At 46.6% G+C, this 121,896-nt stretch overlaps 3 protein-coding genes across 4 annotated transcripts; all 3 read left to right on the top strand.

Annotated features, from left to right (window-relative positions):
• The first annotated feature begins 4,203 nt into the window (after window positions 1-4,203).
• On the top strand, window positions 4,204-16,716 carry LOC143783344 (uncharacterized). Its single transcript, XM_077271748.1, has 3 exons — window positions 4,204-4,300; window positions 8,161-9,198; window positions 16,652-16,716. The coding sequence occupies exons 1-3, from the start codon at window positions 4,204-4,206 to the stop codon at window positions 16,714-16,716; spliced, it is 1,200 nt and encodes a 399-aa protein (XP_077127863.1).
• A 31,561-nt stretch (window positions 16,717-48,277) lies between these two features.
• On the top strand, window positions 48,278-74,955 carry LOC143783343 (uncharacterized). Its single transcript, XM_077271747.1, has 8 exons — window positions 48,278-48,351; window positions 48,866-48,939; window positions 49,884-50,169; window positions 50,342-50,513; window positions 73,001-73,065; window positions 73,582-73,655; window positions 74,219-74,504; window positions 74,678-74,955. Exons 1-8 carry the CDS (start codon window positions 48,311-48,313, stop codon window positions 74,850-74,852), a joined length of 1,173 nt encoding a protein of 390 aa, XP_077127862.1. The 5' UTR covers window positions 48,278-48,310; the 3' UTR covers window positions 74,853-74,955.
• A 15,901-nt stretch (window positions 74,956-90,856) lies between these two features.
• On the top strand, window positions 90,857-100,509 carry LOC143783145 (fucolectin-like). 2 transcript variants are annotated; one of them, XM_077271467.1, is made up of 4 exons: window positions 90,857-90,960; window positions 99,136-99,209; window positions 99,774-100,059; window positions 100,233-100,509. In XM_077271467.1, the coding sequence occupies exons 1-4, from the start codon at window positions 90,863-90,865 to the stop codon at window positions 100,405-100,407; spliced, it is 633 nt and encodes a 210-aa protein (XP_077127582.1). In that variant the 5' UTR covers window positions 90,857-90,862; the 3' UTR covers window positions 100,408-100,509. The 2 variants fall into 2 exon arrangements, with proteins under 2 accessions (XP_077127582.1, XP_077127583.1); XM_077271468.1 differs by lacking the exon at window positions 90,857-90,960 and adding an exon at window positions 98,859-99,041.
• The last annotated feature ends 21,387 nt before the right edge of the window (window positions 100,510-121,896 follow it).

Below are 121,896 nucleotides of genomic sequence, written 5' to 3'. Positions count from 1 at the left end.
TATTGCCCAGCCACGTAGTATATTGCCCAGCCACATAGTATATTGCCCAGTCACGTAGTATATTGGCCAGCCACGTACGTAGTATATTGCCCAGTCACGTAGTATATTGCCCAGTCAAGTAGTATATTGCCCAGTCACGTACGTAGTATATTGACCAGCCACGTAGTATATTGGCCAGCCACGTACGTAGTATATTGCCCAGCCACGTAGTATATTGCCCAGTCACGTAGTATATTGCCCAGTCACGTACGTAGTATATTGCCCAGTCTGATTATAGAACCACTAGATGGTGGCCCGATTCTAACGCATCGGGTATTCTAGAATATGCATGTCCGCATAGTATATTGCCCAGCCACGTAGTATATTGCCCAGTCACGTACTATATTGCCCAGCCATGTAGTATATTGCCCAGTCACGTAGTATATTGCCCAGTGACGTAGTATATTGCCCAGCCATGTAGTATATTGCTCAGTCATGTAGTATATTGCCCAGCCACGTACTATATTGCCCAGTGACATAGTATATTGCCCAGTCACGTAGTATATTGCCCAGCGACGTAGTATATTGCCCAGCCACGTAGTATATTGCCCAGTCACGTAGTATATTGCCCAGTCACGTAGTATATTGCCCAGCGACGTAGTATATTGCCCAGCCACGTAGTATATTGCTCAGCCACGTAGTATATTGCCCAGCCACGTAGTATATTGCTCAGTCATGTAGTATATTGCCTAGCCACGTAGTATATTGCCCAGTCACGTAGTATATTGCCCAGTCATGTAGTATATTGCCCAGCGACGTAGTATATTGCCCAGCCACGTAGTATATTACCCAGCCACGTAGTATATTGCCTAGCCACGTAGTATATTGCCCAGTCACGTAGTATATTGCCCAGTCACGTAGTAAATTGCCCAGCGACGTAGTATATTGCCCAGTGACATAGTATATTGCTCAGCCATGTAGTATGTTGCCCAGCCACGTAGTATATTGCCCAGCCACGTAGTATATTGCCCAGCCACATAGTATATTGCCCAGTCACGTAGTATATTGGCCAGCCACGTACGTAGTATATTGCCCAGTCACGTAGTATATTGCCCAGTCAAGTAGTATATTGCCCAGTCACGTACGTAGTATATTGACCAGCCACGTAGTATATTGGCCAGCCACGTACGTAGTATATTGCCCAGCCACGTAGTATATTGCCCAGTCACGTAGTATATTGCCCAGTCACGTAGTATATTGCCCAGTCACGTATGTAGTATATTGCCCAGCCAAGTAGTATATTGCCCAGCCACGTAGTATATTGTCCAGTCACGTAGTATATTGCCCAGTCACATAGTATATTGCCCAGTCACGTACGTAGTATATTGACCAGCCACGTAGTATATTGGCCAGCCACGTACGTAGTATATTGCCCAGCCACGTAGTATATTGCCCAGTCACGTAGTATATTGCCCAGTCACGTACGTAGTATATTGCCCAGTCACGTAGTATATTGGCCAGCCACGTACGTAGTATACTGCCCAGCCACGTAGTATATTGCCCAGTCACGTAGTATATTGCCCAGTCACGTAGTATATTGCCCAGTCACATATGTAGTATATTGCCCAGCCACGTAGTATATTGCCCAGCCACATAGTATATTGTCCAGTCACGTAGTATATTGCCCAGTCTCGTAGTATATTGCCCAGCCACGTAGTATATTGCCCAGTCACGTAGTATATTGCCCAGTCACGTATGTAGTATATTACCCAGCCACGTAGTATATTGCCCAGCCACGTAGTATATTGTCCAGTCACGTAGTATATTGCCCAGTCACGTAGTATATTGCCCAGCCACGTAGTATATTGCCCAGCCACGTAGTATATTGAGTATATTGCCCAGCCACTTAGTATATTGTCCAGTCACGTAGTATATTACCCAGTCACGTAGTATATTGCCCAGTCACGTAGTATATAGCACAGAGCCACATAGTATATTGCCCAGCCACATAGTATATAGCACAGAGCCACGTAGTATATTGCCCAGCCACGTAGTATATTGCCCAGTCACGTAGTATATTGCCCAGTGACGTAGTATATTGCCCAGCCACGTAGTATATTGCCCAGTCACGTAGTATATTGCCCAGTCACGTAGTATATTGCCCAGCCAAGTAGTATATTGCCCAGCCACGTAGTATATTGCCCAGTCACGTAGTATATTGCCCAGTGACGTAGTATATTGCCCAGCCACGTAGTATATTGCCCAGCCACGTAGTATATTGCCCAGTCACGTAGTATATTACCCAGTCACGTAGTATATAGACCAGTGACGTAGTATATTGCCCAGCCGCATAGTATATTGCCCAGTGACGTAGTATATTGCCCAGCCACGTAGTATATTGCCCAGTCACGTAGTATATTGCCCAGCCACATAGTATATAGCACAGAGCCACGTAGTATATTGCCCAGTCACATAGTATATTGCCCAGTGACGTAGTATATTGCCCAGCCACGTAGAATATTGCCCAGCCACGTAGAATATTGCCCAGTCACGTAGTATATTGCCCAGTCACGTAGTATATTGCCCAGCCACGTAGTATATTTCCCAGCCACGTAGTATATTGCCCAGTCACGTAGTATATTGCCCAGTGACGTAGTATATTGCCCAGCCACGTAGTATATTGCCCAGCCACATAGTATATTGCCCAGTCACGTAGTATATTACCCAGTCACGTAGTATATAGCCCAGTGACATAGTATATTGCCCAGCCGCATAGTATATTGCCCAGTGACGTAGTATATTGCCCAGCCATGTAGCATATTGCCCAGCCACGTAGTATATTGCCCAGCCACGTAGGATATTGCCCAGCCACGTAGTATATTGCCCAGCCATGTAGTATATTGCCCAGTCACGTAGTATATTGCCCAGTGATGTAGTATATTGCCCAGCCACATAGTATATTGCCCAGCCACGTAGTATATTGCCCAGCCACGTAGTATATTGCCCAGTGACGTAGTATATTGCCCAGCCACGTAGTATATTGCACAGCCACGTAGTATATTGCACAGCGACGAAGTATACAGCACAGAGCCACGTAGTATACAGAGTAAAAATAAAAAATAAACATATACTCACCCTCCGAAGGCCTGTTGAAGTCCTGGCCCTGTGCGCGGTGCAGGCGTCAGCTTCCAGTCCCAGGGTGTGATGACGTCACGGTCACATGACCGTGACGTCATCGCAGGTCCTTCTCACGCAGGACCTGTGATGACGTCGTGGTCCCATGACCGTGACGACCGCAGGCGGCAGCTTCCGGTCTCAGGATGGTATGTAGAAGGACCTTCCATGACGTCGCGGTCATGTGACCGCGATGCGATCACAGACCCTGCGAGAAGGACCTTCCATGACGTCACTGTGACAGCGACGTCATGGAAGGTCCTTCTCGCAGGGCCTGTGATCATGTCGCGGTCACATGACCGTGACGTCATGGAAGGTCCATCTGGCATACCATCCTTGGGACCGGATCCTGCCGCTTGCATGGAGCGGTCACCGTAGCGTTGCTAGGAGCGCGAAAGGCGGTGGATGGTGAGTATAGCATTTTTTTTTAATTATTATTATTTTTAACATGACATATTTTTACTATTGATTCTGCATAGGCAGCGTCAATAGTAAATAGTTGGGGACACACAGGGTTAATAGCAGCGGTAATGGAGTGCGTTACACCGCGGCCCGTTACCGCTGCCATTAACCCTGTGTGAGCGGTGACTGGAGGGGAAGGGGAGTATGGAGCGGGCGCCGGGCACTGACTGCAGGAGAGTAGGGGAGGGACTAATCGGACTGTGCCCGTCGCTGATTGGTCGCGGCAGACATGACAGGCAGCTGCCGAGACCAATCAGCGACTTGGATTCCATGACACACAGAGGCCGCGACCAATGAATATCCGGGACAGAAAGAAAGACAGACAGACAGACTGAAGGACAGACAGGCGGAAGTGACCCTTAGACAATTATATAGTAGAAGAGAGAAAAATCCGCATGAGAGGTCTAAGGTAATAATACCAAGGCATAGATGGAAAAGCAAAACGCCTCTATTGGGACAATTGGTGAGAGGGTGGCACTAACAACCGGAGAAAGTGCCTCCGTGTACAAACAAGACAATATGAATAAAATGCATTAAGATGAGAAACTAATTGCAATCCACTCAAATTACAAACCAATAACAGGCCGAATGCTGAAGGGCAAACATTTAAATGAATGTGGGAGTATCCATGAAGATCATGGCAAATACAATGCCTTCTACATATATCAGATACTGAAGGATCAATGTACAATAGTGTGCAAGGCGAAAAGCATAGGTAGGGTGTGCTACAGTGTTACACCACGCCGGATCCCCGCTCGGACAGGCGGGGCCTCCTGCGTGTCTCTTCACTCACCCGTACTGCGGTCAGTTCTCCTCTTTCTCGTGCTCCGCGTGCTTCCAGCAGAACTTCCAACCGGGGCTCTAGTCATGTCCTTAGAGCGTGCGCGCACTTGTTGCCGCCCTCTTGAAGGGCCAGAGCGGGCACTTGCTAATTCCTCTCCACCCAATGGCTGTGGGGCAGTATGTATATGTAGCGCCCCCACTGCCGCAAGGCCGAGGGGTACCCGGTACCGGGCCTCTGAGTCTCTGTTCTGGGGTTGTCACGGTGGCTAGACCCGGTCTGTGACCCTGCTGAGGGGCGCACAATGAAAGGTGGTGGTATGGTGCTGATGTTACGGTGCGGTTTAGTGCCGGTCGCGGTCAATAACGAGGACACCAGGTTGCAGTCTCTTTACCTCTTTACTGAAGGCTTCTGAGTCCTCAATCCGGAATACGGTTAACCGGGCTGCGCAAGTCCGGTCGGTCCGATAGCACCTCCAGAGTTCCCTTTGCAGGTGGAAATCTGTGCCTACCTTCCTGCGCTTGTGTGTTGTGGTCCTCCCCTGCTGTGCTTACGGGATAGTACCCACAACTGTTGTGTCTGTTTCTCGTGTTCCCTCACAACTCGATTCTGATGTTCTCCCTCTACGTCCCCCTGATCTTACGGTTAGGATGCACCCGTATGACGGGGAGGCTCGGAGCTCTTCCGGGACTCCAGCGTCGCCCCACTCCTGTTGTTACCCCCCTGTGTCTTCCTGGGTCTGGGTGAGACAGCCCGCCTGTAACTGACTGTCCTGCCGTAGGTTTGAAGTTTGGCCTGGAGCTCTATACTTCCTCGGCGTTCCGGCCACCGGTTATGCGCCTCAATAGGATGTTGCCTCGTCTTACAGCACGACTCCTACTGGTATTCTCCTTGTTGCGTTGATCTCGTTTCTCACTCAGCACAATAAACTTCGCTTCTTATCCTTACCGCCGCTATATCGTGCAGGCACGGTCCCGTAACGTTCTCTCTGGTTGCTAGGCCTCTGTCAGGATCCCACCCCTGACAGGGACCCCTCTGAATCTTCCCCTACAACACCCTCTGCCACAAGGTGTTGCCTGGTTCCAACCCAGTCAGCTTTCTCTCCTAACTTCCTGCCTAACCCCCAGTTTTACCAGATTGTGAGGAGTGGCCTAATGAATATGTAAGAGGGTGAACTGTAGTCCCACTGAGAGGGCACTAGGACCCTGTGGTTTTTGCCTGTTGCAGCAGAGAACAGATCCTGCAAGACTCTGAGAGACAATGTGTGCTGGGGGGTGGGGTCTGGTATCTCGTGTGTAAAGTGAAACAAGGAAGTGAGAGGAGAGTGAGAAAGGCGGGAAGAGAGAGCAGAAGCTGCTGCTGTGATATAACCAAGAGACTGTTTGTGGATTTTACTGTGAGTTTGTTGGAGAAAAAGAAGCTATTGAGAGACTTTGCATTGCTAACGTTTTCCTGGAGAAAAGCTAACCTTTTGTTCAACTCTGTGAGAGACTTTTGTTGCTAACGTTTTTCTGGAGAGGAGCTAACCTTTTATTTTGAAAGACTGAAACTTGACTGCAAACCCACTACGTATTTGAGAGTCTGTGGAATACCTGTGCATTGATTGGAGAAACAAGTCTGACAGATTGCTGATACAGAGACAGACGGGTTGTCGTGGAAGCATTCCTAGGAGCTACAGAAGAAGAGACAATATCGTGAGGCCACTAAGTCCCCGGCGTTTGGGCTCAGCATCCGCCGATCAGACAAGAGGAGCTTGCTGTAACTTATTGGCGCTGAAGATATAGACTGGGCTGCAGCCTGGGCGGATTCCTACCTGAGAGGAGATCCATCTTAGGATACGGTACCATAAGTTATAGATACCCGGGTATCTTTGCTCAGAGTGTTTAATTGTTACTTAGAGGTGTATCTTATAATAGAGTTGTGTAAGTTATACTCAGTGTGCCATTCCAGGGGCTCCCTTTATAACACTACAATCAATTTACACTTGTTCCTGATTAGTTGCCCTGTTAGGTAAATTTCTTACTAGTCTTTTGTAGCATACAGTTCTCAGGAGACCTTGGAGTGGCACAGTGATTTCAGCTGCTGCTGAGCTGGTGTATCTTTGGGGTGCATCTACTTTAATATTCTCCATATTACCTTTATTATTTTGCCTTTGAGTAAATACCGTTGGAGATTTCTGCCTTAGTCTTGGTTTGTGACTCACTGGATCTTATTCGGACCTCTGGTCATTACATTTTTGGCGTAGTCGGCAGGATCCAGTGTTTGTCATGGACGAGGGCGAGGGTAGAAATGACCCCGCTGTATCCGCATCCTCCTCGGGGGTTGGGGTTCCCCTGGCAGCCGCGGCGATTTCGGGAGGGTATGTGCCTGTAGGAGCTTTACTTCAGCACATGCCGAAATACGACGGGCGCAATATGGCGTTGCAAGATTGGGCTGAGAGAATCCGGAGTATTCTGTGCATGTGTAATTTGACCCCCGCGTTACGCGCTGAGCTGGCATTAAATGCACTGGAGGGCGATATTAGACGTATGGTGATGGTGCGCCCAGAATCAGAGAGGGATACGTTAGAAAAGATTTTGGAACTGTTAGAGGGGAGTTTGGGGGGCCGAGCACGTGTGGCCCAGCTTCGGTCTCTATTCTTTAATCGTCCCCAGATAGAATGTGAGTCCCTGATGCAGTACTCTAATATCTTGCAAGAGACGCTGAATGAGATGCAGCGACTAGACCAGGGGGCCATGGGAGCGTTCCGGGAGGTAGACCGCTTGCTCCGGGATCAATTCATCACCGGTTTAGCTAATAGACTTCTCCGGGACAAACTGTTGGAAATGGCCCGGGCTGCACCAGAATTATCCTTCTGGCAGATTTACCGAGCTGCAGTGGAAAGGGAAGAGAAATCTACCCATGTGCCCGAGGGGTCAGTGAACAGTGCCCAGCTGGAAGAAGGTGGGTCATCAGGGTCAGGGGGAGAGGGGCTGGTGAGCGTGGTACAAGCTTTGCGTGCTGAGGTGAAGGAGTTGAAGCTGAAATTGTCTCAACTGACAGTTGATCCCGCCTCTACCCCCCCATGGGGGCCTCTTGCCCCACCCCCTGGAACGGTGACCCCACAGACGGCCAGGTCGTCCTATCAGAATGAGTCAAGCCCTCGTTCATGAGGAGCAATCACCTGCTGGAAGTGTGGGCGCCAGGGACACATCTCTCGTTACTGCCGGACGCTTGCAGCCCCAGAAACCCTGTCGCCGGCTTTAAACTTCCGTCCGCTGCCATGAGAGGGCAAGCAGCAGCGGCCCCACCCACACAAAGCCCTCGACGGAATGAGCAAGATTTGTTTGCATGCAGTCCAGTGATAGAAGCAGAATTTGAAGGGCGGAAGATGAGGTGCTTGGTTGACACGGGATCCGAATGTACTATAATGCCACTAGAAGTATATGAGAGATACTTCAGTCGACTAGTGATTCCAGAGGATGGCCGAGTGATACGACTGACCGCCGCAAATAATGGTCAACTGTCAGTCAAGGGAATCGTGTGGATTCAACTAAAAATGTTTGGTCAAGAGCTGGGGCAGAAAGGGGTAGTACTGGTGGATCACCCCCCTAGAAGAGGGATGGAAGTGACGCTCGGAATGAACGTGCTGCGAGACTTGAATCACCAGATGTATGCCAGTGAAGGACCCCGATACTGGGCCCGTGCGACAAGACACCGACCCACACAGAAAATTCTACACTGTCTAGTGCTGAGTTGCGACTTGCTGAAAAGTGTGGTCCCAGGCGGCCGGGTGGGCCGGGTCCGAGTGCCATCGAGGGCCCCGATCCTGCTGGGACCAAGACAAGAGGAGCTCTTAATGCTGCCTGTGGGAGCTGCACAGAGATTGAATGGGCTTGAAGTGCTACTTGAGCCCGCCCGAGAGGGTTCCTCATTTGCCAAGGTACATGTGGCCCGGTCTCTGGCGATTGTAAAGAATGGACGAGTGCTGGTCCGATGCATCAATGTTTTAGATGAAGCTGTTGCAATTCCTGCTGGAACCATACTGGCTGAACTGTTCGTGCCGGCAGAAAAGGTGCCGGAAAATGCAGGATTCGAACTGCGACCAGACCAACAGTCATCCTGGACCTTTGCGGTCGAGGTAGGCCGGACTGAGCCTCCTACGGAGGAATGGAATGGTCATGTGATCATGGAGCAGATGGGAGTGGATCGGGAGAAGCTGACCCCCGTGCAGTTGGAGCAGTTGGAGAGAGTTTTGTGGGAACATCAAGAGACCTTTTCCCAACATGGAGAGGACTTCGGGTGTACCCAGATGATTGAGCATGAGATTCCAACGGGGGATACTCCACCCATTAGAGAAAGATATCGGCAAATTCCTCCAGCGCTTTATCAAGAGGTGAAGAGCATGGTGGCCAGTATGCTGGACAACCAAGTGATCCGAGAGAGCCGGAGTCCCTGGGCGGCTCCTGTAGTCTTGGTCCGCAAGAAGGATGGGACACTCCGATTTTGTGTGGACTATCGAAAATTGAACGCCCACACCGTACGGGACGCATATCCTTTACCCCGTATTGAAGAATCCCTGTCGGCCCTGGGTCGGGCCAAGTATTTCTCAACGTTGGATTTGGCAAGCGGGTACTGGCAGGTCCCAATGGCTGAAAAAGATCGGGCCAAGACGGCGTTTGTCTTGCCAATGGGGCTCTTCGAGTTCAACCGGATGCCCTTTGGCCTCGCTACCGCCCCGGGAACCTTCCAACGCCTGATGGAACATTGCTTGGGCGATCTAAATTTTGAATCAGTCCTGATATATCTAGCAACATTGTGGTGTTCGGAACCTCATTTGAAGATCATCTGGAGAAGCTGCGTCAAGTTCTCCGGCGGCTCAAGAGCTACGGCCTGAAAATAAAGCCAAAAAAATGTCAACTGTTACAAAACCAGATTGAATATTTGGGGCATCTGGTGACCCCGGACGAGGTACTACCTTTAGACAGTAAGATCAAGGCGGTACAAGAGTGGCCACCTCCTTGTGACCTGCGAGAAGTGCGGGCCTTCCTGGGTCTAGCAGGATACTATCGGCGGTTTGTGCCTAAATTCTCACAAGTGGTGAGTCCCTTGAATGAACTTTTGAGAGGGACAGCGCTGGGTCCTCGAAATCGCCCCATTCCATGGGGGCCCCTACAGAAAAAGGCATTTGATGAAGTGAAAACCGCCCTAACGAGTGCCCCATTGCTGGCCTACGCCCGGTTTGACACCCCTTTTTTGTTGTATACCGATGGTAGTCTCCATGGGTCGGGGGCAGTACTAGCACAGGTGCAGGACGGCCGAGAGCGAGTGATTTCTTATGGCAGCAGATCTTTAAGAGACTCCGAGCGAAATCCGGCTAACTACAGCTCATTCCGGCTGGAATTGCTGGCCCTGGTGTGGGCAATGACAGAACGCTTCGCCAAGTATCTAACAGGAGCTGAGGTGCTAGTCATGACAGATAACAACCCGCTAGCTCACTTAGAGAATGCAAAACTGGGAGCGTTAGAGCAGCGGTGGGTCGCCAGACTAGCCAAGTTCAATTACCGCATTAAATTTCGCTCTGGTCGAGAAAACGGCAATGCAGATGCATTGTCAAGAGCGCCCCTTGGGTCATCAGGGGAAGATGTTGACGAACAACTTGAGGACACTGAAACTCCAGCTTTGGGGGAAAAATACCTATCTTCCAAAGTGTGGTACACTCAAGTGGGGTGGCCACCGGGATGCCCTGTGTTCTGGGTAAAACATCCTCAGATTGGACAAGAGTCCAGGATGAGTGTCCGGACGTTGCACTTGTGCGCCGTTGGGTACAAAACAAGGCCTGGCCCAGTGCAGAGGACAAGGCTCAGTTGTCCATGGAAGGAATGAAACTCCTTCGACAATGGGATAAATTGTGTGTGGAACAAGGTCTTTTGTATCGTAAGTAGTGTTGAGCATTCCGATACCGCAAGTATCGGGTATCGGCCGATATTTGCTGTATCGGAATTCCGATACCGAGATCCGATACTTTTGTGGTATCGGGTATCGGTATCGAAACAACATTAATGTGTAAAATAAAGAATTAAAATAAAAAATATTGCTATACTCACCTCTCCGACGCAGCCTGGACTTCAGCGAGGGAACCGGCAGCGTTGTTTGCTTAAAATTCGCGCTTTAACTTCCTTACTTGAAGTCCCGGCTTGTGATTGGTCGCGCGCCGCCCATGTGACAACGCTGCCGGTTCCCTCGCTGAAGTCCAGGCTGCGTCGGAGAGGTGAGTATAGCAATATTTTTTATTTTAATTCTTTATTTTACACATTAATATGGTTCCCAGGGCCTGAAGGAGAGTTTCCTCTCCTTCAGACCCTGGGAACCATCAGGGATACCGTCCGATACATGAGTCCCATTGACTTGTATTGGTATCGGGTATCGGTATCGGATTAGATCCGATACTTTGCCGGTATCGGCCGATACTTTCCGATACCGATACTTTCAAGTATCGGACGGTATCGCTCAACACTAATCGTAAGGTGTACCTGCCATCGGAGCTGCAGCATCGGTACCAACTGATAATTCCTGTGGGGATGGGTCCAGTGGTCGCTCGTTAGGCGCATGAGAAGGGGGCCCATTTTGGAAGTGAAAAGACACTTCAGTGGTTGCAGCGAGTCCTCTATTGCCCTGAGTTGGGAGGGATGGTGGCCGACGCGTGTCGGCAGTGCCGAATTTGTGGGCTCAACAAAAGCCCTGAGCAGCGGTCTCCCACACAGTCTATTAAGACTTCAGCTCCACTGGAGCTACTCATGATTGATTATGTGTTGATAGGGTACTCTACGTCAGGGTACTCCTATTGCCTGGTGATGACAGATCACTTTACCAAGTATGCTGTAGCGGTGCCGACAAGAGATCAGACGGCCAAGTCAGCGGCTGAGGCAGTGTGCCGACACTTCTTCCCAGTGTTCGTGTGTCCGCAGAGAATACATTCTGATCAAGGGGCCTGCTTTCAGGGGACGCTGATGAAAGAGTTGCACCAGCTCTATGGTATCGAGCAGTCGAGAACAACGCCTTACCACCCTCAGGGTAATGGGGCATGTGAGCGTTTTAATCGGACCTTGTTGCAAATGTTGAGGTCCTTAGAGAGTCAGCAACAGACATGCTGGCCTGAGTATCTCCCCGAATTGATGTGGGCTTACAATAACAGGGTGCACAGTACTACTGGTTACTCACCACACATGTTAATGTTTGGTAGACCTGGCCGAGACATTGAGGATTTGAACGTGCCAGATCCCTCCTCCGCCCCCCCTCGGACTGCATCCGAGTGGGTACGAGAGCATCGGCGGCGGTTGAGGGTGGTGCATCAGGTGGTGGGCGATCGCCTTCGCCAGGTGGTCCATAGAGACATGCGACCTGTACAAACAGAGCTGTTCTCTCCGGGAGACAGAGTGTTGGTGAGGACAAAACGACGGTCAGGAAAGCTGAGTGACCGATGGGAGGCGATACCGTATCTGATAAAAAAACAGGTGAACCCTGAGATTCCAGTGTACGAGGTCGAACCGGTGGGGACAGGGGGGCCAACCCGTAATTTGCATCGTAACATGTTACAACGGTGCTGGTTTGAAGATTCAGCGCCTACTCCCCTAGAGCCAGAGGCCATGTTCCAAGGGGCGGGAACTCTGAATGATCTTGAGGTTGATGGTGTACTTACTCCTGCGCCTGCTTATTTGCCCCCTGTGACCAATCTTGAGTTTGATGGTGTGCTTACCCCTGCGCCTGCTTATTTGTCCCCTGTGACCGATATGGCCTCGGGTGAAGAGAATGTTGGGGATATGGAGGATGTTGTTGAGGAGAGTGCATCAGGACAACTGCTTGGTCCTGACGCTGTATCACAGGACATCGAGCCGCAGGAGGAGACAACTCCGCTTGCGCCCACTAACACGACCACGGAAGAGAATTTAGCTCCCTCTAAGGTTGCACCTGTTGATGTAGGACTCAGGAGAACTACATGATCTACGGCAGGAATACCGCCTCAGCGATATGCTCAAGATGAATTTGAGTGGGAAGGTATGTCGAGGACGCCAACCTCTAGTGGGGTGGCATGTAAGAGGGTGAACTGTAGTCCCACTGAGAGGGCACTAGGACCCTGTGGTTTTTGCCTGTTGCAGCAGAGAACAGATCCTGCAAGACTCCGAGAGACAATGTGTGCTGGGGGGTGGGGTCTGGTATCTCGTGTGTAAAGTGAAACAAGGAAGTGAGAGGAGAGTGAGAAAGGCGGGAAGAGAGAGCAGAAGCTGCTGCTGTGATATAACCAAGAGACTGTATGTGGATTTTACTGTGAGTTTGTTGGAGAAAAAGAAGCTATTGAGAGACTTTGCATTGCTAACGTTTTCCTAGAGAAAAGCTAACCTTTTGTTCAACTCTGTGAGAGACTTTTGTTGCTAACGTTTTTCTGGAGAGGAGCTAACCTTTTATTTTGAAAGCCTGAAACTTGACCTCAAACCCACTACGTATTTGAGAGTCTGTGGAATACCTGTGCATTGATTGGAGAAACAAGTCTGACAGATTGCTGATACAGAGACAGACGGGTTGTCGTGGAAGCATTCCTAGGAGCTACAGAAGAAGAGACAATATCGTGAGGCCACTAACTAAGTCCTTGGCATTTGGGCTCGGCATCCGCCGATCAGACAAGAGGAGCTTGCTGTAACTTATTGGCGCTGAAGATATAGACTGGGCTGCAGCCTGGGCGGATTCCTACCTGAGAGGAGATCTATCTCAGGATACGGTACCATAAGTTATAGATACCCGGGTATCTCTGCTCAGAGTGTTTAATTGTTACTTAGAGGTGTATCTTATAATAGAGTTGTGTAAGTTATACTCAGTGTGCCGTTCCAGGGGCTCCCTTTATAACACTACAATCAATTTACACTTGTTCCTGATTAGTTGCCGTTAGGTAAATTTCTTACTAGTCTTTTGTAGCATACAGTTCTCAGGAGACCTTGGAGTGGCACAGTGATTTCAGCTGCTGCTGAGCTGGTGTATCTTTGGGGTGCATCTACTTTAATATTCTCCATATTACCTTTATTATTTTGCCTTTGAGTAAATACCGTTGGAGATTTCTGCCTTAGTCTTGGTTTGTGACTCACTGGATCTTATTCGGACCTCTGGTCATTACAAATAGAACCCTTAGCTCCCCCTGGAGGCCAGACTGTGAAATGTATTGGTGTATGTGATACCTGGTCAGATGAACTCCTTCAGTGCCATCAGACGTACCATAGCCTCCCTTAGCGGCGGAGCCACAGTACTGCAACGACCAGGACTCTGGGGCGCTGCATATATATTGCTTCCTCCCCACTGGTGAGGTGCCTGAGCAACCTTCCTGTTTTGCAGTCTATGTTGTGTAAGGTTGCATACCAGTCCCTGCTGCACTCTGGCGCAAATCCTGCCTGCTGCACTCTGATATGAACTCTGCCTGTTGCTCCATCCAGTCTCTCCTCCTGGGTCCAGCTGCTGCGCGACCATTGGTCTGTCCTGGAGTGGCACCTGGAGTTCATTGGGAGCCCAGTCTAACCTCACCATCAGAGGCTCTAGTGAACAGTCAGGTGTTCCCTTAGTCACGCCCCCCAGGCTGTCCGTGGTCCGTCACACAGTGGTTCCACAAACCATGTCCGTGACAAACAGTAGTGTGGGGTCATAGATGTGCTGAGACACAATACTAGGTGTGTAGATAATACAGTGAATGGAATATAAGCCAACCCAAATGTGAGGTAGGACACACTGAAAAAGCTATGAATCAACATGAAAGGTATCACAAGTAATATATAGTGCAAACATGATGGAAGTACAAATGATACACAGTGCGTCTGCAGGGAAAGGGGAAAGGAGGGCTTAAATTACCTGAGTGTTAGATTGGTGTGTGCCATGCAGGTAATACAGTGATAACCTCTGTACATAGTGTCAGTGTACAGGTAATACAGTGATCACCAGTGACATTATACACAGGAGCTCTGTATGTAGTGTATAGGGCACAGGTAATACAGTGATCACCAGTGACATTATCTACAGGAGCTCTGTACATAGTGTACAGGTAATACAGTGATCACCAGTGACATACACAGGAGCTCTGTATATAGTGTACAGGTAAGAAAGTGATCACCAGTGACATTATACACAGAAGCTCTGTATATAGTATCAGTGTACAGGTAATACAGGGATCACCAGTGACATTATACACAGGACCTCTGTACATAGTGTCAGTGTACAGGTAATACAGTGATCACCAGTGACATTATACACAAGAGCTCTGTATGTAGTGTATAGGGCACAGGTAATACAGTGATCACCAGTGACATTATCTACAGGAGCTCTGTATATAGTGTACAGGTAAGAAAGTGATCACCAGTGACATTATACACAGAAGCTCTGTATATAGTATCAGTGTACAGGTAATACAGTGATCACCAGTGACATTATACACAGGAGCTCTGTATATAGTGTACAGGTAATAAAGGGATCACCAGTGACATTATACACAGAAGCTCTGTATATAGTATCAGTGTACAGGTAATACAGTGATCACCAGTGACATTATACACAGGAGCTCTGTATATAGTGTACAGGTAAGAAAGTGATCACCAGTGACATTATACACAGGAGCTCTATATATAGTGTCAGTGTACAGGTAATACAGGGATCACCAGTGACATTATACACAGGACCTCTGTATATAGTGTCAGTGTACAGGTAATACAGTGATCACCAGTGACATTATATACAGGAGCTCTGTATATAGTGTCAGTGTATAGGTAATACAGTGATCACCAGTGACATTATACACAGGAGCTTTGTATATACAGTCAGTGTACAGGTAATACAGTGATCACTGGGATTGAGGGGTCAGAGGTTATACACTGGGGCCGAGGGGCCGGAGGTTATACACTGGGGACAAAGGGCTAGAGGTTATACACTAGGGAATGAGGGACCAGAGGTTATATACTGGGGACGAGGGGCTGGGGGTTATACACCGGGGACAAAGGGCTAGAGGTTATACACTAGGGAATGAGGAACCAGAGATTATATACTGGGGACGAGGGGCCGGAGGTTATACACTGGGGGTCGAGTGGCCAGAGGTTATACACTTTGGGAATGAGGAACCAGAGGTTATATACTGGGGATGAAGGGCTGGAGGTTATACAATGGGTAATTGGGGTCCAGACATTATACACTGGGGGGACGGAGGTTAAACACCGGAAGGCGAGGGGTAGGAATTTTATATACTGGTGGCAGGTTATACTGTACACTTGGGTCAATGAGGCCAGAATTTATATATCAGGGGGCCGGATATTACATGCCAGTGGATTTGGGGTTGGATGTTATACACCAGAGGTAATTTGACAAAATGAGAAACCTACATTTAGTGACTAAGATGAGCAGCCTAATACTTTTATCCATTTAGTGCATTAGGTGACAGCAGCAGGTTCTGGGCGAACAATTTATTTAGGCCTTCTGTTTCTTCTCAAAATTCCCACACCAAGTTATTTTAAAATGATTTATATTACCTTCTGATCTACCAGAACTTATTAGTTCAGAGCCTCTGATAATCCATCTCTCGTCTAGTCCCACTAATGACAGATAACATGGATTTCCGCTGCAGACATGGCTGCAGGGTGCGAGTTCTTCTCATTCTTCTCCCTACCTCTTACTGATTGCTTTTTACCAGAGGTCTGATAGTTTACAGAGTGTTCAGTTCTCTTCTTGGGGCGGCTGGCATCGCTTCCTAAAGCATGAAATAGATGAAATACTGCCCACCCTGCACCCGTAATCAGTAGGTAACTGACTGCGTTGAGATGGAGCCGCCTTCTGACAAATACTTGCCACCTGTCCTGGGACTGTAGCGATTTCATGGATTATTATGGGGCAGACTCAGGTGACGTCACTTCGCTGTCTGCACTGGGCTGCCGTCATTGTGGATTGTGAGTGGTTCGGTGCGGGCAGCACAATGCCCTCCAGTGCTTACTACACAGAATGGAGGGGTAAAAGCTGAAGCCAGTGTTTCTGCGGCCCTCGGGGATAGGCGATACACATATCATGGTAATAAACCTCACATATTAGGACCACAAGTAGTAACACAAGCTACATCCTATAATACACATCACTGACTCTTCCCCATGGGAGCCCATGCCATTGTGTCTCGCTCTATGATGGGGTCCAGCGGGGACATGCTATTTCCCAACATTCGGATGCAGCTGACCCTCTGGGCTTCTGTGCCTGGTATTTGACATTTTGCAGGTGAGACATGGATCCAGGTGGATTCCTCAGTCACTATGATGGTCGATGATGTTGCAGGATTTTAGTCCCTTACACATTGGGCAATGAGCTGCGAAATGAAAATGTATAGGAGCACTGGTTCCCGGTCACTGAGCATAAATAAACAGTTGACAAATGAGCAAAAGCTTCGCAGCCGATCAGGTCTTACCATCCAGCTTGAAAATTAGTGAACCCTTCAGAAATGTCCATATTTCTGCAAGACTTTGACTGAAAACTAAATAAGAATTTCAAACAATTTCAAAAAGGAGATAAAGAACAAATGAGTAAAAAAAAATAGCCTTTGTTATTTTTTTTTTATTGCAGAGAATATTAAAATATGACTTATCTGTGACCCAGATAATTTAAAGGTGAAATTAGAATCTGGTGTTTTAAGTTAATGAGATGACAATCAGGTGTGAGTGATCGACCTGTTTTATTCTGTACAACACACATCTTATCATGGCATAAATAAATGTGATTTCAATCCAATAGTATAAGGGCCCCTTCACACTGGTCGATTCTGCTACGATTACGACGCATTTGCGTCATATTCGACATCGCAGTACGAGCTCGTAGCCAGCGGTCACACTCTACGATGTTAACGCTTTTTCTGACGTAGTTGCGATGTGAACGTCACGCGTCGCAATCGTACGCTACCCTTCACACCGCCATAGTCCTACGACTCCGAGCGTGACGTATTACCAGCATGGGCGTGCTAAAACGTCACGCCCAATCAGGAGACAGGTATGCGGAAGCCCAACCCACGTAGTCGCATTACGAGCTCGTATGACCGCCGTCACATACTACGATTTCGACCGCCACAGCGGGACATTTACGACGAAAGAAAGTTCTGCTCTTTCTTTCACATCGTACGATGCTGGGCTGCGTCGCAAATCGTAACGCCATGTCACACTTTGCAACCTCGGAACGAGGACGGATAAACGTCACAAATCGAACGCTCGTTCAGACTTTGATTGCACAGTGTGAAGGGGCCCTAAGAGTCAACACGATTACAAAGGAACCCAAGGTCACATCTAAGCAACTAAAGGCCTTCCTTACATTAGCTAATGCCAATGTTCATAATTGCTCCATCTGGAGGACTCGGAACAACAAAGGTGTACATGGCAGGTTTGCAAACAGAACATTGCTGCCCTTTGGTTGAAATGAGAAGTGTTACAGGATAAAAACCCTTTAATTTATCACTTACAGCTCCCAAATGTTACACACAAACACTTCTAACATTATTACTGAGTAAAAATATAACAGTTATGCAATGGTTTACTGTATGTACCCATGTCTCGTATCCTGTCAGGTACGGCAAGGAGAGAGGAAAAGCCGACAATTGAATTACCGGCTTTTCTGCTATCTAGCACTGTATGAAATATAAATATATATATGTGTGTGTGTCACTGATATATATATATATATACCTATTCTATGTGTATATATCTATTCGATCTTTTCTATTTCTAACCTATTCAGTGTGATTTTACAGTAGCGGTGCATGAATTACCGGCTTTTCAAAGAACACCGGTGCCTATAAATCGGACAGCGCTCGTATGGTGCGAGTGCTGTGTTCGTTTTTTTCTCGCACCTATTGTCTTACATTGGCGAGTCTCGTCCGAGAATAGCAGCAAATCGCAGCATTTTTTTCTCAGTCCAATTTAGGCTGCGAAAAAACTTGCAAATGAGATGTCACCTACTGACTAAGGCTACGTTCACATTAGCGTTAAGCTAATGTGCGTCGGGTTTGCGTCGGCGACGCAGCGGCGACGCATGCGTCATGCGCCCCTATACTTAACATGGGGGACGCATGCGGTTTTTTTTGTTGCGTTGTGCGACACATGCGTCTTTTTTGCCGCAAGCGTCGGACCAAGAAAACGCAACAAGTTGCATTTTTCTTGCGTCCGATTTTCGGCAAAAACCGACGCATGCGTCGCAAAACGCAGCGTTTTTGCGTGCGTTTTGACGCGTTTTTGCGTGCGTTGTGCGTTGCGTCGCCGACGCAACGGCGCACAACGCTAGTGTGAACGTAGCCTAACATTGGTCCGAGTGCAGTCTGATTTTTTATCGGATTGCACTCTTCCATTTCTCACACAAATGAGTATGAGCCCTGAGATGAAGGAAGTCTCATGGTCGGGTCTGGTTCCATTTCTGCTGACTCTGTATTGCTGTTTTTCCTTCTTCAGGAGACCCTTGACCCACCGCCCCGGGGACAGCTCTGGGGGCCGCCTTGTGCTCCTGTTGTGGCCACATTCTACAGATGACAGAACGATGATGATTTGGAGGAGCAGATCATTTACAGTTATTTGTTTAGGCCCAACAAGAAGAAGATCAGGCCGACGTGCGATTATGGCCGACAGCGGGATGAATGCTTGGACATGGTCATTTCTAGCAGGGAGGACAGTTTCTGTAAAGTGAGACATTTCGGGAAGTCCCAGCAGTGAACTCGCTGCTCCGTGCAGCGTCCCCACATCCTGCTCCATTAAAGGATCGTAACCAGTGGGAATAGTTCTCCGAACGTGGGAGATTGGCTCTAGTGACCGGAGATCAGATGATTTATCTGCAGACGATCGATTTCCAGTAAAATATCCTGAAATTTGCACAGATCAGACAGAAACAAATGCCGGGCGCCATGTAACACACTGCTGAAGAGTCAGAGGGGTAATGATGGCCGGCGCGGGGGGCTTTCCCATTATACCTTGCAGCCATCACATGTTAGGGGATCACAGCCAGTGTCAGGGGCCTTCTAGGCTTTCACAGCGGAGGGGCAGGAGGTCACAGATCACAGACTGTACTGGATATTGCTGCACTAGAGACGCACATGGAGAATAGGAGCGGAGCTTCAGAGTGTGATTAACAATCCCAAAATACAAAATATACCTGGGGAGTGCTGGAGTGGAATGGTTCATTTATATTGGTTACTTATATTAATTCCATGGTGCTGTGCAGACATGATAATCACTGTCCCCATTGGGGCTCATAATCTAAAGTCCCCCCCTATGATTATATCCTTGGAGTGTAGGCGGAAACTGGAGAATCCAGAGGAAACCCACGAAACACGGGGAGAGCATACAGACTCCTTATGTTGCACTTAGTGGGATTTGAACACAGGACCCAGGGCTGCAAGGCTACAGGACTAACCACTGAGCCACTGTGCCGCTCTCTATATAATACACTGCTAATGGAGCGCCCCCGTGGGCAGTGGGGTACTCGGTACCGGGTCCTTCGGTTCTCAGGGGAATGTCACAGTGGCTGACCCAGTCCGTGGCCCTCGGGACATCCGTGGTTAAAGGGAAAGGTCTTTAAAGGGGAAATGTTCATGATGCCACCTGGGGTATTTGGTCAGGGTGACTGACACTGCTTAGGGGTCTGCTGGGGTGATGTTATGGCAGCTAGATGGTATACCTTCCCACAGGTGAAGTGTGTCCCCAGGGCTTCCCAGTGTGTAGATGGTGATGGTGAGAGGCGCAGTGAAGAACGAGGACACAAGGTTGCAGTCTCTTTACCTTTACTGAAGACTTCAGCATCCACAGTCCAGGGTACCGACCACAGGGCAGGCAGAGTCCGGACGGTTCGGAGTCAAATCCTGAGTCCCCTTATCCAGGTGGAAATCAGTAACCTTCCTCTAGTGCCTTGGAGTTGTAGTACCTTACAGCTAAGCGTCTCATAAGGTCCTCACATCTGTGGTAGATGTTCTAGATGTTGTGTCTCTCTCTGTCACCTGGATGGATAGGACAACCCGTATGACCGGTGGCCTGAGGCGTTTTACAAGGACTCTATCATGCCCCAGCCTCTAAGAGGTGCCACCTTGCCTCCTGGGTGTAGGGGCGGATCAGTAACGTGAAATTAGCTGTCCTGCCGGTCTCTGGAGCAAGGCATAAAGAACTGTTGCTCCCTCGGTGTTCCGGCTACCGGGATCCTGCGCCTCAGAAGGAGGCAGCCTGTGCAGGGCAGAACTCCTTCTGGTATCCACTCTTTTGCTATGACTTCTTCTCACTCTCTACAGTACAGTTCTCTTTTCGTGTCCTTTCTTAGGAACTGCCGCACTTAAGGCAGGCGTAGCTCCGTGTCCCTCTGTCTAGGCCTTTGACAGGCTCCAACCCCTGTCAGGAACTAACTACCTGAGCAAAGCTCAGCCAGCAACTGCCTCACTTCCTCTCCAGGCAACCAGTTTTACCTAAGTGTGAAGCGTGCCCTAATAAATAGGAGCATAGCTCCCCCTAGTGGACTGGAGTATGAAATGTGTTGTATGTTTGTGGTACCTGGTAAAGAGATCTCCTTTATTGCCTCCAAACGTAACATCACTCCCCCCTAGAGGAAAATGACATTACTGCAACGACCAGGACCCTGAGGCGCTGCACTAACAACTGAGCCACCGTTCCACCCTCAATATAGTACAGTGCTGACCACTGAGTCACATGACGCCCACAATGTAGTACAGTGCTGACCACTGAGTCACCGTGCCGCCAACAATATAGTACAGTGCTGACCACTGAGTCACCGTGCCGCCCACAATATAGTACAGTGCTGACCACTGAGTCACCGTGCCACCCACAATATAGTACAGTGCTGACCACTGAGTCACCGTGCTGCCCTCAATATAGTATAGTGCAAACATCATTGATAACATCAGAGACAGTTTTGGTCGACAACCCCCAGAGCCCTTCCTCTCAAATGCCCAGCCCTCCACCTCCAAAACCAACTTCTCCACCATTACAGAAGATCAACTCTCCACTCTACTCTCAAGATCGCATCTCACCACTTGTGCACTTGACCCGATCCCTTCCCACTTCATCCCAAACCTCGCCAGTCTTCATCCCAACCCTAACCCATCTATTCAACCTATCACTAACAACTGGTGTTTTCCCCTCAAGCTTTAAACATGCCTCCATCACACCTATCCTCAAAAAGCCCTCTCTTGACCCATCCTCTGTATCTAGCTATCGCCCTATATCACTTCTCCCCTATGCCTCAAAACTACTAGAATAGCACGTCCATCTTGAACTGTCCTCCCACCTCTCTTCCTGCTCCCTCTTCGACCGCTTACAATCTGGCTTCCGGTCACACCACTCCACTGAAACTGCCCTAACTAATGTCACCAATGACCTATTAACCGCCAAGAGCAAGCGACACTACTATGTCCTCCTCCTCCTGGACCTGTCCTCTGCTTTCTACAATACTCTGTCCTCCTCCTCCTGGACCTGTCCTCTGCCTTTGACACAGTGGACTATTCCCTATTACTACAGATCCTCTCATTCCTTGGCATCCCCGTCTTGGCCCTATCCTGGATCTAGTCATCCCTAACTAACATTCAGCGTCTCCCACTCACACAACACCTCCTCACCTCGCCCCCTATCTGTCAGAGTCCCGCAAGGTTCAGTCTTAGGGCCCCTGCTCTTCTCCATTTACACCTTTCGCCTGGGACAGCTCATAGAATCTCATGGCTTCCAGTATCACCTCTATGCTGATGACACACAGATCTACATCTCTGGACCAGATATCACCTCCCTACTAACCAGAATCCCTCAATGTCTGTCCGCTATTTCATCCTTCTTCTCTGCTAGATTTCTAAAACTTAACATGGACAAAACAGAGTTCATCGTCTTTCCCCCATCTCACACGACCCCCCCAACAAACCTATCCATTACAGTAAATGGCTGCTCACTGTCCCCAGTCCCACAAGCTCGCTGCCTCGGGGTAATCCTTGACACTGATCTCTCCTTCAAACCACATATCCAAGCCCTTTCCACTTCCTGCCGCCTTCAACTTAAAAATATTTCACGGATCCGTACATTCCTAAACCAAGAATCTGGAAAAACCCTAGCCCATGCCCTCATCATCTCCCGCCTCGACTACTGTAACCTCCTGCTCTGTGGCCTCCCCCCTAACACACTCGCACCCCTCCAATCTATTCTAAACTCTGCTGCCCGACTAATCCACCTCTCCCCCAGCTGTTCCCCGGCCTCTCCCCTCTGTCAATCCTTTCACTGGCTCCCCATTACCCAGAGACTCCAGTACAAAAGCCTAACCATGAAATACAAAGCCACCCACAACCTGTCTCCTCCACACATCTGTGACCTCGTCTCCCGGTACTTTCCTGCACGCAACCTCCGATCCTCACAAGATCTCCTCTGTTCCCCTCTTATCTCCTCTTCCCACAATCGTATACAAGATTTCTCTCGCGTATCACCCCTACTCTGGAACTCTCTACCACAACACATCAGACTCTCACCTACCATCAAAATCTTCAAAAAGAACCTGAAGACCTACCTCTTCCGACAAGCCTACAACCTGCAGCAACCACTGATCGACCAAACCGCTGCACGACCAGCTCTATCCTCACCTACTGTATTCTCACCCATCCCTTGTAGATTGTGAGCCTTCGCGGGCAGAGTCCTCTCTCCTCCTGTATCCTCAATCATCCCTTGTAGATTGTGAGCCCTCGCGGGCAGGGTCCTCTCTCCTCCTGTATCCTCACCCATCCCTTGTAGATTATGAGCCCTCGCGGGCAGGGTCCTCTCTCCTCCTGTACCAGCTGTGACTTGTATTGTTCAAGACTATTGTACTTGTTTTTATTATGTATACCCCTCCTCACATGTAAAGCGCCATGGAATAAATGGCGCTATAATAATAATAATAATAATAAACCACTGAGTCACTGTGCTGCCGCCTATATAGTACAGTGCTAACCACGGACCCACCATGCTACCCTCTATATAATACAGTTAAAGCGCCCGCTAGGGCTGTGGGGCACTCGGGCCGGGTCCGACAGTTCTTAAGGGGGTGGTCATGGCAGCAGTGACCTGGTCCGTGGCCCTGGACGTCCAATAAAAGTAATGAAATGAAGGGGAAATAGAGTCTATAGGGAGTTAGTTCCTGACATCACCTGTGATGTTCAGCCATGGATGGCCGACACTGCTTAAGGGGACTGCTGGGGCTGATAGTGACACAGCTGGGATGGTTCTGCTCCCCACAGGTGGAGTGGGGCCCCAGGGCTACCGGTATAGTTGGTAAGGGATTGTAGATCATGGGATGCAGGACTGAGGGTGCGAGAAATGACTGGAGGACACAAGGATTGCAGTTTCCTTTACCTTGTTAATTGCACGTGTAGTCCGAGGCACAGGTGACAGGTGATGATGGGGTCCGGGCAGCCTGGAAGCAACTTAGGATCCACCTAGCCATGTGGGTTCGGAGGCCTTACTTCTGCTCTATTCTCTAGGTCCTTGCTGCTTTAAGCTCTGCTCAAGTTCCTCTCCTGCGTGTTGCTTTTAACCTGTGTGGCAGGCAGCGTGAGCCTATCATGAGCACAGCCTTTACTGGCAGCCCCGGTTCTTGGTTTGCTGCGGAGCCTCTAGGCATTCAATGTGGCCAGGGAGATTGCAGTTCCCTGCCCTCCAGATTCAGCTGTGGGGGCATACAGCACCTTCTTTGGCACGAGAACTACAGGTAAGGCCCACGCTCTCTTTGACTGTTGAATCATCCCCAGCTGTAACATCTCATCGATCTCCTGGCGCATAACCTGCTGCACCTTGTCGGAGATCCGATAGGGTGTTCGCCATAGTGGAGCATGATTCCCAGTGTCCACCTCGTGGACTGCTAAATCAGTCCTTCCAGGTCGGCTGGAGAACACGGCCCAGGGGTTCGGTTAGCGAGGCACTTACCTCCACGTCCTCAATGGACCCACCGGCCTTGGCTTGGGCCAGCATGTCCAGGAGGGAGTCTTCCTCCCCGTCTTCGGGCAGGCTGCAGACCGGTAGGATGTAAGGTTCACGTTTATGATGAGCCTTCATCATGTTGATGTGAAAGGCCTTTCGCCTACCCCGTGCGTGGTCAAGTGTGACCACGTAGGTGACCGGGTTGAGCTGTTGGTGGACGACGTACAGGCCTTCCCAGCCTGCCTGACGCTTATCCTTTGGTACGGGGACCAGCAGCCACACTTTTTGACCCATGTGGTAGGTCCGTTCCCAGGCATTCTGGTCGTAGCAGGGCTTCTGGTCAGCCTGAGCCTGCGTCATGTTGTCATGCACCAACTGCGTCAAGGTCTGCATTTTGTCACGGAAGAGCATGACATACTCCACTATGGACACTTCAGAAGGGTTCGGCTCCTCTTCCCAGGATTCCCTTACCAACGCAAGGGGTCCCCGGACTCGCCTGCCGTACAGGAGCTCAAAGGGGGAGAACCCCGTTGAGGCCTGTGGAACCTCTCTGGGTAAGCGAACAGCAGGTGTGGGAGGTACCGCTCCAAGTCGTGTCCTTGTGTCTCAACCAGCATGCATAGCATCTGTTTGAGGGTACCATTGAAGTGCTCACACAAGCCTATGGGTGATACGCACTCGATACCAGACGCTTCACCTGCATTCTCAATTGGGTCCCTTGATCGGTAAGCATCTCCCTGTGAATTCCTACCCGTGAAAAAATAGGCAACAGTGCATCCGCAACCTTATCTGCCCTAGTTGAGGACAGAGACACTGCTTCTGGGTACTGGGTAGCATAGTCTACCACAATGACGATGTATTGCTTTCCAGAGCTGCTGGGGATGGCCGCCAGCAGGTTGGGATCCAATTCGCCCTTGCTAGTAGGGCCGGCATTCAGTGGTGGAACCTCTGCTGCAGCCCTATTTTTGTTTGGGCCGGCTTCTGCGTCCTCTGGGCGATTTCCTGTTGCACCAGAGCCGCGATCAGTTGATTTTTGTATTTGCCCGTGGCGTCAATCTGCATCAACCCACAGAGGGCAATAAGAGTGTCCTTGTTATGCTGCTTATGCCAGCCTTCTCCTCTTGCGGCCATCATTGCCAAATAAAAGATAGGATAGAAAAACAAAGAGAAGGGCAGAGGGTAATCGCAAGTACACACGGAATCATCTCAGGACTAGTAAACACTGAGCTTGTTCTCCAACTTATTTGTGCAGAGTCCTCGCAAGAACTGCAAGTTTTTAGTGAGAGGAATGATTGCTCAAACCAGATCATTAATGATCTATTATCCCACTGCTCTGCCACCAATATGTCACGGTTCACACCGTGCTGCCAACACTATGTCACGGATCCCAGCAATATGTCAGGGATCCCGGGGAGGATATCTTTATCTTCCCACTCATCACACCGATTTGTCTCGAACCGGGGTTCTTTGGTTGCCCCCTGGTTCCTTCTAAAGGGGATTTATCTATATCCCACTTCCCAGTTCCGGTTTGGAACCCGCAGCTCTCTGGCGCCCCCTTACCCTCAGGTCAGATTAGGTACTGCACCTAGGGTAATTAGTCGCCAGAAAGGCTGCCTGCTATGTACTGGCTATTGGGCTCACTGCAGCGAGGGCGATTTACTACTGCCACCCAGGCGGGAACAATAATTAACAATGCCGCCGTCACTAGAAAGCTTCCCAATCGCACAGGACAAGGTATGCTGCCACCAGCTCTGATTTTCACCAAAGGTTAACCGGTCCGGAGCCAACTCCAATCAGTAGCGTAATTCACCTTAGAGGGCACACAGTTCGTTCATAGAGCAGAGAGACAAGCTAGCAATTATATATATTTTGCTCCTTAAAAAATTAGGCAGTGTTTACAAAGTATTAAAAAGATATTATAAAGGGGTCAATACATGCGTACATTACAGATTACAAAATAAAATAGGATTAAGGGAAGAAAAACACACTTACAGGTCGTTCAGCTCATTTCAAATCAGCATGGCAGCCATGTGCTCAGGAGATACATCCATGTGCATTAGCTGAGCCTTGCTGAGCTGATGTTAGCTCGCCTCCTGGACCAAGACTAAACCACTTCTTAGCAGGTGTAAAATATATGCCCTCTGTCTTGACATCACTAAGTGAGCAGTGCACTGCTTTTCTCAGAATTTACATTTTGGAGTCCATCTAACAAAGGCATTCTTTTGCCAAGGGGAGGAGGGAATGAGGGGCTTTACCGGATTGGTCGCCTGCAGTTTAAAAGCCACACCCTGCTCACACATTAGTATCAAGTTGCCCAGTGTATTGGCCATAGGGCTTTGTGTCTATACCAGCAAATGCAGTGGAGAGAGAAAGAAGGGGGGGTCGACGCTGCAGTGTGTGTCTAAGACCAGGGTCACATGTGCAAAAATCCCTCAGACCATGGTATTTTACATTATTGTGACAAATAGGGAAAGGAATATGTATGTATACTGTATGTAGCCCTGACAAGTAGTGTTGAGCATTCCGATACTGCAAATATCGGGTATCGGCCGATATTCACTGTGTCAGAATTCCGATACCGAGTTCCGATATTTTTGTGATATCGGAAATCGGAATTGGAAGTTCCTATAAGTTCCCAGGCGTGTGCGGTTCCCAGGGTCTGGAGGAGAGGAGACTCTCCTTCAGGCCCTGGGATCCATATTCATGTAAAAAATAAAGAATAAAAATAAAAAAATATGGATATACTCAACCCTCCGAAAGACCCTGGACCTCAGCGGTGCAACCGGCAGCCTCCGTTCCTAAGAATGCAGTGAGTGTAGGACCTGCGATGACATCGCGGCTTGTGATTGGTCGCATGAGCGGTCACATGAGCGGTCACGCAACCAATCACAAGCCGCGACGTCATCGAAGGTCCTTCACTCTGCATTCTTAGGAACGGAGGCTGCCGGTTGCAGCGGTGACAGCCAGGGCTCGTCCGAGGGTGAGTATATCCATATTTTTTATTTTTATTCTTTATTTTTTACATGAATATGGATCCCAGGGCCTGAAGGAGAGTTTCCTCTCCTTCAGACCCTGGGAACCATCCAGGATCACTTCCGATATTTGTATCCCATTGACTTGTATTGGTATCGGGTATCGGTATCGGCGATATCCGATATTTTTTGGATATTGGCCAATCCAATCTGATACCGATACTTTCAAATATCGGAAGGTATCGCTCAACACTACTGACAAGGACTTTTCTTTTAATGGTGGAGCAACAAGTATACATATACAAGTAGTGCAACAGGAATATTAAACAAACGGACTTTATGCCTGTAATCCAAACTTTCACTCCACTGAATACAGGAAACAGTGGTTTTACTAAAAAGGGAAAATATTTAGCCCTGAAAAGGACTTTTACTTCATTGCTGCAACAGCGGTAAGCAAGTACTGGTGAAGCAATATTAAACCCTTCCTACATACTTGCTCTAAAATACTCTCTCCCTCCTATAACAACTCTTCCTGAGGACAATGTGCCAAGCATTGCATCACCGTATCCTATATAAAACCCCATGACGCGATGTAAGGCCAGTATCCAACATGCATCCGCGATATTTGATCGAGTATCGAGCAGTGGCAAGCACACTCACTCATTACTAGTCTCCAAGACATCTCTCCATCCACCACTGGAACATCCCTGGGGAATTAGTTAACCTGAACGGCATCCGATTGAACTCAAATAGTCCCATAGAGAGGAAAAAAGCTTTCTTAGGCCGGTAATTTCTCAAAGGAGAAATATTTTGCTTTTCCCAGAGCTGACACGAATTCTTCTATCCTTGGCAAAGGGTTGAAGTCTCAGATCTTGCAGGCGTTCAATTGTCGATAATCTACACAGAACCTTAGGGTCTCGATTTTCTTCCAGACCAAGACGATGAGCACAGCCCAGGGACTCTGGCTTTCTCGTATCACCTGTTCTGGAACATCTGGCCTAACAGATCCTTCACTTCCTGATACATCTGGAGCGGAATTTGACAATATTTTTTCCACATGATGTCCACACTATGGATCTCATGTTGGATAGCCTCCGTACACCTGAAGTCATCATCATGCACCACTTGTCTGGGGGTAAACCCGGATAAGTCTACTGCAATCTTCTTCAGTATTTCACAGCCTTCACTTACTTTGTACTCCTTTTTCCGGTCCCTGGACACTGACAAGGTCCACGGATCTGAATTCACAGGGATTAAATTCATGACATCCATTCTGTCAAAATTCTCCTGTATCACATAGACTTGCACCACTTCCATCCTGGGAGTCAGAAGTAGGCTTGTCCTGCTGAAATGAATGCATCTCACCAACACACGTTCCTGCCACACAGTCACCAGGATGTAGGCAACAAGCATCCCCGGCATTACTTCCCCCTTTCCATGGGGTTTAATTTGCACCTCCACTCCTTCCAGAGGTGTCCAGACCCAGACGGGCATAATGAGCACTGTCTGACCATGTGATAGTGTCAGGGGGGTAGTAGGTTGTACCACCTCTTTTCCCAGGGGTTTAGCAATGCCTGGAGACCTCTGGATTTGACTAGACCAAATTAGCTGTTGGAATACCCTGCCACTGGGAATATGTCGTCTCGTCCGCCTCCAGAAGCTTCCCTGACAGCTGTTCGCTAGAAACTGTCCTACTTCCTTAAGGACATTTATCCCCCAAATCATGATGGGTCCACCCCACAACGGGGTCTTTTACCAGAACGATCCCCTTCTTTCCCAGGTTTCACCAGTATCTCCATCCATACCACCCCGGCTACTGAGATGGGTAGCTGGTTGCCTACCATTAATTGTATAATTGTGCCTCAATTGGATTGGGCAACATTTGGAAAGTGCTGATGGAAATATTCTGTATTTCTGGCATTGTGGTTATCAGAGACGCAATATACATTTAACAACACATCCTTTGTCCAATTAACTCGGAAACTATATTGTTGGAGTCTTCAGTCCTCAGTCTTGTGGGATCTAGCCCCGTGGTTTGCTCCCTGGCCACGAGGCACATTAGTTCAATGGCTGATCACTGCGGACTGTCTCTCGTGGGGCAATTCCTTGACATGTCCTATTCTTCCACAAGTTCCACATTCAATTTTGTGCTTGTCTGGTGGGGGCTTAGACCTATATCGTTGATCTCCAGGAGGGGAGTACCCCTTCTCTAATCATTTCTCATGCCAGGGTACTGGATACTGCTGGGGTTCTTCTTATTCTCCGTAGTTCTCCTCTGATTTCTCATATTTCCTTCCATAGTTCACTGACCCAGTCTAGTCCAGAATTGGGTGCCCCTGAGGTGTTTATTTTCTGGCTTCAGACCATACCATACACAGTCGGAGCCTCTTGATCTCTGACTCTAGCTTCTTCTCCGACCTCGAGGAAGCTTAAGTTGGGATTGTAGCACAGATGTTCCTTTAGGGTCTTGATGAGCTTGGCAGCATGTTTAGCCTTCTCTCTGGATTGCGAATTAAGACCTACAGTGCCTTGCGAAAGTATTCGACCCCCTGGACCTTCCAACCTTTTCGCACATATCATGCTTCAAACGTAAAGATACCAAATGTAAATATTTGGTGAAGAATCAACAACAAGTGGAACACAATTGTAAAGTTGAAGGAAATTTATTGGTTATTTTAAATTTTTGTGGAAATTTAAAAAATGAAAAGTGGGGCGTGCAATATTATTCGGCCCCTTTACTTTCAGTGCAGCAAACTCACTCCAGAAGTTCATTGTGGATCTCTGAATGATCCAGTGTTGTCCTAAATGCCTAATGATGATAAATATAATCCACCTGTGTGTAATCAGGTCTCCGTATAAATGCACCTGCTCTGTGATAGTCTCAGGGTTCTGTTTGATGCACAGAGAGCATCATGAAGACCAAGGAACACAACAGGCAGGTCCGTGATACTGTTGTGGAGAAGTTTAAATCTGGATTTGGATACAAAATGATTTCCAAAACTTTAAACATCCCAAGGAGCACTGTGCAAGCGATCATATTGAAATGGAAGGAGTATCATACCACTGAAAATCCACCAAGACCCAGTCATCCCTCTAAACTTTCATCTCAAACAAGGGTAAGACTGATCAGAGATGCAGCCAAGAGGCCCATGATCACTCTGGATGAACTGCAGAGATCTACAGCTGAGGTGGGACAGTCTGTCCATAGGACAACAATCAGTCGTACACTGCACAAATCTAGCCTTTATGGAAGAGTGGCAAGAAGAAAGCCATTTCTCAAAGATATCCATAAAAAGTGTAGTTTAAAGTTTGCAACAAGCCACATGGGAGACACCAAACATGTGGAAGGTGCTCTGCTCAGATGAAACCAAAATCGAACTTTTTGGCAACAATGCCAAACGATATGTTTGGCGTAAAGGCAACACAGCTCATCACCCTGAACACACCATCCCCACTGTCAAACATGGTGGTGGCAGCATCATGGTTTGGGCCTGCTTTTCTTCAGCAGGGACAGGGAAGATGGTTAAAATTGATGGGAAGATGGATGGAGCCAAATACAGGACCATTCTTGAAGAAAACCTGTTGGAGTCTGCAAAAGACCTGAGACTGGGACGGAGATTTGTCATCCAACAAGACAATGATCCAAACCTCATCAAACCTCATTGAGCTCGAGCTGTTTGCCAAGGAAGAATGGGCAAAAATTTCAGTCTCTTGATGTACAAAACCGATAGAGGCATACTCCAAGCGACTTGCAGCTGTAATCGCAGCAAAAGGTTGCGCAACAAAGTATCAAGTTAAAGGGGCCAAATAATATTGCACGCCCCACTTTTCAGTTTTTGATTTTCCGCGAAAATTTAAAATAACCAATAAATTTCGTTCAACTTCACAATTGTGTTCCACTTGTCATTGATTCTTCACCAAAAATTTACATTTGTTATCTTGATGTTTGAAGCATATGTGGGAAAAGGTTGAAAAGTTCCAGGGGGCCGAATACTTTCACAAGGCACTGTATACTCTTTTCATCTGAGTGTAGACCTTCCAAAGACTGTACAGAGATGTAGGACTGCTGCAAACTATCAGGGCAAAATGGTGTAACAGATATATCTAGAGTTGAGCGACTTTCATTTTTTTAAGATCGAGTCGGGTTTTGTGAAACCCGATTTTGTCCAGAGTCGAGTCGAGTGCAGTCGGCCGATTATCGCTAAAAGTTGGGGATCGACCGAAACACGAAACCCAATGCAAGTCAATGGGGAAGCATAGTCGGCAGTGAGTGGAGGCCAGGAAAACACCTACAGTGCCCATTTTAATGCCAAAAACATCCATTCTTGTTTCTGAAGCTTGTCAATCTTAATTAACTTTATAATAATAGTTGGGCATAGGGAATTGGGGGTCATTTGGCAAAAGTTGTGGGGGGAGTAGGGCTGGCTCAAGTTTTTCGTGGGCCCAGGAAATGCAGACTACGTCACGGCGGTGTTGCAGGGAAAGGTAAGTATTTCAACGTTGCAAGTGCTGTGATCCTGAGCAAGCAGGGGGGCCCACTCGTTCGCATTGGCACTGGCACAGGGCCCCTCAAAGTACGGCGGTGTGTTTGCATGGCGGGGGCGCCTCCCACCAGCAGCGACACTTTTGCGTACTCTGAGGGGCCCTGTGCCAGTGACGTCACCAACGAGTATGCCCCCCCCACCTGATGAAGGAACCTGCACTTTCATCTGCACCTTCCTCTCTGTCCCTGTGTAAGGTGGTATAACATGCGGGAAGGGGAACCTTACTTTCAGCAGGGTCAGATTCTGGCTGTGTAGAGTATAAGGGGAATGTAGTGGTCTAGGTCAATGTACCAGCAGACTCATCTAGCAGTGGCTGGGCAATGGGCAGGATGAGGAGGAAACAGATATAGGGCCAAAGAATAAAGTAGGCTAAATGCAGTTCAAAATTGGTAACAGGACTAAACAGGCGGCATTGCTTTGTTCAGTGGAGTAGCAAACCCAAGAGCAGCAGACACTGTTTCAAGGGCCTAACCACACTAGTAGGCCAAATGCAGTTTAATATCTGATAGTATAGGCCGAAAGCCAGAATGTGGAAGCTCAGCTTTGTTCAGTTGAGGACAACACCAGGCAGGGGCAGACAGACACCTTTAGTAGGCCGGAACAGCCAATTTTTTTAAAAAACAGCAGTTAAGAAGAGGCAGAAGGTAGAAGCTCAGCTTTATTCAGTTGAGGACAACACCAGGCAGGGGCAGACCCCTTTAGTAGGCCGGAACAGCCAATTGCATTTTTAAAAATGGTAATTTGGAACTGAAGGTTGAAGCTCAGCTTTATTCAGTTGAGGACAACACCAGGCAGGGGCAGACAGACACCTTTACTAGGCCGGAACAGCCAATTGCATTTTTAAAAATGGTAATTTGGAACTGAAGGTTGAAGCTCAGCTTTATTCAGTTGAGGACAACACCAGGCAGGGGCAGACAGACACCTTTAGTAGGCCGGAACAGCCAATTGCATTTTTAAAAATGGTAATTTGGAACTGAAGGTTGAAGCTCAGCTTTATTCAGTTGAGGACAACACCAGGCAGGGGCAGACAGACACCTTTAGTAGGCCGGAACAGCCAATTGCATTTTTAAAAATGGTAATTTGGAACTGAAGGTTGAAGCTCAGCTTTATTCAGTTGAGGACAACACCAGGCAGGGGCAGACAGACACCTTTAGTAGGCCGGAACAGCCAATTGCATTTTTAAAAATGGTAATTTGGAACTGAAGGTTGAAGCTCAGCTTTATTCAGTTGAGGACAACACCAGGCAGGGGCAGACACCTTTAGTAGGCCGGAACAGCCAATTGCATTTTTAAAAATGGTAATTTGGAACAGAAGGTTGAAGCACAGCTTTATTCAGTTGCAGCTTCTTGGCAATAATATAAAGAAGACGAGACAGGACAACACTCGTTGGATGCCATATCTGTGTTTTCACTGGAAAAAAAACTGTCAGTTAACTACTTGTAGGAGAAAGTTTTTGTAGCTGGAGGCCACTTTTTGTATTGTACCAGTTTTTTGTTGTATGTTTGGAACTGAAGGTTGAAGCTCAGCTTTATTCAGTTGAGGACAACACCAGGCAGGGGCAGACAGACACCTTTAGTAGGCCGGAACAGCCAATTGCATTTTTAAAAATGGTAATTTGGAACTGAAGGTTGAAGCTCAGCTTTATTCAGTTGAGGACAACACCAGGCAGGGGCAGACAGACATCTTTAGTAGGCCGGAACAGCCAATTGCATTTTTAAAAATGGTAATTTGGAACTGAAGGTTGAAGCTCAGCTTTATTCAGTTGAGGACAACACCAGGCAGGGGCAGACCCCTTTAGTAGGCCGGAACAGCCAATTGCATTTTTAAAAATGGTAATTTGGAACTGAAGGTTGAAGCACAGCTTTATTCAGTTGCAGCTTCTTGGCAATAATATAAAGAAGACGAGACAGGACAACACTCGTTGGATGCCATATCTGTGTTTTCACTGGAAAAAAAACTGTCAGTTAACTACTTGTAGGAGAAAGTTTTTGTAGCTGGAGGCCACTTTTTGTATTGTACCAGTTTTTTGTTGTATGTTTGGAACTGAAGGTTGAAGCTCAGCTTTATTCAGTTGAGGACAACACCAGGCAGGGGCAGACACCTTTAGAAGGACGGAAAAGCCAATTTTTTTAAAAACAGCAGTTAATCAGAGCCAGAAGGTAGAAGCTCAGCTTTATTCAGTTGAGGCCAACTTGAATTAGGGACTGCAGACAGACTTTGCAGGCTGTCCCCTGTGTGGACCATGCATCCAATACATTAACCCATTGAGCCACAAAGGACACGTAACCTTCCGTGGCCAGGCCTACAGGTCCATGTGTCTGTTGTCAGGTATACCTTTGGACTGACAAATTGACAGAATGCAAGGACAATGCGGTCTTTAACATGCAGGTGGAGGGGTGGGATGGCTTTTCTCGCAAAAGAATTGTCAACTGGGTAGCTCATAGCGTGGTATATCGTAGTTCATCCTGGCTTTATTAATATTAAATTAAATTAAAAAATAGGCTCTATGCACTTTATAATTGGTTCCAGGGGTACACGGGCAGCAGTGGTCTGGTCAGTGGAGGCCTAGTGGAAGGAGGGAGCGCAGAAAGGCTTCGAAGGCCTAACATAATTAAATTGGGCTGGCTGTAGGCACTTTATTATTAGTTACAGGGGTACACGGGCAGCAGTGGTCTGGTCAGTGGAGGCCTAGTGGAAGGAGGGACCGCAGACAGGCTTCGAAGGCCTAATATAATTAAATTGGGCTGGCTGTAGGCACTTTATTATTAGTTACAGGGGTACACGGGCAGCAGTGGTCTGGTCAACGGAGGCCGATTGTAATGAGTGTCTGCCAGTTAGTAGTCCAAAACAACAACTAAATGTGAATGTCTCGCATTAAAACAAAACAAAAACACTAAAGGGTGCAATCATTAGGTTCAGGGGTGGGATCCTCTGCGTTGTTTCAGACCTCCTAATTTAGCGCAAAGTATTTACTGTGGTAAATAGAGGACACTGCCCCTGACTATGTTAAGTACCATCATACATGTCAACACAATGGTATTGTCAGTGGCAGGTATGGAAGGATGTCAGCGCATAGACTTAACATTGGTGGAAGTGTGAGAGATAACTGTGGAAGTGGTAGAGCAATGTTTGACCTGGGGGTGGGTGAACTCTCTTGTGGCTGGCGTTACAGGCCCAAGGCCCCTCATGTTACAACAGTGCGTCTGACGTTGGGTGCGCACCACCACCGCCAGAGACACTTTATTGTACTATGAGGAACCCAGTAGCAATGCCGTCGACCAAAAGCGAGTACACCCACCTCTTCAGACAAACAGCAGTCTCACGGGTGCTTGCGCCAAGTCGCGATACCACGGCCCCGTGTGGGGAGTTTGGCCACTTAGGGAGGTGTAAACATGTCGTATGCTGGACAATCAGCTGCAGAAAATTAGACATTAGAAAAGTAATTCACAGTAGTCCACAGGCAAGAGCTTTTCATAGGAAAGCTAGGTGTCGGCCGGGCAAGGTGGGGCAAAAGATTTCGAAATCCAGTTGTGGTTAATTTTAATGAATGTTAGATCGTCAACATTTTGGGTAGCCAGACGAGTCCTTTTTTCGGTTAATATTGAACCTGCAGCACTGAATACTCTTTCTGATAGGACACTTGCTGCCGGGCAAGCAAGCTCCTGCAATGCATATTCTGCCAATTCTGGCCAGGTGTCTAATTTTGATGCCCAGTAATCAAATGGGAATGACGGTTGAGGGAGAACATCGATAAGGGATGAAAAATAGTTAGTAACCATACTGGACAAATGTTGTCTCCTGTCACTTTCAATTGATGCAGCAGTACCTGTCCTGTCTGCGGTCATAGCAAAATCACTCCACAACCTGGTCAGAAAACCCCTCTGTCCAACGCCACTTCTGATGTGTGCACCCCTAACACTCCTAGTCTGCTGCCCCCTGGAGCTCGTGTGAGAACGATCACGTGCGCTGTGTGCTGGGAATGCCTGAAGCAAACGGTCAACAAGAGTTGATTGTTTGGTTGCTAATATTAGTTCCAAGTTCTCATGTGGCATAATATTTTGCAATTTGCCTTTATAGCGTGGATCAAGGAGGCAGGCCAACCAGTAATCGTCATCGTTCATCATTTTCGTAATGCGTGTGTCCCTTTTTAGGATACGTAAGGCATAATCCGCCATGTGGGCCAAAGTTCCAGTTGTCAAATCTCCGGTTGTGATTGGGTGAGGGGCAGTTGCAGGCAAATCTACGTCACTTGTGTCCCTCAAAAAACCAGAACCTGGCCTTGACACGCAACCAATTTCCAGTGCCCCCGGGAAAGGTTCCGCATTAAAAATATACTCATCCCCATCATCCTCCTCGTCCTCCACCTCCTCTTCGCCCGCTACCTCGTCCTGTACACTGCCCTGACCAGACAATGGCTGACTGTCATCAAGGCTTTCCTCTTCCTCTGGTGCAGACGCCTGCTCCTTTATGTGCGTCAAACTTTGCATCAGCAGACGCATTAGGGGGATGCTCATGCTTATTACGGCGTTGTCTGCACTAACCAGCCGTGTGCATTCCTCAAAACACTGAAGGACTTGACACATGTCTTGTATCTTCGACCACTGCACACCTGACAACTCCATGTCTGCCATCCTACTGCCTGCCCGTGTATGTGTATCCTCCCACAAAAACATAACAGCACGCCTCTGTTGGCACAGTCTCTGAAGCATGTGCAGTGTTGAGTTCCACCTTGTTGCAACGTCTATGATTAGGCGATGCTGGGGAAGGTTCAAAGACCGCTGATAGGTCTGCATACGGCTGGCGTGTACAGGCGAACGTCGGATATGTGAGCAAAGTCCACGCACTTTGAGGAGCAGGTCGGAGAACCCAGGATAAGTTTTCAATAAGCACTGCACCACCAGGTTTAAGGTGTGAGCCAGGCAAGGAATGTGTTTCAGTTGGGAAAGGGAGATGGCAGCCATGAAATTCCTTCCGTTATCACTAACTACGTTGCCTGCCTCAAGATCTACTGTGCCCAGCCATGACTGCGTTTCTTGTTGCAAGAACTCGGACAGAACTTCCGCGGTGTGTCTGTTGTCGCCCAAACACTTCATAGCCAATACAGCCTGCTGACGCTTGCCAGTAGCTGGCCCATAATGGGACAACTGGTGTGCAACAGTGTCATCTGCCGATGGAGTGGTTGGCCGACTGCGGTCTGTGGAAGAGCTGTAGCTTCTGCAGGAGGACGAGGAGGAGGAGGGGGTGCGAACGCCTACAGCCAACTGTTTCCTAGACCGTGGGCTAGGCACAACTGTCCCTAAATTGATGTCCCCTGTGGACCCTGCATCCACCACATTCACCCAGTGTGCCGTGATGGACACATAACGTCCCTGGCCATGCCTACTGGTCCATGCATCTGTAGTCAGGTGCACCTTTGTACTCACAGATTGCCTGAGTGCATGGACGATGCGCTGTTTAACATGCTGGTGCAGGGCTGGGATGGCTTTTCTGGAAAAAAGTGTCGACTGGGTAGCTCGTATCGTGGTTCAGCGTACTCCATCAGGGCTTTGAAAGCTTCGCTTTCAACTAACCGGTAGGGCATCATCTCTAACGAGATTAGTCTAGCTATGTGGGCGTTAAAACCCTGTGTACGCGGATGCGAGGATAAGTACTTCCTTTTTCTAACCAGAGTCTCATGTAGTGTGAGCTGAACTGGAGAGATGGAGATCGTGGAACTTGCGGGTGTGCCGGTGGACATGGCAGACTGAGAGACGGTTGGAGACGGTATTGTTTCCGCCGGTGCCCTAGATGCAATATTTCTGCCTACAAAACTGGTGATTCCCTGACCCTGACTGCTTTTGGCTGGCAAAGAAACCTGCACAGATACTGCCGGTGGTGCGGAAAATGGTGGCCTTACAGTGACGGAAGGGATGTTGCGTTGCTGACTAGCTTCATTGGCCGAGGGTGCTACAACCTTAAGGGACGTTTGGTAGTTAGTCCAGGCTTGAAAATGCATGGTGGTTAAGTGTCTATGCATGCAACTAGTATTGAGACTTTTCAGATTCTGACCTCTGCTTAAGCTAGTTGAACATTTTTGACAGATGACTTTGCGCTGATCAATTGGATGTTGTTTAAAAAAATGACAGACTGCACTCTTCCTAGCATCGGATCCCTTTTCAGGGATTGCAGACTGAGCTTTAACCGGATGGCAACGCTGTGCTCCAACAGGTTTTGGCTTTGACACGCGTTTTGGGCCAGATAGGGGCCCGGCAGATGGAACCTGTTGCGATGTTGATGCCTGCTGCGGCCCCTCCTCCACCTCCGCTTCTGAACTACTGCCGCCTGCACCCTGTTCCCCCAATGGCTGCCAATCGGGGTCAATAACCGGGTCATCTATTACCTCCTCTTCGAGCTCGTGTGCAACTTCGTCTGTGTCACTGTGTCGGTCTGTGGTATAGCGTTCGTGGCGGGGCAACATAGTCTCATCAGGGTCAGATTGTGGATCTGTACCCTGAGAGGGCAATGTGGTGGTCTGAGTCAAAGGAGCAGCATAGTACTCTGGCTGTGGCTGTGCATCAGTGCACTCCATGTCAGAATCTACTTGTAATGGGCATGGCCTGTTAAGTGTTTCACTTTCTAAGCCAGGGACGGTATGTGTAAAGAGCTCCATGGAGTAACCCGTTGTGTCGCCTGCTGCATCCTTCTCTCTTGTTGTAGTTTTTGCTGAAGAGGACAAGGAAGCGACTTGTCCCTGACCGTGAACATCCACAAGCGACACGCTGCTTTTACATTTACCAGTTTCAGAAGAGGAGGCAAAAGAGCTAGAGGCTGAGTCTGCAATGTAAGCCAAAACTTGCTGTTGCTGCTCCGGCTTTAAAAGCGTTTTTCCTACTCCCAGAAAAGAGAGCGTTCGAGGCCTTGTGTAGCCTGACGACGAAACTGGCTCCACAGCTCCAGACTTAGGTGGAATATTTTTATCCCCACGACCACCTGATGCTCCACTACCACTACCATCATTACCAGCTGACAATGAACGCCCACGGCCACGACCTCTTGCACCAGACTTCCTCATTGTTTTAAAAAATTAACCAAAGTAACTTTATTTGTTGCTGTCAAACAACTTACACGGTGAGCTATAACTTCAGTATGATTTCAATATCCCTTAACAGGTTGGTGAGACCACAAGGAAAATCAGGCACAATGGTACACACTCTGTTTTCTGTGGCACAAAATCACAGAGATGACACACACGCAGGACTGTCACTCAAGCACTAATGTCAATATTATTCTCCCACCTAATTTTTTTTTTTTTTTTTTCTCAGGGAGATTTTAGAAACCAAATAAGATAAAATGTTTTTTTCAGGGACAATTTAGAAACCAAATACTAATTAAAAAAAAAAAAAAAAAATAGCCTTTCTATGGCCCACAATTAGAGAGAGGTGGCACACCCAGGAGTCAAGACTGGCACACAAGCTGAAAGGGCAATATTACTCTCCCACTGTTTTTTTATGTATTTTTTTTTTTCAGGGAGACTTTAGAAACCCAATAATATTAAAAAAAACAAAAAAATAAATAGGCTTTGTATGGGCCACTGAATGAGAGATGGCACACACAGGAGTGGCACACAAGCCCTGACTGAGGCCAATATTTTTCTCCCACTGATTGATGTAGTGTTTTTGTGTTGAGGTAGATTTTAGAACATAAATCTAGGAAAAAAATAAATAGGCTTTCTATGGCCCACAATTAGAGAGAGAGAGGTGGCACACCCAGGAGTCAAGACTGGCACACAAGCTGAAAGGGCAATATTACTCTCCCACTGTTTTTTTATGTTTTTTTTTTTTTTTTCACGGAGACTTTAGAAACCCAATAATATTAAAAAAAAACAAAAAAATAAATAGGCTTTCTATGGCCCACAATTAGAGAGAGAGAGGTGGCACACCCAGGAGTCAAGACTGGCACACAAGCTGAAAGGGCAATATTACTCTCCCACTGTTTTTTTATGTATTTTTTTTTTTTTCAGGGAGACTTTAGAAACCCAATAATATTAAAAAAAGCAAACAAATAAATAGGATTTCTATGGCCCACAATTAGAGAGAGAGAGGTGGCACACCCAGGAGTCAAGACTGGCACACAAGCTGAAAGGGCAATATTACTCTCCCACTGTTTTTTTATGTATTTTTTTTTTCAGGGAGACTTTAGAAACCCAATAATATTAAAAAAAACAAAAAAATAAATAGGCTTTGTATGGGCCACTGAATGAGAGATGGCACACACAGGAGTGGCACACAAGCCCTGACTGAGGCCAATATTTTTCTCCCACTGATTGATGTAGTGTTTTTGTGTTGAGGTAGATTTTAGAACACAAATCTAGGAAAAAAATAAATAGGCTTTCTATGGCCCACAATTAGAGAGAGAGAGGTGGCACACCCAGGAGTCAAGACTGGCACACAAGCTGAAAGGGCAATATTACTCTCCCACTGTTTTTTTATGTAATTTTTTTTTTTCAGGGAGACTTTAGAAACCAAATAATATTAAAAAAAGCAAAAAAATAAATAGGCTTTCTATGGCCCACAATTAGAGAGAGAGAGGTGGCACACCCAGGAGTCAAGACTGGCACACAAGCTGAAAGGGCAATATTACTCTCCCACTGTTTTTTTATGTATTTTTTTTTTTTCACGGAGACTTTAGAAACCCAATAATATTAAAAAAAACAAAAAAATAAGTAGGCTTTCTATGGCCCACAATTAGAGAGAGAGAGGTGGCACACCCAGGAGTCAAGACTGGCACACAAGCTGAAAGGGCAATATTACTCTCCCACTGTTTTTTTATGTATTTTTTTTTTTCAGGGAGACTTTAGAAACCCAATAATATTAAAAAAAGCAAAAAAATAAATAGGCTTTCTATGGCCCACAATTAGAGAGAGAGAGAGGTGGCACACCCAGGAGTCAAGACTGGCACACAAGCTGAAAGGGCAATATTACTCTCCCACTGTTTTTTTTATGTATTTTTTTTTTTTCAGGGAGACTTTAGAAACCCAATAATATTAAAAAAAGCAAAAAAATAAATAGGCTTTCTATGGCCCACAATTAGAGAGAGAGAGAGGTGGCACACCCAAGAGTCAAGACTGGCACACAAGCTGAAAGGGCAATATTACTCTCCCACTGTTTTTTTATGTATTTTTTTTTTTTCAGGGAGACTTTAGAAACCCAATAATATTAAAAAAAATAAATAAATAAATAGGCTTTCTATAGCCCACTGAATGAGAGATAGCACACACAGCAGTGGCACACAAGCCCTGACTGAGGCCAATATTTTTCTCCCACTGATTGATGTAGTGTTTTTGTGTTGAGGTAGATTTTAGAACACAAATCTAGGAAAAAAATAAATAGGCTTTCTATGGCCCACAATTAGAGAGAGAGAGGTGGCACACCCAGGAGTCAAGACTGGCACACAAGCTGAAAGGGCAATATTACTCTCCCACTGTTTTTTTATGTATTTTTTTTTTCAGGGAGACTTTAGAAACCAAATAATATTAAAAAAAGCAAAAAAATAAATAGGCTTTCTATGGCCCACAATTAGAGAGAGAGAGGTGGCACACCCAGGAGTCAAGACTGGCACACAAGCTGAAAGGGCAATATTACTCTCCCACTGTTTTTTTATGTATTTTTTTTTTTCAGGGAGACTTTAGAAACCCAATAATATTAAAAAAAACAAAAAAATAAATAGGCTTTGTATGGCCCACTGAATGAGAGATGGCACACACAGGAGTGGCACACAAGCCCTGACTGAGGCCAATATTTTTCTCCCACTGATTGATGTAGTGTTTTTGTGTTGAGGTAGATTTTGGAACACAAATCTAGGAAAAAAATAAATAGGCTTTCTATGGCCCACAATTAGAGAGAGAGAGGTGGCACACCCAGGAGTCAAGACTGGCACACAAGCTGAAAGGGCAATATTACTCTCCCACTGTTTTTTTATGTATTTTTTGTTTTTTAAGGGAGACTTTAGAAACCAAATAATATTAAAAAAAAAAAAAAAAAAAAAGGCTTTCTATGGCCCACTGAATGAGAGAGAGAGGTGGCACACCCAGGAGTCAAGACTGGCACACAAGCTGAAAGGGCAATATTACTCTCCCACTGTTTTTTTATGTATTTTTTGTTTTTTAAGGGAGACTTTAGAAACCCAATAATATTTAAAAAAAAAAATAAATAGGCTTTCTATGGCCCACAATTAGAGAGAGAGAGGTGGCACACCCAGGAGTCAAGACTGGCGCACAAGCTGAAAGGGCATTATTACTCTCCCACTGTTTTTTTAAGTTTTTTTTTTTTATTTTCAGGGAGACTTTAGAAACCAAATAATATTAAAAAAACCAAAAAAATAAATAGCCTTTCTATGGCCCACTGAATGAGAGAGAGAGGTGGCACACCCAGGAGTCAAGACTGGCACACAAGCTGAAAGGGCAATATTACTCTCCCACTGTTTTTTTATGTATTTTTTGTTTTTTAAGGGAGACTTTAGAAACCAAATAATATTAAAAAAAATACAAAAAAAAAAAGGCTTTCTATGGCCCACAATTAGAGAGAGAGAGGTGGCACACCCAGGAGTCAAGACTGGCGCACAAGCTGAAAGGGCAATATTACTCTCCCACTGTTTTTTTAAGTTTTTTTTTTTATTATTTTCAGGGAGACTTTAGAAACCAAATAATATTAAAAAAACCAAAAAAATAAATAGCCTTTCTATGGCCCACTGAATGAGAGAGAGGTGGCACACCCAGGAGTCAAGACTGGCACACAAGCTGAAAGGGCAATATTACTCTCCCACTGTTTTTTTATGTATTTTTTGTTTTTTAAGGGAGACTTTAGAAACCCAATAATATTAAAAAAAAAAAAAAAAAAAAGGCTTTCTATGGCCCACTGAATGAGAGAGAGAGGTGGCACACCCAGGAGTCAAGACTGGCACACAAGCTGAAAGGGCAATATTACTCTCCCACTGTTTTTTTTTTTTTTTTTTTTTTTCAGGGAGACTTTAGAAACCAAATAATAAGAAAAAAAATAAATAAATAAATAGGCTTTCTATAGCCCACTGAATGAGAGATAGCACACACAGCAGTGGCACACAAGCCCTGACTGAGGCCAATATTTTTCTCCCACTGATTGATGTAGTGTTTTTGTGTTGAGGTAGATTTTAGAACACAAATCTAGGAAAAAAATAAATAGGCTTTCTATGGCCCACTGAATGAGAGAGAGGTGGCACACCCAGGAGTCAAGACTGGCGCACAAGCTGAAAGGGCAATATTACTCTCCCACTGTTTTTTTAAGTTTTTTTTTTTTTTATTTTCAGGGAGACTTTAGAAACCAAATAATATTAAAAAAACCAAAAAAATAAATAGCCTTTCTATGGCCCACTGAATGAGAGAGAGAGAGGTGGCACACCCAGGAGTCAAGACTGGCGCACAAGCTGAAAGGGCAATATTACTCTCCCACTGTTTTTTTAATTTTTTTTTTTTTTTATTTTCAGGGAGACTTTAGAAACCAAATAATATTAAAAAAACCAAAAAAATAAATAAATAGGCTTTCTATGGCCCACTGAATGAGAGAGAGGTGGCACACCCAGGAGTCAAGACTGGCACACAAGCTGAAAGGGCAATATTACTCTCCCACTGTTTTTTTTGTAAAAAATAAATAGGCTTTCTATGGCCCACTCAGTGAGAGATGGCACACACAGGGATGGCACTGTAGCAGAAATGCCAATCTTAATCTTCCACAAAAAAAAAAAAAAAAAAACAGGGACTGTCCTACAATTACTATCTCCCTGCAGTAATCTAAGCCAGGTATGGCAGGCAGCAATAGGAGTGGACTGATGCACAAATTAAATAAAAAGTGTGGACAAACAAAAAAGATAGCTGTGCAGAAAGGAAGGAACAAGAGGATATGTGCTTTGAAAAAAGCAGTTGGTTTGCACAGTGGCGTACACACAGCAATACAGCTATCACGGAGCCTTCTAGGGCAGCCCAATGAGCTACAGCGCTGAGGGGAAAAAAAAAAAATAGGCTTTCTATAGCCCACTGAATGAGAGATAGCACACACAGCAGTGGCACACAAGCCCTGACTGAGGCCAATATTTTTCTCCCACTGATTGATGTAGTGTTTTTGTGTTGAGGTAGAATTTAGAACACAAATCACGGAAAAAATAAATAGGCTTTCTATGGCCCACTCAGTGAGAGATGGCACACACAGGGATGGCACTGTAGCAGAAATGCCAATCTTAATCTCCCACAAAAAAAAAAAAAAAAAAACAGGGACTGTCCTACAATTACTATCTCCCTGCAGTAATCTAAGCCAGGTATGGCAGGCAGCAATAGGAGTGGACTGATGCACAAATTAAATAAAAAGTGTGGACAAACAAAAAAGATAGCTGTGCAGAAAGGAAGGAACAAGAGGATTTGTGCTTTGAAAAAAGCAGTTGGTTTGCACAGTGGCGTACACACAGCAATACAGCTATCACGGAGCCTTCTAGGGCAGCCCAATGAGCTACAGCGCTGAGGAAAAAAAAAAAAAATAGCTTCCACAGTCCCTGCACACCGAAGGTGGTGTTGGACAGTGGAAATCGCTGCAGCACAAGCGGTTTGGTGGTTAGTGGACCCTGCCTAACGCTCTCCCTGCTTCTGACGAAGCGGCAGCAACCTCTCCCTAAGCTCAGATCAGCAGCAGTAAGATGGCGGTCGGCGGGAACGCCCCTTTATAGCCCCTGTGACGCCGCAGACAGCAAGCCAATCACTGCAATGCCCTTCTCTAAGATGGTGGGGACCAGGATCTATGTCATCACGCTGCCCACACTCTGCGTTCACCTTCATTGGCTGAGAAATGGCGCTTTTCGCGTCATTGAAACGCGACTTTGGCGCGAAAGTCGCGTACCGCATGGCCGACAAGCACAGGGGTCGGATCGGGTTTCATGAGACACCGACTTAGCCAAAAGTCGGCGACTTTTGAAAATGAACGACCCGTTTCGCTCAACCCTAGATATATCTGTCGTTTTTCTATTCTGACTCCATAACGTGGCTGCAAGTGTGGGGCTCTTGAGTCGGCATTTCTTTGGATGTCTGTATGAATCAGTACTCACACAGAACACTTAGGTAGCTTCATCTGGCCTGCAGAGGCTTGGATGAAGATCCCAGAAGAGGTTTGTTCTCAGGCTGGATTCTTGTGTTATGCACAATAATAACAGCAGAAAACAATTCTGAACCAGAGATGAACGTAGAAAGATGGCTGACAAACCCTAACTGGGAAAGAAGGGGAGACACTTATATCAGAACTGGGCTACAGGGAGAGAGACAGGACAAACTTCTAGAAAGAGCAAACTGATGTCATAGCAGATTAACAGCAACAATACAATGGCAATAGAATACTGTACGATTCCAAAGCCGTGGGACAGGACAACGTCAAAGAAAGCAAAAGCTGCCAGTGTTTGCTGAAATGTCATCTCTTCAAATACTCAGTGATTTGCCAGCCTAAAAAATGTCATAAGCACATACAGTATCCTTAGCAGAAACTCTCCCAAAACCGCAAGGAATTCAAAAACGTCGGGTTTTGACTGCAGAATTTTTGCTTTGAAAACTCAACAAACAAAAACCTCAGTGTGAGCTAAACCTTGGGGTGTGGCAGGTTGACATGGTGCAGATTCCAAGTCTAAGGCTATGTGCACATGTAGGAAAAGTGGTGCAGAATTTTCTGCACAAAAATCCGCATGTCCAGGCAGAATCCGCAGCTGCAGATTTGCCGCAGATTTTGTGCGGTTTTTATGCGGAATTGATGTGGATTTTGTGCGGATTTTCTGCAGTTTTTGCCACTGCGGATTTCTATCATGGAGGGGTGCAGAAAAGCTGCAGATCCGCACAAAAGAAGTGACATGCACTTCTTTGAAATCCGCAGCAATTCCGCACTGATTTTTCCACACCGTCTGCACAGCTATTTTTTTTTCCCATTGATTTACATTGTACTGTACATCACAGTGCGAATCTGCAGCGGATCCGCAGCAAATCCGCATCGTGTGCACATAGCCTAAATCTACTTACAAAACTGCACCCTACAAGCATCACCATGAAAATGACAAAAGTTTTTATTCATTTATTGAGAGAGCTTCGACAGGCCACCTCACGCCTAAGCGCTGTCCACTCTGGAGAAGCTGTCAAGGATCGGTGACCAAAGGTTAAAAAAGCCAAAAGGCTGGTGGAAACACCTTGGTGACTTTGCGTGCACATTTTGCCGTGGTTTCTTATGCTTTTTGGTAAGAGTTGTGCAGAGAAACCCACTAGTGTTGCCTCTCATATTATAAAATGCACCAAAACCCACACTGCAAAAAAAGGTCTTAAAGAAGTGGTTTTAGGCCGTGTGCACATGGCGTCTCATGGTTCAGTTCTCAAAGCAAAAAAAAAAACTTTTTGAGAAGTTTTTACAGCTGGAGGAAGATTTGTACAGGTCCTGCTCTGGTTTTCACTCAGTCTATGCTCCAAAAACTCACTCGGTGTGCACGAAGTCTTAAGTGTGAGTTTTTCAGTATGAAATATCCATCTAAAAAAACTCTGTGTCACCATCACCTTTTGCTTTGTTCACACACAGTTTTTGAGGAGTTTTATGGAGGGGCGCTGCTCCAAGATTCTCATCAAAAAAGGCTTCAAAAACTGTAGGAAATGTCTTCTTACTCATTTCTGTGGGAAATCCACTTTGCTTTTCATATGAGGTTTTTTTTTTACTGAAGAGACTTTAAAAATCTCCTGGTGGAATAAGGAAAGTCCCTGTTGCTTCTAGAGAGCGAGACCTATAAGAAACCTCCACCAACTGGGCAGTGTCCAATCTGAAGCTGCAAAGAACGCTGCAGGACAAAACGTCCAAAACTCTTCAGGGAAGTAAAAACTCCCCAAGCTCGCTATGGCTGTGTGCACACTGAGTTCTTCCAGGAGTTTTTTTGAATAGAATCAGAGTGAAAACTCTCCAACTCCTAAAATCCATGGAGTTTCTACTGAGTTTGTGGGGTGTGTGCACACTGTGCCTCTCCCCCCATCAGGTGATCGTAGCGCTCAGCGATGTCAGAACCGCGGCGCTCACGTCGTTCCGTCTTCTGTTGCTTCTTTTACCACTTTAGGGTTTGGAGATCTGCGGCATTTTAGAGAAGTGTCGCTCATTCCTGAGGCAGCGTTCGCTCAGAAACCTCCCGTTCTCGAGAATTGCCAACTCTGAGAAGGAACCGTGAGCAGACGACCACCGCCACTCTACCTGGGACACCTCGGCGGCTGCGCTGGGTCTGGGGGGCGCTGTGTGCACGTGGCCCAATAATAAGCTACTTCTGAACCTGTTTCTGCTTGTAAAACTTGTACTTTCTGAACTCTTCAAAAATCTCCATCCTGGTGGCTCCAGGTGAGGTCTGCCCAGCGGAGCCGCGTGCCTCAGGGATGGCGCAGAGTGTGCAGTGGGTGCGGTTCCAGCGGTGTCATATACGAGGACAATAACTGGCACAGGAAACACTTTACATGGCGGATTCTCCCAGGGAAGTGAGAGGAGCACAGAGAACAGCGAACATCGGCAGCACCGAGCCAGGACAACCGTGACTACGGCCTATTTCACACTTCCGTCTTTTTAGATCTGTTGCAATGCGTCGTTTTGGGAAAAAAACGGATCCTGGAAATCCGTCATCTGGAAAAATGTTCATTGTAACGTTTTTTGTCTGCGTCGGGAAATCGTGTCGCGACGGATCCTGCAGCATACGTCGTTGCCTAGAATGGAAGCTTATGGATGCAGGATCCGTCATGACACGTCGTATGACGGAATCCAGCGCTGGAATCTGTTTTTTTACACTGAGCATGCTCAGAATCAGGAATTTGTAGCCAATTGACCAGACAGGCCCCAAATCTATATAATCCTGGCCTGGGGCGTCACCCCCAAATGTGCCAGCAAGACTCCTGCCAGCCTGAAGACAGCCACCCAGTCAATATATTGGTTTCCCTATTTTCCAGTAGCCAATCACATTTGGGAGACTCCCATTTTTAGGCATGGAAAACGGATCCGTCAAAAAAACGGATGCAACGGATGGTAAAAACGGACAAAAGGGATGCAACGGACCCAGTTTTTCGACGGAACCGTCTAGCGGATCCATCGAAATACTGGATGCGTTGCATCCGTTTTTCACTATTTTTGACGCATCCGTCGATACTTCACGCCGACGCATTGTGATGGATTAAAAAAAAACGAAGTGTGAAAGTAGCCTACAGGACATCGGCTGCTCCGCACTCACAGGTTGTCAGTCTGTGGTCTCAGGGGGTGGAGCTATGGACATGAGGGTGCGGCTATTGGCAGAAGGGGCGTGGTTATTGCCAGGACTGGGCGTGGCTCTAGACTAATAAGGTATAAATACCCAGCACTGAGGTCTCCAGTCCCAGATGCTGCTCCTGTGAGTACAGGCTGCAGGGAATAGTCACTGACTACAAGGAACCAGCAGATGTGGAGACCACACAAGACCTTCACTTACATCTCCTACAGGTAAATGCAAGCTATTGTCCCGTTAGCAGCCATGGCTGACTACACCAGGTGATTAATGGGAGTCTGTCTGCACAGCACGGTCACATCAGGTGCGTTGTGGCGGCCAAACCGTTCAGTGCTTGTTCACACCTGCCTGTGGCTCTATGAAGACAGAGCTGTCAATCACATGTGGGGGGCGGAGATTGCTGGAAAGAGGCAGGTGGATTTAAATGGCCACGTCAAAGCACCGAGTGGCTGGGCTTGGTTTAGTCATCCTGCGCTGAGGAGTCCCTTTAAAAGATTATCAGCCATTACTGGGGAGAGGAGACTGCACTCATCTGTCCTACAAGCTATTGCTCTCTGTTATCAGCCACCTTGTAGCTTGCAGGAGAGCTGACTGCAGGACTGCTGCATCTCGGCCCTCACGTGTTCCAAGGAGCAGTAAGTAACTGGCTGGAGGAAAAGACAGAAGTGGGGATCAGTGACTCTTCTGTGGACGTCATTGACTCTGGTGTCTCTGCTCCTCTTTCCTCAGGATGAATCCTCTGCTGTCTCTGGTTCTGCTGGGATCTGTGGTTCTGGCTCTGGGATGTGATCCTGCACCTGGAGGTGAGATCCTGTACCCAGGGTGGGATTATAGCTTGTGCAGAGGGGTGAGAGGTCTGGAGCTGCTTCTACTCGGTGACTCCACCACCCAGTGTCGGGCAGCTAATCTGCACCCTCAGCCCTGCATTGTGGGGTCTAAGGGTATGTTTCCACGGTAAGTAAACGCTGCTTGTTTGACGCTGCAGCGTCAAACAAGCAGCGTCCAGATGTTCCAGCATAGTGGAGGGGATTTTAGGAAATCCCGTCTCCACTATGCGTGGAAACCCGCACGCGGCGGGTCTGCGACTCCGGACATGCTGCGCGTCTTTTCAGATCGCAGCATGTCCGTACACCTTGCGGGGACGCAGCGTCCCCGCAAGGCATATCACAGGGCCCTATGGCGAGGGGTGCGATGATCCCGGATGTGTACTGTACACATCCGGCACCATCGCGTCCCAGAAAGGGGGCGGGGCTTAGCGCCGAGCGGCTTCGCCGCTGCGGTGATACCGCCGCCCCTCCGGACCGTGGAGCCATACCCTATCACTCGCATCCTCTCCACTTGTCTCTAGTTTTTCGATTTTTCTTTTTGCCTAAACTAGCATCAAATTTTAAGTTTATAAATAAATCCCCAGTGAGTGTGACACAAGCATCTGAAGAGGGCGTCCACCTTCTAGGAGGGATCTCTTGTGGATTCATTTCTTGGTATATTCTATACTGTCAGTAGCTGGTGACCAGAGCAATAAAACTGCCCCTGTACCCTCCCCCACCCCAGTCGTTCTATGGCGCCATATAATGTGGCACCTCCTCCAGTAGACTGCGGCCTGGCAGGATGTCTTATCTCCCTCTTCCTATATCTCATGGGGCACAGTTGCCATTTTCTGGTTATGGTGTGGTGGGATCAGATGTCACCAGTGCTGGCAGCACCCTCAGCTCCTCCTTATAAGTGATCTCTTCTGTTCTCTCCTCAGCCACGAATCTAGCACGGACCGGCGTGGCCTCCCAGGTGTCGGACTATCCATATTCCACCAGGAGCGGATTGGCCAAGAACGCCATCGATGGGAACAAAGACACCGACTTCAATAGTGATTCCTGCACTCACACCAACCTGGAGAAGGATCCCTGGTGGAAGCTGGACCTGAAGCAGAGCTACAAGATCTCCGCCGTCATCCTGACAAACAGGATGGACTGTTGTCCTGAGCGACTGATGGGGGCAGAGGTCCGAATTGGAAACTCCCCTGACAACAACAATCCAGTGTAAGTTCATGCAAGAAAATCCTGGTGGGAGGTGGGTGAACAGACTGGGCTTGGGGTAGGAGGTAAGGTGGTGGCCTTCCTGGTGGTGTATCTGCTAGGCTCAGGGCTTTCTGATCTGCACGTGATGGATCTGATCTGCTGATGGTCACTCTTTTTTTGTTTGTTTTTTCAGGTGCGGCAGTGTCACCAGTGTTGCCTCTTCCACCTTGACCTTCTGCTGTAATGGGATGGAGGGTCTGTACATCAGCGTGGTGATCCCCGGACGCTCAGAGTACCTGTCCATATGCGAGGTTGAGGCTTATTCTTACTCCGTCACTATCAGGAATAAGAGCAATGTCTGCTGGTAGAGGTGGTAACATCACACCTTTGCCTTCAGCTGATGGTTTTTGGTGTATGACCTCTGAATTGTCTAAATCTCAAAATAAACCGTTCTCTTTAACGTTAAGTCATCCCCATGTCTTCATTATTTACTGATGTCCAATCAGGAGCTCAGACGTGAGTTGGGTACATACAGGCGCATAGTCCTTAGATCTTGTTGCTTGGCTGCTGTTACCTTCTCATTAGTTCACAGCGGATTGTGACTACAGCTCAGATACAGTGTGCACAGGGAGTCTGTGGTAGTCTGAGACACGTCTCCTGCATTGGCTCAGCTTCTGCCCCCTCAAATTGGCCGTGGAGGTGTCAATGGCTTTCCTGTCCCTGGATGCTCCTCCACTGCATTGCTTGCAGCTCTTCACATCTTCAGGATCAAAACTATATATTTCTAGCATGAAAGATTCTTTGGCTAAGTGCTGGACCCCATCTATTTAGGAGTCACTTAGTGATGTAAGGCAGCTCTCCACATGGACAGCAGAGGGTGCTGTTTGCCCTCAGTCCCACCTACTTCTCCTTAGACAGAGTCTTCCTCCACCAGCGCTGTCTTTACTGACAGACCCTCAAAGACTGAAACAGTGCAAAATGGCACAGGGCAGCAGCTGTGGGCAAGGCACTTGTCTAAGGCACTTGGCGCGCTACATGAAAGTGAAGAACACGGTTGGGTGTGTGGCCTTGTGCTATGAAGGCCTTGAGCCTGTGCAAGCCAAAGGTAACTGTCACTGGTTTGCCAAAACTAGACATGGCTGATCCCGAGTAGTAATTATGGAGTCGGTACTAACACCTGCTGTTCAGGCACAGACCCTGAAAACTGACTTCACCAGGAAGATAGTGTTAGCAGTACAGATTTGGCACTCCAAACACCAGTGCTTCTCGTGCAGAAACACCAGCGAATCTAAACGACAGTAGGATCATTACCACCGGTCAGTTCTGACGCTGGGCAGAACATAACTTCCTCACAGTACAGTGCAAAACATTACAATGCAACACAAAATAATTCAAACAAATCGCCATCGCAATAATGCATGCCAATATACACAATACGTTCTATCACTAGAGATTGTCTAACCTGACAAAGGTTCAGGGTGCGAAAAAAAAAAAAGCATGGGTCACCTCCATTTTTGATAACCAGCCAAGCTAAAGCAGATATCTAGGTCCTGGAAAGGGACCATGGCTATTGGCCCTGCCCAACCTATAAATAGCCGCCCACAACCACCCAGAAAGGGCACATCTATTAGATGCACTAATTCTGGTGCTTTGTCTCTTGCTACTTGTCCTGTGGTGGTAAGTGGGGTAGTATTTGTGGGGTTGATGTCACCTTTATTTATTGTCAGGTGACATCAAGCCCAGGGGTTAGTAATGAAGATGCGTCTATAAGATGCCTCCATTACTAACTCCAACACAAGGAGAAAAAAAAAAAGGTCCCTTGTTTGAACAAAACACTCCCTGACAATTACCCTCTTTTTCCCATTTATTAGGATAAAAATGTAATCTTCATCTGTCCGCTAATAATCAATAACGCTGGTCAGGACATTACTGCCCTTACTGGTGTATGGGGCCTGGTGAGGAGAGTGGCCCATTCCAGGCCCCCTCTCACCAGGCCCCAGAGGCAGGATTCAGCTGTTCACTCAGTAACTGTATGTGTGCGGGGCCAGGTAAGGAGAAACATGATTTTTTTTTTTCTACTGAAATTACAGGATGGAGACATATGGGGCGGCGGGAGGCCAGTAATAAGACATGGGGGACATCATTACAGGAAAATGGCAGGATATCAGACATGATTACTGTAGGGGCTAATTAAGGGATATTATTGCCGTGATATATTTTATTTTTGAAGATACATTTTCAGTGGGGGTCCTGTTAATGTGCAGGTTGGCACTGTCGCTCTTCTTTCTTCAACTGGGGCAGTGTAGAAGTTGGGGTAAAGTGTGGAATGTGCTCTGGAAGCGATCAGCTGTAGATAACTTTTATTTTCTGCAGGGACGAGTCCTGGCTGGAAGAAGTGATGGCGGTCTGTGCTGTATGAAGAAAAGTGAACATGAATAGCTTCAGATAAAGACGTCACCAGTGATCACTGTATTTCCTGTACACTATGTGCAGAGCACCTGTGTATATTGTCACAAGTGCTCCCTGTTGTGAGGAGCCGGCCACTTACTAAAGATTATTGGATCAATGCCTGTAGAGCAGAATCCATAGCTCTAAGGGATAAAGACATTTTCCAGCATGGAACACCGGTTATGTCTATACTATTGATGTATTTTGAGTGATTTGCTTGCTCGTTAGTTCAGCCTCAGGAATCAATGTTTTCATTCATTGACAGAAAGGCTTCTTTCACACTAGCGTTGTTTGACGCATGTCGCAATGCGTCGTTATGTAGAAAAAACGCATCGTGCAAAGTTGCCCGCAGGATGCATTTTTTCTCCATAGACTTTCATTAGTGATGCACTGTGACGGAGTGCCACACGTCGCAACAGTCGTGCGGCGGTTGCGTCGTGTTTAGGCGGACCGTCGTCACAAAAAAAGTTACATGTAACATTTTTTTGCGCATCGTGTCTGCCATTTTCAACCGCGCATGCGCAGCCGAAACTCCGCCCCCTCCACCCCGCACATTACAATGGGGCAGCTGAAGCGTTGTAAAACTGCTTCCACTGCCCACGTCGGGCATTACTTTCACAACGCACGTCGGGCTGACGCATAGCGATGGCCCCGTACCGACGCAAGTGTGAAAGAAGCCTAAGCAGAGGACAGCGTGCAGGCTAGATCTTATGTAAACCCTAAGGCCAGTAAGGATATTGATAAAGGTAAACGTAAAGCAATCATGCTATTAATATCAGTATCTCAGGGTCTCATGCCATTGTGCTCTCAGAAACTAGGCCTATTGTGTGGATGGGGATAGTAGACCCAGGGGAGCCATTACCCCAGGGGTCTCACGTGCAGTCCAAGGTGAGGGGCTTGTAAAATATTCTTCAATCTTTGACCTAAAAGAAAATGTTTAAGGATGAGGGAGGAAAAGAAGCATATGTTTAGTCAGGCAGGCAGTTGTTGGAGAGACGACGGAATAGAATCTAGGCTGAGCCATGGATGGATGGCCTATGGAGTTTTGGAGATCAGTTGCCGGCTGGGCTGGTTTCCCGTGCTACGGTTGAGTGATCTGTCATCTGGATTTCATGAACTTTCTTAAGGATTTTGGGTCCTGGATACATGAATGTGGGTTGTGGTCTTTGTCATCTGGAGGAGCCTAGACTGTGACTACAGACTATACTGGCAGGAGATACAAAAACTGTGGGCCAACCAAAAGTTGGAAGACAGTAAGTATCGCCTTATACAATGGCAGTGGGACTACTGGCCCTGGGGAGGGGATCTTGTGGACTGGTGACCACTGTATTATCTGTACACTGACACTATATACAGAGCTCCTGTGTATAATGTCACTGGTGATCCCTGTATTACCTGTACACTATAGACTATATACAGAGCTCCTGTGTATAATGTCACTGGTGATCCCTGTATTATCTGTACACTGTACACTATATACAGAGCTCCTGTGTATAATGTCACCGGAGATCCCTGTATTACCTGTACACTATATACTATATACAGAGCTGTGTATAATGACACTGGTGATCCCTGTATTACCTGTACACTGACACTGTATAGAGAGCTCCTGCGTATGTCACTGGTGATCCCTGTATTACCTGTACACTGACACTATATATAGGGCTCCTGTGTATAATATCACCGGTGATCACTGTATTACCTGTACATGATATACAGAGCTCCTGTGTATAATGTCACTGGTGATCACTGTATTACCTCTACACTATACACTATATACAGAGCTCCTGTGTATAATGTCACTGGTGATCCCTGTATTACCTGTACACTGTACACTATATATAGAGCTCCTGTGTATAATGTCCCCGGAGATCACTATTACCTGTACACTGACAGTATATACAGGGCTCCTGCGTATAATGTCACTGGTAATCCCTGTATTACCTGTACACTGACACTATATACAGAGCTCCTGTATATAATGTCACTGGTGATCACTGTATTACCTATACACTGATACTATATATAGAGCTCCTGTGTATAATGTCACTGGTGATACCTGTATTACCTGTACACTGTACACTATATATAGAGCTCCCGTGTATAATGTCACTGGTGATCACTGTATTACCTGTACACTGATACTATATATAGAGCTCCTGTGTATAATGTCCCCAGAGATCCCTGTATTATCTGTACACTGACACTATATACAGAGCTCCTGTGTATAATGTCACTGGTGACCACCGCATTACCTATACACTGACAATATATACAGAGCTCCTGTGTATAATGTCACTGGTGATCACTGTATTACCTGTACACTGATACTATATACAGAGCTCCTGTGTATAATGTCCCCAGAGATCCCTGTATTTTCTGTACACTGACACTATATACAGAGCTCCTGTGTATAATGTCACCGGTGATCCCTGTATTACCTGTACACTATATACTATATACAGAGCTGTGTATAATGACACTGGTGATCCCTGTATTACCTGTACACTATACACTATCTACCGAGCTCCTGTGTATAATGTCACTGGTGATCACTGTATTACCTCTACACTATACACTATATACAGAGCTCCTGTGTATAATGTCACTGGTGATCCCTGTATTACCTGTACACTGACACTATATATAGAGCTCCTGTGTATAATATCACCGGTGATCACTGTATTACCTGTACATGATATACAGAGCTCCTGTGTATGTCACTGGTGATCACTGTATTACCTATACACTGACACTATATATGGAGCTCCTGTGTATAATGCACGGATGATCACTGTATTACCTATACACTGACACTATATACAGAGCTCCTGTGTATAATGTCACTGGTGATCACTGTATTACCTATACACTGACACTATATACAGAGCTCCTGTGTAAAATGTCACTGGTGATCCCTGTATTACCTGTACACTGACACACACACACATATATATATATATATATATATATATATATATATAAAGCTACTGTGCATAATGTCACTGGTGATCACTGTATTACCTGTACACTGATACTATATATAGAGTTCCTGTGTATAATGTCCCCAGAGATCCCTGTATTACCTGTACACTGACACTAGATATAGAGCTCCTGTGTACAATGTCACTGGTGATCCCTGTATTACCTGTACACTATATACTATATATAGAGCTGTGTATAATGACACTGGTGATCCCTGTATTACCTGTACACTGACACTGTATAGAGAGCTCCTGCGTATAATGTCACTGGTGATCCCTGTATTACCTGTACACTATATACTATATACAGAGCTGTGTATGACACTGGTGATCCCCTGTATTACCTGTACACTGACACTATATACAGAGCTCCTGTGTATAATGTCACTGGTGATCACTGTATTACCTGTACACTGATACTATATACAGAGCTCCTGTGTATAATGTCCCCAGAGATCCCTGTATTATCTGTACACTGACACTATATACAGAGCTCCTGTGTATAATGTCACCGGTGATCCCTGTATTACCTGTACACTATATACTATATACAGAGCTGTGTATAATGACACTGGTGATCCCTGTATTACCTGTACACTGACACTGTATAGAGAGCTCCTGCGTATAATGTCACTGGTGATCCCTGTATTACCTCTACACTATACACTATATACAGAGCTCCTGTGTATAATGTCACTGGTGATCCCTGTATTACCTGTACACTGACACTATATATAGAGCTCCTGTGTATAATATCACCGGTGATCACTGTATTACCTGTACATGATTGTTGTGGATTCTGTTTTTGGGCTCCCTCTGGTGGTTACAACTGGTACTGGGTGACTTTGGTGGGTTGCGGTCTCTGGTTTCCACCTGTCCATCAGAGGCTGGGTGTTTCCTATTTAACCTGGCTTTCCTGTCATTCCCTTGCCGGCTATCAATGTATCAGTGTGTCTCTGTTACCTGCTCCTAGGCCTTCAAGACAAGCTAAGTCTGGATTTCCCTGTTTCATGATTGCTTTCATGTTTTTTTAGTCCAGCTTGCAGATATGTAATTCTCTGCTGCTGGTTGCTCTAGTGGGCTGAAATTACCACTCATGTACCATGAGTTGGCACATGAGTTCAAGTAATTTCAGGATGGTATTTTGAAGGGTTTTTTAAGCTGACCGCGCAGTTCACCTTTTGTGTCCTCTGCTGTCTAGCTTGAGCGGGCCTCATTTTGCTGAATCTGTTTTCATGGCTGCGTTTGTGCCTTCCTCTCATTTCGCCGTCATTATATGTGGGGGGCTGCTATTTCTGTGGGAATGTTTCTCTGGAGGCAAGATAGGTCTGTTATTCTTCTGATGGGGGAAGCTGGATCTCCGGCTGGCGCGAGGCGTCTAGGGGCCCCCCAGGAACGTTCCCCGGCTACTGTTGGTGGGGTGTTGAGGTTCGGGATCGCGGTCAGCTCAGGTTCCATCACCCTAGAGCTCGTCCTGTTTTTGCCCGTGTTTTGTTGCTGAATTCCCTGCCATTGGGACCATGACAGTATAGCCGGCCCACAAAGTGTTAATTGTTTGGGCTGAAGCAGGAGAAAAAGAAGTGTTGAAGGGAATTTTTTTTTTTTTTTTTCTCAGAGTTTTGCTGCCTAGCCCTTAATTGCTGTCTAGCTGCTTCTTACCTCCTCTTAACCCTTGAATGGCTCTGATCTTAGCTGTTTAAAATGGATGTCCAGAGTTTGGCTTCCAGCTTGAATAATCTTGCTGTAAAAGTTCAAAACATACAGGATTTTGTTGTTCACACTCCTATGTCTGAACCTAGAATTCCTATTCCAGAGTTTTTTTCTGGAGATAGATCTACCTTCCTGAATTTCAGGAACAATTGCAAATTGTTTCTTTCTTTGAAATCTCGCTCCTCTGGAGACCCTGCTCAGCAGGTCAAGATTGTAATATCTTTCCTGCGGGGCGACCCTCAGAATTGGGCATTTGCATTGGCACCAGGGGATCCTGCATTGCTCAGTGTGGATGCGTTTTTTCTGGCACTGGGATTGCTCTATGAGGAACCTAACCTGGAGATTCAGGCTGAAAAGGCTTTATTAGCCCTCTCTCAGGGGCATGATGAAGCGGAAGTATATTGTCAAAAATTTTGGAAATGGTCGGTGCTTACTCAGTGGAATGAGTGCGCCCTGGCTGCAAACTTCAGAGATGGTCTTTCTGAGGCCATTAAGGATATTATGGTGGGGTTCCGTGCGCCTACAGGTCTGAATGAGTCTATGACTATGGCCATTCAGATTGATCGGCGTTTGCGGGAGCGCAAACCTGTTCACCAGTTGGCGGTGTCTTCTGAACAGGCACCTGAGACTATGCAATGTGATAGAATTCAGTCCAGAAGTGAACGGCAAAATTATAGGCGGAAAAATGGATTGTGTTTTTATTGTGGTGATTCAGCTCATGTTATATCAGCATGCTCTAAACGCACAAAAAAGGTTGATAAATCTTTTGCCATTAGTACTCTGCAGTCTAAGTTCATTTTGTCTGTAACTCTGATTTGTTCACTGTCATCCATTTCCGTCGATGCCTATGTGGATTCGGGCGCTGTCCTGAGTCTTATGGATTGGTCATTTGCCAAACGCTGCGGTTTTAGTCTGGAGTCTCTGGAAGTTCCTATTCCTTTGAAGGGAATTGACTCTACACCATTGGCTATGAATAAACCGCAGTACTGGACACAAGTGACCATGCGCATGACTCCCGTTCATCAGGAGGTGATTCGCTTCCTTGTACTGTATAATTTACATGATGTACTAGTGCTTGGTCTGCCATGGTTACAAACTCATAATCCAGTCCTGGATTGGAAAACAATGTCTGTGTTAAGCTGGGGATGTCAGGGGGTTCATGATGATGCACCTCTGATTTCAATCGCTTCATCTACTCCTTCTGAGGTCCCTGCATTTTTGTCTGACTATCGGGATGTTTTTGAGGAGCCTAAGCTCAATTCGCTCCCTCCTCATAGGGATTGTGACTGTGCTATAGAATTAATTCCTGGCAGTAAGTTCCCTAAGGGTCGTTTATTTAATCTGTCACTGCCAGAGCATACTGCTATGCGGAATTATATTAAGGAGTCCTTGGAAAAGGGACATATTCGTCCATCTTCGTCCCATCTGGGAGCAGGTTTTTTTTTTTCGTGGCTAAAAAAGATGGTTCCCTGAGGCCTTGTATAGATTATCGCCTTCTGAATAAGATTACAGTCAAATATCAGTATCCATTGCCATTATTGACTGATTTGTTTGCTCGCATTAAGGGGGCTAGGTGGTTCACTAAGATAGATCTTCGCGGTGCGTATAATCTTGTGCGGATAAAGCAGGGTGATGAGTGGAAAACCGCATTTAATACGCCTGAGGGCCATTTTGAGTATTTGGTAATGCCTTTTGGACTTTCTAATGCTCCTTCAGTCTTTCAGTCCTTTATGCACAATATTTTCCGTGAATATCTGGATAAGTTTATGATTGTGTATTTGGATGATATTTTGGTGTTTTCTGATGACTGGGAGTCTCATGTTCTACAGGTCAGGAAGGTGTTTCAAGTCCTGCGGGCCAATTCTCTGTTTGTGAAGGGCTCGAAATGTCTCTTTGGAGTCCAGAAGATTTCTTTTTTGGGGTACATTTTTTCTCCTTCTACTATTGAGATGGATCCCGTCAAGGTTCAGGCGATTTGTGACTGGACACAACCTACATCTGTTAAGAGTCTTCAGAAGTTCTTGGGTTTTGCTAATTTTTATCGTCGGTTCATTACTAATTTTTCCAGTGTTGTTAAACCTTTGACTGATTTGACTAAAAAGGGTGCTGATGTTGCTAATTGGTCTCCTACGGCTGTGGAGGCCTTTCAGGAACTTAAGCGCCGGTTTTCTTCTGCTCCTGTGTTATGTCAACCAGATGTTTCACTTCCTTTTCAGGTTGAGGTTGATGCTTCCGAGATTGGAGCGGGGGCGGTTTTGTCACAGAGAAGTTCCGATGGCTCGGTGATGAAGCCATGTGCGTTCTTTTCTAGAAAATTCTCGCCCGCCGAGCGCAATTATGATGTGGGTAATCGGGAGCTTTTGGCCATGAAGTGGGCATTTGAGGAGTGGCGTCATTGGCTTGAGGGTGCTAGACATCGTGTGGTGGTCTTGACTGATCACAAAAATCTGATTTACCTTGAGTCTGCCAGGCGTCTGAATCCTAGACAGGCTCGTTGGTCGTTGTTTTTTTCTCGTTTCAATTTTGTGGTTTCATACCTGCCAGGTTCAAAGAATGTGAAGGCAGATGCTCTTTCCAGGAGTTTTGTGCCTGACTCTCCTGGAGACTCTGGGCCTACTGGTATCCTTAGGGATGGGGTAATATTGTCCGCCGTCTCCCCGGACTTGCGACGTGCATTGCAGGAGTTTCAGGCGGATAAACCTGATCGTTGTCCACCAGAAAGACTGTTTGTTCCGGATGATTGGACCAGTAGAGTCATCTCCGAGGTCCATTCTTCTGTGTTGGCTGGTCATCCTGGAATATTTGGTACTAGAGACTTGATGGCCAGGTCTTTTTGGTGGCCTTCCTTGTCAAGGGATGTGCGCACCTTTGTGCAGTCTTGTGAAGTGTGTGCTCGGGCTAAGCCTTGCTGTTCTCGGGCCAGTGGGTTGTTGTTATCCTTGCCTATCCCGAAGAGGCCTTGGACGCACATTTCCATGGATTTTATTTCAGATCTCCCTGTCTCACAGAAAATGTCCGTTATCTGGGTTGTGTGTGACCGCTTTTCTAAGATGGTTCATTTGGTACAAGGGCAATATTACTCTCCCACTGTTTTTTTATGTATTTTTTTTTTTCAGGGAGACTTTAGAAACCAAATAATATTAAAAAAAGCAAAAAAATAAATAGGCTTTCTATGGCCCACAATTAGAGAGAGAGAGGTGGCACACCCAGGAGTCAAGACTGGCACACAAGCTGAAAGGGCAATATTACTCTCCCACTGTTTTTTTATGTTTTTTTTTTTTTTTCACGGAGACTTTAGAAACCAAATAATATTAAAAAAAGCAAAAAAATAAATAGGCTTTCTATGGCCCACAATTAGAGAGAGAGAGGTGGCACACCCAGGAGTCAAGACTGGCACACAAGCTGAAAGGGCAATATTACTCTCCCACTGTTTTTTTATGTATTTTTTTTTTTCACGGAGACTTTAGAAACCCAATAATATTAAAAAAAGCAAAAAAATAAATAGGCTTTCTATGGCCCACAATTAGAGAGAGAGAGGTGGCACACCCAGGAGTCAAGACTGGCACACAAGCTGAAAGGGCAATATTACTCTCCCACTGTTTTTTTATGTATTTTTTTTTTTCAGGGAGACTTTAGAAACCCAATAATATTAAAAAAAACAAAAAAATAAATAGGCTTTGTATGGCCCACTGAATGAGAGATGGCACACACAGGAGTGGCACACAAGCCCTGACTGAGGCCAATATTTTTCTCCCACTGATTGATGTAGTGTTTTTGTGTTGAGGTAGATTTTAGAACACAAATCTAGGAAAAAAATAAATAGGCTTTCTATGGCCCACAATTAGAGAGAGAGAGGTGGCACACCCAGGAGTCAAGACTGGCACACAAGCTGAAAGGGCAATATTACTCTCCCACTGTTTTTTTATGTATTTTTTTTTTCAGGGAGACTTTAGAAACCAAATAATATTAAAAAAAGCAAAAAAATAAATAGGCTTTCTATGGCCCACAATTAGAGAGAGAGAGGTGGCACACCCAGGAGTCAAGACTGGCACACAAGCTGAAAGGGCAATATTACTCTCCCACTGTTTTTTTATGTATTTATTTTTTTTTCAGGGAGACTTTAGAAACCCAATAATATTAAAAAAAACAAAAAAATAAATAGGCTTTGTATGGCCCACTGAATGAGAGATGGCACACACAGGAGTGGCACACAAGCCCTGACTGAGGCCAATATTTTTCTCCCACTGATTGATGTAGTGTTTTTGTGTTGAGGTAGATTTTAGAACACAAATCTAGGAAAAAAATAAATAGGCTTTCTATGGCCCACAATTAGAGAGAGAGAGGTGGCACACCCAGGAGTCAAGACTGGCACACAAGCTGAAAGGGCAATATTACTCTCCCACTGTTTTTTTATGTTTTTTTTTTTTTTTCAGGGAGACTTTAGAAACCAAATAATATTAAAAAAAGCAAAAAAATAAATAGGCTTTCTATGGCCCACAATTAGAGAGAGAGAGGTGGCACACCCAGGAGTCAAGACTGGCACACAAGCTGAAAGGGCAATATTACTCTCCCACTGTTTTTTTATGTATTTTTTTTTTTTCACGGAGACTTTAGAAACCCAATAATATTAAAAAAAAACAAAAAAATAAATAGGCTTTCTATGGCCCACTGAATGAGAGATGGCACACACAGGAGTGGCACACAAGCCCTGACTGAGGCCAATATTTTTCTCCCACTGATTGATGTAGTGTTTTTGTGTTGAGGTAGAATTTAGAACACAAATCAAGGAAAAAAATAAATAGGCTTTCTATGGCCCACTCAGTGAGAGATGGCACACACAGGGATGGCACTGTAGCAGAAATGCCAATCTTAATCTTCCACAAAAAAAAAAACAAAAAAAAAACAGGGACTGTCCTACAATTACTATCTCCCTGCAGTAATCTAAGCCAGGTATGGCAGGCAGCAATAGGAGTGGACTGATGCACAAATTAAATAAAAAGTGTGGACAAACAAAAAAGATAGCTGTGCAGAAAGGAAGGAACAAGAGGATATGTGCTTTGAAAAAAGCAGTTGGTTTCCACAGTGGCGTACACACAGCAATACAGCTATCACGGAGCCTTCTAGGGCAGCCCAATGAGCTACAGCGCTGAGAGAAAAAATAAAAAAATAGCTTCCACAGTCCCTGCACACCGAAGGTGGTGTTGGACAGTGGAAATCGCTGCAGCACAAGCGGTTTGGTGGTTAGTGGACCCTGCCTAACGCTCTCCCTGCTTCTGACGAAGCGGCAGCAACCTCTCCCTAAGCTCAGATCAGCAGCAGTAAGATGGCGGTCGGCGGGAACGCCCCTTTATAGCCCCTGTGACGCCGCAGACAGCAAGCCAATCACTGCAATGCCCTTCTCTAAGATGGTGGGGACCAGGACCTATGTCATCACGCTGCCCACACTCTGCGTCCACCTTCATTGGCTGAGAAATGGCGCTTTTCGCATAATTGAAACGCGACTTTGGCGCGAAAGTCGCGTACCGCATGGCCGACAAGCACAGGGGTCGGATCGGGTTTCATGAGACGCCGACTTAGCCAAAAGTCGGCGACTTTTGAAAATGAACGACCCGTTTCGCTCAACCCTAGATATATCTGTCGTTTTTCTATTCTGACTCCATAACGTGGCTGCAAGTGTGGGGCTCTTGAGTCGGCATTTCTTTGGATGTCTGTATGAATCAGTACTCACACAGAACACTTAGGTAGCTTCATCTGGCCTGCAGAGGCTTGGATGAAGATCCCAGAAGAGGTTTGTTCTCAGGCTGGATTCTTGTGTTATGCACAATAATAACAGCAGAAAACAATTCTGAACCAGAGATGAACGTAGAAAGATGGCTGACAAACCCTAACTGGGAAAGAAGGGGAGACACTTATATCAGAACTGGGCTACAGGGAGAGAGACAGGACAAACTTCTAGAAAGAGCAAACTGATGTCATAGCAGATTAACAGCAACAATACAATGGCAATAGAATACTGTACGATTCCAAAGCCGTGGGACAGGACAACGTCAAAGAAAGCAAAAGCTGCCAGTGTTTGCTGAAATGTCATCTCTTCAAATACTCAGTGATTTGCCAGCCTAAAAAATGTCATAAGCACATACAGTATCCTTAGCAGAAACTCTCCCAAAACCGCAAGGAATTCAAAAACGTCGGGTTTTGACTGCAGAATTTTTGCTTTGAAAACTCAACAAACAAAAACCTCAGTGTGAGCTTATTCTGACTCATGGGTATGTAGAACGCAGTGGTGCCTGGATAGACCTATTCTTTTGGGCGCTTCCGTATTGACCTGTACTCACGTTCATACCGATTTATCAGATAGCTTAACTCAGCCACGTTCTCATGTAAGAAGACTCCAGGAAAAGAGGATTGCTTTAACCGAAATTCTTGTATTATGATGAAAGTAGCAGATAAAAAGGAATATTCAACAGAGGACATGTAATAGGATGCATACAGATATGGGGATGATGACAAAATGGAGAATAAGGGCGTGAACAAACATACATCACAGGACTACAGTGAGAGAGTTGGGACAAAATACAGGGAAAAGCAAACTTCTGCCTAGAAAGAAGGATAGAACACAAGCAATGCAAACAGTGAATGATTTCCCAAGTCGTGGGACATGACACTCCCCGTCTGAAATCCTTGGATTTCACGATGTCCGTAATTTTTCGAAGTCGTTCAAACCTGAAAAAACAAGAGGAAGAAAACATGCATGCAATAATAAACATAAAAGATTTTTAAGTCCAACTCGTTGTTGTTGACCCGTAGATCACACCGAAAGATAAGTTCAAGTATATAAAACCCATCTTCAGATTGAGGAAGCCGCAAACATGCAAACTCTTCCACCAACCCAGAATCCAATGGGAATGTTAAGGGTTCAATCCAATGGAAAATGTCAACATTCAATAAACTGGGGAATGAGGAGGAATGCTCCCCGCCGTGAACAACGTCCAGGAGCATGTTCAGTTCATGTGATGTCCTCCTTTCGTAGAAGCAGCACGAGTTCAGTGACCGGGCGGAAGAAGGTTCGGGTAGAGCCCCCTTTTGTCACCTTAACTTCTACCTTACGAGTCTTTCCGTCCTCACCGGGTAGGACCTTGGTGATAAGTCCCATTGGCCAGTCATTACGATGAGCCTCTTTGTCCTTTAAGAGAACAAGGTCTCCTTCTTGGAGATTGGGACTGGGCGTCTGCCATTTGTGACGATTTTGAAGCAAGTGTAAATATTTGGTCTTCCATCGATGCCAAAACACGTTAGCCAGGTGTTGTACTTGCCTCCACTGACGTCTGTAAATGTCCTTATTATCGAAGTTCCCAGGCGGAACTGTAGCAGCTCCAATCTTCTGTGTGAGAAGTGTGGCTGGAGAAACATCAGAACCCAAGTTGAGGTCCTTTAGGTTTGTGGCGTGGTCCTCAGATGGAAACGCGTTCATTACTTCTTGTACAACTTCAGCAATTTCTACTGCCAATACCGCAGCGCAAAGCTCGAGTCTGGGTACAGAGTGTGCAGGCTTTGGAGTTAACTTGGCTTTACCCAGGATGAAACCACAGTGTACCTTGTTAGCTCCTAAGGTCATCAGATAAGCTACTGCGGCTATGGCTTCTGTAGATGCGTCAGAGAAAATATGGACTTCTCTTCTGATTGCAGTCAAAGGTGATCTTGGAGAATAACAACGTGGGACTTGGAGTTGCTCTAAGAACTTCAGAGACTTCTTCCACGCCTCCCACCTTTGCTGTTTCTGAGTTGGGAGCGGGGTGTCCCAATCCGTGTTCTCGGCCGTAAGCTGTCTTAACAGTATCTTGCCTTGAATAGTGATGGGTGCTACAAACCCGAGAGGATCATAGATGCTATTTATGACAGATAGGACTCCTCGTTTGGTAAAGGGTTTGTCATAGGGTGACACTTGGAAAGTGAAGGTGTCCCGTTTGATATCCCACAGTAGACCAAGGCTGCGCTGTGTTGGAGGAACATCGGAACCCAAGTTGAGGTCCTTTAGGTTTGAGGCACGGTCCTCAGATGGAAACGCGTTCATTACCTCTTGACTGTTAGAGATAATCTTGTGGAGTCTGAGGTTTGATGTGGATAGCATTTCCTGTGTCCTGGAGAGTAGGTCAATTGCATCTTCGCTTGTGGGCAAGGACTTGAGCCCATCGTCCACGTAGAAGTTCTTCTCTACAAATTGCCGAGCATCGGAACCGTACTCTCTCTCACCTTCCTGGGCTGTCCGTCTCAGTCCATAGATCGCCACAGCAGGTGAGGGACTGTTGCCGAAGACATGGACCTTCATCCGGTAGTCTATGACCTGATTGTTGACGTTGTTGTCCTTGTGCCATAGGAACCTAAGATAGTTTCTGTTGTCTTCTTTCACAATGAAGCAATGAAACATCTGCTGAATGTCGGCCATTATGGCAACAGGTTCTTGTCTGAAGCGGATCAATACTCCAAGGAGGCTGTTGTTCAGGTTGGGCCCAGTTAGGAGCAGGTTATTGAGAGAGAGGCCTTCAAACTGAGCACTGGAGTCAAACACCACTCTGATCTGATTAGGCTTGCGAGGGTGATAGACACCAAAGGATGGAAGATACCAACATTCTTCTCCCTCCCTCAGTGGTGGCGCAGGTTCAGCATGATTTCTGTCAAAGATGTTCTGCATAAAGTCAATGAAATGCTTCTCCATCTCTGGTTTCCTCTTTAGGGTACGCTTTAAGGATGAGAACCTTGCAGTTGCTTGCTGCAGGTTGTTCGGCAACCTCACTCTTGGGAAACGAAAGGGTAAAGGAGCTACCCAACTGTTGGAGTCGTCTTGAACAAATTCTTTATCCATAACCTTTATAAATTCTTTATCTTCCCTTGTGGGTGCCAACTTGTTGTCATTACTTGTGGAATCGAACACTGATGACCCGAGGTTTTCTTCCCAGGACTGGAGTGTGTTCATGTTGTTGAAGGATTCCTGTTGCCACTTGGTGTTGCTCACTTTCTCTTTCACCCAGTAGTGATGTGGGCATGGTTGGAAATGGGTGCTGCGACCATTTGACAAGATGTGTGTCTTGTAAGAGGAGATGTTGTTGGGTCTCTTCATCTTGTGTATGCAAACATTGCCTATGATTACCCAGCCTAGATCTAAGCGTTGGGCAAATGGTGCATCGTGTGGTCCATTAATTTGCTGACGCACCTTGTGCAGCCGGAGAATGTCTCTGCCAAGCAGAATCAGGATATCTGCACTGTTGTTGAGGGCTGGTATCTTGTTTGCTATCCCCTTGAGATGTTGGTGATGAAGAGCAGCCTCTGGCGTTGGGATCTCTTCTCGATTGGATGGAATCTGGTTGCACTCGACCAGTGTAGGTAACGGTATCTCGACGGTGTTCTCGAGAGATGTCGCTGTAAGACCACTGGCCCTTCTCCCATAAACCTCTGTAACACCACTGCAGGTACCTAAGGTGTAAGGGTAAGCATTTACCTTTAAGTTAAACATATCAAAGAGTTCTGACCTTGCAAGTGATCGGTTGCTCTGATCGTCCAGAAGGACGTACACCTTCACGGCTTTCTCTGGGTGACCGTTGGGATATACGTTCACCAGGCAAATCTTCGCACAGGACTTGTCCCAGAGGTCTTCTCCGCAGACTTCTGTGCATGAAGAAGATATTGTGGTATGGCTTGCAGTTTGAGCTGCGTCCTCCCCGCCATGACTCGTGGTGGGGGAAGGAGTAAGTGTAGAGTCAGGATGGAATGGGTGGAGCGCTTGTACGTGGTCCTCACTGTCACACTCCATGCACTTAATTGTAGCTTTACAGTCTTTAGCAAGGTGTTCGGTAGAAGCACAACATCTGTAGCATACCCCGAACTTCTTTAGAAGCTCCTTGCGTTCTTGGAGCGGTTTCTTCCTGAAGCCGATGCACTTTTTTAAGGGATGTGGCTTCTTGTGGATGGGACACTCACGATTTGGGTTCTCTATCTTTTCACCTTTGTTACTCTTGTCTGGGGCTGATGTTGGTATGGGAAGAATATCCATCTTCTTCACTGACACTGGACCCCTGCGGTTTCTGTCGTTCGAGCGTGCGCTGACGTATTTAGAAGGAGGTGAAGCTGGGCCACTGGATTCTTGGTAGGAAAAGCTTGGGTCGTTCTTGCGTTCTGCCACATCTTTTATAAACTCACAGAAGTAGGAGAATGGAGGAAATGACACTTGATGGTCTTTCTTGTATTTTGACCCTAGTGTAGTCCACCTTTCTTGCACGTTGTACGGTAGCTTGGAGATAATGGGATTTACTCCACGAGCAGTGTCCAGATAGCTGAGGCCAGGTAGGTGGGTGTCTGCCTTGGCCAGATGGAGCTCTAACAGCAAGTCACTGAGCTCCAGGAACTTTGAACTGTCTTTGCTTGCTATCTTTGGAAAACTCTGTAGACGCTTGAACAGTGCATCCTCTATGGCTTCTGGACTGCCAAAGTTTTTCTCTAGTCTTTCCCATGCAGCCATGAGACCAGCCATTGGATTACTGATATGTACAGACCTGAGTCTCTTGACACGCTCTGTGGATTGTGGTCCTAGCCATCTGATTAGCAGGTCCAGCTCTTCGGCAGCAGTGATGCCGAGGTCACTAGTTACGGTTCTAAAGGCATTTTTCCAACCTCTGTAATTTTCAGGTTGGTCGTCAAACCTTGTGAGACCGGTTTTAGTAAGTTCGCGGCGAATCATGTACCTTGCGAAGTCAGACATGTCTGTTCTTTCTGACTTAGGATGCACGAATGTGGGCTGAGCGGTGTTGTACATAGGAGTGGAGACGTCTTGGCCTTGAAACGTGGGTAAGTATGGAGTGGCATATGCATTTAGTCCAGCAACCGGTTTGGTGGGTATAGTCTCTGCTACATGCGGAGCTGGCACTATGCGGTTGTCGAGAGTATAATGACCTGCCGGTATATTGGGTTGCGTGTAGATAATAGCCTGTGGAGTTTGATGAGATGCAGGGTCTTGGCGCATACCGGAATACGAAGGAAGTTCAAGTTCGGGAGCATTGTACTGACCTTGAGTGTAGGGTTCTGTAAGTGGATAGGCATCCTGGTGCCCTGGAGAAGCATGAACGCCATCAGGAGTGTTAGTGATGATCTGCGGTTCGCCATTTTGGCTTAGCACGTAGTCTCTTGTGCGTTCAATAGGGTCCTCTGCCTCCACTTCACACAAACTGATGCTGTCTCTTTGACTCCCACTGATAGCTCGCTCCAGGATCCTTAACTCCGCCATGGCTGTTGCGTGCTCACATTCCTTCTCCAGAGCTTCCTTGCGTGCTGCATCCGCATCCATGTCTGCTCTCCTTTGTGCTGCATCCATTTCTGCTCTCTTTTGTGCTGCATCCATTTCTGCTCTCTTTTGTGCTGTGGCTGCGTCCATATCTGCTCTCCTTTGCGCAAAGGCTGCTTGTATCTTAGACGTTTCTGCCTTAGCACGTGCCCTTATAAGCTGCTGGCTGAGTGGAATATTTTGATGAACTTGACCTAGATGAGCGTTTTGAGTGCTTAGACGATTTGGATGAGCGAGATGATGCATCTGGTGTCCGTGCAATTTTAGCCTCTATCTTTGTCTTAATGTCGCGTACGGTGTAGTCCCTTTCAGAATTAAGTTGCTGGAAACTTTGCAATTCTTTTAAAGTCTCTGGCAGATTCAGTTTTTTCAGGAGAATAATGTATTGGTCAGTCTTCTCCATATACATTTGGTATGCTGTGCATAATTGTTCTAGGGCTCCCTCAAGTGGTAACTCATGAGAAGCAGGCTTTGATACAGTGTCTATGTGACTCAGCACTTTCTCCCATAGTGAAGACACATCACTATATACAACACATTTTTCAGTCTCTAAATTCTCCATGACTTTCCATGTAGGTTTGACTGTACGTTTTCCCCTTTCACTAGCTGGTGGATGGGGATCTGGGTCTCTTTCCTGTGTTTGTAAGTCTGGTAGGGAAATTGTATACCTCGCTTCAGACATGATTTGTTTGCAGGCAGGAAGAGTGGATGATGAGGGTTATACTTCTCACTGTTTATCTGCAGTGTGTGCTTCTATGCACGCTGGGGTCTGGCTGGGAACTGGGTTACTGTGTATCTGGGAAATGTCCTTTTCCACTGAGGTTCAGCACAGACCTTGAGTTACTGTCTCTGAAGGCAGGCTATTCCTTTTTACTATTCTGACTCATGGGTATGTAGAACGCAGTGGTGCCTGGATAGACCTATTCTTTTGGGCGCTTCCGTATTGACCTGTACTCACGTTCATACCGATTTATCAGATAGCTTAACTCAGCCACGTTCTCATGTAAGAAGACTCCAGGAAAAGAGGATTGCTTTAACCGAAATTCTTGTATTATGATGAAAGTAGCAGATAAAAAGGAATATTCAACAGAGGACATGTAATAGGATGCATACAGATATGGGGATGATGACAAAATGGAGAATAAGGGCGTGAACAAACATACATCACAGGACTACAGTGAGAGAGTTGGGACAAAATACAGGGAAAAGCAAACTTCTGCCTAGAAAGAAGGATAGAACACAAGCAATGCAAACAGTGAATGATTTCCCAAGTCGTGGGACATGACAGAGCTAAACCTTGGGGTGTGGCAGGTCGACATGGTGCAGATTCCAAGTCTAAGGCTATGTGCACATGTAGGAAAAGTGGTGCAGAATTTTCTGCACAAAAATCCGCATGTCCAGGCAGAATCCGCAGCTGCAGATTTGCCGCAGATTTTGTGCGGTTTTTATGCGGAATTGATGTGGATTTTGTGCGGATTTTCTGCAGTTTTTGCCACTGCGGATTTCTATCATGGAGGGGTGCAGAAAAGCTGCAGATCCGCACAAAAGAAGTGACATGCACTTCTTTGAAATCCGCAGCAATTCCGCACTGATTTTTCCGCACCGTCTGCACAGCTATTTTTTTTTCCCATTGATTTACATTGTACTGTACATCACAGTGCGAATCTGCAGCGGATCCGCAGCAAATCCGCATCGTGTGCACATAGCCTAAATCTACTTACAAAACTGCACCCTACAAGCATCACCATGAAAATGACAAAAGTTTTTATTCATTTATTGAGAGAGCTTCGACAGGCCACCTCACGCCTAAGCGCTGTCCACTCTGGAGAAGCTGTCAAGGATCGGTGACCAAAGGTTAAAAAAGCCAAAAGGCTGGTGGAAACACCTTGGTGACTTTGCATGCACATTTTGCCGTGGTTTCTTATGCTTTTTGGTAAGAGTTGTGCAGAGAAACCCACTAGTGTTGCCTCTCATATTATAAAATGCACCAAAACCCACACTGCAAAAAAAGGTCTTAAAGAAGTGGTTTTAGGCCGTGTGCACATGGCGTCTCATGGTTCAGTTCTCAAAGCAAAAAAAAAAACTTTTTGAGAAGTTTTTACAGCTGGAGGAAGATTTGTAGAGGTCCTGCTCTGGTTTTCACTCAGTCTATGCTCCAAAAACTCACTCGGTGTGCACGAAGTCTTAAGTGTGAGTTTTTCAGTATGAAATATCCATCTAAAAAAACTCTGTGTCACCATCACCTTTTGCTTTGTTCACACACAGTTTTTGAGGAGTTTTATGGAGGGGCGCTGCTCCAAGATTCTCATCAAAAAAGGCTTCAAAAACTGTAGGAAATGTCTTCTTACTCATTTCTGTGGGAAATCCACTTTGCTTTTCATATGAGGTTTTTTTTTTTTACTGAAGAGACTTTAAAAATCTCCTGGTGGAATAAGGAAAGTCCCTGTTGCTTCTAGAGAGCGAGACCTATAAGAAACCTCCACCAACTGGGCAGTGTCCAATCTGAAGCTGCAAAGAACGCTGCAGGACAAAACGTCCAAAACTCTTCAGGGAAGTAATAACTCCCCAAGCTCGCTATGGCTGTGTGCACACTGAGTTCTTCCAGGAGTTTTTTTGAATAGAATCAGAGTGAAAACTCTCCAAATCCTAAAATCCATGGAGTTTCTACTGAGTTTGTGGGGTGTGTGCACACTGCGCCTCTCCCCCCATCAGGTGATCATAGCGCTCAGCGATGTCAGAACCGCAGCGCTCACGTCGTTCCGTCTTCTGTTGCTTCTTTTACCACTTTAGGGTTTGGAGATCCTGCGGCATTTTAGAGAAGTGTTGCTCATTCCTGAGGCAGCGTTCGCTCAGAAACCTCCCGTTCTCGAGAATTGCCAACTCTGAGAAGGAACCGTGAGCAGACGACCATCGCCACTCTACCTGGGACACCTCGGCGGCTGCGCTGGGTCTGGGGGGCGCTGTGTGCACGTGGCCCGATAAGAAGCAACTTCTGAACCTGTTTCTGCTTGTAAGGCCGGAGACACACTGGTGCGAGATACGTCCGAGTCTCGCTGGTTAAAAGCAAGCTGTGGCACCGGCACTCCGGAGCGGAGCGTGCGGCTCCATGTATTGCTATGCAGCTGCACGCTCCACTCCGGAGTGCAGGTGCCACAGCTTGCTTTTAACCAGCGAGACTCGGACGTATCTCGCACCAGTGTGTCTCCGGCCTAAAACTTGTACTTTCTGAACTCTTCAAAAATCTCCATCCTGGTGGCTCCAGGTGAGGTCTGCCCAGCGGAGCCGCGTACCTCAGGGATGGCGCTCAGTGTGCAGTGGGCGCGGTTCCAGCGGTGTCATATACGAGGACAATAACTGGCACAGGAAGCACTTTACATGGCGGATTCTCCCAGGGAAGTGAGAGGAGCACAGAGAACAGCGAACATCGGCAGCACCGAGCCAGGACAACCGTGACTACTGCCTATTTCACACTTCCGTCTTTTTAGATCTGTTGCATTGCGTCATTTTGGGAAAAAAAAGGATCCTGCAAATGTGCCCGCAGGATCCATTTTTTCCCATAGACTTGTATTAGCGACATCGTGCGACGGATCCGTCGTGTTTTGGAGGACCGTCATCTGGAAAAAGTTCAATGTAACGTTTTTTGTCTGCGTCGGAAAAACGTGATCTGCGGCATACGTTGTTGACTAGAATGGAAGCTTATGGACGCAGGATCCGTCGTGACACGTCGTATGACGGAATCCAGCGCTGGAATCTGTTTTTTTACACTGAGCATGCTCAGAATCAGGAATTTGTAGCCAATTGACCAGACAGGCCCCAAATCTATATAAACCTGGCCTGGGGCGTCACCCCCAAATGTTCCAGCAAGACTCCAGCCAGCCTGAAGACAGCCAGCCAGTCAATATATTGGTTTCCCTATTTTCCAGTAGCCAATCACATTTGGGAGACTCCCATTTTTAGGCATGGAAAACGGATCCGTCAAAAAAATGGATGCAACGGATGGTAAAAACGGACAAAACGGATGCAAGGGACCCAGTTTTTCGACGGAACCGTCTAGCGGATCCATCGAAATACTGGATGCGTTGCATCCGTTTTTCACTATTTTTGATGCATCCGTCGATACTTCACGCCGACGCATTGTGATGGATTAAAAAAAAACGAAGTGTGAAAGTAGCCTACAAGACATCGGCTGCTCCGCACTCACAGGTTGTCAGTCTGTGGTCTCAGGGGGTGGAGCTATGGACATGAGGGTGCGGCTATTGGCAGAAGGGGCGTGGTTATGGCCAGGACTGGGCGTGGCTCTAGACTAATAAGGTATAAATACCCAGCACTGAGGTCTCCAGTCCCAGATGCTGCTCCTGTGAGTACAGGCTGCAGGGAATAGTCACTGACTACAAGGAACCAGCAGGTGTGGAGATCACACAAGACCTTCACTTACATCTCCTACAGGTAAATGCAAGCTATTGTCCCCTGTTAGCAGCCATGGTTGACTACACCAGGTGATTAATGGGAGTCTGTCTGCACAGCACGGTCACATCAGGTGCGTTGTGGCGGCCAAACCGTTCAGTGCTTGTTCACACCTGCCTGTGGCTCTATGAAGACAGAGCTGTCAATCACATGTGGGGGGCGGAGATTGCTGGAAAGAGGAAGGTGGATTTAAATGGCCACGTCAAAGCACCGAGTGGCTGGGCTTGGTTTAGTCATCCTGCGCTGAGGAGTCCCTTTAAAAGATTATCAGCCATTACTGGGGAGAGGAGACTGCACTCATCTGTCCTACAAGCTATTGCTCTCTGTTATCAGCCACCTTGTAGCTTGCAGGAGAGCTGACTGCAGGACTGCTGCATCTCGGCCCTCACGTGTTCCAAGGAGCAGTAAGTAACTGGCTGGAGGAAAAGACAGAAGTGGGGATCAGTGACTCTTCTGTGGACGTCATTGACTCTGGTGTCTCTGCTCCTCTTTCCTCAGGATGAATCCTCTGCTGTCTCTGGTTCTGCTGGGATCTGTGGTTCTGGCTCTGGGATGTGATCCTGCACCTGGAGGTGAGATCCTGTACCCAGGGTGGGATTATAGCTGCTGCAGAGGGGTGAGAGGTCTGGAGCTGCTTCTACTCGGTGACTCCACCACCCAGTGTCGGGCAGCTAATCTGCACCCTCAGCCCTGCATTGTGGGGTCTAACACTCGCATCCTCTCCACTTGTCTCTAGTTTTTCGATTTTTCTTTTTGCCTAAACTAGCATCAAATTTTAAGTTTATAAATAAATCCCCAGTGAGTGTGACACAAGCATCTGAAGAGGGCGTCCACCTTCTAGGAGGGATCTCTTGTGGATTCATTTCTTGGTATATTCTATACTGTCAGTAGCTGGTGACCAGAGCAATAAAACTGCCCCTGTACCCTCCCCCACCCCAGTCGTTCTATGGCGCCATATAATGTGGCACCTCCTCCAGTAGACTGCGGCCTGGCAGGATGTCTTATCTCCCTCTTCCTATATCTCATGGGGCACAGTTGCCATTTTCTGGTTATGGTGTGGTGGGATCAGATGTCACCAGTGCTGGCAGCACCCTCAGCTCCTCCTTATAAGTGATCTCTTCTGTTCTCTCCTCAGCCACGAATCTAGCACGGACCGGCGTGGCCTCCCAGGTGTCGGACTATCCATATTCCACCAGGAGCGGATTGGCCAAGAACGCCATCGATGGGAACAAAGACACCGACTTCAATAGTGATTCCTGCACTCACACCAACCTGGAGAAGGATCCCTGGTGGAAGCTGGACCTAAAGCAGAGCTACAAGATCTCCGCCGTCATCCTGACAAACAGGATGGACTGCTGTCCTGAGCGACTGATGGGGGCAGAGGTCCGAATTGGAAACTCCCCTGACAACAACAATCCAGTGTAAGTTCATGCAAGAAAATCCTGGTGGGAGGTGGGTGAACAGACTGGGCTTGGGGTAGGAGGTAAGGTGGTGGCCTTCCTGGTGGTGTATCTGCTAGGCTCAGGGCTTTCTGATCCGCACGTGATGGATCTGATCTGCTGATGGTCACACTTTTTTTTGTTTGTTTTTTCAGGTGCGGCAGTGTCACCAGTGTTGCCTCTTCCACCTTGACCTTCTGCTGTAATGGGATGGAGGGTCTGTACATCAGCGTGGTGATCCCCGGACGCTCCGAGTACCTGTCCATGTGCGAGGTTGAGGCTTATTCTTACTCCGTCACTATCAGGAATAAGAGCAATGTCTGCTGGTAGAGGTGGTAACATCACACCTTTGCCTTCAGCTGATGGTTTTTGGTGTATGACCTCTGAATTGTCTAAATCTCAAAATAAACCGTTCTCTTTAACGTTAAGTCATCCCCATGTCTTCATTATTTACTGATGTCCAATCAGGAGCTCAGACGTGAGTTGGGTACATACCGGCGCATAGTCCTTAGATCTTGTTGCTTGGCTGCTGTTACCTTCTCATTAGTTCACAGCTGATTGTGACTACAGCTCAGATACAGTGTGCACAGGGAGTCTGTGGTAGTCTGAGACACGTCTCCTGCGTTGGCATTGGCTCAGCTTCTGCCTCCTCAAATTGGCCGTGGAGGTGTCAATGGCTTTCCTGTCCCTGGATGCTCCTCCACTGCATTGCTTGCAGCTCTTCACATCTTCAGGATCAAAACTATATATTTCTAGCATGAAAGATTCTTTGGCTAAGTGCTGGACCCCATCTATTTAGGAGTCACTTAGTGATGTAAGGCAGCTCTCCACATGGACAGCACAGGGTGCTGTTTGCCCTCAGTCCCACCTACTTCTCCTTAGACAGAGTCTTCATACCTCCACCAGCGCTGTCTTTACTGACAGACCCTCAAAGACTGAAACAGTGCAAAATGGCACAGGGCAGCAGCTGTGGGCAAGGCACTTGTCTAAGGCACTTGGCGCGCTACATGAAGTGAAGAACACGGTTGGGTGTGTGGCCTTGTGCTGTGAAGGCCTTGAGCCTGTGCAAGCCAAAGGTAACTGTCACTGGTTTGCCAAAACTACACATGGCTGATCCCAAGTAGTAATCATGGAGTCGGTACTGAACACCTGCTGTTCAGGCACAGACCCTGAAAACTGACTTCACCAGGAAGATAGTGTTAGCAGTACAGATTCGGCACTCCAAACACCAGTGCTTCTCGTGCAGAAACACCAGCGAATCTAAACGACAGTAGGATCATTACAACCGGTCAGTTCTGACGCTGGGCAGAACATAACTTCCTCACAGTACAGTGCAAAACATTACAATGCAACACAAAATAATTCAAACAAATCGCCATCGCAATAATGCATGCCAATATACACAATACGTTCTATCACTAGAGATTGTCTAACCTGACAAAGGTTCAGGGTGCGTACTGAACACCTAGTGTCCGTGCACGGACCCCAAACAGACTTCTGCCAGAAGTCATTGTTACTTTTCGAGTTCAGCAGCACGAACAAAGCTTGTTGTAAGGCTTCATCACAGCCATGTTAATTATTAGCAGAGAAAGCGCATGTTTAAAAAAATAAATAAATAATTGTTTTTTTTTTTTTTACAGAGATCCAGTGCAGTGGTCAGCTTTATAGTAGTTGCTTATCAAAAATACAGGGGTCCCCACACTTTTAATTTTTTTTTTTTTTTTTTATTTTAAAGAAGGGGGGGGGGGAAAAAAAAAAAAAAAAGCATGGGTCACCTCCATTTTTGATAACCAGCCAAGCTAAAGCAGATATCTAGGTCCTGGAAAGGGACCGTGGCTATTGGCCCTGCCCAACCTATAAATAGCCGCCCACAACCACCCAGAAAGGGCACATCTATTAGATGCACTAATTCTGGTGCTTTGTCTCTTGCTACTTGTCCTGTGGTGGTAAGTGGGGTAGTATTTGTGGGGTTGATGTCACCTTTGTATTTATTGTCAGGTGACATCAAGCCCAGGGGTTAGTAATGAAGATGCGTCTATAAGATGCCTCCATTACTAACTCCAACACAAGGAGAAAAAAAAAAGGTCCCTTGTTTGAACAAAACACTCCCTGACAATTACCCTCTTTTTCCCATTTATTAGGATAAAAATGTAATCTTCATCTGTCCGCTAATAATCAATAACGCTGGTCAGGACATTACTGCCCTTACTGGTGTATGGGGCCTGGTGAGGAGAGTGGCCCATTCCAGGCCCCCTCTCACCAGGCCCCAGAGGCAGGATTCAGCTGTTCACTCAGTAACTGTACGTGTGCGGGCCACGGCCAGGTAAGGAGAAACATGATTTTTTTTTTTTCTACTGAAATTACAGGATGGAGACATATGGGGCAGCGGGAGGCCAGTAATAAGACATGGGGGACATCATTACAGGAAAATGGCAGGATATCAGACATGATTACTGTAGGGGCTAATTAAGGGATATTATTGCCGTGATATATTTTATTTTTGAAGATACATTTTCAGTGGGGGTCCTGTTAATGTGCAGGTTGGCACTGTCGCTCTTCTTTCTTCAACTGGGGCAGTGTAGAAGTTGGGGTAAAGTGTGGAATGTGCTCTGGAAGCGATCAGCTGTAGATAACTTTTATTTTCTGCAGGGACGAGTCCTGGCTGGAAGAAGTGATGGCGGTCTGTGCTGTATGAAGAAGAAAAGTGAACATGAATAGCTTCAGATAAAGACGTCACCAGTGATCACTGTATTTCCTGTACACTATATGCAGAGCACCTGTGTATATTGTCATAAGTGCTCCCTGTTGTGAGGAGCTGGCCACTTACTAAAGATTATTGGATCAATGCTTGTAGAGCAGAATCCATAGCTCTAAGGGATAAAGACATTTTCCAGCACGGAACACCGGTTATGTCTATACTATTGATGTATTTTGAGTGATTTGCTTGCTCGTTAGTTCAGCCTCAGGAATCAATGTTTTCATTGACAGAAAGGCTACTTTCACACTAGCGTTGTTCGATGCATGTCGCAATGCGTCGTTATGTAGAAAAAACGCATCGTGCAAAGTTGCCCGCAGGATGCATTTTTTCTCCATAGACTTTCATTAGTGATGCACTGTGACGGAGTGCCACACGTCGCAACAGTCGTGCGGCGGTTGCGTCGTGTTTAGGCGGACCGTCGTCACAAAAAAAGTTACATGTAACATTTTTTTGCGCATCGTGTCTGCCATTTTCAACCGCGCATGCGCAGCCGAAACTCCGCCCCCTCCACCCCGCACATTACAATGGGGCAGCGGAAGCGTTGTAAAACTGCTTCCACTGCCCACGTCGGGCATTACTTTCACAACGCACGTCGGGCTGACGCATAGCGATGGCCCCGTACCGACGCAAGTGTGAAAGAAGCCTAAGCAGAGGACAGCGTGCAGGCTAGATCTTATGTAAACCCTAAGGCCAGTAAGGATATTGATAAAGGTAAACGTAAAGCAATCATGCTATTAATATCAGTATCTCAGGGTCTCATGCCATTGTGCTCTCAGAAACTAGGCCTATTGTGTGGATGGGGATAGTAGACCCAGGGGAGCCATTACCCCAGGGGTCTCACGTGCAGTCCAAGGTGAGGGGCTTGTAAAATATTCTTCAATCTTTGACCTAAAAGAAAATGTTTAAGGATGAGGGAGGAAAAGAAGCATATGTTTAGTCAGGCAGGCAGTTGTTGGAGAGACGACGGAATAGAATGTAGGCTGAGCCATGGATGGATGGCCTATGGAGTTTTGGAGATCAGTTGCCGGCTGGGCTGGTTTCCCGTGCTACGGTTGAGTGATCTGTCATCTGGATTTCATGAACTTTCTTAAGGATTTTGGGTCCTGGATACATGAATGTGGGTTGTGGTCTTTGTCATCTGGAGGAGCCTAGACTGTGACTACAGACTATACTGGCAGGAGATACAAAAACTGTGGGCCAACCAAAAGTTGGAAGACAGTAAGTATCGCCTTATACAATGGCAGTGGGACTACTGGCCCTGGGGAGGGGATCTTGTGGACTGGTGACCACTGTATTATCTGTACACTGACACTATATACAGAGCTCCTGTGTATAATGTCACTGGTGATCCCTGTATTACCTGTACACTATAGACTATATACAGAGCTCCTGTGTATAATGTCACTGGTGATCCCTGTATTATCTGTACACTGTACACTATATACAGAGCTCCTGTGTATAATGTCCACGGAGATCACTATTACCTGTACACTGACAGTATATACAGGGCTCCTGCGTATAATGTCACTGGTAATCCCTGTATTACCTGTACACTGACACTATATACAGAGCTCCTGTATATAATGTCACTGGTGATCACTGTATTACCTATACACTGATACTATATATAGAGCTCCTGTGTATAATGTCACTGGTGATACCTGTATTACCTGTACACTGTACACTATATATAGAGCTCCCGTGTATAATGTCACTGGTGATCACTGTATTACCTGTACACTGATACTATATATAGAGCTCCTGTGTATAATGTCCCCAGAGATCCCTGTATTATCTGTACACTGACACTATATACAGAGCTCCTGTGTATAATGTCACTGGTGACCACCGCATTACCTATACACTGACAATATATACAGAGCTCCTGTGTATAATGTCACTGGTGATCACTGTATAAGGCCGGAGACACACTGGTGCGAGAGACGGCCGAGTCTCGCTGGTTAAAAGCAAGCTGTGGCACCTGCACTCCGGAGCGGAGCGTGCGGCTCCATAGCAATACATGGAGCTGCACGCTCAGCTCCGGAATGCAGGTGCCACAGCTTGCTTTTAACCAGCGAGACTCGGCCGTCTCTCGCACCAGTGTGTCTCCGGCCTTACCTGTACACTGATACTATATACAGAGCTCCTGTGTATAATGTCCCCAGAGATCCCTGTATTTTCTGTACACTGACACTATATACAGAGCTCCTGTGTATAATGTCACTGGTGATCCCTGTATTACCTGTACACTGACACTATATATAGGGCTCCTGTGTATAATATCACCGGTGATCACTGTATTACCTGTACATGATATACAGAGCTCCTGTGTATAATGTCACTGGTGATCACTGTATTACCTCTACACTATACACTATATACAGAGCTCCTGTGTATAATGTCACTGGTGATCCCTGTATTACCTGTACACTGACACTATATATAGAGCTCCTGTGTATAATATCACCGGTGATCACTGTATTACCTGTACATGATATACAGAGCTCCTGTGTATGTCACTGGTGATCACTGTATTACCTATACACTGACACTATATATGGAGCTCCTGTGTATAATGCACGGATGATCACTGTATTACCTATACACTGACACTATATACAGAGCTCCTGTGTATAATGTCACTGGTGATCACTGTATTACCTATACACTGACACTATATACAGAGCTCCTGTGTAAAATGTCACTGGTGATCCCTGTATTACCTGTACACTGACACACACACACACATATATATATATATATATATATATATATATATATATAAAGCTACTGTGCATAATGTCACTGGTGATCACTGTATTACCTGTACACTGACACTAGATATAGAGCTCCTGTGTACAATGTCACTGGTGATCCCTGTATTACCTGTACACTATATACTATATACAGAGCTGTGTATAATGACACTGGTGATCCCTGTATTACCTGTACACTGACACTGTATAGAGAGCTCCTGCGTATAATGTCACTGGTGATCCCTGTATTACCTGTACACTATATACTATATACAGAGCTGTGTATGACACTGGTGATCCCCTGTATTACCTGTACACTGACACTATATACAGAGCTCCTGTGTATAATGTCACTGGTGATCACTGTATTACCTGTACACTGATACTATATACAGAGCTCCTGTGTATAATGTCCCCAGAGATTCCTGTATTATCTGTACACTGACACTATATACAGAGCTCCTGTGTATAATGTCACCGGTGATCCCTGTATTACCTGTACACTATATACTATATACAGAGCTGTGTATAATGACACTGGTGATCCCTGTATTACCTGTACACTGACACTGTATAGAGAGCTCCTGCGTATAATGTCACTGGTGATCCCTGTATTACCTCTACACTATACACTATATATAGAGCTCCTGTGTATAATATCACCGGTGATCACTGTATTACCTGTACATGATTGTTGTGGATTCTGTTTTTGGGCTCCCTCTGGTGGTTACAACTGGTACTGGGTGACTTTGGTGGGTTGCGGTCTCTGGTTTCCACCTGTCCATCAGAGGCTGGGTGTTTCCTATTTAACCTGGCTTTCCTGTCATTCCCTTGCCGGCTATCAATGTATCAGTGTGTCTCTGTTACCTGCTCCTAGGCCTTCAAGACAAGCTAAGTCTGGATTTCCCTGTTTCATGATTGCTTTCATGTTTTTTTAGTCCAGCTTGCAGATATGTAATTCTCTGCTGCTGGTTGCTCTAGTGGGCTGAAATTACCACTCATGTACCATGAGTTGGCACATGAGTTCAAGTAATTTCAGGATGGTATTTTGAAGGGTTTTTTAAGCTGACCGCGCAGTTCACCTTTTGTGTCCTCTGCTGTCTAGCTTGAGCGGGCCTCATTTTGCTGAATCTGTTTTCATGGCTGCGTTTGTGCCTTCCTCTCATTTCGCCGTCATTATATGTGGGGGGCTGCTATTTCTGTGGGAATGTTTCTCTGGAGGCAAGATAGGTCTGTTATTCTTCTGATGGGGGAAGCTGGATCTCCGGCTGGCGCGAGGCGTCTAGGGGCCCCCCAGGAACGTTCCCCGGCTACTGTTGGTGGGGTGTTGAGGTTCGGGATCGCGGTCAGCTCAGGTTCCATCACCCTAGAGCTCGTCCTGTTTTTGCCCGTGTTTTGTTGCTGAATTCCCTGCCATTGGGACCATGACAGTATAGCCGGCCCACAAAGTGTTAATTGTTTGGGCTGAAGCAGGAGAAAAAGAAGTGTTGAAGGGAATTTTTTTTTTTCTCAGAGTTTTGCTGCCTAGCCCTTAATTGCTGTCTAGCTGCTTCTTACCTCCTCTTAACCCTTGAATGGCTCTGATCTTAGCTGTTTAAAATGGATGTCCAGAGTTTGGCTTCCAGCTTGAATAATCTTGCTGTAAAAGTTCAAAACATACAGGATTTTGTTGTTCACACTCCTATGTCTGAACCTAGAATTCCTATTCCAGAGTTTTTTTCTGGACATAGATCTACCTTCCTGAATTTCAGGAACAATTGCAAATTGTTTCTTTCTTTGAAATCTCGCTCCTCTGGAGACCCTGCTCAGCAGGTCAAGATTGTAATATCTTTCCTGCGGGGCGACCCTCAGAATTGGGCATTTGCATTGGCACCAGGGGATCCTGCATTGCTCAGTGTGGATGCGTTTTTTCTGGCACTGGGATTGCTCTATGAGGAACCTAACCTGGAGATTCAGGCTGAAAAGGCTTTATTAGCCCTCTCTCAGGGGCATGATGAAGCGGAAGTATATTGTCAAAAATTTTGGAAATGGTCGGTGCTTACTCAGTGGAATGAGTGCGCCCTGGCTGCAAACTTCAGAGATGGTCTTTCTGAGGCCATTAAGGATATTATGGTGGGGTTCCGTGCGCCTACAGGTCTGAATGAGTCTATGACTATGGCCATTCAGATTGATCGGCGTTTGCGGGAGCGCAAACCTGTGCACCAGTTGGCGGTGTCTTCTGAACAGGCACCTGAGACTATGCAATGTGATAGAATTCAGTCCAGAAGTGAACGGCAAAATTATAGGCGGAAAAGTGGATTGTGTTTTTATTGTGGTGATTCAGCTCATGTTATATCAGCATGCTCTAAACGCACAAAAAAGGTTGATAAATCTTTTGCCATTAGTACTCTGCAGTCTAAGTTCATTTTGTCTGTAACTCTGATTTGTTCACTGTCATCCATTTCCGTCGATGCCTATGTGGATTCGGGCGCTGTCCTGAGTCTTATGGATTGGTCATTTGCCAAACGCTGCGGTTTTAGTCTGGAGTCTCTGGAAGTTCCTATTCCTTTGAAGGGAATTGACTCTACACCATTGGCTATGAATAAACCGCAGTACTGGACACAAGTGACCATGCGCATGACTCCCGTTCATCAGGAGGTGATTCGCTTCCTTGTACTGTATAATTTACATGATGTACTAGTGCTTGGTCTGCCATGGTTACAAACTCATAATCCAGTCCTGGATTGGAAAACAATGTCTGTGTTAAGCTGGGGATGTCAGGGGGTTCATGATGATGCACCTCTGATTTCAATCGCTTCATCTACTCCTTCTGAGGTCCCTGCATTTTTGTCTGACTATCGGGATGTTTTTGAGGAGCCTAAGCTCAATTCGCTCCCTCCTCATAGGGATTGTGACTGTGCTATAGAATTAATTCCTGGCAGTAAGTTCCCTAAGGGTCGTTTATTTAATCTGTCACTGCCAGAGCATACTGCTATGCGGAATTATATTAAGGAGTCCTTGGAAAAGGGACATATTCGTCCATCTTCGTCCCCTCTGGGAGCAGGTTTTTTTTTTTTGTGGCTAAAAAAGATGGTTCCCTGAGGCCTTGTATAGATTATCGCCTTCTGAATAAGATTACAGTCAAATATCAGTATCCATTGCCATTATTGACTGATTTGTTTGCTCGCATTAAGGGGGCTAGGTGGTTCACTAAGATAGATCTTCGCGGTGCGTATAATCTTGTGCGGATAAAGCAGGGTGATGAGTGGAAAACCGCATTTAATACGCCTGAGGGCCATTTTGAGTATTTGGTAATGCCTTTTGGACTTTCTAATGCTCCTTCAGTCTTTCAGTCCTTTATGCACAATATTTTCCGTGAATATCTGGATAAGTTTATGATTGTGTATTTGGATGATATTTTGGTGTTTTCTGATGACTGGGAGTCTCATGTTCTACAGGTCAGGAAGGTGTTTCAAGTCCTGCGGGCCAATTCTCTGTTTGTGAAGGGCTCGAAATGTCTCTTTGGAGTCCAGAAGATTTCTTTTTTGGGGTACATTTTTTCTCCTTCTACTATTGAGATGGATCCCGTCAAGGTTCAGGCGATTTGTGACTGGACACAACCTACATCTGTTAAGAGTCTTCAGAAGTTCTTGGGTTTTGCTAATTTTTATCGTCGGTTCATTACTAATTTTTCCAGTGTTGTTAAACCTTTGACTGATTTGACTAAAAAGGGTGCTGATGTTGCTAATTGGTCTCCTACGGCTGTGGAGGCCTTTCAGGAACTTAAGCGCCGGTTTTCTTCTGCTCCTGTGTTATGTCAACCAGATGTTTCACTTCCTTTTCAGGTTGAGGTTGATGCTTCCGAGATTGGAGCGGGGGCGGTTTTGTCACAGAGAAGTTCCGATGGCTCGGTGATGAAGCCATGTGCGTTCTTTTCTAGAAAATTCTCGCCCGCCGAGCGCAATTATGATGTGGGTAATCGGGAGCTTTTGGCCATGAAGTGGGCATTTGAGGAGTGGCGTCATTGGCTTGAGGGTGCTAGACATCGTGTGGTGGTCTTGACTGATCACAAAAATCTGATTTACCTTGAGTCTGCCAGGCGTCTGAATCCTAGACAGGCTCGTTGGTCGTTGTTTTTTTCTCGTTTCAATTTTGTGGTTTCATACCTGCCAGGTTCAAAGAATGTGAAGGCAGATGCTCTTTCCAGGAGTTTTGTGCCTGACTCTCCTGGAGACTCTGGGCCTACTGGTATCCTTAGGGATGGGGTAATATTGTCCGCCGTCTCCCCGGACTTGCGACGTGCATTGCAGGAGTTTCAGGCGGATAAACCTGATCGTTGTCCACCAGAAAGACTGTTTGTTCCGGATGATTGGACCAGTAGAGTTATCTCCGAGGTCCATTCTTCTGTGTTGGCTGGTCATCCTGGAATATTTGGTACTGGAGACTTGGTGGCCAGGTCTTTTTGGTGGCCTTCCTTGTCAAGGGATGTGCGCACCTTTGTGCAGTCTTGTGAAGTGTGTGCTCGGGCTAAGCCTTGCTGTTCTCGGGCCAGTGGGTTGTTGTTATCCTTGCCTATCCCGAAGAGGCCTTGGATGCACATTTCCATGGATTTTATTTCAGATCTCCCTGTCTCACAGAAAATGTCCATTATCTGGGTTGTGTGTGACCGCTTTTCTAAGATGGTTCATTTGGTACAAGGGCAATATTACTCTCCCACTGTTTTTTTATGTTTTTTTTTTTTTTCAGGGAGACTTTAGAAACATAGAAAAAAGGAATTTGTAACCAAGAGGAATATCAAGTGAAAATCATATATAAATCCCCTTAAAACGTATAATTTTATTAATTTAAATATTTAAAAATACCACTTCCCAGTGAATACAGACAACATGTATAAATATATAAGGAGATATTAGTATAGGTGCACCTGTCCTAGTAGATAGCCCTATAATGGCCTACTGCCCCTGCCTGACAGTGGAGGTTGGCACCCTGATAGTAGTTTTGGCGCCCCCACTCCGCGACGGCTAATCCCCTGCTGGCCCTTATAATGCCCTGCCAACTAAAAGGGGAGAAAACAATAAGCAATAAAAAGAAATGAAGGAAGGACAAGTAGGCAAATACTCAGGTGCACACTATATAAGGATTAACCAACTCCCTATTTGTGGTCCCAGTTGGGACAATGTGTCAAAAGCATATATACACAATAGCTCAACAATTGTTTGTACGAACACATTTGTCCTTATGCATCCTTACAAAAATATACTAATATATATAGGTAATGGGACCTCAGTAGGGAGGTAGAAATAAATATAAGTGACCCAGTTCAGTCCGGATATAAAGCTTAGTATAGCAACACTGCCTGGCAACAACTATATTTCAATTGACCACCCCCATACATGGGATAAAGTGTATATGGTGGACAAATAATGTACAATTGATGTCCTTTAGAGGCAACAGTGTAGTAACAACATTTCATATAGAATCACATGCAGATACTAGTGAATAGTTGGTAGCCATTAGTCAGTGTAGATGCATATGCATAATATGCTAGACCCAAAAATTCATTAAAGTGCTAGCACAGGCAGCCAGTGAAGAGAATATTCTCCCTAAAGGAGACACTTAGCTGTCAGTAGAACGCCCCGACGCGTTTCCCCGACATACGGTTCCTCAGGGGGCAAAACACAGATATACTGGACCGATGGTCAATGATACAGGTGCCCTGATGATGGAGCAGACCTGTTTAGATCCCCTGAGAGCGAGCTTAAATAGTAAGGTACAACTCCTACTGACTAATCAGCAGGGCACCCAAAGCCCCTCCTCTCACAAGTCTCTGAAAATACCGGGTGTGGTAAAACCACAAACACAGCAGGATTAAGCGATCTCATTGTCTATACCAGCCAAGGGCTCCCACCCCTCAGCGTAGATAAACAGATGGTACAACTATAAATAAAGTAACATACCGCACCAGATACTCGGGCACCAGTAGATATGAGCCGCATGGTATAGCGTGGGTGCCGCCATGATTGATACACAGCCGCCGAACAAACAACACGCCCATAGTAACAGTGTCCAAGGGGCGGCGCCAGAGCGCTCCATAACAACGGAGCTAAACAGTAGAGGACAACTCACGCTCGGGCGCCGCCATGTTTGGTATGTTTAGCTAAACCACGCATGCGTATGGTCTAATTGAGAAGGTCAGGACGGCGGCGGCGTAGCATAAATATGAAACGCTGAAAAATCGGCGTAATAGCGGCATTCAGCAAATCAGGCACATATTACTAAGATAGAAAGAAAAAATCCCACTCTAACCCTGATGATCCATATATGGCTCAAACCAGTGACCACAGAACCTGGGCGATAGAATCGATAAGGAGAGATTAGATATAAACAAATATTGGTCAAAATTAACCGCTACAAACAGTATGTAGAGTCATGGCATGACGGTACTACAAAATTCAGGTGCCCAACTGGTCAATGTATAAAGCAACAGAGGCAAAATATTGTGTAGATATTTATAAAAATGTATTCAATTACAAAAAGCACGTATAAGTAAGGGATTCATTCAATCCTCCCGGCGCCATAGATTGCATGCGAAAGATCCACTCCGTTTCTCGTTTGAGGAGGGCTTGATCAAAATTCCCTCCTCGTGTCTTAGGTCTCAACAGGTCAATCATACACAGGGTGATCCCTTCCAAGGCACCCCCGTGTACCCTATTCATATGTCGGGCAAGTGGGGTGTCCCTATTGTGCCTGATATCCCCGAGATGCTCCCCAAATCTCGTTCTTAACTCTCTTTTGGTCTTGCCAATATAGTCAAGAGGACAGGGGCAAGTGATCTTATATATAACCCCTGTAGATTTGCAATTACCAAATTCTCTGATGTAAAAGCATCTGCCATTGGCCGCACTAGTAAATTGTTTCGTCTGTTTGACATACTGGCATTTAGAACAGCTCCCACATCTGAAGAAGCCCAAAGGTCTCCTCTCCAGCCACGTACCTGCTACCTGTGGTTTTTGGTACAGACTGTGTACCAGGCGGTCCCCAATTGTTCTCCCCCTTCTATATGTTATGCTCGGCATCGAAGAAATAAATTCCTTGAGGTTAGGATCAGCTTGGAGCACACCCCAATGTCTCCTGATGATTTGATATATTTTGTCAGACTGATTATCAAAAGTCCCTACCAATCTGACCAAGTCAGGAGTATCTCTCGGTCTCTCCCGAGTTCGTAGTAGAGATGACCTATCACTCCCCAATGCTTCCCTATATGATTTAGTAAGTACCTCAGAGGGATAGCCTCTCTCCCTGAATCTTCGATGTAACTCCGCAGCTTGATGTTTAAACGTGTCTACCTCAGAGCAGTTCCTACGGATACGCAGAAACTGCCCCTTCGGTATACCACGCTTAAGGGGGGTGGGGTGGTGGCTGTGCCATTGCAGAAGACTGTTTGTAGCAGTCGGTTTACGATAGGTGGTGGTACTTAGGCCCCCATGACAATTCTTTGAGATCGTGAGGTCCAGAAAGGCGATAGTATGTTCTTGGGATTCGAAAGTAAATCTCATTCCGATCTTGTTGACATTGATCTCTCTCACGAACCTCTCAAAATCTGCCCCTGGGCCAGACCACAGCACGAATATATCGTCAATGTATCTGGCCCAGAGGCTGATATGGGGCTGCCACCACCGATCCTCCTCCGGAAAAATATAGGTTTCCTCCCACCAGCCCAGGAATAGGTTAGCGTAAGTGGGGGCACAGGGGCTCCCCATCGCTGTACCCCTGAGCTGGTGGAAGTACTTACCGTTAAATATAAAGAAATTCCGGGTAAGAGTGAAAAGAAGGAGCTGTTTAACGAAGTTATTATGTTCAGCACATTCAATGGCTCGCGTTCTCAAAAAGTGGTCAACTGCCCTCATGCCAATATCGTGGGGGATGCTGCTATATAGCGCCTCCACGTCAATGGAGGCTAGTATCATGTGTGATTCCACAGCAACATCCTCCAACATGCCCAAGAGGTGCAACGTATCCCTCACATAGGAGGGGAGTGATAGTACAAAGGGCCTCAGGATCTGATCTATATAGATGCCTATATTTTGAGATATTGAGTCGATCCCTGCCACAATTGGGCGACCTTTTAACGGGTCAAGGCCCTTGTGCACCTTCGGGAGGGCATAAAAAGTTGGTAAGGTTGGCGAACTGGGAGCAAGGAAGGAAAATTCATTTTTGGATATCAGCCTATTAGACAAAGCCTTGTCTAACAGAGCCATAAGTTCTTCAGAGTATTCTTTTGTGGGATCCCCTGGTAGAGTTTCATATGTATGATGGTCATTAAGGAGCAGGCCGCACATCTTAAGATATTTCGGATGGTCGAGAATCACAAGATTCCCGCCTTTATCTGATGATTTGAAAATCAGATTGGTGTTCTTTTCAAGCCTCTGTAGATGGGAACCACAATCTGTCAATAAATGAGTCCACAGCTCTACAGAGGCTTGAAAAGAACACCAATCTGATTTTCAAATCATCAGATAAAGGCGGGAATCTTGTGATTCTCGACCATCCGAAATATCTTAAGATGTGCGGCCTGCTCCTTAATGACCATCATACATATGAAACTCTACCAGGGGATCCCACAAAAGAATACTCTGAAGAACTTATGGCTCTGTTAGACAAGGCTTTGTCTAATAGGCTGATATCCAAAAATGAATTTTCCTTCCTTGCTCCCAGTTCGCCAACCTTACCAACTTTTTATGCCCTCCCGAAGGTGCACAAGGGCCTTGACCCGTTAAAAGGTCGCCCAATTGTGGCAGGGATCGACTCAATATCTCAAAATATAGGCATCTATATAGATCAGATCCTGAGGCCCTTTGTACTATCACTCCCCTCCTATGTGAGGGATACGTTGCACCTCTTGGGCATGTTGGAGGATGTTGCTGTGGAATCACACATGATACTAGCCTCCATTGACGTGGAGGCGCTATATAGCAGCATCCCCCACGATATTGGCATGAGGGCAGTTGACCACTTTTTGAGAACGCGAGCCATTGAATGTGCTGAACATAATAACTTCGTTAAACAGCTCCTTCTTTTCACTCTTACCCGGAATTTCTTTATATTTAACGGTAAGTACTTCCACCAGCTCAGGGGTACAGCGATGGGGAGCCCCTGTGCCCCCACTTACGCTAACCTATTCCTGGGCTGGTGGGAGGAAACCTATATTTTTCCGGAGGAGGATCGGTGGTGGCAGCCCCATATCAGCCTCTGGGCCAGATACATTGACGATATATTCGTGCTGTGGTCTGGCCCAGGGGCAGATTTTGAGAGGTTCGTGAGAGAGATCAATGTCAACAAGATCGGAATGAGATTTACTTTCGAATCCCAAGAACATACTATCGCCTTTCTGGACCTCACGATCTCAAAGAATTGTCATGGGGGCCTAAGTACCACCACCTATCGTAAACCGACTGCTACAAACAGTCTTCTGCAATGGCACAGCCACCACCCCACCCCCCTTAAGCGTGGTATACCGAAGGGGCAGTTTCTGCGTATCCGTAGGAACTGCTCTGAGGTAGACACGTTTAAACATCAAGCTGCGGAGTTACATCGAAGATTCAGGGAGAGAGGCTATCCCTCTGAGGTACTTACTAAATCATATAGGGAAGCATTGGGGAGTGATAGGTCATCTCTACTACGAACTCGGGAGAGACCGAGAGATACTCCTGACTTGGTCAGATTGGTAGGGACTTTTGATAATCAGTCTGACAAAATATATCAAATCATCAGGAGACATTGGGGTGTGCTCCAAGCTGATCCTAACCTCAAGGAATTTATTTCTTCGATGCCGAGCATAACATATAGAAGGGGGAGAACAATTGGGGACCGCCTGGTACACAGTCTGTACCAAAAACCACAGGTAGCAGGTACGTGGCTGGAGAGGAGACCTTTGGGCTTCTTCAGATGTGGGAGCTGTTCTAAATGCCAGTATGTCAAACAGACGAAACAATTTACTAGTGCGGCCAATGGCAGATGCTTTTACATCAGAGAATTTGGTAATTGCAAATCTACAGGGGTTATATATAAGATCACTTGCCCCTGTCCTCTTGACTATATTGGCAAGACCAAAAGAGAGTTAAGAACGAGATTTGGGGAGCATCTCGGGGATATCAGGCACAATAGGGACACCCCACTTGCCCGACATATGAATAGGGTACACGGGGGTGCCTTGGAAGGGATCACCCTGTGTATGATTGACCTGTTGAGACCTAAGACACGAGGAGGGAATTTTGATCAAGCCCTCCTCAAACGAGAAACGGAGTGGATCTTTCGCATGCAATCTATGGCGCCGGGAGGATTGAATGAATCCCTTACTTATACGTGCTTTTTGTAATTGAATACATTTTTATAAATATCTACACAATATTTTGCCTCTGTTGCTTTATACATTGACCAGTTGGGCACCTGAATTTTGTAGTACCGTCATGCCATGACTCTACATACTGTTTGTAGCGGTTAATTTTGACCAATATTTGTTTATATCTAATCTCTCCTTATCGATTCTATCGCCCAGGTTCTGTGGTCACTGGTTTGAGCCATATATGGATCATCAGGGTTAGAGTGGGATTTTTTCTTTCTATCTTAGTAATATGTGCCTGATTTGCTGAATGCCGCTATTACGCCGATTTTTCAGCGTTTCATATTTATGCTACGCCGCCGCCGTCCTGACCTTCTCAATTAGACCATACGCATGCGTGGTTTAGCTAAACATACCAAACATGGCGGCGCCCGAGCGTGAGTTGTCCTCTACTGTTTAGCTCCGTTGTTATGGAGCGCTCTGGCGCCGCCCCTTGGACACTGTTACTATGGGCGTGTTGTTTGTTCGGCGGCTGTGTATCAATCATGGCGGCACCCACGCTATACCATGCGGCTCATATCTACTGGTGCCCGAGTATCTGGTGCGGTATGTTACTTTATTTATAGTTGTACCATCTGTTTATCTACGCTGAGGGGTGGGAGCCCTTGGCTGGTATAGACAATGAGATCGCTTAATCCTGCTGTGTTTGTGGTTTTACCACACCCGGTATTTTCAGAGACTTGTGAGAGGAGGGGCTTTGGGTGCCCTGCTGATTAGTCAGTAGGAGTTGTACCTTACTATTTAAGCTCGCTCTCAGGGGATCTAAACAGGTCTGCTCCATCATCAGGGCACCTGTATCATTGACCATCGGTCCAGTATATCTGTGTTTTGCCCCCTGAGGAACCGTATGTCGGGGAAACGCGTCGGGGCGTTCTACTGACAGCTAAGTGTCTCCTTTAGGGAGAATATTCTCTTCACTGGCTGCCTGTGCTAGCACTTTAATGAATTTTTGGGTCTAGCATATTATGCATATGCATCTACACTGACTAATGGCTACCAACTATTCACTAGTATCTGCATGTGATTCTATATGAAATGTTGTTACTACACTGTTGCCTCTAAAGGACATCAATTGTACATTATTTGTCCACCATATACACTTTATCCCATGTATGGGGGTGGTCAATTGAAATATAGTTGTTGCCAGGCAGTGTTGCTATACTAAGCTTTATATCCGGACTGAACTTGGTCACTTATATTTATTTCTACCTCCCTACTGAGGTCCCATTACCTATATATATTAGTATATTTTTGTAAGGATGCATAAGGACAAATGTGTTCGTACAAACAATTGTTGAGCTATTGTGTATATATGCTTTTGACACATTGTCCCAACTGGGACCACAAATAGGGAGTTGGTTAATCCTTATATAGTGTGCACCTGAGTATTTGCCTACTTGTCCTTCCTTCATTTCTTTTTATTGCTTATTGTTTTCTCCCCTTTTAGTTGGCAGGGCATTATAAGGGCCAGCAGGGGATTAGCCGTCGCGGAGTGGGGGCGCCAAAACTACTATCAGGGTGCCAACCTCCACTGTCAGGCAGGGGCAGTAGGCCATTATAGGGCTATCTACTAGGACAGGTGCACCTATACTAATATCTCCTTATATATTTATACATGTTGTCTGTATTCACTGGGAAGTGGTATTTTTAAATATTTAAATTAATAAAATTATACGTTTTAAGGGGATTTATATATGATTTAGACTTTAGAAACCAAATAATATTAAAAAAAGCAAAAAAATAAATAGGCTTTCTATGGCCCACAATTAGAGAGAGAGAGGTGGCACACCCAGGAGTCAAGACTGGCACACAAGCTGAAAGGGCAATATTACTCTCCCACTGTTTTTTTATGTTTTGTTTTTTTTTTCACGGAGACTTTAAAAACCCAATAATATTAAAAAAAACAAAAAAATAAATAGGCTTTCTATGGCCCACAATTAGAGAGAGAGAGGTGGCACACCCAGGAGTCAAGACTGGCACACAAGCTGAAAGGGCAATATTACTCTCCCACTGTTTTTTTATGTATTTTTTTTTTCAGGGAGACTTTAGAAACCCAATAATATTAAAAAAAGCAAAAAAATAAATAGGCTTTGTATGGCCCACTGAATGAGAGATGGCACACACAGGAGTGGCACACAAGCCCTGACTGAGGCCAATATTTTTCTCCCACTGATTGATGTAGTGTTTTTGTGTTGAGGTAGATTTTAGAACACAAATCTAGGAAAAAAATAAATAGGCTTTCTATGGCCCACAATTAGAGAGAGAGAGGTGGCACACCCAGGAGTCAAGACTGGCACACAAGCTGAAAGGGCAATATTACTCTCCCACTGTTTTTTTATGTAATTTTTTTTTTTTCAGGGAGACTTTAGAAACCAAATAATATTAAAAAAAGCAAAAAAATAAATAGGCTTTCTATGGCCCACAATTAGAGAGAGAGAGGTGGCACACCCAGGAGTCAAGACTGGCACACAAGCTGAAAGGGCAATATTACTCTCCCACTGTTTTTTTATGCATTTTTTTTTTTTTCACGGAGACTTTAGAAACCCAATAATATTAAAAAAAACAAAAAAATAAATAGGCTATGGCCCACAATTAGAGAGAGAGAGGTGGCACACCCAGGAGTCAAGACTGGCACACAAGCTGAAAGGGCAATATTACTCTCCCACTGTTTTTTTATGTATTTTTTTTTTCAGGGAGACTTTAGAAACCCAATAATATTAAAAAAAACAAAAAAATAAATAGGCTTTGTATGGCCCACTGAATGAGAGATGGCACACACAGGAGTGGCACACAAGCCCTGACTGAGGCCAATATTTTTCTCCCACTGATTGATGTAGTGTTTTTGTGTTGAGGTAGATTTTAGAACACAAATCTAGGAAAAAAATAAATAGGCTTTCTATGGCCCACAATTAGAGAGAGAGAGGTGGCACACCCAGGAGTCAAGACTGGCACACAAGCTGAAAGGGCAATATTACTCTCCCACTGTTTTTTTATGTATTTTTTTTTTCAGGGAGACTTTAGAAACCAAATAATATTAAAAAAGCAAAAAAATAAATAGGCTTTCTATGGCCCACAATTAGAGAGAGAGAGGTGGCACACCCAGGAGTCAAGACTGGCACACAAGCTGAAAGGGCAATATTACTCTCCCACTGTTTTTTTATGTATTTTTTTTTTTTTCAGGGAGACATTAGAAACCCAATAATATTAAAAAAAACAAAAAAATAAATAGGCTTTGTATGGCCCACTGAATGAGAGATGGCACACACAGGAGTGGCACACAAGCCCTGACTGAGGCCAATATTTTTCTCCCACTGATTGATGTAGTGTTTTTGTGTTGAGGTAGATTTTAGAACACAAATCTAGGAAAAAAATAAATAGGCTTTCTATGGCCCACAATTAGAGAGAGAGAGGTGGCACACCCAGGAGTCAAGACTGGCACACAAGCTGAAAGGGCAATATTACTCTCCCACTGTTTTTTTATGGTTTTTTTTTTTTTCAGGGAGACTTTAGAAACCAAATAATATTAAAAAAAGCAAAAAAATAAATAGGCTTTCTATGGCCCACAATTAGAGAGAGAGAGGTGGCACACCCAGGAGTCAAGACTGGCACACAAGCTGAAAGGGCAATATTACTCTCCCACTGTTTTTTTTATGTATTTTTTCTTTTTCACGGAGACTTTAGAAACCCAATAATATTAAAAAAAAACAAAAAAATAAATAGGCTTTGTATGGCCCACTGAATGAGAGATGGCACACACAGGAGTGGCACACAAGCCCTGACTGAGGCCAATATTTTTCTCCCACTGATTGATGTAGTGTTTTTGTATTGAGGTAGATTTTAGAACACAAATCAAGGAAAAAAATAAATAGGCTTTCTATGGCCCACTCAGTGAGAGATGGCACACACAGGGATGGCACTGTAGCAGAAATGCCAATCTTAATCTCCCACAAAAAAAAACAAAAAAAAAACAGGGACTGTCCTACAATTACTATCTCCCTGCAGTAATCTAAGCCAGGTATGGCAGGCAGCAATAGGAGTGGACTGATGCACAAATTAAATAAAAAGTGTGGACAAACAAAAAAGATAGCTGTGCAGAAAGGAAGGAACAAGAGGATATGTGCTTTGAAAAAAGCAGTTGGTTTGCACAGTGGCGTACACACAGCAATACAGCTATCACGGAGCCTTCTAGGGCAGCCCAATGAGCTACAGCGCTGAGGGGAAAAAAAAAAAATAGCTTCCACAGTCCCTGCACACCGAAGGTGGTGTTGGACAGTGGAAATCGCTACAGCACAAGCGGTTTGGTGGTTAGTGGACCCTGCCTAACGCTCTCCCTGCTTCTGACGAAGCGGCAGCAACCTCTCCCTAAGCTCAGATCAGCAGCAGTAAGATGGCGGTCGGCGGGAACGCCCCTTTATAGCCCCTGTGACGCCGCAGACAGCAAGCCAATCACTGCAATGCCCTTCTCTAAGATGGTGGGGACCAGGATCTATGTCATCACGCTGCCCACACTCTGCGTTCACCTTCATTGGCTGAGAAATGGCGCTTTTCGCGTCATTGAAACGCGACTTTGGCGCGAAAGTCGCGTACCGCATGGCCGACAAGCACAGGGGTCGGATCGGGTTTCATGAGACGCCGACTTAGCCAAAAGTCGGCGACTTTTGAAAATGAACGACCCGTTTCGCTCAACCCTAGATATATCTGTCGTTTTTCTATTCTGACTCCATAACGTGGCTGCAAGTGTGAGGCTCTTGAGTCGGCATTTCTTTGGATGTCTGTATGAATCAGTACTCACACAGAACACTTAGGTAGCTTCATCTGGCCTGCAGAGGCTTGGATGAAGATCCCAGAAGAGGTTTGTTCTCAGGCTGGATTCTTGTGTTATGCACAATAATAACAGCAGAAAACAATTCTGAACCAGAGATGAACGTAGAAAGATGGCTGACAAACCCTAACTGGGAAAGAAGGGGAGACACTTATATCAGAACTGGGCTACAGGGAGAGAGACAGGACAAACTTCTAGAAAGAGCAAACTGATGTCATAGCAGATTAACAGCAGCAATACAATGGCAATAGAATACTGTACGATTCCAAAGCCGTGGGACAGGACAACGTCAAAGAAAGCAAAAGCTGCCAGTGTTTGCTGAAATGTCATCTCTTCAAATACTCAGTGATTTGCCAGCCTAAAAAATGTCATAAGCACATACAGTATCCTTAGCAGAAACTCTCCCAAAACCGCAAGGAATTCAAAAACGTCGGGTTTTGACTGCAGAATTTTTGCTTTGAAAACTCAACAAACAAAAACCTCAGTGTGAGCTAAACCTTGGGGTGTGGCAGGTTGACATGGTGCAGATTCCAAGTCTAAGGCTATGTGCACATGTAGGAAAAGCGGTGCAGAATTTTCTGCACAAAAATCCGCATGTCCAGGCAGAATCCGCAGCTGCAGATTTGCCGCAGATTTTGTGCGGTTTTTATGCGGAATTGATGTGGATTTTGTGCGGATTTTCTGCAGTTTTTGCCACTGCGGATTTTTAACATGGATTGGTGCAGAAAAGCTGCAGATCCGCACAAAAGAAGTGACATGCACTTCTTTGAAATCCGCAGCAATTCCGCACTGATTTTTCCGCACCGTCTGCACAGCTATTTTTTTTCCCATTGATTTACATTGTACTGTACATCACAGTGCGAATCTGCAGCGGATCCGCAGCAAATCCGCATCGTGTGCACATAGCCTAAATCTACTTACAAAACTGCACCCTACAAGCATCACCATGAAAATGACAAAAGTTTTTATTCATTTATTGAGAGAGCTTCGACAGGCCACCTCACGCCTAAGCGCTGTCCACTCTGGAGAAGCTGTCAAGGATCGGTGACCAAAGGTTAAAAAAGCCAAAAGGCTGGTGGAAACACCTTGGTGACTTTGCGTGCACATTTTGCCGTGGTTTCTTATGCTTTTTGGTAAGAGTTGTGCAGAGAAACCCACTAGTGTTGCCTCTCATATTATAAAATGCACCAAAACCCACACTGCAAAAAAAGGTCTTAAAGAAGTGGTTTTAGGCCGTGTGCACATGGCGTCTCATGGTTCAGTTCTCAAAGCAAAAAAAAAAACTTTTTGAGAAGTTTTTACAGTTGGAGGAAGATTTGTAGAGGTCCTGCTCTGGTTTTCACTCAGTCTATGCTCCAAAAACTCACTCGGTGTGCACGAAGTCTTAAGTGTGAGTTTTTCAGTATGAAATATCCATCTAAAAAAACTCTGTGTCACCATCACCTTTTGCTTTGTTCACACACAGTTTTTGAGGAGTTTTATGGAGGGGCGCTGCTCCAAGATTCTCATCAAAAAAGGCTTCAAAAACTGTAGGAAATGTCTTCTTACTCATTTCTGTGGGAAATCCACTTTGCTTTTCATATGAGGTTTTTTTTTTTTACTGAAGAGACTTTAAAAATCTCCTGGTGGAATAAGGAAAGTCCCTGTTGCTTCTAGAGAGCGAGACCTATAAGAAACCTCCACCAACTGGGCAGTGTCCAATCTGAAGCTGCAAAGAACGCTGCAGGACAAAACGTCCAAAACTCTTCAGGGAAGTAATAACTCCCCAAGCTCGCTATGGCTGTGTGCACACTGAGTTCTTCCAGGAGTTTTTTTTTAATAGAATCAGAGTGAAAACTCTCCAAATCCTAAAATCCATGGAGTTTCTACTGAGTTTGTGGGGTGTGTGCACACTGCGCCTCTCCCCCCATCAGGTGATCATAGCGCTCAGCGATGTCAGAACCGCGGCGCTCACGTCGTTCTGTCTTCTGTTGATTCTTTTACCACTTTAGGGTTTGGAGATCCTGCGGCATTTTAGAGAAGTGTCGCTCATTCCTGAGGTGGCGTTCGCTCAGAAACCTCCCGTTCTCGAGAATTGCCAACTCTGAGAAGGAACCGTGAGCAGACGACCACCGCCACTCTACCTGGGACACCTCGGCGGCTGCGCTGGGTCTGGGGGGCGCTGTGTGCACGTGGCCCAATAATAAGCTACTTCTGAACCTGTTTCTGCTTGTAAAACTTGTACTTTCTGAACTCTTCAAAAATCTCCATCCTGGTGGCTCCAGGTGAGGTCTGCCCAGCGGAGCCGCGTGCCTCAGGGATGGCGCAGAGTGTGCAGTGGGTGCGGTTCCAGCGGTGTCATATACGAGGACAATAACTGGCACAGGAGGCACTTTACATGGCGGATTCTCCCAGGGAAGTGAGAGGAGCACAGAGAACAGCGAACATCGGCAGCACCGAGCCAGGAGAACCGTGACTACGGCCTATTTCACACTTCCGTCTTTTTAGATCTGTTGCAATGCGTCGTTTTGGGAAAAAAACGGATCCTGGAAATCCGTCATCTGGAAAAATGTTCATTGTAACGTTTTTTGTCTGCGTCGGGAAATCGTGTCGCGACGGATCCTGCGGCATACGTCGTTGCCTAGAATGGAAGCTTATGGATGCAGGATCCGTCGTGACACGTCGTATGACGGAATCCAGCGCTGGAATCTGTTTTTTTACATTGAGCATGCTCAGAATCAGGAATTTGTAGCCAATTGACCAGACAGGCCCCAAATCTATATAATCCTGGCCTGGGGCGTCACCCCCAAATGTGCCAGCAAGACTCCTGCCAGCCTGAAGACAGCCACCCAGTCAATATATTGGTTTCCCTATTTTCCTGTAGCCAATCACATTTGGGAGACTCCCATTTTTAGGCATGGAAAACGGATCCGTCAAAAAAACGGATGCAACGGATGGTAAAAATGGACAAAACGGATGCAAGGGACCCAGTTTTTCGACGGAACCGTCTAGCGGATCCATCGAAATACTGGATGCGTTGCATCCGTTTTTCACTATTTTTGACGCATCCGTCGATACTTCACGCCGACGCATTGTGATGGATTAAAAAAAAACGAAGTGTGAAAGTAGCCTACAGGACATCGGCTGCTCCGCACTCACAGGTTGTCAGTCTGTGGTCTCAGGGGGTGGAGCTATGGACATGAGGGTGCGGCTATTGGCAGAAGGGGCGTGGCTATTGCCAGGACTGGGCGTGGCTCTAGACTAATAAGGTATAAATACCCAGCACTGAGGTCTCCAGTCCCAGATGCTGCTCCTGTGAGTACAGGCTGCAGGGAATAGTCACTGACTACAAGGAACCAGCAGGTGTGGAGATCACCCAAGACCTTCATTTACATCTCCTACAGGTAAATGCAAGCTATTGTCCCCTGTTAGCAGCCATGGCTGACTACACCAGGTGATTAATGGGAGTCTGTCTGCACAGCACGGTCACATCAGGTGCGTTGTGGCGGCCAAACTGTTCAGTGCTTGTTCACACCTGCCTGTGGCTCTATGAAGACAGAGCTGTCAATCACATGTGGGGGGCGGAGATTGCTGGAAAGAGGCAGGTGGATTTAAATGGCCACGTCAAAGCACCGAGTGGCTGGGCTTGGTTTAGTCATCCTGCGCTGAGGAGTCCCTTTAAAAGATTATCAGCCATTACTGGGGAGAGGAGACTGCACTCATCTGTCCTACAAGCTATTGCTCTCTGTTATCAGCCACCTTGTAGCTTGCAGGAGAGCTGACTGCAGGACTGCTGCATCTCGGCCCTCACGTGTTCCAAGGAGCAGTAAGTAACTGGCTGGAGGAAAAGACAGAAGTGGGGATCAGTGACTCTTCTGTGGACGTCATTGACTCTGGTGTCTCTGCTCCTCTTTCCTCAGGATGAATCCTCTGCTGTCTCTGGTTCTGCTGGGATCTGTGGTTCTGGCTCTGGGATGTGATCCTGCACCTGGAGGTGAGATCCTGTACCCAGGGTGGGATTATAGCTGCTGCAGAGGGGTGAGATGTCTGGAGCTGCTTCTACTCGTTGACTCCACCACCCAGTGTCGGGCAGCTAATCTGCACCCTCAGCCCCGCATTGTGGGGTCTAACACTCGCATCCTCTCCACTTGTCTCTAGTTTTTCGATTTTTCTTTTTGCCTAAACTAGCATCAAATTTTAAGTTTATAAATAAATCTCCAGTGAGTGTGACACAAGCTTCCGGAGAGGGCGTCCACCTTCTAGGAGAGATGTCTTGTGGATTCATTTCTTGGTATATTCTATACTGTCAGTAGCTGGTGACCAGAGCAATAAAACTGCCCCTGTACCCTCCCCCACCCCAGTCGTTCTATGGCGCCATATAATGTGGCACCTCCTCCAGTAGACTGCGGCCTGGCAGGATGTCTTATCTCCTCCTTCCTATATCTCATGGGGCAAAGTTGTCATTTTCTGGTTATGGTGTGGTGGGATCAGATGTCACCAGTGCTGGCAGCACCCACATCTCCTCCTCCATATGTGATCTCTTCTGTTCTCTCCTCAGCCACGAATCTAGCACGGACCGGCGTGGCCTCCCAGGTGTCGGACTATCCATATTCCACCAGGAGCGGATTGGCCAAGAACGCCATCGATGGGAACAAAGACACCGACTTCAATAGTGATTCCTGCACTCACACCAACCTGGAGAAGGATCCCTGGTGGAAGCTGGACCTGAAGCAGAGCTACAAGATCTCCGCCGTCATCCTGACAAACAGGATGGACTGCTGTCCTGAGCGACTGATGGGGGCAGAGGTCCGAATTGGAAACTCCCCTGACAACAACAATCCAGTGTAAGTTCATGCAAGAAAATCCTGGTGGGAGGTGGGGTGAACAGACTGGGCTTGGGGTAGGAGGTAAGGTGGTGGCCTTCCTGGTGGTGTATCTGCTGGGCTCAGGGCTTTCTGATCTGCACGTGATGGATCTGATCTGCTGATGGTCACTCTTTTTTTGTTTGTTTTTTCAGGTGCGGCAGTGTCACCAGTGTTGCCTCTTCCACCTTGACCTTCTGCTGTAATGGGATGGAGGGTCTGTACATCAGCGTGGTGATCCCCGGACGCTCCGAGTACCTGTCCATGTGCGAGGTTGAGGCTTATTCTTACTCTGTCACTATCAGGAATAAGAGCAATGTCTGCTGGTAGAGGTGGTAACATCACACCTTTGCCTTCAGCTGATGGTTTTTGGTGTATGACCTCTGAATTGTCTAAATCTCAAAATAAACCGTTCTCTTTAACGTTAAGTCATCCCCATGTCTTCATTATTTACTGATGTCCAATCAGGAGCTCAGACGTGAGTTGGGTACATACCGGCGCATAGTCCTTAGATCTTGTTGCTTGGCTGCTGTTACCTTCTCATTAGTTCACAGCTGATTGTGACTACAGCTCAGATACAGTGTGCACAGGGAGTCTGTGGTAGTCTGAGACACGTCTCCTGCATTGGCTCAGCTTCTGCCCCCTCAAATTGGCCGTGGAGGTGTCAATGGCTTTCCTGTCCCTGGATGCTCCTCCACTGCATTGCTTGCAGCTCTTCACATCTTCAGGATCAAAACTATATATTTCTAGCATGAAAGATTCTTTGGCTAAGTGCTGGACCCCATCTATTTAGGAGTCACTTAGTGATGTAAGGCAGCTCTCCACATGGACAGCACAGGGTGCTGTTTGCCCTCAGTCCCACCTACTTCTCCTTAGACAGAGTCTTCATACCTCCACCAGCGCTGTCTTTACTGACAGACCCTCAAAGACTGAAACAGTGCAAAATGGCACAGGGCAGCAGCTGTGGGCAAGGCACTTGTCTAAGGCACTTGGCGCGCTACATGAAAGTGAAGAACACGGTTGGGTGTGTGGCCTTGTGCTGTGAAGGCCTTGAGCCTGTGCAAGCCAAAGGTAACTGTCACTGGTTTGCCAAAACTAGACATGGCTGATCCCGAGTAGTAATTATGGAGTCGGTACTGAACACCTGCTGTTCAGGCACAGACCCTGAAAACTGACTTCACCAGGAAGATAGTGTTAGCAGTACAGATTCGGCACTCCAAACACCAGTGCTTCTCGTGCAGAAACACCAGCGAATCTAAACGACAGTAGGATCATTACCACCGGTCAGTTCTGACGCTGGGCAGAACATAACTTCCTCACAGTACAGTGCAAAACATTACAATGCAACACAAAATAATTCAAACAAATCGCCATCCCAATAATGCATGCCAATATACACAATACGTTCTATCACTAGAGATTGTCTAACCTGACAAAGGTTCAGGGTGCGTACTGAACACCTAGTGTCCGTGCACGGACCCCAAACAGACTTCTGCCAGAAGTCATTGTTACTTTTCGAGTTCAGCAGCATGAACAAAGCTTGTTGTAAGGCTTCATCACAGCCATGTTAATTATTAGCAGAGAAAGCGCATGTTTAAAAAAATAAATAAATAATTTTTTTTTTTTTTTTTTTTAGAGATCCAGTGCAGTGGTCAGCTTTATAGTAGTTGCTTATCAAAAATACAGGGGTCCCCACACTTTGAATTTTTTTTTTTTTTTTAATTTTAAAGAAGGGGAAAAAAAAAAAAAAAAAGCATGGGTCACCTCCATTTTTTTTGATAACCAGCCAAGCTAAAGCAGATATCTAGGTCCTGGAAAGGGACCGTGGCTATTGGCCCTGCCCAACCTATAAATAGCCACCCACAACCACCCAGAAAGGGCACATCTATTAGATGCACTAATTCTGGTGCTTTGTCTCTTGCTACTTGTCCTGTGGTGGTAAGTGGGGTAGTATTTGTGGGGTTGATGTCACCTTTATTTATTGTCAGGTGACATCAAGCCCAGGGGTTAGTAATGGAGTTAGTAATGGAGGCATCTTATAGACGCATCTTCAACACAAGGAGAAAAAAAAAAAAGGTCCCTTGTTTGAACAAAACACTCCCTGACAATTACCCTCTTTTTTCCCATTTATTAGGATAAAAATGTAATCTTCATCTGTCCGCTAATAATCAATAACGCTGGTCAGGACATTACTGCCCTTACTGGTGTATGGGGCCTGGTGAGGAGAGTGGCCCATTCCAGGCCCCCTCTCACCAGGCCCCAGAGGCAGGATTCAGCTGTTCACTCAGTAACTGTATGTGTGCGGGGCCACGGCCAGGTAAGGAGAAACATGATTTTTTTTTTTCTACTGAAATTACAGGATGGAGACATATGGGGCGGCGGGAGGCCAGTAATAAGACATGGGGGACATCATTACAGGAAAATGGCAGGATATCAGACATGATTACTGTAGGGGCTAATTAAGGGATATTATTGCCGTGATATATTTTATTTTTGAAGATACATTTTCAGTGGGGGTCCTGTTAATGTGCAGGTTGGCACTGTCGCTCTTCTTTCTTCAACTGGGGCAGTGTAGAAGTTGGGGTAAAGTGTGGAATGTGCTCTGGAAGCGATCAGCTGTAGATAACTTTTATTTTCTGCAGGGACGAGTCCTGGCTGGAAGAAGTGATGGCGGTCTGTGCTGTATGAAGAAGAAAAGTGAACATGAATAGCTTCAGATAAAGACGTCACCAGTGATCACTGTATTTCCTGTACACTATATGCAGAGCACCTGTGTATATTGTCATAAGTGCTCCCTGTTGTGAGGAGCTGGCCACTTACTAAGAGCTATGGATTCTGCTCTACAAGCATTGATCCAATAATCTTAAGGGATAAAGACATTTTCCAGCACGGAACACCGGTTATGTCTATACTATTGATGTATTTTGAGTGATTTGCTTGCTCGTTAGTTCAGCCTCAGGAATCAATGTTTTCATTCATTGACAGAAAGGCTACTTTCACACTAGCGTTGTTCGATGCATGTCGCAATGCGTCGTTATGTAGAAAAAACGCATCGTGCAAAGTTGCCCGCAGGATGCATTTTTTTCTCCATAGACTTTCATTAGTGATGCACTGTGACGGAGTGCCACACGTCGCAACAGTCGTGCGGCGGTTGCGTCGTGTTTTGGCGGACCGTCATCACAAAAAAACTTACATGTAACATTTTTTTGCGCATCGTGTCTGCCATTTTCAACCGCGCATACGCGCAGCCGAAACTCCGCCCCCTCCACCCCGCACATTACAATGGGGCAGCAGAAGCGTTGTAAAACTGCTTCCACTGCCCACGTCGGGCATTACTTTCACAACGCACGTCGGGCTGACGCATAGCGATGGCCCCGTACCGACGCAAGTGTGAAAGAAGCCTAAGCAGAGGACAGCGTGCAGGCTAGATCTTATGTAAACCTAAGGCCAGTAAGGATATTGATAAAGGTAAATGTAAAGCAATCATGCTATTAATATCAGTATCTCAGGGTCTCATGCCATTGTGCTCTCAGAAACTAGGCCTATTGTGTGGATGGGGATAGTAGACCCAGGGGAGCCATCACCCCAGGGGTCTCACATGCAGTCCAAGGTGAGGGGCTTGTAAAATATTCTTCATTCTTTGACCTAAAAGAAAATGTTTAAGGATGAGGGAGGAAAAGAAGCATATGTTTAGTCAGGCAGTTGTTGGAGAGAAGACGGGATAGAATCTAGGCTGAGCCATGGATGGATGGCCTATGGAGTTTTGGAGATCAGTTGCTGGCTGGGCTGGTTTCCCGTGCTACGGTTGAGTGATCTGTCATCTGGATTTCATGAACTTTCTTAAGGATTTTGGGTCCTGGATACATGAATGTGGGTTGTGGTCTTTGTCATCTGGAGGAGCCTAGACTGTGACTACAGACTATACTGGCAGGAGATACTAAAACTGTGGGCCAACCAAAAGTTGGAAGACAGTAAGTATCGCCTTATACAATGGCAGTGGGACTACTGGCCCTGGGGAGGGGATCTTGTGGACTGGTGACCACTGTATTATCTGTACACTGACACTATATACAGAGCTCCTGTGTATAATGTCACTGGTGATCCCTGTATTACCTGTACACTATAGACTATATACAGAGCTCCTGTGTATAATGTCACTGGTGATCCCTGTATTATCTGTACACTGACACTATATACAGAGCTCCTGTGTATAATGTCCCCAGAGATCACTATTACCTGTACACTGACAGTATATACAGGGCTCCTGCGTATAATGTCACTGGTAATCCCTGTATTACCTGTACACTGACACTATATACAGAGCTCCTGTATATAATGTCACTGGTGATCACTGTATTACCTATACACTGATACTATATACAGAGCTCCTGTGTATAATGTCACTGGTGATCCCTGTATTACCTGTACACTGTACACTATATATAGAGCTCCCGTGTATAATGTCACTGGTGATCACTGTATTACCTGTACACTGATACTATATATAGAGCTCCTGTGTATAATGTCCCCAGAGATCCATGTATTATCTGTACTGACACTATATACAGAGCTCCTGTGTATAATGTCACTGGTGATCACCGCATTACCTATACACTGACAATATATACAGAGCTCCTGTGTATAATGTCACTGGTGATCACTGTATTATCTGTACACTGACACTATATACAGAGCTCCTGTGTATAATGTCACCGGTGATCCCTGTATTACCTGTACACTATATACTATATACAGAGCTGTGTATAATGTCACTGGTGATCCCTGTATAACCTATACACTGACACTGTATAGAGAGCTCCTGCGTATAATGTCACTGGTGATCCCTGTATTACCTCTACACTATACACTATATACAGAGCTCCTGTGTATAATGTCACTGGTGATCCCTGTATTACCTGTACACTGACACTATATATAGAGCTCCTGTGTATAATATCACCGGTGATCACTGTATTACCTGTACACGATATACAGAGCTCCTGTGTATAATGTCACTGGTGATCACTGTATTACCTATACACTGACACTATATATGGAGCTCCTGTGTATAATGCACCGATGATCACTGTATTACCTATACACTGACTCTACATACAGAGCTCATGTGTATAATGTCACCGGTGATCCCTGTATTACCTCTACACTATACACTATATACAGAGCTCCTGTGTAAAATGTCACTGGTGATCCCTGTATTACCTGTACACTGATACTATATATAGAGCTCCTGTGTATAATGTCCCCAGAGATCCCTGTATTACCTATACACTGACACTAGATATAGAGCTCCTGTGTACAATGTCACTGGTGATCAATGTATTACCTGTACACTAACACTATATACAGAGCTCCTGTGTATAATGTCACCGGTGATCACTGTATTATCTGTACACTATATACAGAGCGCCTTTGTGTAATGTCATTGGCAATCACTGAATTACCTTGCACTGTCATTATACACTGTATACTATGTACAGAGCTTGTGTATAGTGTACTTATAGTAATATTAGTATTGTGGGCTTTTTCTATTAAAGAACCGTACTGTAGTATTTGGTCAGTATATGATGGTAATATGTAATCCAGTCATGGTGTGATGATATTTATGCCTTGTATGTGGTATTACTCAGCTGACGTACAAGTGGGTTCGCCATTTCTCACCATGTTATGGTGCCAACCTCCACAAACAGGCAGGTGTACAGCAGGGGTTGTATGTAGGGCCAGACACCCTTCTCACCACGACTTAGCATGTATGGTTATCATCTGAAGCTCCCCTCCCTCTATGTTACAAATGATCTATCCATAGACGCTGCAGGTTTTCTTGTACCCTGGGCAATTAGGAATTGTTTTTTTAGTTGTGGCTTTAGATTCGGGGCTAAAGTCGTCTGATACCTCTCCTCTGACTATTTCCTTACTGTCTGGATAAGGCGACACATGAATAGAAACAGTAACTGTTCTCTGCTATACTGCTGTATTAGACAGGAGTGTGTAGGATTAGTATCTCTATACATATCGTATGAGCCTACCTGCTGTCCTTTCTAGCCCTTTATGTATATATATTTTATAACATATCTTGCACCTTTCACCTTTATTGTGGAAATTAATATTTTTAAAATTTCTTATTAAAAGTTAAATTTTATTAAAGGGAACCTGTCACTACCTCCCCCCCTCGGCGTTTTTAACTAAAAGAGCCACCTTGTGCAGCACTAATGCTGCATTCTGTGAAGGTGGCTCTTATTTTTGTTGTCCCTTCCAATGCTGCAATATAACTTTTTACAATTTGTGCGCCACACCTTTAGTCTAGGGGGCACGTCTTTTCCCCCGGACACAAACGACTCCCAGGCATCACTCAGCCCCTCCGTGCGCCGCCTCCTCTGCCTTCAGTAACGTACTCGGGGCCTGTGCTGTGCTTTCCTTTTTCGTGCAAACTGCACATGCCCGCAAAAGGAAAGCATGGAGGGCCTGAGTGATGGCTGGGAGTCGTTTGTGTCCAGGGAAAAGATGTGCACCCACGGACAGACTACAGGTGTGGCACACAAATTATAAAAAGTAATATTGCAGCATTGGAAGGGACAACAAAAATAAGAGCCATCTTCACAGAATGCAGCATTAGTGCTGCACAAGGTGGCTCTTTTTGTTAAAAATGCTGGGGGGGGGGGGGGTGACGGGTTCCCTCTAATAAAATGTAATTTTTAATAAGCAATTTTAAAAATATTAATATACACAATATAGGTGTATTTTGTATCTCCGACAAAAAAATTAACAAAATGCGGTGGAGTCAGGCAGGGAGATTGTGCGCCGTCATAGAAATGCAGACCCAACTTATAAAGGCAGAGACATCTATCTACAGTTATAGAGTATCTACCTTTCTGAAGCCCCATAATATTCCCACTTTCAGTATGATGCCCCTCTCCACACAGCATGAGGCATCATCGTCCCAGTGAGCTGCCCCGTGTGAGGCGCCATGTAGTGACGTCAAAAGTGAGAGGTCCACGGACCTTACGGCCAAACGGTAGTTTGAAAGAAGAGAACCCTGTGGACTCTTGGGGAACCTCCCTATAGGTGAAGAGGACAGGTGTAAGGTATTTTTCCCAGTCCTTTTCAAAGTCAGCAGCATATTTTTTTAGGGTTCCATTAAAGCATTCCGTTAGTCTCTTGGTCAGCGGGTGGTATGGGGTGGTGCAAAAGGCTTGACTACCACAGGTATACCAGAGGGACTGGACCAGGTCTGACATGAACCTTCACTGCTGTAATACTGGACAAGATTCAGGTTTAGTGATGAGTGAACGTGCTAGGATAATGTCTTATCCGATAATTTCGGCGTGCTCGTATATTATGTTATTCCCTGCGGCTGCATGATTTGCAGCTGTTGGACAGCCTCAACACGTGACAATTCTTTAACAGCCACGAACTATGCAGCCGCAGGGACTCGATCATAATATACTATGTATACCCCTCCTCACATGTAATGCGACATGGAATAAATGGCGCTATAATAATAATATACGAGCATGCTCAGATAGTCGGATAAGACGTTCTCCGACCAAGTTCGATCATCACTACACAGGATATTGCGTGGCATAGTCCACCACTGTCAGGATGTATTTTTTCCCCAACCGGCTGGGGTGGGTCAGAGGTCCAGTGATGTCTACACCTACACGTTGAAATTGTTCTTTAATTATGGGCAGGGATTGCTCCTGGATGCCGCATTTGCTGGCACACATCGCAGGTGCGGCAATTTTGGGCTACCTACTGCGAGATGCCAGGCCAGTAAAAACATTTGGTGAGTCTCTTTTCAGTCTTCTACTCCCTTGATGCCCAGCCAAGGGGATGTCGTGGGCCAGTTGGAGTAGCTGTGCCCTGTACTTCTGAGGGACAGTGATTTCCCTGGTCGCAGTGTCAGGGTTCCCTGGTCACTGACCTTTGTTACTTCATAATACAATCCCTTTTCTTGGGTGAAGCTATCCCCATCATCTCCCACATGCCCAGTTTCTGACCTTAGCCTAAGGTCCGCCAAAGTGGTGTCACCCTCTCTCTCTTCTAAACTCCTCCCTGTCCCAAGACCCTCCTGATTTAATAGCAGGGAATGTATTGCTTGCCAACTCTGATGAGAGACGTGGTGGCTGCTCCCTGTTGAGCTCCAGATGACGTGGCCCTTGAATGGACTGTAGTCGTTGACGGAGCCCACAAAATGGCACTGTAACGCCCCAGTGTTGTTTCCCAGGAGGATCTTTGCGGAACGTCCTCCCATAACTCCAATCCAGCATAGGTTTTCTCCATAAATATAATCCAAATGCACAGAAACCTGCTGTATGTATTGGGGGGTCCCCCCGCCAGGGTCAAGATGCGGGTCAACATTACCAAACTCTCCTATGTGTATCATTATCAGCTGTGGCTCATAGATAAAGCTGCTGCTTGGAAACAGAGTTTCATTCCTGGGGAAACCCGATGTCTGGAGATGTGAAATTAATAAATTAAATGTGAACTGTGCACTGAGCAGACAGAAGCGGCCCCGGCCTGAAGGAGGACAAGGAGCAATGAAGACGTCAGGCGAGTATAGAAGCTGGGACAAAGCAATGACAGGATGTTGGGGCTGAGCCCTCAAAGCGGGACAGTCTCATGAATCTGGGGCGGCTGGAAGCCATGCTATAGCCTGCCAGAGTTTCATCTGTCATATGGTTCCTCAGGAGGTTCCAGAAAAAGTTGGCATCAGAAAATTGAAATTCATGATGTACTGCGGCCTGATTATAGGTGAGCAAAAAATTGTCAGGGTGAACTACCCAAAGAGGGAAAAAGACGTCTGCAAAGACAGAACCTGGGAATTGTAAACTGCGTTACTGCCACCTACACTGTACTTCTCTTATTCATTCTCATCTGGACTATTGTAACTCTACTAATCGGCCGCCCTTTTACCAAACTCTCCCCGCTCCAATCTGTCCTGAATGCTGCTGCCAGGATCATATTCCTCACCAACCGTTACACCGATGCCTCTACCTTGTGCCAGTCATTACACTGGCTACCCATCCACTCCAGAATCCAGTACAAAACTACTACCCTCATCCACAAAGCACTCCATGGCTCAGCACCACCCTACATCTCCTCCCTGGTCTCAGTCTACCACCCTACCCATGCCCTCCGCTCCGCTAATGACCTCAGGTTAGCATCCTCAATAATCAGAACCTCCCACTCCCGTCTCCAAGACTTTTCACGTGCTTCGCCAATTCTCTGGACTGCACTACCCAGGTTAATACGATTAATTCCCAATCCCCACAGCTTTAAGCGTGCCCTTTTGTTCAGACTGGCCTACCGCCTCAACGCATTAACCTAATTATCCCTGTGTGGCCCATTCAAAAAACTTAAACCATAATCAGGTTCCTCGCATCATGTTCTCATACACTTTATGCAGTTAATAGCCCTCTGTGTCTGTACTGCTACATACTTAGGCTGATAACTGGTTCATGCAGCTTTACATGAACACCCGAGCCTTACACTATGGCTGGTCCAAATAACTAAAGCAATTGTTACCATCCACCTCTCGTGTCTCCCCTTCCCCTCATAGTTTGTAAGCTTGCGAGCAGCAGGGCCCTCATTCCTCCTGGTATCTGTTTTGATCTATGTGATTATTGTTATGCTGTAATGTCTATTGTCTGTACAAGTCCCCTCTATAAGTTGTAAAGCGCTGCGGAATATGATGTGTCCTCTATATAAATAAAATTATTATTATTATTATTATTCATTCTGCAGCGAGATGCACAGTCTGAATGGGGGAACGGTGATGGCTCCACCAATGTATTCCACTGCATCCGCATCCTGGGGATATACAGAAAGTTGAAATTGAGGCGGGGGACAGAGTGCTTGGAGGTATTAAATAAAACTGTTTTGTGTCACACAGCAGGCGCAGTCACATATGGCAGAGGTGGCTCAGTATTGGGGTATCAGCAGGATGAGGAGGTTGTGCAGATGGGGGATAGATTGGGACAGGGCTGGAGATGGGAGAAGTCAGATGTGTCTGCAGCGCCCCAGAGTCCTGGTCGTTGCAGTACTGTGGCTCCGCCACTATGGGGAGCTACGGTGCGTCTGATGGCACTGAAGGGGTTCATCTGATCAGGTATCACAGACACCAATACATTTCACAGCTGGGCCTCCGGGGGGAGCTAAGGGTGCTATTCATTAGGCCACTCCCCACCATAGTGGGTAAACTGGGGGTCAGGCAGGAAGTTAGATCAGAAAGCTGACTGGATTGGACGAAGCAACACCTTGTGGCAGAGGGTGTTGTGGAGGAAGAGACAGTAGGGTCTCTGTCAGGGGTGGGATCCTGACAGAGGCTTGGCATTGAAAAGAACGTAACGGGTCCGCGCCAGCTCCGGGAAGCGGCGGGGCCCAAGAAAGGACTAAGAAGCGAGATAGATTGTGCTGAGTGAGAAACGAGATCAAGCGATAGGAGAATACCAGTAGGGGTCGTGCTGTAAGACCGGAGCAACACCCTACTGAGGCGCACTACCAGTGGCCGGAACGCCGAGGGAGTATCATAACATTCAGCTTCAGGCAATACTCTAAACAGCGGCAGGACAGTCAGTCTAAGGCGGGCTGTCTCACACAAATCACCTATGAAGTCTTGGGGGGCACCTTGTGGAGAGGGGCGACTCTAGGGTCCCGGAAGAGCTCCGAGCCTACCCGTCAAACGGGTGCCGTCCCAACCAGAACAACAGGGAGGGACGGAGGATTAGAAGAACATCATTTAATCGAGTTGTGAGGGAACTTAAGAAACAGACACAACGGTTGTGGGGACTTTCCGTAAGCACAGCAGGGGAGGACCGCAACACATAGCGCTAGAAGGAAGGCACCGATTTCCACCTGTGAAGTGAGCTCTGGAGGTGCCATCGGACCAGCCGGACTTGCGCAGCCTGGTGAACCGTATTCCGGACTGAGGACCCAGAGATCTTCAGTAAAGAGGTAAAGAGACTGCAACCTGGTGTCCTCGTTATTTACTGCACCGCATCACCACTAACATCATCCACACCTGTTATAGAACTGTGCGCCCCACGGCAGGGTCACGGACCGGGGCCTAGCCGCCGTGACAACCCCAGAGCAGAGACTCAGAGGCCCGGTACCGGGTACCCCTCGGCCCTGCGGCGGTGGGGGCGCTACAAACTTGGCGTCACGAACAGGATCTACTTAAGCCTGAAGAATCAGGTCATGTGTGCCTTGGAACTTTAATTTGTTGTGCTTGGACTGTACTTTATTGAGAGACTGTGTGCTGTGCCATTTGCCGCCAAAATCCGCTGCTATTACAGCGCTGAGGAGAGCGCGGGAGGAAAAGAGGGGCGTGAAGTAGGCGTGGGCAAGCTGGAAAGCGCTAACAGCAATGGCCGCCCAGTCTAAATATTTCTGTGTCCTGAGGACATGTCCGTCAACAGCTGAGGTCCGCCTCCTGATCCTGTTTGGAGGGTGGAGACCATGGAGACGGGGCCGCCCACGAAAGAGACCGCGGGAAGAGGACATTGGAGAGAAGGCAAAGATGGCGACACCAGGAACCCCGCGTGGGATTGACCCGATCCAGCCTGAGGCCGCGCAACCCGACACAGCCCCAGAAGCGCCCACGCTGCGGGGTCTGACCCTTACGGAACCACCGGTGGGCTGACCCCCTTTGCCGCTGTCTGAGGAGTGTGTGGCTGCAGCCGAGGCCCGACAGCTAGCCCGCCGGCTGGAGGCTGATGCCCGTGTGCTTACTCGGCTAGGCCAGCCTACGGAGATCCGTTTGTCCCCAGTGTCCCCTGTTCCCTCCCGCCTGGCCGCGGCTGGAGGTACGCTACAGACGCCGGACCTGAAGATCTTGCCGGACGCCGAACATCTACGGCGTCTGATGGCAGCATGGCGGAGCCGGCCCCAGCCAGCAGCGCCGATTGACTTGGTCAGAGCTCCGGAGATCCCGCTGTCCCACTGGGGTGTAGTGGTCTCCTTCAACCCCCGATATGGACGCGGGGTTATCCAAGAAATCGGGGAGCCGCTACAAATTCACGTGGATCGGGAGGAGGTGGAGCCCTGCAGCGGAAGATTTCCCCGCGACCTGGAGCCAGGTGATGCGGTGACTTATACCAGATGGAGGAGGGCTACGGGAGAGGCTGGCTGGATGGCGCGAGGCGTGCAGCGATGCATTGCCCTCCAGGCTGCTGCCGGAACACCGGAAGAAGATGATCCCGTGGGGAAAACAGCAGAGCCCGGCCCCGCGGAACCTCGAGAAGCCCGGCCTCGCCGTTCCCCGGAGGAGCGTGTGCATTTGCCAGTGAGAAGGGCTTCCCGGCGAGGGATTTTATCGCTGCTGGGACCGGAACCGCTTCCTGGCGCACTAGTGCGATCCGTTGGCCTGGTGAGGCCAGATCGAAGACCACCACAGTAAGATTTTACTGTTCTTCCTTACTTGTAAATAGTTACTGTTTTACTGCTTTTATGTTGCTGTTAAAACCCGTTCAGGGTAAACTTTAAAAGGGATCCCTTTGTTGACCCGGGATCCCTATTGTTTTTGGTTATTTCCTATTTTTCTACGTTATTTAAAAACTGCTGAAATCATGAACAGTGCATGATCCGAACTTCTTGTATATAGTTTGCACTTTATTAAAGGCGCTCCCTACTGGTTTTACTTAAAGAAGGACTCTTTGCGAAGATACCGCACTGGAACCTTTGCTGAGTATGGACTGGTAGCTTGAGAAGATACGCTACCTCGCAGAGACTTGGTCCCCTCCTAAAGGGGATGTTCATTTGCCGCACTTCAGTAGTAATATTGCTTAAGACAAGTAGCAATAATGTTGATGAGAGAAAAGTGATGATAATGTTTACATGAGAAAGTTATATGTGTTTAACTGGTTAATTGTGAAGAAATGTTAAGGATGTTATCTGAGAGGAAAAAGGTGAAAGATAGAAGAAGGATGCAGTGGACCCGTAGGGATAGACGTGGTGTCCAGCATGCATGATAGAAAGAAAGAGAGAAAGATAATGAGAAGGTTTAATGTTCAATAGAAAATGTTTTGATAATGTTGATAGATAGTTAGGATAGAAGGTGAACCCTGAGTCCTCATAGGAGTCATGTAGAGATGACTCAGTGCTCTTAAACTGAAAGTAATGTTATGTTCTATACTGTGTATAGTAGTGGAAAAGGCAGAAGGCCCTGGCTGAACGGGGCGGTCCTGTAACAGAAAGGAGAGGCAGAAGGTCTGGTGCCGATAGGACAGGCGGTCCTGCAGATTTAAAGAAGGAGAATGTAAAAGTTAAATTGCCTTATAATGTGATTATAGGAAGGTCTTTAGTGGATGCAGAGTGTATGTCCTTAAAGGCAACGTTAAATTATTGTTTAACAATTTTGTACTTAGTAGAATACCCGGTTGGGTAAGAGAAGCTAATTATAGCATGTTGCTATGATATTTAACCATGTTTGTAACGTTCAAGTGTCCTTACCTCCCATAAAGGGAAGCCTGTTCAAGTATACTTATTGTTATTGCACTCAACAAAATTGTATGTCTTTTTGCTAACTTGTATTGTTGTTTTCTTCCCAGTCCCGGAGTACTGTGTTTAACCAGGGGGGAGTGCAGTGCCCCAGAGTCCTGGTCGTTGCAGTACTGTGGCTCCGCCACTATGGGGAGCTACGGTGCGTCTGATGGCACTGAAGGGGTTCATCTGATCAGGTATCACAGACACCAATACATTTCACAGCTGGGCCTCCGGGGGGAGCTAAGGGTGCTATTCATTAGGCCACTCCCCACCATAGTGGGTAAACCGGGGGTCAGGCAGGAAGTTAGATCAGAAAGCTGACTGGATTGGATGAAGCAACACCTTGTGGCAGAGGGTGTTGTGGAGGAAGAGACAGTAGGGTCTCTGTCAGGGGTGGGATCCTGACAGAGGCTTGGCATTGGAAAGAACGTAACGGGTCCGCGCCAGCTCCGGGAAGCGGCGGGACCCAAGAAAGGACTAGAAGCGAGATAGATTGTGCTGAGTGAGAAACGAGATCAAGCGATAGGAGAATACCAGTAGGGGTCGTGCTGTAAGACCGGAGCAACACCCTACTGAGGCGCACTACCGGTGGCCGGAACGCCGAGGGAGTATCATAACATTCAGCTTCAGGCAATACTCTAAACAGCGGCAGGACAGTCAGTCTAAGGCGGGCTGTCTCACACAAATCACCTATGAAGTCTTGGGGGGCACCTTGTGGAGAGGGGCGACTCTAGGGTCCCGGAAGAGCTCCGAGCCTACCCGTCAAACGGGTGCCGTCCCAACCAGAACAACAGGGAGGGACGGAGGATTAGAAGAACATTATTTAATCGAGTTGTGAGGGAACTTAAGAAACAGACACAACGGTTGTGGGGACTTTCCGTAAGCACAGCAGGGGAGGACCGCAACACATAGCGCTAGAAGGAAGGCACCGATTTCCACCTGTGAAGTGAGCTCTGGAGGTGCCATCGGACCGGCCGGACTTGCGCAGCCTGGTGAACCGTATTCCGGACTGAGGACCCAGAGATCTTCAGTAAAGAGGTAAAGAGACTGCAACCTGGTGTCCTCGTTATTTACTGCACCGCATCACCACTAACATCATCCACACCTGTTATAGAACTGTGCGCCCCACGGCAGGGTCACGGACCGGGGCCTAGCCGCCGTGACAACCCCAGAGCAGAGACTCCGAGGCCCGGTACCGGGTACCCCTCGGCCCTGCGGCGGTGGGGGCGCTACATGTCTGTGCGGTAATCTCTGCAGATGAGATGTGAATGGAAGAAGTCGTCATGTCGGTCTGGGCCAGATGGAGAAGTAGGGGAAAATGAACGACTCCATCAGAACAACTGCTGTAAGTCACCATCTATAACAGCGATCACTTACATGTGCTGCAGGACTGGAATCTACCACTATATGTCACCATATGGCGGTAATATCAGTGTTGGTCTTTATATAGTGATTTAATTTCAGCATCAGCACTGTCATCTGCCGAGGGTCTCCAAACCACTAATAGGGGACGCCAAGTGTAGTAACATTTGTGCAGTGAAAGTTATACAATTATTGACCCTTCAAAAGACAAAATTCAACAACTGTGACCAATCTTCTGTGGAACAGCAGCTTCCAGCATAGATCCCAAACACCCTGGATTCAGCGAGACTGTCCCGCCATGTCCGAGCTTTTGTCCCTCATCTGTACTCACCTCTCCGGTGCCTTCATCGCTCAGTAGCTCCTCCTCCTCAGGGGCGGGGCTGTTCTCTGCTCAGTACATAAATTAAATAGTATTATCTGGGGCGGACACTGACAGCTTGGGGCCATGTGCAAGAAATGTGTCTGAGTCCCCCTTCCTTTTATGGTGACAAAGCTACACATATATAAAGCCACACACACAGTATATAGCCACACACACACATACAGTACATGTGTACATACTACATAGTCTCCTTTATTATGTATATTGTCATCCCTTATTACACAGTGCCCTCTATAGTTATGTACAGCACCATCCCTTACATATCGGATTATATACCCCCCTGTTCTTTATTACATACTGTCCTGTCTTGTTAGATATATAATCCAATGAAGGCTGATGGATCATGGCAAAGCTTCTTTTCTAATGGAGGAGCTCATGAACTGGTTGTCTGGTCACCGGCTGTTCCATAAGCAGTGATTTTATATTCTAACAAGAGAGAGGACTATATAATAAACAAGGGTGCCGTGACTATCAAAAATAACAAGAATACAATATGTAAGGGACAGCACTGTACATAACAACAGAGAAAGCTATATAATAAGGGACGACACCATATATAACTAGAGAGGGCGGTACGCAATAAAGGAAGGTGTTATACATAATAATAGAGCAAACTTTTTAACGCACTATACTTAATAAGTGAGCACACTATATACTAAGGGACTGTGCTATATATAATAAGTGAGTACACTATTTACTAAGGGAATTTGCTATATATAATAAGTGAGTACACTATGCAAAGAGTTTGTGCTATACATAATAAGTGAGTATACTATATACCAGTGTTCCCCAAGTTCGGTCCTCAAGAGCCACCAACAGATCATGTTTTCAGGATTTCCTTAGTATTGCACAGATGATAATTGCATCACCTGAACAGGCAAGCATTCAACGACCTGTGCAATACTAAAGAAATCCTGAAAACATGACCTGTTGGTGGCCCTTGAGGACTGGAGTTGGGGAACACTGCTATATACTAAGGGACAGTGCTATACATAAGTGAGTACACCATATACTAAGAGACTGTGCTATATATGATAAGTGAGTACACTATATACTAAGGACGGTGTAATACATAATAAATGAGTATACTATATACTAAGAGACTGTGATATACAAAATAAGTGAGTACACTGAACACTAAGGGTTTGCTATACATAGTAAGTGAGTACACTATATACTAAGGGACTGTTCTATACATAATAATTGAGTACACTATATACTAAGAGATTGTTATACATAAATGAGTACACTATATACTAAGGATGGTGTTATGCATAATAAGTGAGTATACAATGTGACGGGGTGTACGGCAGAGAAAAAAGGGACAACAGGCCAGGGGATGATTCCACAGATTTATTATCCAGAACGCTGGAACAACACATGCAGATAGATCTGCAGAGTCCACAATTAGTCCAACGGAACAGGTTCGGGGGCACCTCCCGATAATCCTTGTGCCAGCTAACAAAGCAATAGTCCACACGAGTCCAAAGGATCCCAAAACAATCTCACGAATGACGAGATATGTCCTCAGCTCAAGTCTCGCCCCGTTCGCTTCCGCAGTCACAGATGGACATGGGGTCTTGCCTCAGCTAAGAATCCCCACTCCTTCTCCTTCCAGCATCAACTCACATCTGATCTCAAAAATAAGAATGGATTGTCTGAGCTCCTGGGATCCGCCCATGAAGGGGGGTAGGGGTCACACCTTCTGTTCAATGGTTGGGTCCACCAGAAGATTCTATTCTGGTCGGCTCCGCTTAGTCTACGTAGTATGTACATTTGACTAGCCACCTGCTGTGAGGAAGAATGGCTATTCCTTCACTAGTTGACAAAGCTTAATTACATTATAGCTTAAAGGCCCCGTCTCACATAGCGAGATCGCTAGCGAGATCGCTGCTGAGTCACAAGTTTTGTGACGCAACAGCGACCTCCATAGCGATCTCGCTATGTGTGACACGTACCAGCGATCAGGCCCCTGCTGCGAGATCGCTGGTCGTGTCGGAATGGCCTGGACCTTTTTTTGGTCGTTGAGGCCCCGCTGACATCGCTGAATCTGTGTGTGTGACACCGATCCAGCGATGTCTTCACTGGTAACCAGGGTAAACATCGGGTTACTAAGCGCAGGGCCGCGCTTAGTAACCCGATGTTTACCCTGGTTACCAGCGTAAATGTAAAAAAAAAAAAACAGTACATACTCGCCTTTCGGTGTCCAGGTCCCTTGCCGTCTGCTTCCTGCTCTCACTGACTGCCGGCCGTACAGTGAGAAGTGAGAGCACAGCAGTGACGTCACCGCTGCGCTCTGCTCTCACTGTACGGCGGCTCAGTCAGAGCAGGAAGCAGACGGCAAGGGACCTGGACACCGAAAGGCGAGTATGTACTGTTTGTTTTTTTTGGTAACCAGGGTAAACATGGGGTTACTAAGCGCGGCCCTGCGCTTAGTAACCCGATGTTTACCCTGGTTACCCGGGTGCTGCAGGGGGACTTCGGCATCGTTGAAGACAGTTTCAACGATGCCGAAGTCGTTCCCCTGATCGTTGGTCGCTGGGGAGAGCTGTCTGTGTGACAGCTCCCCAGCGACCACACAGCGACTTACCAACGATCACGGACAGGTCATATCGCTGGTCGTGATCGTTGGTAAATCGCTATGTGAGACGGGGCCTTAGGGCTGCAAGTATTGGGGGAAGGAGACATTGTTACAGGTGATACCCAGCACAAGAAAATACATAAATTACAGCTAATAGAAACCAGAGAACAGTTACATACATCAAATGGCATATTATCAAATACAGGACAGGGAAAAAGTACATATCATGACATACAATATACTAAGAGACTATGCTATACAAAACATTCTCAAATCCGTGATTTTCTTGCTTCTTTTCTAATGGAGGAGCTCATGGACTGGTCATCTGGTCACCGACTGCTCCATCAGAAGTCATTTTATAGTCTAACAAGAGATGGGATTATGTAACAAAAGAGGGCGCTGTGACTAAAAAAAAAATAACAAGAATACACTATGTAAGGAACAGCATTGTACATAACAACAGAGGAAACTTTAATAAGGGACAGCACCATATATAACTAGAGAGAAAGGTACACAATAAAGGAAGGTATTAAACATAATAATAGAGCAAATTATGTAACTAAGGATGGCACTATACTTGATAAGTGAGTACACTATATATCAAGGGACTCTGCTATATATAATAAGTGAATACACTATATACTAAGGGAATGTGATATATTAAATAAGTGAGTACACTATATACTGAGGTACTGTGCTAAACATAGTAAGTGAGTATACTATATACTAAGGGCTTGTGCTATACATAATAAGTGAGTACACTATATACTAAGGCACTGTGCTATATATAAAAAAATTAGTACACTATATATTAAGAGACTGTGCTAAATATAATGAGTGAGTACACTATATACTAAGGACGATGTTATACAAAATAAATGAGTACACTATTTAATAAGAAACTGAGCTTTGCATAAGTGAGTACACTATATTGTAAGGGCTTGGCTGTACATAATAAGTGAGTACACTATATTCTAAAAAACTGCTATATATAATAGGTGAGTACACTATATACTGACAGAAAGGAGCCAGACACTGCGCTGACAGAAAGGAGCCAGACACCACAGTGACAGAAAGGAGCCAGACACAACAGTGACAGAAAGGAGCTAGACACTGCCCTGACAGAAAGGAGCCAGCACCGCGCTGACAGAAATGAGCCAGACACCGCGCTGACAGAAAGGAGCCGGACACCACAGTAACAGAAAGGAGCCAGCACCGCGCTGACAGAAAGGAGCCAGACACCGCGCTGACAGAAAGGAGCCAGACACCGTGCTGACAAAAAGGAGCCAGACATTGTGCTGACAGAAAGGAGATAGACACCGTGCTGACAGAACGGAGCCCAACACCATGCTGACAGAAAGGAGCCAGACACCGCACTGACAGAAAGGAGCCGGATACCACAGTAACAGAAAGGAGCCAGACACCACAGTGACAGAAAGGAGCCAGCACTGCGCTGACAGAAAGGAGCCAGACACCGTGCTGACAGAAAGGAGCCAGACATTGTGCTGACAGAAAAGAGATAGACACCGTGCTGACAGAACGGAGCCCAACACCATGCTGACAGAAAGGAGCCAGACACCACAGTGACAGAAAGGAGCCAGACACCACAGTGATAGAAAGGAGCCAGACACTGCGCTGACAGAAAGGAGCCATTGTGCTGACAGAAAGGAGCTAGACACTGTGCTGACAGAACGGAGCCCAACACCATGCTGACAGAAAGGAGCCAGACACCACAGTGACAGAAAGGAGCCAGACACCACAGTGACAGAAAGGAGCCAGACACCGCGCTGACAGAAAGGAGCTAGACACCGCGCTGACAGAAAGGAGCCAGACACCGTGCTGACAGAAAGGAGCCAGACATTGTGCTGACAGAAAGGAGCCAGACACTGCGCTGACAGAAAGGAGCCATTGTGCTGACAGAACGGAGCCCAACACCATGCTGACAGAAAGGAGCTAGACACCGCGCTGACAGAAAGGAGCCAGACACCATGCTGACAGAAAGGAGCCAGACACCACAGTGACAGAAAGGAGCCAGACACCGTGCTGACAGAAAGGAGCCAGACACCGTGCTGACAGAAAGGAGCCAGACACTGCGCTGACAGAAAGGAGCCAGACATTGTGCTGACAGAAAGGAGCCAGACACCACAGTGACAGAAAGGAGCCAAACACCACAGTGACAGAAAGGAGCCACACACTGTGCTGACAGAAAGGAGCCAGACACCACAGTGACAGAAAGGAGCCAGACACCACAGTGACAGAAAGGAGCCAGACACCACAGTGACAGAAAGGAGCCAGACACCGCACTGACAGAAAGGAGCCAGACACCGCGCTGACAGAAAGGAGCCAGACACCGCGCTGACAGAAAGGAGCCAGACACCGTGCTGACAGAAAGGAGCCAGACACCGTGCTGACAGAAAGGAGCCAGACACCATGCTGACAGAAAGGAGCCAGACACCGTGCTGACAGAAAGGAGCCAGACACCATGCTGACAGAAAAGAGCCAGACACTGTGCTGACAGAAAGGAGCCAGACACTGCACTGACAGAAAAGAGCCAGACACTGCACTGACAGAAAAGAGCCAGACACTGCACTGACAGAAAAGAGCCAGACACCACGCTGACAGAAAGGAGCCAGACACTGCACTGACAGAAAGGAGCCAGACACCACAGTGACAGAAAGGAGCCAGACACCACAGTGACAAAAAGGAGCCAGACACCACAGTGACAGAAAGGAGCCAGACACCACAGTGACAGAAAGAAGCCAGACACCACAGTGACAAAAAGGAGCCAGACACCACAGTGACAGAAAGGAGCCAGACACCGCGCTGACAGAAAGGAGCCAGACACCACAGTGACAGAAAGGAGCCAGACACCACAGTGATAGAAAGGAGCAAGACACCACAGTGACAGAAAGGAGCCAGACACCACAGTGACAGAAAGGAGCCAGACACCGCGCTGACAGAAAGGAGCCAGACACCGCGCTGACAGAAAGGAGCCAGACACCACAGTGACAGAAAGGAGCCAGACACCACAGTGATAGAAAGGAGCCAGACACCACAGTGATAGAAAGGAGCCAGACACCACAGTGACAGAAAGAAGCCAGACACCACAGTGACAAAAAGGAGCCAGACACCACAGTGACAGAAAGGAGCCAGACACCGCGCTGACAGAAAGGAGCCAGACACCACAGTGACAGAAAGGAGCCAGACACCACAGTGATAGAAAGGAGCAAGACACCACAGTGACAGAAAGGAGCCAGACACCACAGTGACAGAAAGGAGCCAGACACCACGCTGACAGAAAGGAGCCAGACACCACAGTGACAAAAAGGAGCCAGACACCACAGTGACAGAAAGAAGCCAGACACCACAGTGACAAAAAGGAGCCAGACACCACAGTGACAGAAAGGAGCCAGACACCGCGCTGACAGAAAGGAGCCAGACACCACAGTGACAAAAAGGAGCCAGACACCGCGCTGACAGAAAGGAGCCAGATACCACAGTGACAGAAAGGAGCCAGACACCACAGTGACAGAAAGGAGCCAGACACCACGCTGACAGAAAGGAGCCAGACACCACAGTGACAAAAAGGAGCCAGACACCACAGTGACAGAAAGGAGCCAGACACCACAGTGACAGAAAGGAGCCAGACACCACAGTGACAGAAAGGAGCCAGACACAACGCTGACAGAAAGGAGCCAGACACCACAGTGACAGAAAGGAGCCATACACTGCGCTGACAGAAAGGAGCCAGACACCACAGTGACAGAAAGGAGCCAGACCCCACAGTGACAGAAAGGAGCCAGACACCGCGCTGACAGAAAGGAGCCAGACACCACAGTGACAGAAAGGAGCCAGACACCACAGTGATAGAAAGGAGCAAGACACCACAGTGACAGAAAGGAGCCAGACACCACAGTGACAGAAAGGAGCCAGACACCACGCTGACAGAAAGGAGCCAGACACCACAGTGACAAAAAGGAGCCAGACACCACAG

Source organism: Ranitomeya variabilis, chromosome 6 (assembly GCF_051348905.1).
Source record: "Ranitomeya variabilis isolate aRanVar5 chromosome 6, aRanVar5.hap1, whole genome shotgun sequence".
NCBI lineage: Eukaryota > Metazoa > Chordata > Amphibia > Anura > Dendrobatidae > Ranitomeya > Ranitomeya variabilis.
Note: the sequence above shows the minus strand (reverse complement) of the source record. Positions and strands in the feature narration are given on the sequence as shown.

Coding starts and splice junctions, on each gene's coding strand:
- LOC143783344 (XM_077271748.1), top strand. CDS start 4,204: ATGCTGAAGGGCAAACATTTAAATGAATGTGGGAGTATCCATGAAGAT. Junction 4,301..8,160: donor TCAGATACTGAAGGATCAAT/GTACAATAGTGT, acceptor GTGTGGTCCCAG/GCGGCCGGGTGGGCCGGGTC. Junction 9,199..16,651: donor ATATCTAGCAACATTGTGGT/GTTCGGAACCTC, acceptor GACATTTTGCAG/GTGAGACATGGATCCAGGTG.
- LOC143783145 (XM_077271467.1), top strand. CDS start 90,863: ATGGGCGTGTTGTTTGTTCGGCGGCTGTGTATCAATCATGGCGGCACC. Junction 99,210..99,773: donor ATGTGATCCTGCACCTGGAG/GTGAGATCCTGT, acceptor TTCTCTCCTCAG/CCACGAATCTAGCACGGACC. Junction 100,060..100,232: donor CCTGACAACAACAATCCAGT/GTAAGTTCATGC, acceptor TTGTTTTTTCAG/GTGCGGCAGTGTCACCAGTG.
- LOC143783343 (XM_077271747.1), top strand. CDS start 48,311: ATGTGGAGACCACACAAGACCTTCACTTACATCTCCTACAG. Junction 48,940..49,883: donor ATGTGATCCTGCACCTGGAG/GTGAGATCCTGT, acceptor TTCTCTCCTCAG/CCACGAATCTAGCACGGACC. Junction 50,514..73,000: donor ATAAGAGCAATGTCTGCTGG/TAGAGGTGGTAA, acceptor TGCAGGGAATAG/TCACTGACTACAAGGAACCA.